This window comes from Falco cherrug, chromosome 4 (assembly GCF_023634085.1).
Source record: "Falco cherrug isolate bFalChe1 chromosome 4, bFalChe1.pri, whole genome shotgun sequence".
NCBI lineage: Eukaryota > Metazoa > Chordata > Aves > Falconiformes > Falconidae > Falco > Falco cherrug.
The window spans coordinates 67,435,716-67,577,015 of NC_073700.1; the positions used below are offsets into that span (position 1 = coordinate 67,435,716).

A 141,300-nucleotide genomic window follows, 5' to 3' on the forward strand; every position below is an offset into this window, starting at 1 on the left:
AGAGAGACACACAAGACCTCGTGCCGCATTCCCCTGGTTTGACCAAGTTGGCTCAGTGGGGCTGCTGTCTATGCTGACAAGCCTGGGAGTTTTAATGGACACTTTATTTTTCCCCGATTCTTACTTTTAAGGCCAGCCAGACATGAACTATTTGGCTGAGTCACTTTTCAGCACTGGAGTCCTCTGATGTGCACAGCTGCCCTACGGTCTCCAGCATTCTCTTCTCGTCCCATCACCAGCAGCTCAGCATGCAAGGAGCCGGAGTGCAGCTCTCTGTGCACACCAGTGATGGAGGGCCACTGCCCAGTGACCCGGGGGTGAAGGGGTATTTTAGGGACTGTTGGCTCCTCTCTCACTAAGCATGACAGATGAGAGTCACAAAGTTCAGCCAAGATCAATCCTGCTGGTGTTTAGGATTGGGGATTAGCTCAACCCATTGCAGACACCACAGCTCAGTGAGAAACCATTTTCCAAATAGCAGGTTGCTCTGCAGTCTCATTATCTGGAATGATTTTTATTTTTGTTTTGTTTTGGTTTGGTTTCCCCTGCGAAGAAGGTCAATGCCATGTCCAACTGCTTAAACACAGATATAGTAACTGTGCAGAGATTCAAACACATATCCTCTGTCATGCTGTAGTACAGCTGGCACGATATTTTTAATTTTGGTACAGTTTGGTTTACTTTTAATTTATTTTCTTGCAGTTTTCAACAGGAGTGAGACATCCCTTTGACAAGGAAAGATTTAGAGCAATTCTGGGCACTCATAAAACATGCTGATATGAGAGATCTGCAGATATCCTGCATATTTTTTGTGCTGGTGTTTTTATTTTTTTGCTTTGTATCTGTAGATGCTCCCCCTGGCTGCAGTACCATAAATCTAAGGACATATAGCCTTCCTTGAAGATAATATTGCCCAAACTTTCTGCTAGGATGCATAACTTCATCAGCTCCCCAGGTTTTGGATCTGAGCTTGGGACTTCTTCCAGAAAATGTAATGTCTCTTTGTGTTCAAGCTATCCATTTTATTGGGCATACAAGCTGTCCTCTGCTGTCGGGGACTTCAGCAAGAATTGTTGCTTACAGCGTCTTTGGAAATATCAAGTAGTGGATAAGCTATGAAATAGATTGTTATTGTATTATGGATATTTTTAACACATTTGAGCAAAGCATTTTGATTCCTATTAGCTAAATCCCTTGGCATCTACTGTGCTTCCATTCCGGCTTTGTAGTCTAGCAGGAGACACCATTTGTATCAGCCTACCCAGGGCAAGGGAGCAAGAAATAAGCTACAAATACAATGCTGCTAGTACTAACTAAAATAAATGCAGGGGGAAAAACAAAGAGAAAGAGAGCAGTTAAATGGCGATCAGCAAGGATAACAAGATGAATAGGAATAGCAGTTACAACACAGGTTCTAACCCCAGCAAGACCACTATGAGAGATTATTATATCCAGTAATGTCCCTTGTCAAACTTACTGGATTATAAGTACCTCAGCTGCTCCTTATATAGATACTTTAACTTCATTTTGTAAAACCGTGGGACAGATATACTAAACACCTACCTCTGGCCATCTGCTTATTGTCACTGCAGCTCATGACCTGCCTTGCATACTGCTGTGGGCCACTATGTCCATGCGCAGCCCTTCCTTTCTGGTCAAGAATGTGGGGGCACGGAAACTCTCCTGACTATGGGGTATCTTCAGATACACGGGTACACCCGCAGGACCAGCACAGCGGCGTGTTGGTTGTGTTACTACAGGTGGCCAATACTTTTCCAGGCAGTCTGCTTCCCTCGGGGAATACTGTGTGTTTAATGCCACTCAGTTTTCACACTGTTGTTTTTCTATGGAGCAAGCTGACCTCTAGAAACCAGAATCTTTTAAGTTTTGCCATTCCTAAAGTGCTGTGAGATTGAGCCCTATGCTTCTGTTCCTCTGGGTCCCCCCCAGCCTGCCAAGCCCCTGGGGCTTAGGAGGCAGCGATGCCTGGGGCACCCTGCGAGGCTCAGCCTGGTGTGGGAGCTACACCCCTGCAGTGGAACAGGCTTGTGAGCCACAACACCTGTAGATTACTGCAGTACAATATGCTTACTCAAATGCTTGGTTTTCAGCAAAAATAAGGATAAATTTTGGTTAGTTTTTTGTGTTATTTGGGTTTTTTTTTCATGTAAAACATTCAATTTTACATTATTATTTAGCTCTCCACCTGCTTGCTGGATATCAGCATTTTAAACCTCACCACCGCAGTAGCTGCAGAGCATTACCACTGGTGCAAGAACATAACACCATGCTCAGATGGACAATCTTCACAGCAAGGGTTACCCCACGGAATATTTTACGCTTTTTGTTTTGCTTTTTGCTTAGCAATTAGAAAGTGCCCTTTGTGTTTCGACAGAATTATTGTAGTTGGACAGTCTACCAAAAAAGGCAAGAAAAAGAGTTTCATGCCAGTCAAGAGTTCTCTTTTTACTTTTCTAGCAATGACAGAGTCACAGAATAGGAGTATTTCAGAAGTGGGAAATCTGGAGTTTTGTTAAAAAGGGGTGAAAGAATATCTACAAGTGACAACTTGCTTTTGTAACAAAGGTTTTCTCAAACCCAGGAAACATTTCACAGTAAACCTCTCCCTGTTTGCATTTCAAAATAGTTGCTGAAATACCACTTCTCAGTACTTGAAAATACCCAGTGCATGTATTCCTCTCACACTCTCCTCATCAGGGCTTCAGCAACGGATGGGCCCTGCTGACTTTTCAGACCTGAACTGCCATGCATACTTGTCAGTGGTTTCTCCCCCTTTTTGGTGTCGATCTGGAAGGAAAAGGTGGAGCAGTTGGGTGAAGCCAGCTCCATCCCACTCCCCCAGCCACAGCCAGCCCAGCCCCTGGAGCAGACTATTTTCTCATCGTTGCATGACTAACATAACCACAGGCACTTGAAGTCCATGGGAATTTTTCCAGCCAGTATTCAGAGGGCAGCAGCAACCTTTCTGCTGAGGAGGGTCTTATGACATATTTGCTATTTTTTTCCTTTCAGTAAAGAGTTTGCCAGCATCATTGGTGCAGTGATGGACCCCAGACTTGGCACCACTGGAAAATTACTCTTCTTGAATCCTTCATATTCCTTGAATTTCATGGCAGCACAGGTCACACTGGTGACAGTGACAGTCTGAGCATTTTCTCAGGCATGTTCTCTAGTTAAGCTTTGCCCAAAATGGCTCACCATTTCATGGTTACTGCACCAGAGCTCACAAGACAGACAGCGAAGCCTTGCTAGGCTGTGTAACGTTTCACAGCACAGTACTGGCAGCTCATGGTGGCAGCTCACAAGGCTGGTAAGAGCCATTTTAATTCTTGCATGTGCTGACTCTGCCTTTTCGGGTTCTCCTCCAGTCAGTCTGGAGCCTGCAAGCCCCTGAGCAGGGTTAAGCATCTCCCTCCTGGGGCTCTCATTAGGAGCAGCTGAGGCATCTCTGCTTCTTCCCTGCCTCTTTCTACATCTGTTCCTGTGTTTCTGAGAGGCTTTGCCAAGAACACCCCAATTTATTTAGCTCTCACATCTGATTTGTCACAAGATTTCTTAAAAAGAAAACAACAATAAAAAAGCTAATTAGACAAAAGTCTTTTAAATCTCCAAGAATTAATTTACAGACTAGATGTGATAGCTTCCCAGAATGGCACCTTTCCAGCTGCAGTGTCCCTATCACTCCAGTCCATGATGGGACAGATTAGGCACTGAACTGCCGCCAGCTGATACACTAGAGCATTCTTATTTATGAGAAATGTTGAAATTTGGTAGGCTTTGACCATTCCTCTGAACTCTGAATGTTTGCAGGGCCTGATTTTGGCAAGTTTGCACCTCAGTGAATAGCTGTGTGTTGTTCAAAATCTACGTGACCACAGAAATGATACCTTTTCCATAAAAATGTGACCTACACATACTTCAGCTACATGAAGTCTGGTAAACAGAGAATGCAATTATACTTCAGCATGAGGAGAGACACAGATCAGGGGGTCTGAAGATGTTTTACATGTTTCAGTTTCAATGCTGTCTGACTGAAAGCTTGATAAAAATCGTATCTCGGCCACAAAAACTGAACAGCCAATTAATTACTAACATTGTCTCAAATGACTTATAAATAAAGGAGAATGTGGCCATCTTCAAGGCTGACATTTTAGGTATGAAACTCAGTTTCATGTTGGAGATCCTCCACTCCCCGCCATGATGAACTTCCTGCAGGGCCAGCCTGGCTGCTGGCCCTCCGTCTTGCCAGCCCTGTGGGGATTCAGTTCTGCAAAAACCTCTGGATGATGCTACTAGCATCAGCCCGTGGCTGATGTCTGCAAGCAGGGAGCATCACCAGCTAGTCTGTAAGATAAATCTGTCAGTCAGCCTTACAGAAACACAGAAAAGTCTTCACAAAAAAAAAAAAAAAAAAAAAAGAGTTGAAAGAAACTTCTAGCTGTGAATTCTCTATTGCAGTGGCAGCATGTGGCTAAAATCCCAACTATCAGTGGCTACAAGGCACAGGCCAAAATCAGATCTTTGTACTTTTGAAATATGGAGGAATTAATATTCAAGCCTTCAGGCCTAATTCCTGCAGACTTTTCTAACTAGCTCCACAATGTCCAGTCCACAATAAGGAAAAAAAAAAAAAGTCTTTGGTGAGAAAGGAAAAAAATTCTTGTGACTGGGTCTCCAATTCTTGCAGAACAACTTACAAAAACTACAGTCCTTTCCCTTGGTTCAATTTATAACCGGATCACTGGGGTAAAAATACAGATTTGGGACCAAACTGCTTCTTGCAATAGAAGAGATTGTTTTGTTTGACTTGTTTCCTACAGAGGTCAAAGAAGGGCAGTTATTTTTTCACAAATCTAAATGGGTATCAAGTGATGGTTAAAATAGGAAAATACCCCAGGAGCTTTGGCCTCTCTGCATAGGTGCAAATCTGTAATTCAGCTGAATTCATTCCAGAGCTATATTAACCCGAATGCAGGTCAGCAGATGACAGGCAGGACACAAGAGCAGAATGGGGCAGGAGAAGAGACTTGTTAAACCCTGAACTTGCAACCAGATCTCTGCCAGCGGCTGTTCAAAGACTCCGGAGACTGCAGGCAAGCTGGAGGCAGGCACCAGCACAGGCAGCACTGAATCAGGGCCTCGTGCGTTGATTTATTTTAGAAAGTCCAGGACGCAATTACTGCATAGCCTAAATATAGCTCTATCAAAATGGAAAAACAATCCGGATTCAGCTGTGTACAATCAACAAACTTCCTCACACCTCTAACACCCAGCCCTGCTGTACAAAGTGCGAAAGTCAGCCCTTCATGGGGGCAGAGGAGGAAGGAAAGTGCCAGTGGAGCGAGGACAGACCCCGAGCGGGAGCTGGGTGTCCTCCGCAAACACAGCAGCAGTTATACAAGGGGACTTCAGTCTGCAGAGCAAGCTGGCTGCTACCAGAGCAAGAAATAGCAACGACCCAATGGCAAAAAAAAAAAAAAACAAAAAAACAAACAAAAAAAAAAAACAAACCAAGAAAAACCCCAACAGTCTGTAGAGAAAGCAAATGGTAATGACATGTTTCTTGGGCTCTGGTGCTTCAAAACCTTACTCTGAAGCAAGATGTGGAGGAAATCTGGTTTTTACTTGTGCAAGCACTCTTGGCCAAATGTCTTCTCTTCCCTCCCCCTTGACTACTTCGCTAGAAATCCCCTTCATTACTCACACACAAACAAGGCTGTTGCCATAGAAGTTTCTTGACTTAGTTAAAAAGTGATTCAAGAGGATCACCCGGTGGCTGAACTGGCTTATGCTGAGAGTAAGACAGAAGAAACCAGGCCCTCTCTGGTGGATGGGGCTGCAGGGAGAGCCCCAACTCTCCTGCTAGAACTTGCCAATCTTGATCTCTGGTTTTGCTCAGAAAGTGAAGCTGAACAGGAAATTATTGTGCTGCGTGACACAGAGAAGTGTATTATGCAGTATTAGGAAGATCATGTTTATGAAATGTTATTTTTCCACTTTAGCAGTCAAACCTTTGGACTTGTTTTCTTAACATAATTTTCATTTTCCGCAGTTATTTATGTTTTAATGCTCTCCTCCTCCAAAGGATAAGATCCCCTCCGCTTGCACCAATGCACAAACTCTGTGTCTCCATAGCAGCCCCAGGGCCAAGGGAAGGGAAGGTGAGTCCTGACGCACACCAGGTGTGTGGTGGAAATCATTGCCATGTGCCTCTTCACTACTGACTGATGCCAGAATAGCAAGCCAGGCTCCTGGGCACATGTGTGTCTTTGGGGACACTGCACAAGGTGCAGAGGGGGAGGCAAAAGGAAGGGGCTAAGTGGGCTTTTCCTCCAGTGGGTAGAGATGTGGGCTTGGCTCCTTTATCTTTCAGAAATGGTCTGTAGCAAAGTGGTGGCATTGCAAGGAGCCCTGTGACCCAGGAAGTGCAATATAATCCATTTCCAAGAGTAAGACTAAAATAAAATACACACAGCTCAGCTCAGTGTAAACACTAACAACCTTCCTTGGAGCCTTTCTGATGAGCCTCCTCTAGCTACCGCTATGTGCTGGAGCAGGAGTTTGGCACTGCCATTGCAGATATATGCCATCCCAGGAACATTCCCTGAGTTAAGGGTCCCTCTTGCCTCAGAGAACTTGCACCTCTCACATGGTTGTTAGAGACAGAAGCTGCCAGGCTCCAGAGGTGCCACAGCAGTGAGCGTGCCCTGCCGCCCCTTTGCTGCTGCATGGTGCTGGCCCAGACACGTGCCATGCCATGGTCCATGCTGCTGCTGCAGGCACCGAGCAGCTGTGGGCTGCCCCGTGGTCCCTCTGTGCCCAGGCACACTCTCCCCCTGGGCTCCCAAATGTCCCTTTGCCAACAGATTGGCAAGGGGTAGGATGCAGCATCCTGCCTCTAACGGAAGTGAAGGACAGAGAGAAATCCGTGGGGTCTGCCTGCAGGAAGGAGGGAAGGGTGACACAGAGGAAGCAGCCAGATCTTTTGGGGAGGATGGGGATGCCTGGAGGAGGCAGGAGGACAGTCACATCCTCATCAGCTCCCCTAGGTCATGGCAACTGTCTGACCCTGCCCTAGGCTGAGCAGGCTGCTGGGTTATCCTCTGAGGAACAGGATGAAACCAATCTTTTGATTAGCTGTTGGTTAATTAACAGTAGTCTACTGGGTGAGACAGAGGTCCTACAGGAGCTGTAGCATCTGGCGGTGTAACCAGAGGCTCTGCCACTGTGCAGGACGTGACACCAGAAGGTACAGGAGGGTAGCATGGGTGTGGGTACCAGCCTTCCCTAGCCCAGAGGCTTCATTTGGTAGCTTCAATATTTAGGAGACATGGTTTTGTGTTATTTTAAATTACACCCTGAAGTTCAAGATAAACCACTGTCACGGCCCTGAAGTTGCAAAGCAAGACAGGGCTCAGGGTGTATCATGTGTGCATGTGGATCTAATTTTTGGGGGAGCATTAACAAAATAATCTCTCTCTGCTGAAGCTTACTAGGGCTCCCAAGAAATCATCTGAGAGAAGTTTCTGACATCTTTAGAGTGTTAAGGCTAAGGATTTTTATTTTTTTTTAGAGCTAAACATGTGGGACGCAGACAATGTATTTTTCCATTCCAATTAGCATTTTCCTTGGCTACACTGTGACTGGCCCTGATACTTCTAAGAGACCCACGGATTCCACACGATTTGAGGATTGCTGAGGAAAACAGATATGCAAAGGCAGTGTAATTATGCAGGACTTTAAGCAGCTTCCACTTAACCAGTGAATGCTGTAATACCAGTCTAAAAGCTTCAACCAGCCTTTGACATAAAATTTAACTGTTAAAAGAGCAAGACAGAGAGAGGAAGAGGGAGAGAGAAAAGGAAAAAGCCCTCAACAGACTGTGCAGACTGGAGCTGTGTAAAAACCGCTGATCAAATGCTGTTTGATCAGTTGAGTGCCACAATTTGAACAGGAGTGCTGAACCTCTGCTCGAAAGTTCTTTCCTTCCTAGATGTGAACTCAAAAGTTCACCTATCCACTTGGTATTTAATTTGCAATATTGATGTGCTAAGCTGCTCTCACACACAGTAAATCAAGGAGCAAGGAGCAGAAGATAACTGCCAGCCTATACAGACAGTGACTCGCTTCATTTATTACCCAGGGAAGTATGTCAATTTTGCAAACAGAAGTGGCATTTTCCTCGCTCGGCAGCGCTAAGTGTCTTATTACAGTAGGACTGTCAGGGTGAGAGACTTATTGACAACTCGGGTTAAAAGTCCCCAGTGCCCCGTGACTCTAACTCGGTGAAAGCCAGCCTGACGCAGACGTGGCCACTTGTATCTCTTTATAGGACATGAATGCACTGCAGTGATGCCAGAGGTCCTCAGGCATTATTTATCTGGGAAACGATGTGTCTGAAAGGGAAAATAAAAGAATTTTGACAAGCTGCCCATGCCAAATGTGAAGTGCTCTGCTGTCTCCTGGAAGCAAGCAGGGTAATTCTGCAGGGGTACGCCTTCCCGCAGCTGGGCTGTCAACCCCAGCCTTTGCCTCTGTTAAAACAGGCCAGAAGCTCAAGAGGCAAAAAGCAAGAGATACCTGTTTGATCACCCACAACAGCACCTCTGCACTAGCAGCTTTCAAACAGCTAATCAAAAAAGCAAGCACAGACTGGTGTAATGCTTGAAACATGCTGTTGCCTTTGCATGTCACTGTCATCCACCCTCACATGCTCCAAAGCCCACAAACTGTTTTTTTGGTGAGGCACTGGAAAAGCTATTGCCCGTGAAGCTGAGCAGAGCATCGTGCAGTGACGTAACCCTGCGGTACAGCACTGCCTTTCTCAGGACAGAAGCTTTGCACTGAATTTGCAAGGCCTCAGAACTGAGCCTTCTGGGCTTTGCTCTGTCTGAACTCTTCTTGATCTGCTTGCAGTTTTGTTTTACTTTGTCTTGCATCATTTAGCTGCGGCAACAAGTTTCCTAAGTGACTCCATGTGCAAAGCTGATGTTTTTAAATTATTTTTTTATAACTTTGCATCTAAATCCATAGTTTTACGGAGATCACAGTTATTCTATGCAGAATGAGATATTTATGACTAATACAATAATGTAGTGTAGGGGAGGACAGGTCTGCTACAACAGCCGTTGAGAAGTGGAGAGACAGGGTGAGGCACAGAGGAGCACAGGCATGGGATGAGGAGAGATGTGGCACAGGCTGGCACTGGTGATCCCACATCGTCTCTCCCATATTCAATAAAAGTGGAGCTGGAAGACACTGTTTCGGGGTTAAAAAGAGAACAAAGAAATAGTACAGAACACATTGTAAAAGACACCACATAGAGTAAATTCCAATGGAACGAGGAGCTGCAGACCAGTGGAGAAAGAGAAAAGTATAAAAAAAAAAAAATATATTAGCAAGCCTACAGAAATGGCTCCAAGTAGATCCTAGATTGAGGAAGGAGACATCATCAACCTGAACATCATGCCCCCCTCCCCGCAAAGCACTCCAGATGCCCCCAACTCACTGCAACATCCCTAGCCCTACCAGACTGAGACCATCTACCTCAGGGGACAGAGGAACAGCCCAACACCAGGAAAAGGGGTAGAAATTAAGTGTGCATGGAACACTTTTAACTGCACTGTTGTTCTTTCTTTTTCTGTGACAATTAGATCTAGGCTAGCAGTGATTCTGAATTACTGTTAAAGTTTCTATTAGTGTAAGGTGAGCTTCCTTTTCACCTGTAAACAAGATTTTTAACATAAAATTTGCTGCGATTAATGAAATGTGATGGCATTAAAATGATGGAAAAGCCATGGACAGGAAAGAGTCTACTAACCTTCTCCAGGTTTGCTCTGGCTGTCACAGTTCCCATGACTGAGCTGTGGTACGGGGTGACTTCTGGAGGCTGGACAAGGCATGGCTGGGAGCTACACAGCACAGCATGTTCCTGGGCGAGGGTCAGCTATTTTGGCACAGAGCAGCCGCAGTGGCAAGCTTTCACCCACCATGAGGAAACTGCTGCCTTTCCCAGGAAAGGGAACACGAATGAATCCCACCAAGGAAATGAGAAACCTGGGACAGATGGACTGCAACACAAATTGTTTATGTTAAAACAGTAAAGATCAGGCCAGAAAATGCAGAGGACGGCATGTGTATAATTTGTAACTTAACCCAGGCTGCAGTGATATGGAGACACCAGCTGTCATACCCTTCGTGGATGCGTAGAAAACATTTAACATGATTTGAGAGGACTATTTGGATCAAGTGATGTTGAGGTTTGTTTTTCACAAGACCTTTGCTGATAGTGTTTTTTTTATGAACCTTCCCCTGCCAAACTGTTGCCAAAACTCAGCAGGATGCAATTTCTTCTCCATTTTCCCTGGGAAAAGAAAAGCATTGCAGTTCAGTGGAGCTTATCATACTAGCAGGTATCAAGTCTTCAACAGCCTTTAATTAAATCTTTCCCCCACCCCCACCCCCCCACCCACCCCCTCAAATAAGAAAAGGGGTATTTGCAGCTGCTAGGTTAAAGCACCTGGGAAACGCCAACTGCAAAAAAATAGAGGCTTGGAAGGCCTGGGGGGCCAAGTGCCAAATGCATTATCATGCAAACTGTATCAGGTAGAGCACCGACTACCAGATCTGTAATCACAGCTTTTATGAACTCCAGGGGCTGCAGTGTGCTTTGAAAACCTCGTTTTTAGATGGACATACCCAGACGCTGGATCCAAGTCAGCCTAACCAGCTCAGTGGAATGAAACATGGATAGATAGCACCAAGCTTTGGATCAATAGAAGCATAAGACTCTGGCAACTCTTCAGATGAGCCAACATTTTCAAAGGTCACTGCCAGTTTTGCAACACCAGATTTGTAGTCTAATGCTCAGACCTATGCCACCTGCTTTACAGATACACAGAAAAGCTGGTCTTTGCCCCAAACACCTTACTTTCTAAACACATGGACCCCATATAGCCAAGGCTGCTGCTAGAATTAATAGTCTACTAATCATGTTAGCTTTTACTTTTCAGCATATGCTGATGCCATATTTCTGCAGCAAAGTTATCTGTAACATGATGGATAGTTTTGTCTGCTTCTAATTTTCAAGTAATACTGGGAAAATTTTAGATCTGACCAGAAGAACCTGACATTATTCTATGGTTTTGTTCTTGGCATTGCTTTCATGATTCAAAAACATTCCCAGTGCCCTGCTTTCAAACTCTTAATAGAGATGGGGGTGGCTATACCCAAAATTTCCTGTTTCCATCATTATGAGTGGGACTTACTCAAGAGGTGAGCTGGTTTCCTGTTACTTGCTGCAGAGCCCAGACCTCCCGTATCGCCAGCCCAGCACCGGAGCTGCTCTCACACTGTGCAACCCAGCAGCCACCCTATGCCTTGGACTGGGGCCATGGGGCAGAAGAGAGGCTGCTGCTGGGGAATATCACTCCATGAACCTTTCTGGAAAGCAGTCTAACCATAGGACCTGCTGCATTACGATGTTGCCCTTCCAAAGCAGCTGCTGGTGGGTAGGGCAGGCACAGTGGCTCTCCTGTGCTGGCAGATGGAGTCAGGCGGGTGTAGGATCCTGCAGCACTGCCACGGTCCTTGCCTGAGTTGGACTGTGTACTGTCAAAGAAAAGCACTGGCGAATGTTTTGCTGCAGTACGTTCCATTTCCCATCCTGGCAAGATAAGTTATAGAGCAGGGTGAGTTCATTATGTTCCATGTTTGTTGATCTAAGTGAGACAGAATGAGCTAGGACGGACTTTATTTGGCTAGAAAGGGCTGAACAGCAGCTAATATTAAACACCTTTCATATGAAGCAAGGACATTGGTACTGAAAGAATTATATGACTTAATGTGAACATTAATAAAGTGTCCATGAATAATACATTTTAAATTATTACCTAGATATTGGCTGGCTGGAGCTCCACCCTTAGCCCATATTTCTCTGGCACTATTTAACTTGTCACTAATTTAGGGAATTCAAGGCACTAGAAATCCTAGCTGTGGGGGAATATGGATAGAGTTAATAGTATAATCCTTGTCCCATTTATGCACTGTTTCCCTTTTGCTCCTATAAAAGATGGTAACAGTTAAAATGAAGTCTATGAATGAAGTCTATAAAATGATGTCTACACTGGGTCCATGGCCTATCCCCATGAGATGGGGCTTCTGCCAGCCCAGGCCGTTGCAGTGTCCGCAGCAGCTTGTCAGAAGTGCAGGAGCTGTTTACCCATGAGGCTGCAAGTGCCTCCAGCAGGTCCCCGCTAGTTCCACGTGCCATTGACGTGGCCAGTAACTGCATTGTGTCTGACTGAGCAGACATCAAATTCAGCCCATCTTCTTTTGATTGCGAGAGTCAAGATCAGGATTCATCTGGAAGACATCCCATTAGCCAGAATTTTCCCAGCAATGGATGGAGGAGATAGATAACACTGTAATACACAGACTTGTAAAGTGACGCTTACACTGGACTTCTCTCTTCTTTCCCCGTTGGCTGCTCAAGTAGCTGTATCCATTTTCAACACTACATGTGTACCTCATGCACAGTTGCTACTTGCAGCCGTGAAACCGCACCTCTAGCAAGTACATTAGTTACACAGGGTACCGCTACACAAACAGACTACTCTGAATGAAGTGGAAGTGTGGATTTACAGTGTCAGTGTAGCTGCTAGTGGCAACTACTTTGAGGCAGTCTCTTGCCTTGGAGCAAATGTCCCTTTATGGTTAGGCAACTTTCCACTTACCCCAGGCTGCGGATGGGACCTTGCTGTGGAAAACATGATGTGATGTAAAAGCATAACCCCACAGTCACTTGTTTGTATAGCTGTACCTTTAGAAATAAGAGTTGCAACCAGAGCAGAGCTTGAAAAGAGCCCTGCTGCTGGCCAAACAATGCTTTCAAAGGACTTTCAAACACTGCTTCATGTGGGATTTATAAATTGTTTTGCTGCACGAATCGCTGCGACACCCGAGCCCGTTTCAGCCTGGGTCTGAAGCATGGTTTATAGTTAAAAACACCATGCAGCTGTAATACAATAACAAAGCCGTTCCTCTGACTAAAACTGGCTGCAGTCCTAGGGGCTTTTCTCTTGCTTTCTCAGTCACACCCTTCCCTTAAATCTCCTCCTGGGCCATGCAGCTGACCCCAAGTCTGGGGCCTTTAACAGTTAGTCTAAACCAGCAAAGTGATTTTCCAGACCAGAACATTTAGGTTTTGATATATAGATAAAGAGTGAGTTTTAGTACTGTCTCATTTTTGACTCATGAGCAATGCCTGACCTTATTGATGTGCTCCCAGCCAGTTTTCAGAAACTAAGCTATTGGGAAACATTCATCCTCAAATTCCCAAGCACCATAGGTGTCATGTGGATGTCACCAGAAGGCCATGCCAAATGTGCACCCACACATCTTTCCTGTGCCAGACCACAAACTGTAGAGCTTAAATATCTGCAGCCTTTCTACCACTCTTGGGTACATACATAGGTGACAGCTGTTGGCTTTCTTCCAGCAGTGTAAGCACCTGGAGAAGGCAGCCAGCAAGGACCTGCGTGCATGGCCAGGCACAGCCACCCCTCCCCAGCCCAGCAATGCTGTGCAGGACTGCGCTTTAATTTGGGGTTGGGGTAGGGCTAAGCAGAAGGGGCATTTTCTGCAGAATGTACCTGTTTTCATGACAATTTTTGGAAGATTGAATTAAAGTAAGGGAATGCATAGAAATGCATCTTTGCAGCAAGCCAGTTTGAAAATTTGAATTTTTGAATGTGATCCTTAAAAAATAATCTTTTTTTTTAAAAGAAAACTTCAAAATCTGCAGAGAAATATTCCCCAAATTTCTCAAATTTTCCCCAAACTGAAACTCCCACCCAAGCCAGGCACTTTCACCGAAACAAAAGCATTAACAAAGCTGGATCATTAACATTGTATAAAAGCCCAATCTCAGATGATTGTGTTGGAAATGATTATACTTTCAATATCTTTTTCTTCTTTACCAGTTCTATTAAACCACAGGAGATACTATAACACATGAAAACTTTAGTAGTTCTCAGCGCTCAGTGACCTCTCCTTAGCAAGCTAGGAGTCTGGTTTTGTCATCAATCCAGACATCACCCCACCTTGCCGTCCACCTTGCAGTACACAAGAGTGTCTATGTGCTGCACTAGCTCTACTTAAACCAGCATCCTTTAAGTGGTGAAAGTTCACAGGACCAGTTGTCTCTAGGCCAAGCATTCCAGTAAGTGAAATTTATTGTTTTAATATTCCTTTCTCCCATTTCTCCATCAAGGGATCTTCCATCACTAAATCAATATGACTCAGCCTGCTGCAGGAAGACAGAAAACAGGACAAGCACAGGCTGTCTAAAAATAAAACGGAGACAAAGGAGTCCTCTGCAATATTGAGTTTTACTACAGCACCAAGATGACTTGAGAGAGCTACTCCGTGAAGCCAACAGAAGAAGCAGGTAGCAAGAAAAGATTGTAATTGGTGTCAATATGACAAGAATGGGTGAAAGTCGTCCCGGTCTCCAGATTAAAGACAGAAATCTGAGATCCTGCACAGAGCAGGAGCAGACAATTTGGTCCCTCCAGCCCAGTGCCTTTATCATCACACTGGTCACAGAGGAGGGCAGGAAGGTTTAAGGGTGAGCATTTCCTCTGTGCTTTGCCCCTTTCTCTGTGCCCAAGGCCAGAAGGGTAAAAGCAGCTCCTATCTCAGTGTTCACCAGCAAGTTCTCATTGCCAGAGAAGGGAAAATTGGGCTCTACAACACCTTGTCTTATGGATGGCCCAAATGTACTACCCAAGGGAGAGGACAGAAATAACATCAGCATGCCCACATCAGCTGTCCACGTAGGAGCCACTAGACTTCCCCTACCTGTAAGTGGCTCGTCCAGCTTCTGCAGGACACCTGGAAGTTCTCTATTGCTAATAATGCTGAAGGAGAGTATGTAGTGCACAAAAACAGGGTAAAAAAACCAATCCAGAACATTTACAGTCTAATTAAAGAGTTTAATTCTTTATACACACTGTAAAACTGAAAATCCAGAGTAGGCCCATTCAAAAACAAAGCAAACCAGATAAATGTGAGCTGTTTCACACAGGGCTATGGGTGTATTTATGTGGAAGACTGAACAAATAAATTAGTGGTTTCTTCTCTGATAATGTAAATACTCCCAAGAACACTGGAGATCCCAACAAAGTCATCTGGATGGGGATATAATGCAGTGCAGATGTGAAAGAGCTTGAAGGGAAAGAGGGAGCGTCCAAGCATTTCCCGAAGCTCTCCTAACACCCTTATGACAGTGATCTGCCTCAGTGTTGTTGTTGGCATGGCTCACTCGGCAGCCGTCACAGCCCAGCTTCATAATTGAAGCTACAGGCCCAATTCATTAAAAGAAGATTTACTGGTGTTAAGAGGGTTTTGTTATAGATCTTGTTTTCATAAATGGGGCTCTACAGTGCATTATGCATGTGAATTACAGAGGAAATAAAAACCTCTGAATTATGGGGAGAAGTGCATGTGAGCAAGGCTCTTGGAGTGAGAATAGTTTAGTATGGAAATGAGATATGGATCTGGGGGAGAAGAAATTCAATCTCCTCCTATCCGCTGGTGTCCCAGGAGATGTCACAGCAAGATGCAACCACACTGGGGTTGTTGCGGTGCTCTGTACACCGCTCTGCTCCTGCTACTGTCCTGCCTGCTCTGACAGCTCCAGGGGAGGTGGCAGGGAGCAGGGGGGCTCCAGCTCCCACCGCTCACTGCCTCCTAAGTGTAGCCTCTCCTGTCTCAGAGAACTGCTCAGCTAAGTGCTGAGACCATGTAGGTGTCTTCTACACTGGCAGTGACTTTCCAGCCAGGCTTGCAAGTAAAGCCCAGCACGGTTAGCAGCGGGAGCTGCAGCTATAGTGCAAGTGACTATGGGAGCTATAGTGCAAAAGACATGTTAAACATCTGGGTATGGGATAATAAAGAATGTTTAGCAAATAAAGACCTTGTCAATACAAGTAGTGAATTTTTGGACACGTCCTGATTTAAGCCTAATCAAGTCCCGGTTGCCCATGTGGCAGAATACTAACAGCATGGCTATGTACAGCGTTACCTACAAGGCAGGAGCCACGCAGCGGCTGGATCCAGGTGGGCAAATACGGCGGACAGACCAAAACTCTATAAGACTGTTTCTCCCTCCCTTTAAAATAGTTTATGCCTATTGGCCTTTACGTCTAGAGTGCAAAACAGTTGAGCAAAGTATCCTGTGCCTTTATTGAACCCTTCTGTTGTTAAAAGAGCAGTTAGATTATTTTATCAAAAATCTGTGGAAGCTTCTAATTTTGGGGGGGTTTGAATCTCAAAATCCATAGAAGACTATTGTGTAATTAATAAATCTAATGGGTAACGTACAGCTTAATATTACCCCCTTTGGAGCTGCTCAAAATCCATGACAGCCAGCAGTTAACAGATCTATAGTAGCCAACAAGGGAAATTGCTGTATGTTTTGATTTATGATGCTATGTTATAATTATTTTCCTCTTGCAATATCTGATATGCTGTAGTGACCTACAAGTGACACAGCTCTTCCAGAGTGTGTCCTGTACACAACCAAGCAATTTCCCTGGCCAGATCTTGTGCATAGAAACCATTTTCTGGAAACATTCATTCACATCTTTACAAGTGATTCACTTACTACAGGGGTATCATAAAGTCCAAAAAAGTTTGTAGGTATTTTAATAAAAAGTATGTGTGACATGAAGCATTTACTGCCTTTAATTTAAGTTGTTCATGTTTCTCCGGCAATCAGAAGCTTGTTTCCAGAGGCCCTGCAGATGTTCAAGTGCACATTGGATTTGACAAGGTCTATTGTTTATGCCAAGCAGTAGATTTTTATGCAACATTTGGAAATGTTCACAGAAAAGGGCAATTTTGGACTTGTACAATGAGAGTGATTATGCACAAAACCTAAAGTTTCACTTGCCCAATGGGAAAACAAGGAGCAAAACATCCTTGAGTCACGAATTCAGTCAACTCGGTCAGTGTCCAAATACTGCATACTAGATATAGGCTGCTCCCAAATTGCTTTTGACCCTGGAGTTATCCACTGAATAATTTTGATTAAGCAAAAATGTTCTAAATGGTCATAACTTGCTTGTGGCCAATTCACAAAAGTAAAAAAAAAAACCCCCCAAAAAAAAACCAAAAGAGGAATCATCCAAATACAATCTTTATTCCAAGAAATTTATTCTGTTCTAATCACATGGCAACATTCAGCTATATGTATCCAGTCATAGCACACTGGCAAGCCATCCACAACAGGACATCAGGAAAATCAACTTTGATGCTTCAAACCCATGTTTTTCATTTACAAACCCTTCAGGAACCATGTAGTGGAGGGCAAGATCCTGCATTTCAAATGCAAGCTGGCTGACAACAGGCTGTTGACTTGGACAGTCTTCACAGGAGTTGTTTCAGGGATCCACAAATGATGGCTGAAAACCATAGTTTTAGAACAATCATATTTGACAACCCAATTTCAGGGCTGGGATTTTAATGTGTTGGAACAGTAAAGTTAGAAAAAGATCAAGAAGCCTGCCTAATAATTGGCATTCCAGCCTATCAGAGTCATATGATCTCACATAAAGCTTCTATTAGATGAACAACACAAGGGTTGCCAAGATGAGTGTTCAAAACCTGGGCAATAGGTTTTTACGCTCTGTTTTAGCACTTTGAATGACACAGCCATGTTATCCTTCTGTGGCAGTCATCACTGTAGTGGCTGTCCTCCACAGAAAATAATTATTATTTTCAAGACAGTCTGTAAGATTAGCATTTCCATGAGTGAAGATCCCATCTATAGTGACCCATATAAATCATGACAGCCAGAGCCTGTCAGAAAATGGATTGCTCTGTTGGAAGTGTGTCGCGCCTAATTTTTCAGTATTTTTAAGCATGGCACCTCATCTGTGCAAAGCACAACTCCCACAGGCTTTCAGTAGCACTACCTACCTCTTCAAAGGCTATTTGAATGATGTGCCCTGTGTCACTCAGGGACAGGACAGGGACAATTGAGCTTTCTGGGGTGGTACTGTCCTTCCTGTCCCTGTGCTTCCTTGCTGCAGTGTGCGCTCCCTTTCCATTTGTGCTCAGAGAGGAAGGACTGTCAGGTACTAAAATCACAGTCTGTAAATGTACCTTGAAGACTGGTCTTTTGTTTCAAAGGCTGTCCTTTTGCTCCATGCTCTGCAGTATAGCCAGTTCTTTTGCCACACTGTGAACCCTTCCCAGAGACTGAAAGAACTGTCACCCATCCCACCCCTTACCCAAAAAAGGGCACTCAAGAATTTCAGGCCACCAGAAAGAAAAAGCATTTTTCATCCTTAATTCGGATCTTGGAAGTAGCTTAAGCTGGATGTCTAGCATGGAAAATCTCCTACCGAAACATTTTCACAAGTTTGGGGAAATCACAAACAAGGAAGGCTGGTGTCTTATAACAGGGAAAACTGTTCAACCCAAATAATAGCAGAGCTGCTAGATGTCTCCAAAACAACATTTGATATTAAGATCAATTAAGAGTTTCTTCACACAAGGTTCAAAGCTAATAAGCTAAGGACTGGTGTTTTATAAAGACCTAGAAGGACTGCAGAGAATCCTCTACATTTTCCCGTAGACATTTGCTGAGATTAGACTGACACCAAGAGTTGTTCTGAACTAAATCCACAGCCAGAAAGTGATAGTGTCCCTTGGTTAAGGTGAGTAGCCAGTCTCTTCAGATTGAATCACTAGATTTCTTTTCTACACTAACAAGCTAATTCATGGACTACAATTGGTCACTTAACAAATCAAGGTGACAACAACTGTTCATACAAAATGAGCTTGTTTCTTCTTATGGATGGCTTCTTCAAAGATGTCACTGTTCACTTGCAGAAAGCTCTGTTTGGAAGAAAAAGGAAAAGCATGAGCTGGACACTGACGATCTGTTCACACACATTGCCTCTCTGCCTATTTTTCTAAAACAGGGCTAAACTGTGGGAACTAAAACAGTGACTCAAAATAGGTTCTGATTTAGATACCTAATGTTAGGCAGATATGGTTGAATAGTTATTACCCCAAATTCTGTTTCAGGTTCTTTGTTTTATGCTTATATCTATTTTTTCGGATTTAGTTTTCGCTGATACGTGTTTTCCCTAAAGCCTTTTGCACTGCAGGAAAGATCTCCCTGAAGCCAGTTTGTGTAGACCTTTAAAATAATACTGGCTTACACATTAAAAGACAGACACAGCTGCAGTGAAGGGCACTAGGATTTTGATCTTATAAAAAGAAGAACCCGAGTTTAAAGAACATTCATTTTATGTAAATAAATCTGTGCAGGAAAAGAGTGTAAGAGAAATCTGTGCCCTTTAGAGACCGGGGAAAGCAGCTGGCCTGGCTCATGGAGGAAGCAGCCTGCAGGTGCTGGGGATGGGCCAGAGGGCGAGATTCTCAGCTGCCGGACTAAACCCAGCCTTTGCTGCAGCGGGAGCAGGAGGATGTGCTTGAGGAAGTGGGGCTTTTGTGGTAGCTGGCCTTGGAGAGATGTTCACCCCCTCCTGGCTTCAAGTGCTTGAAGGAAGCTGCTTGGCTTTTTGCAGCTATCAAATGCAGGTATCTGTCAGGCTGGATGCTGTGTTTGTCTTTTCTTGTGAAATAAGACTTAGTTTGAGACGTGTTTGTTCAGAGGTGGTGGCTGACAGGCGTTTCCCTTAGGGCAGCCTGTGCTCTGACATTAGATCAGAAACAAGTCAGGTAAGTGCTTCTGGAGAGCTGAAGAGGAGAGGCTGATCTATTACTCATTTGAAACAAGAGGAGTTTCTACTTACAGGACTTGAAATCTTTTCTGTTTATTTCTCTCTTTTTTTTTTTTTTTTGTCCTGCTGTCATGACTGTGGATTTTCTCCCTCTTCACTGTCCTTTATATGAACACCCTGCCTTATTATAAGCAGTATTAGAAGGTGAGGGGAGAAGGGGAGACAAAAGGAGTGCGGTTGCCATGTGTTTCTTTCCACCCAGGCAGATCTGAAGTGCTTGGCCATCATCTCCCTCCTATACTCTGCAACACCAAAGGGATCAGTATAGGTAAAAAATGTTATGCTGTGTTGCATGACTTGCAAAGGGCTGGCAATTCCAAGGACTGTGTAACGAGCTGAGGCTGACACAGCACAGGTAATGTGATGGCACTGCCTGCCTATTGTGTCACCGCAGAGAAGGGGGTGGCCCAAGGCATCTGACCACCTCCCAGCTAAGACAGGAAAGGGATGTGTAGAGAGCTGGGAAAAAAACCAAACCCAAAATATTTTATGAAAAGCAGATGAGAAAGAATGGAAAACCCACTCATAAAGATGCAGTGCTAGTACAACCTTTTCCTACCTTGAGATCTCAAAATGCTTTACCTCTCTATAAGATGGGAAGCACTCAAAGACCATCACCAAGTTCACCAAACCTGTTTACAACAAAATCAAGCGTGAAAAATTGCCTTCATGCTGTGCACTCTGGAAATATTCCTCTTTCTTTCTTCCAGCTCATTTCCTGATCTGTTTAAATATAAATGTCCCCTTGACCACAACAGATGTACACTGAGTTCAAATGTTGGAGGCAATCTAAAGTAAATTTGGGATTGAAATGGATTTCAGGGAAAATGGGGTTAATTTGGCAACATGTCTCTCAAACTTTGAGAAAAATGTGTAAGGGATGGGTGAGGTTACAGAACAGCCAGACAATTAATTGTTCAGTTCTTTGAGTGTTCCCAGTCATCCTGGGTCCCAGCTCCTCATGAAAGAAATGCCAAGACACAGCCTTCCTCCTCCAACATCAAGCTAACATGCCTAATCCCTTCCCAGCTATTCTTTAGCCATCTCAACACAATCTACAATGAAAAATAAAGCCAACCTTCATAGACTTTCATTTTACTCGCTGCCTTCAAGCTGTTTTCCATACAAGTATGAAATGTCAAATTTGCCTGTGCTGGGTCTGAAACCACAGGACTGGGATCAGACAATTCAGTTGTGGTATCAAAGGCAAATGGGATTATGGGTTACATATTTGGGACTGGGGTATAGGATGGCTGGCGTGAAAAGAGGTATGAATCTCTGGCTGCTAGGGTTTGGCAAGTGGGAAGAAACTGTGGTTAATCCAATTTTGAAAACAGCTTCTTACTTCTTTTGACTCCATGAGAACCATCACTGGAATAAACCCCAGGTCTTTTGAAATATTCAATAAAAATAAAAGATTCTCCTTTGCTAGAAGCCTGGAGTATGTAAACCCAACCTTGTAATCTGGACATGTACCAGGCAGAACAGAGAGTCTGGCTGCCATGCATTGGCTTTTATTCTTTTTTTTGAGATTCTGGGTTGCATCTCAATCTCCTTCTAAAATGATCCCATTTTGTATAAAAATTTTGGTATTTGGTAAGAGTAAGTGAAATTGTGTCTATAGACCATTAGTTGGAGTAAACTGCTTACTAGCTAATGGCATCCCCATTTAGAAAGAGGAAGGCATCAAAACCAGAGGGTTTTGGCCAGGGTGTGAGGTGTAAATGAGAACAAACCAGGCATGACACTAAGGGCAGGGAGATAGGATGGCTACAGGAGGAAAGCAGGATGCTCTGAAAGGGTTTACTGAAGAGTCAAATATTGATGATGTTGTTTTAGCCAAAGCGGAACTAGAGGTGTTGTGTTTAGGACCAACAGCAGATGTCGGTGAAGTAGAAACTGATGTTTTAAAAGGTCAGTAGCCAGTGAATGTGGTGACACTGTTGAGTAATTTCATATACGTTTTGTTGATCACTTCCTAGTCCTGGGAAATCCTTTCATAGTCATCCTTCGGGGAAGTTGCTAAAGCAGAACCCATGTGTCTCAGGGATACTAGAAGGGCAAACTGGTGGATCACTGGTGGCCACCTAGAAGAGAACACCGGGCTGGGTGCTGTAATGGGTGCCTCTACAGACCTGAAGGGAGCTGCTGAGGTCAGGTACATGCTCCCAGGTAGGCCTGTCCTAAAGAAAGTCACAGCGAAAGCAATTTGAGGAGAGACATATATTGATACATGCCTCATAGGTAAATCCAATGAAGTGTGAGCTCCTGTGGGAGTTTTTCTGAAATTTTTATGTCTTTCCTGGTCTGCCAAATGATGCTTCTAACGTTGTGTCACAGCACCAGCTAGAGCAGCAAGGCACCACAAGCAACCTGCCTGGCCTCCCCTCCCTCACCTGCCACTGGCTTCTTCCTCCAGTTTAACAGCACTCGGAGCCCACCAGCTCCCACCCATCCTATCCATCTCCAACCCAACGCCAACATATCTCTGAATGCTCCCACTAAGCCCTGTTGCCCTATCACAGCCTGTTTGCATTTCAGCTCTCTCACAAGCTCCTTTAATCTTTGGTAACAGGCGCCCGGCCAGCACACAGCCCCCTCTCCTCTGCACTGCTCCCTGTCCCCCACGCTGCTCAGCACCCCCAAGGCCAGGGCAGCACCAGTGGGTCAGGCTGGGGAATGGCGTCCCTGTCAGCCCGGCCTGTGGGGGATCAGCCGCCTGGCCACGCTGGTCACGACGGGGCTGGCAGCTGCGTTTCAAGGCCCACCCTGCCCTGCCGCAGGGCCTGGGTCTCTCCTCCATCTGGCACCAGGGACGCTCAGGACTACCCGTCTTCCTGCCCCCTCTGCCTCAGCTCGCCGCCGTGCCTAGGGGCGGCTGATCCCCAGCGCCCCGACCACTGCGTCCCTGCGTGCCCCCAGGCCCTCGCTTCGCGCCTACTGGCACCTCGGGGGCCGGGGCCCTCCGCTTGGCGCTGCCCGTGAGCCCCGGCCCGCGGTTCGGCGCCGGCAGCGCGGCCCAGGCCGGCCGCGCCTCAGCTCCCGGCCCGGCGGCGGCGCGCCCCGCAGGTGGCGCTGTTGCAAAAGCTGCCGCCGCCGGCGGGCCCGGGCCCCGCGGGGCGGCCCAGAGCCGGCGGGGGCAGAGCGGCGGGCTCGCCGTGCGCCGCCTGCGTGGGGAGCGCGGCCGGCGGCAGCGGGGACGGGGGGGCAGCGGCGCTGCCCTCTGGGGCTGCAGCGCGGTTTTTTGCAAGGCTGTGGGGAAGGCCTGAATTTCCCCTCATTTCCCCCCCTGACAAAGCCTGGTGATCCTGGGGGATCTGTGGAGGCTGTGTAGGGCGGGGTGCCACAGGTGGCGCAGCAGCTTCAAAGACTTGACAAATCGTGGCCTTTTCTCATCACGTTTCCTCTTAGATTAAGAACACCAATAAAACCAAGTAGTGTTTCACTGGTGGACTTTCTATTGTGGAAAACAACCAACCAAGCGTGGTGGAAAGCCTGAGGGCAGCCTTCCCCCACATGAGAGACCTGCAGACCCCTGGACACAGCGCTGGCACAAAATGGCACCCTCCCCAGCAGCAGCAGCGCTGTGGCTCCGCATGTGGGAAGCCCTGGTGTTTCCTCACAGATCTTGGCTTGGGGTCAGGACATGTCTCAAGAGGGATCAGGGCAGCGGGGCAGCCCTGTGTGGAGCCACGAGGGCTGCCAGCTCTGCAGGGTTGCAGTGGTGCTGGGGCCGTGGCCCAGCAGCTGTGCCTCTGAGGGGATTTGTGAGGAAGGGGCGCATTGCCTCCTCATCTTCGCTCGGCTGCTCTGTGTGAGAGCTGGGCCTGCTGAAGGGCCACTGCAAACTGGCTGAACAGGAGGGTAAAGGGCCGACTCCCTGGCAGGCCGCTGGGGCCCATGAACGGTTGTCATGCCCTGCTGTGCAAAACCAGGGTGGACACCAACATGGGGAACAAGTGCATGACAAAGATGACCCAAAGTGAAGGGAGACGCACTTCACAGCTGTGGTTTTTGTCTCTGCTAACGTCTTCCCCCTCAAGGGTGAAGAGTCCTTGAGGGGGATGTTGGGGAAGGAGGTTCACTGCTGCCTTCCCAGGGGTTTCCATTGAAAAGCACAGTCAAACCCAACCGTCGGAGCAGGAGTAGTGGTTATGAACCATCTGTAAAGGGGGCACGCAAGCCAACAGCCACACTTCAGTAAGGTTTGTGCTCTGACCGGAGATCAGAGGTCAGCTGCAGCCATTTAAAACAAGTGACTCTCCTGAAAGGAGCTTCACTTTTTTACTGCTCTGTCTGCACGTAATTGAGTTTTTTGTTTCCATTCTCAGCTTGATCTCTTTGCTTCACTGCTCCATGGCTACTATGAACTCCTTCAGCTATTTATATGGTTCAAATGTACCGACACTGCCTAAAAAAATCCTTAAGGCAGAGTTTTAGGAAATTGGTCAGAAGCCTTAGAAACTGAGTCATTGGGGATGGGTTGAACTTTGCTTTTTTTTCTTCCAGCTGCCTGCTGTGTGTTTGTCAGATAGGGATTGAACTGAGAAAGGGTCTTGGAGTTCAAACGCCTTCCCTGCCGCAATGAGGTGGAGCATGGCACAGGATGCAGCTTATCACAGATAACAGCTGTGTGTACCAGGGGTCTCCGCTTCCCTCTCCCATGCTGCTTGCTCGGCTCCCTGCCTCTCCCGCGCAGGCTGCATGGAGGGAGGCTGGCGTAGGATATGGTTTTCGGACCCATTAACAGCTCTTCAGCCAGCTAGTCTGTGTCACAGGGCATATCCTGCTGATTCAGCAGTAGAGGGCAGTTCCTATCTCAGGGGGAAGGAGAATAAAAGAGAAATAAATCTCCTTTGCCTTAGGAGGCATGAGTTATACCTCTCAACCCTGTCTGGGTGAAATGTGGACCTATATTACAAAACTCTACTGCTTCGCTCACATAGCTAAAGCAGTATAATTTCTAAGCAGTCAACAAAACTGTACAGATACAAATGCAGTCAGCAACATTTAGCAACCACTGAATTATAACTTCAGGTGGAATAGATGCTCCGTTCTGTAGAACTGTGTGCACACCAAAATTTGGTGGTTGTTGTATGAAAATTGGGCATGAGGGGAATACGGAGGTGATCAGATAGAAAAAAGAAAAATTACATTTTTTTGGGGGAAAGGGGGTTTTAACAAACTATTTCAGAAGGTTTAAAATGTATCCACAATTGTTTCATTTTTCCCACGCCCCTCAAATCCTCTTTCTAAATCTGTTATCAAAATCTTTATCCAGAGGTTATTAAAACACCAGCACCATAGGCAATAATCATTTGATAATAAAAATGCAAAGTACACAGTGATAAAAGGCACAATGTTCTCCATGAACATCCCCTTATTACAAGAGCTGACAACATTAATGAATTTTGGTTTTCACTTCTTCAGGGGAATAAAGGATGAATTTTACATAAGGAATGTTTCTGTTTAAAAACTGGCCCAGGAGCTGCTTGGCCTCTGTTTGACTGTCCTGACTCACCTCCCTGCAGTTGCTGTGATTCTTGGGGACAGGAGAAAGGGCCCTGTATTTTTGTCATGGTGCTGATATCCTTCAGGGGACCTTTGACTGAAGTGACCAAATTGTATGAGAGCTGCTTAGGGTAAGGAGAGTCTTGCAGAAACATGGAGGTGTGTCTGCACTGAGACGGAGTAAGAGCTGAAAAGTCATGCAGAAGGAAAAAAAAGTTTTGTGGATACTCTTCAGCCTCAGGCACTCAAGAGGAGGCTGAGAAGGGAAGGAAATGAGAAAAGCAGCATATCATGAAGTGAAGAGAGCAGTGACATTTTACAACAGCCAGAGATCTCCTCCACGGTGTTTATACTCCTTTCATGTGGCGTTATCAGAGTTCTTTGTGAGAGTTTATTATCGTGTACTCTCAGACAGCAAGCAGACAGCCATCCTGTGACCCACATCCTGAGTTTTACAGCCCTCCTTGTCCTGTGCCATCTGGGGTATTTATAGTGTGACCCACCACTGGGAGAGCAGAGGACTTCCTTTATACTCTAAACATTATGCTACAATAATAATGAGAAACTGGGACAAATGACAAGCCTTCCTGCCCACAAAATGTCATAACCCTGCCACTTCACATGACGCAAGCTGGCTAGGTCACCATGCTGTTTGCTCAGCGGGTTTCAGATTACTGTCTGTTGTTGCTACTACAGTGAAGCCAGGGCCAAAGGCTGTACCTGGGGCAGTAGATGGAAGGAGAGCCTAAATACTCTGCAGGCTAAATGAAGTGGGGAAAGGGCAAGAGGAGAAGCTGAAGCTCCCAGTTAGGACAATATCTGTTCAGCCAGCCCATCCCAAGGCCTGGCTGTTAAATCAATGGCAAAGCAAGCTACAGCTACAGCTAGCTTTTGAAGTACAGTGCTGCAGAGCAGCAGTATAGCACCTCAAATAAATTTAAGGGGTTTTTTTTCCTGTTGTTTTTTGCAAACATTTGCTGTTATCTCAATTATTGTTACAAGAAGTGTTCTTATTTTAAGGGGTAAATGGAGGGATTTGGCTTCCTTCCTTTCTGCATCATACCCTGAGGTATGACACTACTGCAGGCTGGTGTTAGCACCTCACTGGATAAATGGTGCAAAGGGATTCCCAGGGTGCTGTTTTTCTTCTCCCAAAGAAAGGGAAGATTCAGAGCAGGACAGACAGAGATAGCTTTAATTGAACCTGAGCATGCATACCGTTGTTACCCAGAAAAGATCGGACATGCTCCAGGGCTGTAAGATAGATGTCAGTGGGAAAGATAAAGATGATGAGGTGTGGGTAGAGTAAGATAAGAGCTAAGGGTCTTATTCAGTTAGCCAAGGGTCAGGCATTTGTGGGGGCTGGTGTAGCAAAGAGTGAGTGAGCTGCTGGCTCTCCAGCTAGTGCTGGAGAGGGGGTAAAAGGGAGCCCTGAAGCTGGAGGGTTTTTGGTTGACTTAGTGAGAAACCTTTTAAGCGAAGGTGCAGCAGCATCCGCTCACCCTTAGTTGCCACTACGTTTTCCTACTGATTTGCTTTGCAGGCCAGGGTTGGCCTGAGAACCTACAGATTGGCCTGAAGGGAGCATACACTATGTTAACCAGCCTCTGTTCCTGTCTGGTGGCAGACAGCAGGACTTCTGCCTGCCTGATGCACATTGTGGGAGTGATGGCCAGGTAACATCCAAGAGCAAAAGTGAGAGATGTCTCCCTGCTGGTGTGGGCCAACATCAGCCTTGGTACAGCTGCCCGCCTCTTTGCAGAGAAGATGAGTGCGGGTGGGTGGGAACAAGCTCAGAAAGGTCTGTGCTTTCATGCCTTCACCTTTTCTACTGGGCTGTTTGTGTAGGTTCTCCCACACATGGCCAATCCCTTACTTTGAAGCATTGGGTCTCAGGGTAACAGGACAATTTGGTCCCTAGCCTACACTTTTGTCTGAAAAAAATAAAAATATATTTTTTAATATTAACTTGATAACTTAGCTCTCTTGAAGTCCTATCAGCACAGATACAGAGCATGCCATTCTTTAGTGCAATGTAGCCAAAGTAAACTATCCCAGTGCCATATCAACTTGTGCAAAGGGAGTGGAAAATACTCACATGGAGTGGAAAATGCTCTGGCGCTGTAGGTTTGCCCAGCACAGATGGCTGGTTGCCAGGCAGTAGGGGAGGAATCCACTCTCACACAAAGGCAGAACATACCCTAAAGGTAGCAAACAAACAGAACACAACTTGGAAAGGAGTGACCTATAGTCTGTGCTGCTCTGAGAAAGTGCGCATGTGGAAAGTAATTCTTTCAAGTAAACACAATTTCTTTACCTGATGTTGTAACAGGCTAGTCAATACATCAGGTTTTGAAGTAGCAGTCTCCTGGAGAATACTGCAGCCTTTTAGCACTTCACTGATACATTTATCTTTCTTGAAGGCAATGCAAAGATCAGAGCACATGCTCCATTTTGCCCCATGATAACAACATCAGCATCACAGAGGAGTGTATCCATGCAAAATCTTTATTTGGAGAATGTTTTCTCCTGAATAACAGCACCCCTCCAGTTTACACATAAGCCCAGAAACACAGTATTTGCATTGTGCAGAAAAAAATACAAAGGAAATTCTTAAAACACATTAATCTTCTGATATATAAATAGTATTGTAATTGCTTACCCCTATTTTATCTCTTTTTATCCCTCTAAATCAGCCCTTGGGCTAGTTAGAGCAGGAAACCATGGCAGTGACATAGTATTAGTTTTGGAGATAAGCCACAGTATCATGAAAGTCAGCGTGGAGAATTATCTGCATTGTATAAGGACAAAGACACAAGGATACTGATATACTACTGTCTAACACATATATCTCCTTGTTTTCCTTCCAGGTTAGGAATGGCTTTTGGAATGGTTCTGATTATTTTCTCTGCTGGTCCAGAGCTTGAAAGAAGGCTGAGATTGCTGCTGTTGAGGGTGGAAAGTTCCTCCTTCATTTTATAATCTGTGTGTTATTGCAGTTTCTCTTGGCTGGGAAATTTCATTTTTATTTCTAATCTCAGCCATGTGTCGGTCAATTCTGAACTAAGTTCCCTTCACCCTCTCCCTGCTGTGCAGCTCTGCAAGCCATATTGCAAGCATATTTTTCAGCATGGGTGGGAGGTAGCATTGCGGTTTTGGGTTTTGCTATTGATATCAGGATTTCCCTTTTTCTTTGTTTGAAACATTTTTTTCTTTAAAAATAGAGTTGATGGTAAACAGCTTTTGTTTAGTCCCAGGGGGAGGTGCAGTGAGCATTTTCGCGCAAGTTTGAATAAGAATTAAATCAGAATTTCTCAACTTTTCTAATACATTCAATGATATAGTCATCATCTCATGAAATCTTCAGCTTGATATTTTATTTGGATTATGCAGAAGAATAGGAGTTTAAACTTTGTAGTCTTCACTTGTAATTATATCTCACTCCACTAAATTAGGATGGCAGCATTGTGGCTTATTGCCAGCAGAGGGAAATTAGGGGATTGTTTGATCCTCAACCAAGAGAATACCAATGTCCTCCAAAATGACAGCTTTACAGAAAACATTCAAAAGGCTGACAAGCTGTCAATCCTTTCCATTCCTTTTAACATGGTTTTGTCTCTCTTCTTTGTGCTGAGGGTTCCTGCCAAGTAAAGATTCACTTCTCACATTCGCTTGTTTCTATCAGATCTTGAACGTGGACAAAAGTGCCCACTTTGCAACTGCAAGAACTTCTGTCGTTTAAAATGCAAGAATATTTCACTTCTGCTTTTCTGCCAATCACTTCACTAGTTTGAAAAGGGGCAGTGAAGGAAATATCAGCTTTTTAACCCAAAGAGAAGGCCGAGTGTTATAAAACTACAATCAGCTGGGTGTCCATGTGGCAAAGGCAACAGAATGTTGACCCTAGATATTAATATTGATTTATGATATTAAACAAACAGAAATATTTTACTAAATGCCAATATTTATATGTAAATAAGCTTGATGGGACTGGTAATTTTCTAAAGGTGACAGATTAATTCTGTCACCTTAGCACTTTAAGCATGTGCTGTCCTTCATGTTTTTCGAGAGCTATCGGGTGTTTCAGTGTATGGACTATTTGCTCCCAACATCACAAAGCGAGTCGAGGAAGCTCAATGGCTTCGATACCTGATACAGTCGCAGTGAAGACCGACCTGCTGTAGAACCTGCGGTATGAAATGCAGCAGCCCTTCTTATGCCTGGGGAAGGCTTCTTGAGCCAGTAGCTGACAGGGGATGCTTAAGCCAGGCATATGGCCAGGCGTTTCCGTTACCGGTCTTGAGTCGTTCGCCGGGATTTCCCGCCGTTGCCTTCCCCCTCCCACCCTGTTCAGCTGCGACGGCAGTGGCGTTTGAAACTCGCGCTGAGGAGCTGCCCAGACCGCGCTTCTGCCCAGTTCAAAGTGCCTCCAGCGACGAGGCTGGAGCGGGGTCGACAGCAGCGATTCCTGACGGGAACAGACCTGCGGCTGCCGCCGAGGGAGCCGCACGAGGGAGCGCTTCGCCTTGGAACGGCCGCACCCCCGGGGCTGGCCCGCCCCACCGCCCCCGCCGGGGCTGCGCTCGGACCGGTCGGGAGCCCCCAGGCTCTGAGTGACTCTTCTTCCTCGGACAGAAGAGCCTGAAACTTTGTGTTCGTCGTTTATCTTCCAGGAAGCTTCCTGGAAATCTTCCAGGAAGGAAGAAACCTCAGCGCTGCCGCCAGCTGCTGCCACTGCCCCTGCCCCGTGGGCTGACCGTCCATTCTGGGTTTCAGCTGGGTAAATAGAAGGAGGTGGCAGGCCCTATTTAGCTATCCGTCGCCCGAGGGGTCTCCCATTAAACATTTTAGAAATGTATAAGCCAGGCACGGGGTTTTTGCACGAATTTCTGGGAACGCCCATGAAACCAGTATCTTCCTAAGGAAGCCCTTTGATAACTTGCCATCCAACCCCATTATCCCCAGCAGCAGCGGTGCAACAACAGCACAAGCTGGATACACAGCAGCTTGTAACAATGTGATTTGTGAGGTTCTAGCTTTGCTCTTCCTCCTGAGAACGAAGGTAAATGCACAGTTCTTCACTGCGGCTCTGCAGTCACACGACCGCGTTGCAGGAGGCACTGGAAACACTGCCACATCCTCCTCCTCACACCGCCACATCTTCCTCCTCGGCATCCGCTCAGCCCTGGGCTCCTGCCGTTGCCATTACCAGTGACAGCTGTTGCCATGACATTTTTATGCACCCATTGAGACAGGCACTGAAAGTCACCATCTACTGTTTTTTTAACTACATCTGGTGTAAAAAGAGCTTACTGTTAATTGCTGTTCACAACTGCCAAAAGGTATCTGGAAGGGTGTTCGACTATGGTACCATCCAGCCCATTCCGTAGCTGACATTTTAATTATGGCGCAGGTACTGTAGAAACACTGAAGCACGATCGTTCACAAAGCTGTACTCCGTGTACTTCTTAGTTGTCTGTATCATAGTATCAAACAGAACAACCAGTGTTGTTAGAGGAATACACCATTTTTAAAGCAGTACTAACTTCAGTCTTTCATCCACTGGTCAGTCACACACTACTGCAAAACAAAGCTTACTAACTTTCTAGGTTTTAATTTCTCATTCTTGGCCAATAAAACCTTCCCCACAATATTGCTGCTTTTTCTTTTCTTTCTTTCTTTCTTTCTTTCTTTCCTTTCTTTCTTTCTATCTTGGCTGTTTATGTGCATTGGAAAAGTAATTACTTGACATGACTGATGAAACAGACATGTTGCATAATCAATTAACCTCCTCCCCATCAGAAGAAAATGGATTGCATGGGAAACTTACTCCACAGAGGCACGAACTGAAGGTGGTGGTTCAATAGACAATTTATAGTTCTTTAGAAATCAAGGATAAATTAAAACTTTCAAGTTATTGTTAGGCATTTCAACTTTACTAGTAAGTGGGATGATAAGAGCTGAAGTAGTTCTATTTCAGAACTAGTTTTTTATGGGTAGAATTGGGGAGGGTTTGTTTTGTAGCTATTTGCTAGCCCCCAGATGCCCTAGATGGTGATGAAGAAAGGTGGATATAGCAAGACTGGTGGAAACAGTTTTTCAACATGTATAGCTACACAGCATGCACAAGAGTTAATAAAATGAATTATACACCACATTTTCTTTTCAAACAAGCTTTAAATAGTCCATATGTAACAGAATCATGTGTTACAGACAAGAAATTCTTGCTGCCAAAACACAGGATGAGTGTTTTTCCCTGTCGTTCTTTCCAAATTACAGACTTAGGAAAAAAATATTTCAAGAAATTGGAAGAATTTAAAAAATAAAATTATGCTAAAAACCAGAAAAGGCCAGTAGAATAGAGAAGTGAAGTACATGAACAAGTCATCAGAAGAATATTAGTACATAGGTACTTACAAAAAAACACACAGGAGTGGACATAAAGGCTTTAAAGACACAGATACTATGCAGGTTAATTCGGTATCAAAGAGCAGAATGTATAGGCTTTATTATAAATTCTTTAACTCATGCATTTGTGTGTGCAGATAAAATATACTTAAAGTCAGGTATTTAAATGCTGTCAAGAAGACACCTGAACTCCTCCCCAGGAACATCAGTTGACTTCAGGGAAGAATTAAACCCAGTTTTGTTTATTTTTATACACTGGCCTAATCCAAACCCATAATCTGTAAAAGGGAACAGATTAAAAGAAAGAAACTAGGAATTTTATCTAAGCCACGAAGAGACACCGGGACAAAGACCCCAACCCACTTTTTGTTAATCACCATCACTGGAATGTAATGGCAACAACACCAGCCCAGACAGTTCTCAGCTGTGCTTCAGAAAGTGGCTCCAAGAAGAATGATCTGAGGGTTGAGTGGAGAAAAACAGACATTAACCCTGTAGTACATACATACATACATAGATGACTCTTTTCAGAACAAAATAAGGTAGCACTACTGAGTATGTGGCAATACATTGTGTGCATTAAGATATACAAGTGAAATCTCCTAGGGGCACCTTCACTCAGAGGGATAAGTCTTCTTAAAATATTATAATAATAATAATAATAATAATAATAACCATAACAATACTTCTTTATACTTGCCACTTGTTAGCAATTGTTTACATCGTAGAAAAATAGATAGTATTCTGTAACAAGAAATATAGTTACTTTGTTAAAATGGGCTATTTTAAACCAGCTACTATTCTTTCATATAAAGAATTTCTAAACAGCAAAACAAAAATAGGTAATACTGAGTGCAAAACAGCCAGTGGTATACTTTGCATTGGTTTGAAACACTAGTTGCCAGCTACTATAATTACACGTTCTGTACACTGTACTACAAAAGTCTTCCATCTTTTAGAAGCTTTGGGGGTTTTGCTTTTCTCTAGGTGGCAAGTAATTATTTAATCTGAGTAAATTCTAGCTCTGGAAGTCAGAAATAACTTCACAATCAGTCTTCGCTACCATTCTCTTGCATTTTGTCCCCCATGTAGTGCAGCAGCACTTTCTACTTATGGCCAAAAATCCCTTAAGTTAAACAAAGTTTAGACTGTAGATACCTAGAAGTTTAGCTTATAAATTCACATTCTTTTAAAAATCATTTCATTAATCTCCCACGTTTACATTTATACAAAAGAGAAAGCTCAAAAGCCTCACTTCATGCATTTCATCGTCCCCGCTAAAGACTGAAATAGAGTTCAGATAAAAACTTCTTGCCAATGGTAGGTATTAAGTCTTAACACTAAAAAGCCAGATGGTTCCAATGTAGAAGTCAGATTTTCTGTGGTCTCCGCAATAGTTTCAGACACAAATAGCTAATTCCTAGTGGCAGTGGTAAAGGCATTATCAGTACACCATGAACACCACAAATAGAGGCAATTTCCAAGCATCAAAGAACAAAAAACACAGAAAAAGCACCCAGAAAAAAAAATAATCAGTGAAACATTCTTAGTAGAGCAGAAATCTCTCCATTCTCTCTTCTTTCATCTCACACCTTTTCAACTTTGGTGGGGTCATACGTATCTGAAAAAAAAGCCCAAGATAACACTATTAATAAAGTGTGAAATCTATTTAACATTGCTAGTTGATGAAATGAGACATCTTTTCTCTAGTTTTTATTTTAAAAAGAAGCTAATAGTGGACTTACAACCTTAAAGATACATACTACATTCCTGACCCAAATTCTGTATTTACACCAGTGTTAATTCAGAAACAACTTGGATCAAATGCATGGAAATAGAATTCTGGAAGCCTTGGGTAGGTAGGAACAGGCACACTGAATGCTAAGTGATCACTTCTAGTTTTCAGATGCTTTGACAGGGAGAGAAAGACCAAAGATTTGCCCTCCTTGTACTGAACGTTAAGGACAAATAAATGCTTTAAGTTTCCTAGCAGCATGTTTAAGGCTGGCTGAAGAAGTGATGATGCCATCCAGTCATCAGGGTCTTTTAATTCAATTGCAAAACCTTGGTTTCAGATTAATTCAACAGAATACAGGAAAGCACAGATGTGTTATATCACTATGGTTAGATTGTCTTGCTTCAGTTTGCACAACCGCAGCTCACGTTTTGAACATTATTCACTAAGGCACTGGACTGGCTTACTAACACTGTTATCCATTTCAGCCTACCTCTTGTCAGTTCACAGGACAGACTACATGTTGTTTTTCTTTTCCTGAATCCTCAAGGATGCTCTTCTGTCAGATTTTTTTAATTGGATTTATCCCAATGTTGGCCATGAAGTGAGCAGTTACAAACCTTTTCATTCACCCTTGTGACTCTGGGATAGGATTGTGTGGAAAGGGCTCTGCCTTGTGAGATCTGCCTGCCCTGTGCCGTTATGCACACATCTGACTTACCCTAGGCTCCTTCGGATGCATGGTCATGGTGTGGAGCAACCAGGGCTACCTGCAGAGGAGTCTGTAGGCACACAGGGGCCTGGACGAACTGGCACCACAGCCTGTGCTATGGTGTGCTACTTGCTGCTCTTACGCAATCTGAGTATCTCTGCTAACCTTAAACGTCCCTCTTGTAGGCTGTACTCCCACAGCACTCACATTTAGACAGTTGAGCATGAAAATAGTTGCATATCACACTTTGAAATAAAACGTTCGCCCTCAGGACTTCTATGTTGATGTGAGTGAACATTTTCAGTCAAACAAGCATAAAAATCCTCAGAGGGAAGTTTTCACTCCTGTGTGCAAGTGTCCGTCTGCTGCATCCAGACTCATATCAAAGGGGAACTGGCTATGAAAGAACTTCTGGATTTGGCCTCAGTGGGTGGACACTCCTGTGCAGGATCCTTTATCGCTTCTGTTGCCCACTCTCCTCAAATTGCTAGGCCAGCCAAGAAAGGAGTCTGTGCCAGCAACACTTGTGTTTTCAGAACTGCTTATCACTATTAAGCCTCTTCTGGTATTTCCAAACTTGAAGAACAGACACCACTTGAATGCAAAACAATCAAGGGGAAAAAAGTTTTTGAGGGCTAGTGCACTCCAGGATAGCATTGCATCTTTCTAAGCTTAATGCACTGATGGTGTGGGAAGATGCCTCTAAAGCAGAAACATTTCTTAGATTGCAAACATTTTGCCATCTAAACTGCTAGAACATACAAAAATTCAGAATTGTTCTGTGTGAGGCTGACTTAAGAATAAAAATGGATTTACATTTCAGAAACCTGATTTTCCTAAGGCCAGACACATTCACATTAATAGAACTCCCCACAAAATTGCAGGTGCTCACTGTTTCAGGGAGTGGCAGGGGACGGGAGGAGAAAACCAGGTCACAAGATACGAACCCCCTGCATGGCTCAGTTTATTCCTTGAAAGCTTACCCACACCCTCAGCACTTAAACCAAGGACACAAAAGGGCCAGACTGCCAGGCTATGTCACCCTTCTCAGGGGACAAACACTGGAGTTCTAGCACTGATACAGAAATGTTTATTCAACATTTGGTTAAGCTCATTTGAAATGCTCTTTACAGAAACAAAGCCAGATCAGCAGCCTCATGGAAGCAGTCTTCACACAGCAAAGGAGAAAAGACATCCAGTGCATTTGGGAACATTTGGAGATGTTCTTCTAATGGCAGTATTTGCATAGTAAGATGAGCTTCTTGCACACAGTTTTGACAAAGCTGTTATTCTGAGATGACTGTTCGCCTGCCAGGCTGCATCATACATGTGAAAGCCTGCTCCTGCTAAGGGCTCTAGCCTCTGTCATGGGCCCAGTCTGCAACTGGTAAGACTAACATCACCCTACCTCACTCCAAATCAAATAGCCTTTAGCAATATTTACCCTTCAAAAGCAACAAATGCAATGGTTTTCCAGGATTAAATCTCATTTTGGCTTTCAGTGGTACCAGTGAGCTAGTCTGGAAGTTGGAGTGAGAGTTAACAGAGGAAGACACAATGCCAGGCCGTTCTACAAACATGAATCTTCAGTCCTGCCCCATTAAGGTAAGGTGAAGATCCTGCGGCCATCAACAAATCAGGGTCTCTCTGGATGGGAAGAGGCCAGTGGCAGAGATGCCTGACCACCCCATGTGTGTGTTACCCTGCGGTAATGGATGTGTGCAGCAGGAAGGGACAGCCATGCTATCCAGATGTGAGAAGGGCTGTTCCATCTGCGATGGAACTGCTGCAATGGGAATGCACTGCAGAATACAAGCCTGCCATTGTCAGCAAGAGGGATAAATTTAGACCTAATTTACTGCAGAATAACTCTCCAATAAAACACACACAATCTGTTTTGATACATCCCTGAAGTCATGTCACCACAACAGTTATTTTCTTCACTCCAGCAGAAACCCCAAGGGAGGAAAGCATATGAAGTGCATGTGGGGCATATGAGACCTGATGGGTACAAGGAAGCTGAATTAGCCTGTTTGGAAAATCTGGTCTAGAGAAATACAGTTCAGAGCAGAAAGTGACACAGAGCTGTGGGATACGTGAAAAAAAACATGAAGGGAAAGGCTGCAAGACTGCACGAGTCAATACTTAGAACTCACACAAATACTTCTCTTTAGATGGAAATACATAAATCCACTTTAAAGTATGCTCCATTTAATTTCAGTCCCTCTGTACTGGAAAACTGTGAACAGATTTATATCAATGAGGTTTAATGAATAACCTGTGCAGATTTCAAGGTAGAGTGTCAGTTGTTACAGAGAGGATGGAAAAGGAAAGAGGAGACTAATATTAATCTAACAACTTTCACACCATACATTTGTCCACTCCAATTAATTTAATGGACTAGACAGGTGGCCTGGGAGATTGATCCCTTTACACAGATCTATGGCAACAACTGTTTTTCAGTTGTTCTATCCAATGCCTTATGAAAACTGTTTCGGAGAGAAAACAGCTCATGTTACTTTGGGGATGCATACAGACTGCACAAGTTTATATGCTTTTGAGATGAGGAACACCAAAAAAAAAGGTGTTCACTGAAAAAGTCAACTTTCCATTAAACCTGCGGAGCGGGTAACAGTTATTCTCAGCATATGATCTGGAAAATATTCATGAGAGAGAGAGATGCAGCCTTAATGCAGCCATTTCCCAGAGGCTTCACAGAAGAACATCAGATTTTTTAGTTTCTTCTGAACTCCAATATAGTATGTGTCTACTTAAGTACTAGAGAGGGGAAAAATGCGTATTCAAGGAAAGGCTATGATAAAATCACCACGTGTTTCCAAACACTGGCACTAGTGTGACTGTCTTTGGATTCTGCTGTTTGAAGCTGGCCATTCCCTGAAACAATAAGACAGAGATAAGACCTCAGGGAGAGCTCCAGTCTCTGTGAATGAGTTTCAGTATCACAAGTGAGTTTTACAGTAACTCTTCCTAAAATGGGATCAGAGAACACTCATGTATCTCTTCCACAAGGAGAGCAAAGGGGGTGGCAACCAGATGGAGGTAGTACCACCTACAGCTTGATACTATTTGAGCAGCATTATGTGGGTATAAGCAAACTAGTCATGCCCATTACATAAGGAAATAGTACCCATCTGGATCTCCCATAATAGGGTCTTACCTAAAGAAAAATCTTTGTTGATCTTCTTCTTGTCCATTCCACCTAAATATCCATTTTCACTGAGAGAGATAACACGCTTGGAAACCGCCCCTGAGCTTGTCAGTTTGCTTCCTCTCTCCTCTTGTGCCCTTGACAGTTTCTCCTCATCCACCTCCTCTCCCGAGTCTGCACTCTTAATGCTCAGACGTCTCATCCGGGACACAGAGTCAACTTCTTTCATTCGCACTAAGCGATCCATGGCAGTCCGACTAGGTGGAGAAGTGAGCTTGCCTTGGAGCGTCTCTATCACTTTTGAGGTGCTTCTCACTCTCTTTTCTGAATGCTGATACACAGCTGACTTGCAAACCAAGTTTTGGTCCTCACCTTGGCTGGGACTTGCAGGTTGTTCAAGAACTTGCTCAGTTACAAGTGTTTTAGTGCTGGCTTCCTGGTGAGTGGTCAGGCATTCATCAGGGTATAAAGGCTGGCCTCCTGCTCTGACAAAGAGAGTGCTCTCTGTCCAGCCACACTTCCGTCTGCCTTCATAAGAACTCTCTTTTTTTCCTTCTTTGTCACTTACTGTGCTCATCCCCACTGATGACCCAGTGTCCTGGGCACCATTTGCAGGGCTAGTACCTGTACAGGGCCCAGCATGGTCATCCGGAAGGAGAGACTCCACTGCTATATCTATACCTAAAATTCTTGCAGCTCGTGCCTGCAATGACTCATTCACAGGGATTTCCACTGCATTTGCATTTGAAGAGTGATCAGAATTGTTAGCACCAGATCCTGGGGCTACATCAAGTCCCACTGACCTCAAATCCGGCTCAGAGTGCCCTTGGCTCCTCTTTGTTAGTGACAAGCGTACTACAGAGCCTCTCTCTAATACCGTATCATTCGTTGGAGTTGCACCTTTGCTCAGTTTAACAAAATCTAGGTAATTTTGGTCTTTGCTCATCTCCTGCAAGACGGGGTTATTGAAAGGATTACTGTGACACGAAGTGCTTGGGCTACTGGACAAAACTCTCTCGACAGGGCCCACGTGAACTGACTGCTTGCTTGTTCTGCTCTTGGCTTCCCCCATCTTCATTTCTGTTATCAGACTTCCATCTGCTGGCCTGACTCCTTCACTGCTCCCTTCTGGCTGTGAGGAGCCTTGAGAGCCAATGCAGTCCAGCTCACCACCATGCTCTGTCCCCACACTCCAACTTTCAGACTTACTTTTAACTCTTCCTGACTTAAATACAGGCACCTCTGGTACAACCATTTCCAGTTTCCCACTGTGTTTTGGTTCCTGGTTTGACTTCTCATTTCTGGCTGCCCTCCTCTGCATAAGGGTATCTGCCTGTGGAGAAGTCGCAGCACTTTCCAAATCTTCTTCACTGCTTGTGCTCTCCTCCTGCCCTTGCAGCTCCTTGTTAAAACTTTCTAGCTCACTTATTGCATCCCAGGGACGGCGACTTACAGGCTTCAACAGGAACTGCCCAAACAGCTCTTTACTGTTGCAGGGAGTGCCAGCTTCTCCTTTAACTACATCTCCCTTGGAAAGAAGGCTGGTTTCCCTCTCCTGGGCAGGCACGGCCTGGCTCTGGTGGGCTTTTGGGGAAGGGGCCTGAAAGACCAAGGTGGCAGTCCTGGAAAATGCACTGTTGCTAGACTGGCTGAAGTACATCTGACCCTTTATACCACAAGCACTCTGCCTGCAGCTTCTCTCATCAGAAGGTAACCCTGTCTGTTTTGACCCTATCGTGGATGCTGTACATCCTAGGAGCTTTGGAGACAGCAGTTTGTTACTATTGGGCTCCCCAGGCTTTGTACCATGGAAAAACTGTGGGCTTTTAGGTTCTTCGGCAAAAGTGGTCTGTGTCTGCTGGTCTTTGTACTGATCACCTGGCCAGGAGCCAGAGTATTTGAGCTCTCTGTGTTTTGTAGGCTGAATAAATCTGAGGTCATTCATTTGTTTGAACTCCTCTGGTCTCCACAGCTCTTGTTTTTGTAACTCATTTTTATTGGTCATGCTTCCTGTAAGCGCTTGTAACTCCAAGTCTGTTGAAGACATACTTAAAAGACTTTGTTCTTGCAAAGCCCCATTGTTATCAAACCCATTCTTATCAGGGCTCTGGGTTATGTTGTTGTTCCTATCTGTATCTGGCAGATTGGATTCTGATTTAACTGGGATAGAGACCAAACAAAATATAGTTTCATTCATTTTTTTCTTTGAACTTTTTTTGCTCTGCATCCCAGTTCCAGGTTCAAACTTTTTCACTTTTGTAACAGTTTCACAGGTGCTGTCCATATGTGAATTTCTTACAGAAAGTTTGCCTTTTGTGTACTCTGCACTGGCTTTGTTACGGGGGCTGTGATTAGTTGTGCTACAACTGTCTCTTTGGTCCAGCAAGGCACAATTTTCTTGATCTCGGATGGATGGTGCCAACCATCTGTTGCAATGGGTGGAGCTGTTGGAAGTTCTTTCTCCCTTTGCAGAACTGGACAAGTTTGATGCATCCAAAAAGGCACTGTTGTACTGTATTTCAAGATCTCTGTCTTGCGAAGCACCAGAACTGGGACTACATGCATTTTCAGTGTTTTTAGCATTGTCCTGCAGACCTTCGGGTGGTGCAATTTTAATATGTCGTATCCGAGGATCATCAAAGGGAATATACTGAACAGAACGCAGGTAGTCGGCAGGGCGCCTTGCATGGCTTTGCTTCCCATGAGGAAGATGGTTGTCTTTGCAAGGGTCACCTCCAGTTTCAGAAGTATTCATGGCTGGTCGTTGGCAGGGGACAACCCGCTCTGCAGGACCCTGCTGATCGCTGCTGGCATACGTGTCAGTGTTAGGCACTTCATTGAGGGGATGTGGGGTCGTGTTTTGGTGAGGTGGGGATTTGTAAGAAGGAGGAGGTACATAGACCGGGGGCTCCAAACCAGAGTCTTGAATGCAAGCATCTTGCCTTGGCTCATTAACTTTGGCTAAGTAGGAGATAGGTTCATCTTTCTGGTAGTGGTCCTGGAAACCCACAGTTTCTACAGACACCCTAGTCTGCCGCTGCAATTCATAGGATGGAGGCTTCAGAGGTCTCCCATACTTGGGTTTCACCAGGGGATGGAAATGGCCTCCTGGTTCATGGTGCTTAGCTGGTTCCACACTCAGTCTGTTTGGGGGGTAGGAGGGGGTTTTAGTTATGCTGAGTGAGTTGTTACTGTTGGTCAGGGAGGGCATTTCCACACACCTCATGCTCTCAGGTGAAAGGACCCTCGGCAATGACTGCGATTTCCCCTTGTTGTGGGCACTCAGTACATTGTCTCCTCCCAGGGTCAGTGAATACAACTCTTGAAGCAGCTTCTCCCTGTCACCCTCGGACATTTGCCTCCCTACCTTTTTTGGCTGGTTCCAGCTTTCCATTCCCAGACTTTGCCATTTGCAGTCGCTGGGCACTTCGCAGCTCTCCTGCAAGCCGCTTCTTCTGACATACCCTGCACCCATCCCCACCTTCAGCTGACTTTCCTTGGGGTGCCGGGGTGCCCCCGGCGCTGCAGCCAGGCCTTTCATTTCCACGCTGGCTTTCTGGGAATAGCCCAATAGCACACTGAAGTCCTGTCCCCGTCTTCTCCAGTAGGTGAGATCTTTGTCAGTCTTAGGTTGGGAAGACCATGCTAATTGAGGCCTGTCATAAACCCTGAAAAAGAAACACAGCGTCACAGGCAGTTTGCACAGGTGCTCCTTTCTTTCTCTTATGGGTAAGGCCATTAGGAGGTCAAATGATGAGTTATGCCAATGGGGTTTGTGTAATCTATTTGCAACCAGATGACTTTATTATTTTAATGAGAGGATTTAAGTCAGTCATTAACATGAGTAAAGGAAGGGACTGATGTTCTGCTGGCATGTTGTTAGCTATGCAGAGCTGTTAGAAAGAGAAACAAATGAACACAGTTACATACTGTGCGAACACGCACAGCCCTCCTCGATGGACACCAGAAAACCAGAAATGATTGTGCTGAACTTATTTCTGCACTCTGCTATATCAAAACCTATAGATGTCAAGGGGACTACTGTGGTACGCAAGTTTAATAGGAATCCAAAAAGCAGAGGCAGGGAGAACAGACAGAGGGCTATTTCATAAGATATATTCTAGTATATGAGCTGAAATTAAACTTGTCATTTCCAGCACTGATTCTTGTTCATCTTTCCGAGCGAACAAATTTCTTCAAAGTGTTTTGGATTAAGTGACACATGCCACAACAATGGTGATGTATCAGCACAGTTCTGATTAGATGGAACCAATATTTAAAATTTAAAATACCTCAAAAGAGGTATAAAATTCTTAAATAACAGAGGGATGAGCTCCAGCAATCTATTACTGGAATATATAAAAAAACATTTTATTGCAGATTAGAAATCCAGAACACAGATTTACATGAACAGAATAGGTTCTTAGTGTGTTCTGAACAGAGTGTAAACTGTTTTATATATTACTGTGGAACAAAATTGGTACCCTTCTACATAAATAATTAATCTCCTACTTGAACTGTATTCTGCTATTCTTGTACCTAAGGTGTCCAACAATATAACTGCCTTTACACTATGTGCCTGCCACCAGCATAAGACTGGAAAGAAAAATCAAAATTGACAGAAATAGGACAAGTATGTAGATAGAACCCAAGAATTTCTTTTTCTTTCCTCCACCCCAAGGTATATAAACAGTGTCATCTAGCTCTTTTTTACTAAAAACAATGATCTATTGAAATAGTAGTTTGTGAAAATATAAAACAATTCAAAATTTGGAATGAAAATTAAGATCCACAGCAATTTTCTTTTATGTATATTAACTTCATCCTATGATTATAAAAGTTTAAAAACCAAACTGGGACAAGGGACATCTTGTTCATATTAATTCAACTGGATTAAGACTTAACATCTGAACAAAATGTTCTGCCTCTGAAGCACAAAGTACAGTTCGATTGCTGAACCCCAGGAAGTAACAGACGTCTTCATTAATCAGTGAGATATAACAGGACACCTCCTATATTGGAAAGTTGATAGCAGTAACAATGAACATTTCCATGCCTTTCTGCATGTGGAAACATAGAGCTGAGCAAATGCTGCCTTCTTCTGAGATTATCAAACCTACCTTTTTATCTCATCCCCCTGCTGCTATGGCACCTTTTGTGTCTGTGTTTACAAAATGAGGTGAGAAACAGGGTCTATCTAGCAATAGTGAGGAGGGAATGGACCGATTACTCTTTCTGTTTGATTTTGTCCATCATCATAAAAGGGTCTACAGAAATTGCAGGAAGTACAGGGTCATAGATTCTGAGATCAGAAGAGATGGTTACGATTATTTAGTTTGACATCTTGCTTAACGCAGGCCATCAGACTTCCCTGAAATGATTCCTGCTTCAGTGTCTTCTAGAAAAGCATCTAAAAATCTTGATCTTCAAATTTCCAGAACTGTTGTTGCAAAGCTGAATTCACCATTAAAAAAACCCCACAAAGTAAACCCAAATTCTTATCAACACAAATATAAAAGCATTGGGGGAACTGGGGGAAGGAGGTGTGGTAGACAATAATACTGAGATTTGCAAAAATTGCAACTAACAGCACAGGGTGGAATGGGCTGGCTGTTTAAAGGATTTAATAGGAATTCAGGAATGGGGAAGGAAGCATTACTCGTCTCTTTCCTAGGAAACCACTAAACCAGAAGAGTTTTGGTTAGTTTGCTTTTTTAGAAACAAACAAACCCCAAGCTCAAACATTCATTAAAGTAAATTAGCCCTAAACTAGGACAGCTTCACTTACAGAAAGGATGTCCCTCCATTTATTAAAAGCTGTTTAAAAGATTAAATTTGTTTTTAAAGATTAAAAGATTAATAACTGGGCCCCAGTAATGAACTTTGGAACATGATGCAAACCACTGTGAACTACACTACGTCATCGTTGCAATGCAAGTGTAGAAAAGACATTTAAAAAGGTATTTAGAGCATCTTAAATCTGATCTTCTCTATGATCTATTCACAAGATGAACAACATCAGTCTCTCCAGCTCCTGGCTCAGGTGCTACAGGTGGTTACACAGCCTGTATCGTGGGCCCTGTAAACCTTTGGCACGGATGGCACTGCACGGCGCAGCGGGAAGGAGTGTCTCCCCAAGCACCCGCCAGCTTGGCTCCAGCCTGAAGACTCCTCTGTTCCCAAGGATGCAGAGCAGCTCCTGCACACTTGCAGGCAGCAGGCACTGGGGCAGCACAGCACGACCACGCTGCTCGTGGCCACAGCTGCAGCAGTGAGTGCCCCCTTCCAGGACATATGACACTTTTGGGTCTTGCAATCAATGAAGTGGTGGGAAGGGGAAGCATCCAGGAGTCACGCCAAGTTCAGAATGTTTTGCTACAGCCTCAGCAATGCTACATCTCTGGATGGAAAATACCACTCATGCTGCAGTCTTTGCATCTGTGACACAGTTTCAATGAAGGGACTGCACAGTCCCTCTTAGCAGCAGCTAGTCTCTGTGCCACTATGCAATTCTGTCTCGCTCCATGATGCACCAGTACTGACACACAAAGAAATGCACACAGCATTCATGCTTCACAGCTGGGAGGGTGCCAAGGATGGAGCCGTCTCACAGGACCAACTTAAATCACGGGAAGATTTAAGTGCCAGAGGCAGAGTGGTCCCATGGGACCAAAGAGGTAGACTTTAGCATTATGAACTCTTTTCTAACAGGCTTGCTTCTAACAAATATCACAGGCCTTTGTTGCACAGGCCTTTACAAAAAATGAGGCTATCAGTCCACCTTGCACTGGCTGCATGACCACATTTCACTGGGCTGCCACTCTCAGAGCAGTGCATTGAAGCTGCCCGGTTCCCCTAGGGTGACACTGAACCAGCAGGACATCTCATGACGCACGCAAGGGTCCAGAAGTGAAGGAGTGTGGCACAGGCTTCACAGTCAAAACTCAGCAGAATGAGGCCACTGCAGGGCTACCTAGGGCATTTCTGTCCATTTCTGGCTACCAGCATGCAAGTGGTAGGTGTTAGGCAGCCGGTAGCTCAGTTGTGCAAGCTGCAGGCACCAGGACAGACTTCACACCCAACAAGGAGGCACTGTTAAGAAATTTCCAGGATTTGGAAGCAAGAGGGAAAAAAATTCAGAGAGCTGTCCTGGACACTGACAACTTCTGTTCTATTTTGGGATCCTATCCTCGCATACACTCTTCTGAGCCCCAGCACTGGGAACCACTAGTACACTTTTCTAATTTTTCCAGCAGATGATCACATTAATGATGTTATCAATTTATCTCTAAATTTGCTAGCTACCAACATAGTTCCTCCCACGTAAACAGCTAAGCAAAGTGCCTCTTCTCTCCATTCAGAAGAGAATCAGGAGGGAGTTCTCCATCTGTGAACCCTCTCATGTCTATCCATAGGGTCATTTCTTTGCTTTTCCATTTCCTTTGCTGCTTCTCCTCTTCCAAACCTTTACTGTGCAGCCTCCTAATGCTTAGTTAAGCAAGGACAGCCAGGGCAGCCCTCCCACCACCTGCTCCCCCACACTTTGCCTGAAGAACAACAGGATGGAGAAAAACATCACTTCCCCGCTCCACCGGGGTGTCACTCCTCCTTTCCAAGCAGCAGCAGTGGGTGGTGTGATGTGCCCACATGCAGTTGCTATGAGGCCTTCCTATGAGGCAAGGTTTGATCAGCAGAACCTAACGAGTGGAGACAACAGCATCATCCCGTGACATGATGAAAAACCCTGAGTCCTGCAAGCCTGTCTGCAAAGGCAGCAACAAGGTGGGCAACATCATTCCTGTGCTGTTTGGAAGGTGACTAGCTCTTCTACATCAGTGGTCTGAGTGAGAGTGTGGTGTAGGTAACCCTTGGCTGAGGAGCCCGAGTCATGCTCTGAATTGCCATGGAGGTGTTCAACGTCTGAGAAGGTAGTTGGGACACATACTGCTTCTTCTGACCCTCTCCTGCTACTGTGCTGCACTGGGAAGGCAGTGTCAGGAGATGGCTGCAGGAAGCCTGCGATGCCCAAAGAGCAGCATCTTCGTGCTGGACCTTGCTGGGTGGTTGTCCCCTCTTTGGGCCCAAATGGTCCCCAGATCGCAGTATGCAGTCCTTTCCCAGCCTGAGAACCAGGAACCTATTTCCCACAATGATCCAGAAACCAGACAGTGATGTCAAAATCTGTGGTGGAGTTCACTGACCCACCGGTAACAGACCAGAACACTCCAAACTGGGCCATCAGTTTTAAAACAGCTCACACTTGCATGGCAGCCCCATGCCTCGGATGCTTTCCCAGGGCAGGGGAGTGGATCTCCAGGGGACTGTCACCCTGCAGCTCAGCAACTGAAACACAGGTGCTGCTGTACTGAAGCTCCAGACAGCTTTCCTGGATCTGGCCCAGAGACCTTGCTCCTCCCCTCCTGTAGCAGCAGGGCAGCGGCAGTGTTGTGCTTTGCACCAGAGGTACTTTGCACACTCAGGGATGGCAAGATAGGGATGGCTGATATAAAGATTTTCCCTTGTTCATAGCTGTTAGTGCCTTGTAAGAGCTCCTAGTAGGCTCACTGGGAATCAGTTTGCTGTAACAATAACAGTAAGAAAAGATTTTTGGGTTTATGAGACAAAGCCATTTCCAGCGCTGTGTTCCCTACTTTATGTGGAAAAGCCACTTCTTAAAACCAGGATATAACATTTAACTACCCTGTCGACTGACAGGTTCCACCCCTTTTATTTTGAGATGTTAGAAAGAGACATTTAAACTGTCAGAGAGCATTATTTTGTATTTAGCCAAGACCAGCAGTTACAGGTACCTCTGCCACGCCTGAGACTGGGGGCAGACACACGAGCCCCCATGGTTGCACCGGGAGGAGCGCAAGGCAGGGAGGCAGCAGCCCTCCCACACCACCGTGCACCCACACAGGCTCTGCCTTACAGGTTGTGGGAGCAGCAGCACTGCGGTAGCTTCCAGCCTTGCACAGCCACGTCTTCTTCACACCAGGTTTTCCCCACACTGTAAACTCAGCTCCAAGGTCAAGCGCCAGCTTCCTTGGCACCCCTGCACACCATCTTCTCCTGCTTTAAAACCTCTTTCCCTTTCGTTCTTTTTCAGTATCTTTCTTCACTTTATTGCCATCCAGTTTACTTCATCCAAAACACACCATAAAGGGCATTCCTTATTACCTTTAAACCTGTGTCATCTCCTTCCTTCTCCAGAAGGGATGGTTCCACCTGGGGACCTTCACCACAGGTGGGACTTGCTTTACAGGGCTCGCATCTCTTCCTACCCATTATCCTAGCTGGCAGCCAGGAGCTGTTCCTGCTCCAGGCAAACAGGCTTGCAAGGGGAAGGGATAAGAAGGCAAAGAGCAGACGAGGCCAGCAGCCAGGGGACACATGCCTTTGCCACACGGTGCTGAAAGTCTTCATAAGAGGACAAGCTCCCAAGGCGACAGTGTTTCGCCCTGCTTTCAGTTTCAAGCCCACTTGGCAGGAGGAAGGGGCTTTTCCTCGCAAACAGTTGTCACGCTTGGGCTGGCTTCCAGTCCTGCTCTAGCCCCTTTCCTTTGTTCATCCGCAGCACTCAAATAGCTGCAGAACAATGGCCGAGCGGTGGTGTGTACACACAGCTCTTCCTGCCCAGCCTGCCCCAGCCGCAGCACGCACGTACTCTATGTCAAGCAACCCAAGCACGTTTTATGGAGTGACGACAAGAGCTTCCACTGGCTTGGAGCACAGGCACCTTCTCATGTTTACTCCAGCAGAGTGGCCTTATAAAACCAAGGAAGTCCTCAGTGCATGTAGGAGCACCCGCCAAGAGCTGCATAGGCTGAATCTACAGCAAAAACCAGGGTGTGTATGTGGCAGAAGAAGCTGGGTTCAGGTTTTTAAAATGGAAGAGAAAAAACTTTTCCCCCCTTTTTCACTGTACTTGGACTGAGCCCATCAGAAAGGCCTTTCTGATGCAGACCACATCAGTAAATGAAACAACCCCAGACCTGGCCACTTCCTATCACCCCAGTATTCTCAAAGGCCTTGCTCTAGCAGAAGGTGAATGGATGTGCCACTGCTTCATGTGGACTTGGGACTTGCAGTGCATGGAAATGGTCACTAGTATGGAAGCCGGAAAGGATCACAGGAAGATGGTGTCAAGGGTTAAGGTCATGCTTAGTTATCTGTCAGGACCAAAAGGAAAAGAAAGCAAAGCCATGGCATGATGCTGAAACTTACCCCCCTTCTGAAGTATGAAAAGTGGACAAACCCTGAAGGTCATGGTGGTAACCAGGACCTGCTTGCCTCCCTTGGCTCCCATGGCTGCTTTCAGTGCTGCTTGAGTTGGTTTTCACCAGAGGTTTCTTGCTGTAAGCCCCAGCTCTCGATTCTGCTTCAAACCCGTTCAGCGTTCTTTGAGCAGATCTGTTCCCTGTGATTACATGCCGGTATCCATCATACCTGTTCTCATAGGAAACAGGGGGATTTTTTGACAATTTGTATCCATGAGAAATCAGGAGGTCTTCCACACTGAACATGTTGTGCTGGTTTCACTCACAGCTGTGCCATCACAAAGCTCTTTCCAGCAGGACCCATCACTGGAAAACAAAACCAAAAACAAACAGAAGGCTGCTTTAAACAAGGAAAGGTATCTTTGATCAGATAATAGGCTGCTGAAGCTAAAAGTCTCATCCCCTGGCCTCAGTCTTCCACCCTTATAATAAAATAGATGAAGCAAAGTGCATGCAGATGCTGATGAATCATGTGGTGACCTTCCCTAGACAATACACCTCCATGCACTCAGCCAAGTAGCAGATGCCACACTGCTGCTGACTCAGTCCATTTCACTGAAGAATTCACTGGTGATTGCAGCTTTCAGATTTCACTAAGTGATCTCAAAAAATCTCTGCACCAGAGCTAAGCCCACCATCTGAGCCAGGCATTTCCTTAAAAAACAATTTTTCTCCAGTCATAGAGAGGTGTGTTCTGTATTATGTTTTAAGTTGCTGCAGGAAGAGGGGGTGGATTACAGGGCAATATGCCTCTCCCTGCAGCTCTGCATATTCCCATTAAGAAAAAATGTTCACATGAACAAGGATGAAATATGCATGAGAACAAAAATGAATTATACAACCACATGAGAAACCCAGGTAATATCATGCAATACCCCAGCTAAACAGTCATTTTTACAGATTACTTTCTTTTTGGCCTGTGTTGCCCTGCTGGAAATCAGTAAACGTCAACTAGAATAACACAAAACTTAAGATTTCGAGTACACTCTATTTTTACAGCACAGTTCCACTGTGTAAAATGACTGGAAACAACCTGAGATGCCCATGTCTATTATGTCTCAAAGATTTCCAAGACACAGGACAGTCAAGATTTTTCTTCCCAGTGACAGCCCTCAATTCTGCGCCGACTAGAGCAAAGATTCAGCAAACTCAATTAGCTGGCCAGAAACAATCTCTGTTGTCTATACCACTCTCGCAGCTTATTATGGCAATTACAGAATAGCCATTCTTCCAGAATTTTAAAATGAGTGGAAGGTAATGACCGATTCTGTAGGTTGTGCATCACAATGGACCTATTCTGATACATTCCTCCTTGCTTGAACTGTGTTACCAGAAGAAAGAATTTTTTTTTAAAAAAAGGTTGATAAAGGAGAATTTAAACATAGTTATGTAAAACATAGAACATTGAAGATGACTTTCCCTGCATGAAGAGTTCATTTAACCTGCCTGGTGAGTGCCGTGTGTCCTTAGCAGCAGCAGGTCTACCGGAGGGACAGAAGCCCAGCACTGGCAGCTACTCAAAAGCAGATCATCGCTGCAGAGATCATGACAAGTCAGTCCATTTCATACACTGGTCTCTAACGCTCTTCTTGGGCAAGAAGAAAAGGAGAACTGTTCACTGCTGTTTACAATAATTTATTTGAGATGGAGCAACTACCAAGATGGCATTTATTAGCACTACATCTCTCAGGCTACAGAATACACAGAAGCTGATGGGTTAGCTTAGAATATAAACCCGTTTCTGCGGTGTAGCACTTCACATATTATGGCCACTTTTTGCCTATCCAGCACCCCATCCATTTTCTGCTCCCGCCCTGTCTCCTGGATGCTCTGCAGACTGCAGAGCCGGTCTGGCTGGCCACTCCGGGCCAACCTGGTGTGTGGCTCCTGGGCTCGCAAGGACCCTCCAGCCGCCTCTGCCCTGCACTGCCTACGGCGGCCACAGCACTTGCCTGAGGGCAGCCCACAGTGTGGAAAAACATGCACAATTTTTATGCGGAGCCCCAGTTTAACTGGTAACCTGAAACATTGCAGAAGTGGCTTTTCAGCCTGAGAGCCTGCTGAGCACTTAAACCGGTTTGTCTCTAGAACTTAATGAATCTCTTCCCTTTTTACACATGTAACACTACACACCCTTTAAAAACAGAGAAATAAAGCTCTGTGCCGAAGATACTTCAGGAGTATCCCTTGCTAGAACAGGGTTCCAAATTCCCAGTAAGTGCTCTGAGTAAGCGAGCCAGCAGTAAGTACAAGCAGGCAGAAAGCAGGGAGGAGCGGGACCCTTCCCTCTTGGAAGGAAGGGAAGGCTTCATGGGTTATTTTTGAACGCTGACCTAAAAGGCTGATTTTCCATCCACCTGCTGCCCTGGACTGTGGAAGGAGCCAGGTACAAGCAGAGCAAGGTGAACAGCTGGCTGCTAGAGCTGTTCAGATTCTAACAAGAGAAAGATCCAATGTGACTACCATAAACAGCAGAAAGCCCATTGGAGCACTAGCAGGTGCAAGGAAGAAATGTGCTTTTCCTGCTATTATTGTCAGGCTGGCTTGGAGTGCAGCTTAACCCCCTCTCTGCCGCCTGCTGCGGCTACGGTGCCAGCAGAGAGGCAAAAGCGAGCGGGCAAGAAACCTCCAGCCCATGGGGTTTACTCTGAACCTCCTTTTGGCACCAGTGGTGAGGAGCAACGGGGTGGAAATGCACCATGAGGAACTGGTGTGACTGTTTGCTCCCACTCTGCAAATTCATCATCACATGTGGAAGGGTGGTGGGAAGGCCTGGCTGGGAGTGGGATGCTATCACCATGCCCACCACAGCTCTACAATGGGAACAAAAAAGGCGGAGAAGCCTGCAACAGCCTCTGCCCACCACGGTGCCCTCGGCACCAAACCCCCCAACAAGCTCTCCTAAGACCCACCACATGGAGAAATGCTCCACGCCCACGGCACGAGCTCCCAGGAGCAGTGGCCACAGGTGGGACACTGTCAGGACACGTGCTTCGAAGGGCTGCACAGAAGCCATGGGGGGTACCGTCCCCCCAACATTGGGCTGGGCCAGGGGCAGGGGACCCAGGGGCTCTGCCCGAGCAAAGCCTGCAGGATAGCAACCGTGTCAGCACCCTATGTCCACAAGGATGCTGGCCAGCTTTGCAAAACCTGGTTGCAGTTGCTGGGATGCTCTTCCCACCCGCCCTTAAATAAATAAATCTGAAAAATAAAATCAAAGGAATTGGATTGGCAGGAGTAACCAAACCATTGCTTCAGTGCTGTCTTGTAAATAATCTGTCAGGCTCGGCCACAGAGTAAAGGCTGTGCAGAGCTTCTAATTTGAGGGAAGATCAACAACGCTGGAAAACAGTTTGTTTTTCCAGCACTCATTTGTTTTGTTTGCCAATGACATCAGTGCTTTCTGATAGGGTTAGCTTCCTGAGGATGCCTGCTATCTTGCCAGCGTTTCCGACTTGTCCCCGGCAGCCGGTACAACTCTACATTACACTGTAAACAGGGGCCAAGCTTTTCTCTGGAAACTTCTCAGCAGCACTCTGGGATGCAAAGAAACAAGCGTGAATGACGGAAATCAGCATCGGCCCCCTCGTACGCAGACACAATGGGGACCTGCAGCCTCAGCGAACAGGACACAATGGGACCACCAGATGGAAACATCATCAGAGCACCTTGTCGGGGTGCTCCGTCCAAGAGTGAGGATCTCATCACTGGCCCCAAGAAAAACCAAAAGCACTCCTGAAAGTCACCCTGGAGAAAGCTGGTTTTTGAGTTTCCTTGCAGCTGCTTCTAGAGCCCATTCTCAGTGCGGGAAATACACTGGTTTCTGTTGATGGTCAGCCTTTACCTGCAGGTTTTTTTTCAGTGGCAGGGTTCCCAAGCCTTATTATTCTGGTGATACCACCACCACCTGTACGATGACCAGTACCAGCAATGATGAATGCCAACACTTGCAGCAGTGGCAGAAGCAGCTCATACCTCCATGCTCTGAAATGACTTACATGCCATTGAAACACCCCTGCTTGGTGTTTTGGGCAGCCCATCAGCATGCTCCTTCCTTTAGCCCTGGTTCCAGAGAGCGTCCTGGCACAGCATCCACATATTGGGTGGGATACCAGCAGTGACAGAGAGTTTGGCCCTGGCTGCTCTCTGTTGCATCTCTCCTGCCCTCTGTTGCTTGAGATAAAATGGAAGGTGGCAACCCTTTAACCGTTTGAATACCACTCCTGAAGTTCTTGCACAGGATTTGCCCTGCCCACCTCTGCAGAACTATTTAGGATGGTTTTGTAAGCGATTCGGTACAACTTTACAGAAAAGAAAACATCAAAGGAACATGATTCATATTGCAAAATGAAGCATACAAACATCATGAATCGCAAAAATCAAGGCACCCTGCTTGGATGCACAATTGTGGTCTGTAATTACATGACTTCAGGCTACTGAATTCTGCAGGACTCCTGCCTCATTGATGTGCAGGCTAGGTGATGCTAGTCTTCCTGGGCTTTATCTACAGCAGCTACCCAAACACTGCACTGAAGACAGGCATCTGAATTACAAAGTGTATTATCTAGGTGGGTCACACATTAAACTAGCTTATCTTCGCTTGTGTCTGGGTGACATTATTCCCATTTCATATCAGACCTGTGCCAGACAAAAGTATTTATGCAGGCAGACTAAAGTGAAAACAAGCCTCTCCATTCTAGGCTCCCAGTCTGAAGTGCCTACAACTTGATTTTTTATAGCATTTAGTCTTAAAAATGAACTAGGTATGTCCAAAGCAACTGCTGCAAGAACATAGTGCCTCTGCACATCAACCTAACTGTGGCAAGTCAGCTGTCCACACAGTGAAGACATGGGACGAGCCAAAAAAACTGGTTGCAGTAATCTGCCTACCGCACTTTCCTCTATCCCCCTGCCAATCTAATCCAGCACCAACACTTTTGTCCAGGCAGCCCTGTATCCCTCCCACCCCTGTTAACACCTCACCACCATGCACCCTGGTGCCTTCATTTTCCACTTCCCACACCCACCTGTCCTTCCTGCCACCTCCCAGCATCTCTTCCCTGCCTTCCCATCTCCTGGCCCCACCAGTCTAGCCGCTCTTCCCACACAGCCCACCACCATGGCTAGCCAGCCCGCCCTGCCATCCTGCACCCCTTGCAGCTTCTCCCGACCAGTCCTTGGTTCGCAGCCATCACCCCAATTTCCTCCTTCTCCTCCTGATGACCAGCTTCTGTCCCGTCTGCATTTCCAGCAGAAGGACCTTTGTGCCTTGTCTCTGCTCCCAGATCTGAGACCCTGTCTCACCGGTACCTGGAAAAAGCAGGAGCCATCATTAGGGGGACAATCCATCTCCACCACTGCAGCCCTGGGCAGGGGGCACCACGCCGGGGGCATGCAGGCGTGCTCTGCTCGTCCATCCGTTGGAGTGGTTAGGGCACAAGCGCCATCTCTGTGCAGGGCTGGGTCACAAGTGGGCTGCTCAGCACGAGAGGCTGGGGGGTGCTGATGGATGGGAGGGGAAAATCTTCAGAAAACGGAGGAGCTAGAAAGAGAGATGAGCCTGCCGAGAACATGCGCAGATTTCTCTGAGCCTTGTCACCATAGATCCTGTTCCTGAACATGATGGCACTGCAGCTCTCAGTCAAACAGCTGGAGGATTTCTTTTCTTTCCCCTTTTTAATGTGGGCAAAACAACATTCCTTCTCTCCTCCCTCCTCCCCCCTAGTTTTTCTTGGAAATGGTTGAATTGGTTTAGCTGACAATATTAGAATAAATTTAGCCTGAGAGAGAGACACAACCTGAAAGTCTCAGATCAAATGATAAAAGCCCGACAGACTACAGCAATGGAAAACAGGCTCTTGTAGTAGCAGTTTTAATACTAGATGGTACTACTCTCTCAGTCTAAATATAACCCTCAGCTACACCCCAGAAGAATAAGTCTTTGGTCATTGTAATTGCTCCTGTTTTCTCACTCTGGTTTTGCATATGTGCATATGAGACAGCTCATAAGAAATAAACACATTAAATGAGCCTTTTACCTTGATCATTTCATCTCTTTTGGGACAATAAAGTCAGATGGGACTGTAAACAACAGGCTGCTGGGGTGCTGTGCGTGCAGTTGCCCCAGCATGCCATCCCCTGCCCTCCACTGCAGAAACAACCACCACCACATTCACTGGCTTCCAGACACACGCTCCATTGGAAAGATAAAATTTATGTGCTTGAAGAGCCTTCAACAATAATGTTCACTATGATCAAATATTAGATATTTAATGCAAAGATAGCCTAGAACACAAGAAAAAGAGAGAATTAGAGAATATTAATGTAAGTTGGATGTATTCAGCTCGGCAGGGCTTAATTAAGCGTGGGCTAGGAGTAAAGAAGCAGTAGGGAACTAGCCCGGGCAGCCTCCAAGCCATGAGTAAATTCCTCCTAGAAATTCTCAAAGGATGGGTGAAGGGCAAACATATTATCTAACTTCAAACAAAAGGGGCAAGGAGACAGATCTGAGGTATCGTAGAACAAACAGCCTGGCTTTGATACCGACTCAGACAAATTATTATTCAACCCCCTTGCAAATACTTATAACAGGTGTTGATTTATCACGGAGCGGGAGGAACAAGTGTGCGATCCACGAGGAGCAGTGGTGTTTCCATCCCCTTGCTTCCCACCCCACACTGCAGCTGCATCCACTCCCACATGATAAAGTTAGGAAAAATCAGAAAACACAGACTTGTCAAGAACAAATTAAGTCTAATCAATTTAACTTTCTTTTTGATGAAATCAGTTTAATTTTCTTCTGTGACAAGTTGGGAGCATACTGACCAAGGAGGAAAAAACAGTAGAAGTCGCACGCTGGAATGAGGAAAGTTTTTGATGGATGCATGTGATAGTCTTATATGCAAACCAGGTGAATACAATTTAGGTATAATTTACTCTAGGTGGGTATACAAATGTTTGGAATTTGTGTTCAAGGGATAGTTAGTAAATTCAATGTCGACCTGAAAAGACACATAAAGCCTGTGCCTGGGGTCTTGCTCTATCCGGTATTTCCATTAATGCCTTGTAAATTAAAATAAAGATTACAATTACAAATCTGTAGGGAGTGCTGCAAGCATTTTCAGGGATTGCAATTAGAATAACATCTTAATAAATTAGAGACTCAGTCTGAAATGAATGACTGAGATTAAATACAGGCAGGAGTAAAGCACCACGTTGAAGAAGAAGGATGCAATGCAAATGTGCAAAATGGAGTGGTATGGCAAAAGATTCTCCAGGGGACTGGAGCCGCAAAGAGAGAAGACATCATGAGTAGTGCAGGGCTTGGTACACACAGGTGAATATGCTTAGAGGTATACTAAGAGGAGCATCATGTATCAAGCTCTTTACTCCTCTCAGCCCTATACCCAGTTTTGGGCCCTACCTCAAGCAAGATGCTGCTCCCTGCCACTTCCTTACAAGAATGATAAAAAAGTTTAGGGAGTGTGACCCCTGGAGAAGAAGGTACAAGAAGTGGGCTTGTTTAGCTGAAGGAAAAGGGAGGAGAAATGAGGGTGAGAGAATGACAGATGATAACAAGTTTTAAATATGCCAGGTTGCTAAAAGGCAGTGATAATCCCGTCCTGCTCCCTGTGGATGTGGAAAACTGAAGGTACTGGTTTAGCATACAGCAAGGGAGATTTAGGTTAGATATTAGGAAGAACTGTCTAGCCATGATGATAGTTAACCACTGGTTACGCTGGGAGGCTACAAATCTCCATCAATACAGGTTTTCAAGGATAGGCTAAATGAAGATCTATCAGGAATGGTGGAGGTGCAGCAGATCCTGCCTCAGAACAAAGGGATTTGGGATGGAAACTAAACATTTTGACATTCCTCCTCTCCCTCCCCCCCAAAACAGTATTGTTTTGTTGGCATACCCCACACATTTCCAAGAAAAGCAAAACTCCTCTTATTTGTAAGATTCCCAGTCTTACAAATAGCCACCTCACTCGAATTAAGTGTGGCTTTTTCCCCTGCTACAACAGTCTAAAGTAGAACAATCACTTTATCACAAAATGCCACCAATGACCTGCCTTACCCCCACCTTCCCTGACATCGTCTGCATTGAAGGGAAGAGTCAGGGGGTGCCAAGGGCAGGCAGGCCTGGGGAGGTGGCAAGGACCACTCAGTCCAAACAGAAACTTTGCTTCTCCTCCAGGCATGGGAGGGGTAAGGAGACGGAGACACACTACATGTTGAGGGATCCCAAGCAGAGAAGAGGCAGTAAATGAGCAGAGTAGAGGCACGAGAACGGGGTCCTGACCAAAGGACCCATATCAGATCACAGACATGCACCAGGCAAAGCTTCAAGAAAGTTCCCATTACAGCCAACACCATACTGAGGGCTACAAATCTGCTAGTGCTAAATGCATAATCATCTCTGCTGACTAGATGGGACAAAGACGTGCCAAAGTCATTACTGGAAGATAAGCCAAATTTATGTTGGCCTCACATGTCTTCCCAGGTCAGTCTCTCCCATTCATATCACAGAAATTAAAAATAAATCTGGGGGCTTTTGTGTTTAACCCTCATTACCTGTGGGCAGGAGTGTTCACATTTTTTCTCTAACACAGAGATTCACACAGAGTGAAAATTACAGCTCACATCCTCTTTGCATTCCTTGAGCAAAAAGTCCTCACTGGAATCACTGAGGAACTGTGCCAGAGAATAAATTAATGATATGACGTGTCTCCCATAAAATTAGGAAGTGGGGAGGAGAAGAGGAGAAAGTCTTAAAGAGTTTATTTAACTCTCAGTAGGTAGTTATTCCTGTCTTGTATCTCACCAGTGCAGATGCATCAGCAAACCCGCTGTGGCATGAGAGAGAGTGCAGAGCATCTCCTGGGGGAGACCTTAATGAGTGACAGCTGCTCTCCAGGCACTGCCAGCCTGTTTGTTAGGTTTCAGGTTGTATTTCAAAGTTTGCCTTCTCAGATTTATGAAGAAAAAATGGTAGAGCGCTAGATTTTCTGTTTTGATTTAAGTAATGTGGGTGTTTGAGCACTGGGTTCACACAATGCTGAAATACATGTCTGACTTCATGGATGGGAGTTTGCATCTGAAATACGGTTGATTTTTAAATATGCCATGGACCAACCCAGCCCTGACTGAGCACTGATTTGCTGAGGCTCATAAGCATCCAAATAGAAGCAAATGCATAAAAGGAGAGAGGAAACATCCGTGCACGCACAGATACCACTGTTCATATTAGCTGGTTTTCAAAATATCAACAGCTTGCTTCACCGATGACAGAGCAGCACGTTACTCCACTGAAAACAGCCCAGATATTTTTCAGAGAAGGAGCAATTGTTAAAGAGCACTCACTGCTACTCTGTGCTCCAGATATAACCAGTCCTTACACCAATTGGCAGCATATGGTGTATTTCCTTAAATGACAGCTTTTGTTTGTCACAACAGGAGAAAAAAATAGTACATTTATTAAACAAAGCGTAATTAGCCAACTCTTTCCCTCCCAAAAAGGAACTGCAGAAGACAGTATTTTTTAGGACTGCGACAAATGTTTCTATGCTGTTTACAACACTTCAGTATGGAAAAATCCACTCTGGTGGAACAAAGCACATGGGATCACATTCGTTGCTCATACCTTAAAATCAAAATGTTAAGAGCTGATCATCTCAGCTAAAATACCTATGGGCAAAGTGCTAATAAGGTACTCCAATGCTGGGACTACATGGATCATTAGTATTGTTTGCATTTTTTTTAACAGAAAAGCTCTCCATCTGTACAAACCAAAAAAAAAAAAAAAAAAAAAAGGATCTCAACAAGAACCGTATTAAATCTTTCAAAGTACAAATTTTTAATAAAGGATCTATCACATAGTTGAACTTCTCTGAGGTGACAGTGACATGACTTATAGAGCCAGGGCTCCGTGATCAAAAGGATTACACACATTAACATCCTACTAATCACAGCAGGACAGGCCAGCCCATCAGGCCAGGATCACGGAGGAGAGATCCATAAACAAACACTTTCTCCCGCTCTCCCGCTCACAACCGTGGCTGGGAGTGGAGGCGTTCCAAGGTTGGTGTGGTCTTCTCCTCTTTCAAAGAGATAAGGATTGTGTCTGCTGGAGTAAATAAATTCTCAGCATAGTCTGACACATCTGTTTGTTTACTCATTTTCAGACACTACCATCCTCTCCTGTGTTGTTATCCCTTTTATATTACCCTTGTATGTATAATCAAATGCCCTTTCTTCTGGATTGACCCTCTGCTTCTTCCTGTATTATAGATGCCTTTGATCTTCCTTTCTTGCATCTGTGTGTCCTGCCTTGTAGTCTCAGCAGGATTTCCCCCCCAGCCCCTTGCTCTACCAGAAAATAAATGCCAAAGTAGCATTTATATGCATTAGTGCAGAAAAAAATAAGACAGATGCTCGAGAAGCCTACATGCGAGTGCCACCGTGCTGCTGAGGCACTGCATGTGCTGGGTAGTGCTGCCTACCCATAAGGTAAACCCAGGCTGACGAAAGAAAGGTGACCCAGCTTCTGAGCACGGATCAGCCCCCTGACCCAACAAGGTGAGCAGCCATCATCGTGACAGGGAAAGAGGGACCATCCTAAAATTTCAGAAATGCCTGTTAATTTTTCCCCCTTTGTCACACACATGGGGACTTGCAGGGTGCCCTCAGCACTTTCAAAAAGCAGAACTCAGCCTTTATAGTTTTTTTTCGTTTTTTTTTTTGACTAGCTCAGATTTCAAAACCCCTTCCCTTGCCCCATCATTTGAGATGGTCCAAGTTATGGCTGACAGATGCTATTAATAGCCTAACTGTAATACACTTGGGCGACAAACAGGCTGCTGCTGATTTTGCTTTTCTACAAGCACTGCCAGTACCAAGAGAACTCGGAGTTATCTCTAGGTAGATGTGAAAAGATGCCACCAGTTCACACGGAGACCTTAAGATCACAGCAAGACGGCTGAAAGGCTGACCAACCCCTTCCTTCATAGCTGGAACTGGTGAGTAAGCTTCCCCAGCAAGCCTGAGACCACTAGCTCTTGAAACAAAGCACAATAACAAGGTTGCAGAAAGTGAGATAACCCTTTCCACTCAAGAAGTGCAAAACAACATCTGTTAAAAAACAAATAAACCAGTGTAATGGCTTCAGCAAGAGACCCAGAGGATTTTAGAGATGCAGCTCGTGGCTTGGTCAACACATTGTGAACAGCAAATTAGAAGAAAACAATTGCTTCATACCAAGCTCTCCCACCCCTGAACTCCCTCAAGGTTAATTAGGATGGCCTCTGGCCAAATTAATTAGAAGAGGAGATTTGGGCAGGACTTTGCTACGCACTCGTAACTAATTCCAAGGTGACTGAGAAGTTCAGAAATAAAGCCTGCTTGGCAAAACCCAAGCTCACATGTGCCATGGCATTTCTCTGACAGTCAGGAGAAACACTTAAATGTAATCTTTCCCTGACTAACAGCTAAGGCAGAAGAATTTTCTGCATCCTTCCCACTGAACAATATGCCCTTGTTTATTTTCTGTGTGCTTTTTAGGTCATAAGAGGCCAGTGAAATTATGCATCTAAAGAACAATATACTACTGTAATATGCCACTTGATACACACAGCCCGGCAGACGGAACAATCCGTCTTTTCCAAGAGCTGGCAAATACATGTTGCAGCATGGAGAAATCCTGAACATTACCATAGGAATGGAGGATGCAGAAGTGGGCCCAGCCTTTGAAACAACACACTAAATTGGTATTTTAGTTGGTATTATGACATGCCCCGATGGCACTGCTTAGGAGAGCATCCTGCCTCAGGAGAGACAGCCCTGCCCAGCTTCTGTACCCCATGGCAGAAGCCCACCTTGACCTCCCGTGGACTTTGCATCCTTGGCAAAGGGGATAGCTAGCAGGATCACAATTTTTTTCCTCCAAGTGGTACCATGGTGAGTGGTAGGACTGCAAGAGCATAGCAGGGTAGGGCAGATCTAGCCTCTGTGATTACAAACTAAGCACTGGCACAAGTTCGGGGCTCTCACAGTGGCTGCATCTCTGAACTGCAGAGCCCTTCTCTGTCGTTAGTCTGATATTCTTTATATGAAGCTGGAAAGTTGCTATTTTCCATGTGTCTGTTACCCACAAACAGCAACAGTGTTTCTGGGCAGAATTCGAACTTCCAAAGCAACAAAGAGAAAATGCTTCAGCCCATGCAAAGAAATATAGCTGAATACTTTTCGGCAGGACACAATTCTCATTGTCACTAACCAAGATTTAATGACTTGACTGTGTGGATCAGACTGACTACTCAGAACAGTTACATTGCATTTTCACTTACAGATGCTGGAGTAACTTAACATGTAGGGTCCGGGCCACTAAAAAGCCATTATTCTCGACTCCTGACAAAAAAGAAAGGGAAAAAAAAAATTCAAAACCCTTAATAGATGCAAGAGTCCTTTGGCACAGATCCAGCAGCAGACTAAGGCCATAATTTGTAATTCTGAGGCAATTATGAAGTGACATAACAGCACAGATCTCCTTCTGACATAACGGTGCTTTTTTTTTTTTTTTGTCTCCTTTGCAACAGTACACGGCTTCAAACAACCACGAAAAAGGAAATAAGCCACAAGATCTACTTGACCACTCTGTAAATCCCAGAATGAGAATAAATACCAGGAGGGGCGGCAGCTGGTGTTCCCGACCCCGGTGCCACACGGCGGTGGGCGGCAGCGGCAGTGAAGGTGAGCGGCTCCCGGGAGCGGCAGCCACCACCCTGCCCGGGCGGCCGCCCAGGGGTCCCCAGGGGAGCGGGCCCTGCGCGGGGCTGGGGACGGCCCGGAGAGCCCTCGGGAGCGATGGGCGACGGGGGCGAGAGCAGCGAGCAGGTGCAAAGCGCACGGAGCGGCGATGGGAACCCCCCGGTGCCGCGCATCTGCCGCCCGCCCCGGGACACCGCCGAGCCCCGCCGAGCCCCGCCGCCCGCCCGCCGCCCCGCCGGCAGCCCGCTGCCCCCGCCGCGCCCCGCCGGCACTCACCTCTCCGGGCGGCCGCCGCAGGACCCTCGGTGGCGGCTGGGGCCGCCGCGCTCAGCGGCCGCGGCAGCCGGGAGGCGCCAGCCCGCGGCGGGGCGGGGGCCGGTCCCGCCCCCCCAGTCCCGTCCCGTCCCGTCCCGCCCCCCCGCCCCGCCCGCGGGCTCGGCGCATCCCGGCCGGGTAGCGCTGGTCGCTCCACCGGGGAGACGTTGCAGAATAGGTTTTCCCTGCCTCCCCCCCGCCTCCCCTTTTTGAATTTTTTTTGTTCATTTTTTGCCCTGTTTTTTTGGTTTTGCTTTCCCGCTGCACCCGCCCCGGCCCCGCGCAGAGCAGCCCTGGCACAGCCCGGGTGGCCGCGGCACGGTGCCCGCGTCGCTCCGCAGGGTCCCCAGCACCGTGGGGCCGGGGCGGCTCCCGGGGCAGCAGCGCATCAGATCCCCACCCGCGGAGCCGTGCTCACGGCACGGGGAAGCGCTGCTTTGCCCTTAGCAAGCCGCAGGCAGCAGCCCTCGCAGGCAGCAGCCCTCGCAGGCGTTACACGCTGGCTTCCCAGCCCGGGATCCACCGATCCTCCTTGAACCCATCCCTGTAAACACGTTGCCTTGTGCGCTGGGGAGCTGATGTCCTGCACTATCGGTGAAGCGTGGGTGAGGCACTTGCAAGCTAAAAAAGGCGAGCCCTGGTTAGCTTCAGGGACCAAAGCCCACCCGTCACAGAGTCTGTTCCCTGGGCGCTTCACAGCAAAGCCGAGTCGAGGACGTGTCCAGAGGCACTGCATCCTTCCAGAGAGGTAACCCAGAAGGGCCTGAGCCAGGAGCCTGCCCCGGCAGCGCCAGGTCTGCCAGCAATATGCCCTTACATGAGGCAGGTTGTTTTATATGTAAAGTTGAACAGGCACCTACCTCCTCCTCTCTCTCGCTGCAGCTGAGCTCAGTCCATGGCTCAGCTGAGAAGACAGACATCAAATTGCTCAGCACAAGGAAAATCTGCAGAAGGGAAGACTGGAGTCCATCAAGGATGGAGAGGGACCAGAGGATACCCTTTTGAAACTCGCTGTGCCCGCTGGCACCCAGTTGCGTGCCTAAAGGGCTTGTCCTCTCCATGGTTTTCTCTATGACATCTGCAAACATTTTTGAAGCCTTGCTGGGTGGCTGCTTCCCCATGTCTCCCCTCCCTGTGATTTATTCAGCCTCTAGAAACAGGTGAATGATTTGCAAATCTGTTTTGGTTTAATGACACTCTTGAAAAAGTGTGTTTGTGAATCATTTACTTCAGTAATTGCTTGCGTCCATCAGCTGCTGACTATGTCTTAATTGACTTTTACCCTAGGCAGTGCTTTACACATGTTCATAAATTGAGTCCTGTTCAGTACGTGCTCTACTTAATAGCGGGAAAACAAGGGCAGTGAAGTTACGTGATGAGTCCAAGGTCACAAAGAAGTCTGCAGGAGAGCCCAGAACCATATACAGGTTTCCTGGTGCCCCGATTTTGTAGGGTGCTGGGAGTAATTGTCATTGACCTGCTTTACTATGGACATCTCCTTTTGTCTTCCAGCAGTGAAGCTCTGAGCCTGCAGCTGCTGACAAATGAACCATCCACCAAGAGCAATGCCACTGGTGGCAAGGGGACCTCCAGCAGGACCCCGTGCAGACACCTTACACCCTGTCCCTGCAGGGCACCTGCAGAGTTCTCCATGGCTTTGCTGGTTGGGAAACTCCCATATTTTCCCATGGTAAAGCCTTGTACCTGACACAGTGAATCGGTAGAAAGTTTAGGGTTTGTCACAGAGCAGCTCCTTGTGGGTGTGACGATAACATGGGTTTCCATCAAGGAAACCGTGCTGGCACAAGTTAGTTTATTATTTTAATATCTTGAGTCTGACAGGCAAATTGGGAGTTGTGGGTTTTTTAAATACCTGTCTCTACTGTCTTGTATGAAAAAAATTCCAGGATGATTTTCTCATCTGCATGGCTGCAGCTCTAAGCTGTTTTCTCTCCTTGGTTGTAGGAGAGAGTCCTGTTTACAGCCCTCCTTCCTGAGCCAAAAAGTTTTTTCTCCCTGTTGGGCAGTTACAATGCACCGCACTGAGCAGGTCCTTGCTGCTGGAGCTCTCAGTTTGCTGTTGGGGAAGTTGCTGCGGCACTGGCTTTAGGGTTTGGGAAGAGGGACGGCACAGGCTGGAGCTGCCACTCCAGCAAAGGAAATCTGGATCATTTACTGAACAACGTCAAGGTGAAGGGAAGGGACAACTTTTTGTCTTCAGGAGGTCACAGCCTGCAGAGAGTACAATAAAAGCATAGAGGACAGCACACCTCAGAGCTGCCTCTCTGCACCTGGGGGTATTTTTTGTTACACCTCTTCTGAGAACACTTCATAGGCTGCAAAGGGAGGTGCAGCCCTTGGAAGAAGGCACTTCTGCAAATTTGTTTGGAGACCTGCAGTCACTGAAGATTTCCCCTGAGTGAAGTCAAATGACCTTGAGTTGAGAAACAGAGCTTTCCTCCTAAAAAAAGAAAACTGCCACCTGTGCTTCTAGCTCTCCTGTTAAAGAGCAAAGCCTGAAAACCCAAGCTGAACACAGCTCCACAGTCAGACACCAGAAAGCAAATTGCCTGATTTTTGAGACAATCTGAGGGATGTCCTGGGCTGGATTCACAATGACCGATGTCAGCTGGCAGCCCCAAATTGTGTCCAAGCAGGATTGCCCAGGGGGCTGGTGTAGTGCATGAAGCCATCAGTCTGTTGTTTGGGAAGCCTGAGTGCTGTGCTCCTCAGCAGCAGCAAGGCTTTTAGGGACTCCCTTTGCTCCTGCTGTGTCTTGTCCTCTGCCTGTTAGAAGGCAAAGTCTTTGGGCAGATGTTGCTTCTGGTTTTGCCTTAACTCAGTGTCCAGGTAAATGGGGTTGTGGTCTGAGGTAGCTACTGCCATGCAGACTGTGACTGCCAGGAGAAGGGCAAAGATGAAGAAAAACAGAGGCGGCAGGAAAACGATTTTGCTTTTTGATGGTCAGAGTAAAAGTTCACAATTGATAGAGCATTGATTGCTCCCCTGCAAAGCCCACAGTCCTGCAGCCACCTGAGATCTCCCTCTCCTGGCTCTTTCTGAGAAAGGGACCATAGTCACACATTCTTCAGTTCAGAGCTTCAGCCTCAAAAAGTCTGGAAGAACTACATATGGCTGTGAGAGGAATGTACAGATGGGGTTTGCAGAAGAGAAAAGAGTGATAAAGCCTCTGGTCTGCTACAGAGGACTCCTGAGGTGGGTGAAAATCGGTGTGATGGGGCAGGGGGACATGACGGGACAACAGAGAGAGCTGTTATTGCCCCACTGCTTTGCATGGCTTGCAGGGAGCAAGGAGAAGGGCAAAGAAGCCATGAATGAAAAGCTGGTGGTGGCTGTATGAGGCAAAGGTGGGTATCTGGACAGGAGCACAGAGGGGCTGCACAAACCCAGCAAGCAGTAGAGCCGTTCCCTGTGCCACAGCGGTCAGGTTCAGATCAGCCTCCCACAGGACACGGTAGAGCGAGACTGTGTGCCTGGGCAAGAAGGGAACGCCAGGGCCCAGCTCCTCGGGAGACACGGCGCAGCGCCTGCAAGTCTGCGTGAGTGGCCGTTATGGACACAAATCGTGGAAAACAGGAACACACAAACATGAGAGACAGGCCAGATGGGAGAAATACAGATGAATTAATGCACAGGGAAGGGAAAAGGAAAAACACACAGGCATGCTGCACACCAGCCAGCTCTTCAGCAGCAGCACTGCTGCGTGCCATTGCTGTGATGAGTGACTGGGAAGTCCTGCTCTGCTCAGTGCAAGTTATTACTCCTTTATGCTTTTATAATTCTTTCTGGCCTCAAAACCTCCCTGAGTCCACTGTTTATGTTTTACATCCCATTGTCAGTGTTGCTGCTCGGGGCCAAAGCTTTCTTGCCATTCCTACACAGGTTGTTGCAAGGCTTGGAGCCTCATTTCCAGCGGTGATCCTACATTAGCAGTTTTTACATTGAAATCAATCAGATTTCTTCATAATTTGGTGTGGTTTGAAGTGACTAGGTGCATTGATTATTCCCTGAAAGACTGTAACAGTTTTTGTCTTAGATCCAGTTGCCGGGAATGTATTTAGGAACATACACTGAAATCACCACATACCTGAAGTTTACCATAACTAACTAGCCACAGATGTGCTATTAAATCCATGCTTATTTTTTCCTCTTGTCCGTCCTATATGGCATGTTACAGCCATGATATATTAAACTTTCTTAGAACAGATGCTAGTCATAAACAAAACAGCTATTACCCTTTTGCAAGAAAACATGTCACATTACCCATCCTGCCAGTAATCACCTGTTTATAGAATTGGCACCTCTTTTTAGTTTGGAACAGAGGAGCTTCAGATATTTTATTGCTACATCAAGGGAAACACTAAGCATTGCTGGGGAGAGGGGGCGTTTTCATTTGCCAGTTCTTTGGTGCTTCTTTGGCTGTATTTTGACCTGGTATTTGGGGATTCAGTTCTTGAACTACTTTATCACTTCCTAAGCATCCCAAAGAAGCAGATGGGATGGGTGTGTATTGAATAGAGGGAAATAGTTCACGGTGCCGGGTGGTGACCATTCTGCAAGGACAATTTAATACACAACAATCGGTGTCTGTGCAAGGTGTTGGACCACAGGCTGATGGGGAGGAGTAATGGTGCACTGATGGAGAATATTTTCCTTTAGATGTAAAGACTCAGCTATCACGTCTGCTGGATATACCTCAGAGTCCTAAAGTATGACATGTGAATGTGTGCTGGAGGGAGGAAAAAATGAGAAAAAAGCGCTAAAAAATAAGACTAGTTACCACAGAGGAAGTGTACACCCATACCCTGTGTGTTCCCGAACATTGTGAAGACTGCCAAAAAGGCTAAGAGGTGTGGCACACAAATTAGCCATCAGAATTTAGCTGGTTTACGTTTGGGAAAATTAAGTAGTGCTTCCAAAACTTTTGAAGTGCTAAATATTGTTAAAATAATCCTTACAGCTCTTTCACTCAAGGACTTGGCTCAGGATGCTCAGCAAATATTAATGAGTTTCTCATCATAACACCCAGGAGAGAGATGGGAAGTTATCACAGTAATTAGCCCCGTCACCCAGCTGAGGAACAGAACAGTTAGGCCTCATTTTTCAGGAGAGTTTCCTGACCAAAATATTTGTACAGTCGCTCCGTTGAAAAGCTCTCTAGAAGGGTTAGGAGCCCTAGCTGGCCTCCCAGCAAGGTGTCGAGCCTGGGGAGGGAGAGAGTCATCCCCAAAGGTAGGGGAAGATGAAAGAGGAATAGTTGCCCAGTAGCAGAGCATATTGATGTTGGATCTATCCTATTTTCCTAGTTTAAAATTTGGATGCTTGCCACTCTAAAGAAGGCTAATCCCTACATTGACTTTATTAAGTAATATAGATTTGATGCATTATGTACAAGGGTACACAAGCAGTACAGCACAGATATTGTAGCCCCATTGATCTCCAGGAGGGTACCTCTGGAGGCTGAGCTGTGACTGCCACGTTGTCATTCCTGCTAGTGATGTGGGCTTCACTCATTAGGGAGTGAAGTCTCAGACACTGGGAGGTGGGGTCACGGCTGAGAGGTGTGCAGCTGGGAAAAGGTCTTTTTCCAAGCACAGGCAAGGTTTTAGCCTGATTTCTCTATTCAAAAAGCAGGGGTTAGCAAGAGCTGTGGGTCTCATTAACATCACTGTGTGGACTAGTGCTGGTAGAAAACACACTTCAAATAAGGTAAAAGAAGAGCAGGCCCTGGTCAGATGTCATGTATTACCACAAGATGTTGATGATCTCCAGGGAAATGCCCACTTTGCCATTACCTGTGAGTGCTCAGTGACTCCCAGCCAACACTCAGCAGGCCCATCAGGTCATGCCTGATAGCTGTGATATCAGGTCTAGTCAAGCAGGAGGATGCACCCTGTCCTCCCACCAAATTTCTCGCTACAGCTCAGTACCATCCAACTGTGACTCCAGATGTACTTGGCAAGTTCAGACACTGACCTGTTGGAGTTACAGTGAAGGATAAGAACAAATTTAGGTTGCCCACAGGCATTAGCTAAAAAAAATCTTTGCCCTTTTCATGAAACCAATTGCAAATCTACTCTGAAAAAAAAGGAAAGCAACTTCATCTTCAAAACAGCTGCAAACATATGCTTAGCAATATAGAAGATTTAATCTGCACACACACAGAGTAGGCTGAGCAGCTTTATCTGAGAGAATAGCATCTGAAATAGCAGGGCACCTGGGGGAGGAGGTGCACGAGGCCAGGGTGATAAAGGTATGTGAAGTAATGTAGAAACAGGAGAGGTGGTTTGGGAATGTCTCCTCCCTTTCCTGAATGTATATGTATAAAAAGTTCCCTGTAAGATGGCAAATACAGTACTGATAAAAGGATTCTTATTTATTTTCACTGATACAAGTAGGCTGTGAAAGTCACTGCTGTACGATACAACTGAAGCCCTGAGGTTTGTAAGGAACAAACAAAAACATATACCAATGGCAAAAGAACCTATACATTACAGCAGTAAATATGAAGAAATAGAGCTTAGAGGGATTACACTCTTCCAAGCTTTGGCCAGACCATAGTTACTGGGAAAGTGAAGGAAACCTGCCCTGGAGCAGGTTACCCCCTTCCCCCAGCCTTGGTCGCTGCCGTTTAGAGAGGCACGGAGATGCTGAGGGACCTGTGCACGCAGGCAGCGGCACGCAGCGGGGCGGGCAGTCAGGCCGGCAGCTCTAGGCTGTGGGCCAGCTATTGGCATGATAGTCCTCTTGCTTGTCTTCAGAAGCAGGAGATAAATGCCTTTGAGTGACCACCCTTCCCACAGCGCTGACCATGCTTTGAACGGTGTGGCTTTGGGTGCTGCTAGTGCTGGAGCCTCTACAGCAAGCCCTTCCCCACGGAGCGCAGGTTCACACAAGGGAGAAGGGACCATCACTGAAATGGTGCGTTTTAATACAAAACCGACCACAGCACACAGTAAAAAAGCTGCTTTTATAAATGCTCTGTAGCGTATTTCTTATTAGTTCCATAAAGACTGAAGTAATAGCTATTCAAGTTTAACTCACCAATTTTGGCTTTTTCTGTGGTAACATTGATTTTTAAATCGTATGTTTCAGAAGGCAGCGCTGTCCTTTCTGACACACTCCCTCCCTCCCGTAGGTCTGCATGAGGTGGTTTTATGAAATCAAGGGAAGACAACTATCTATAGTAGGTTGTTTGAGTTTTTTCATGAGAGAAGTTGAGCCCGGTAGCAAGGGCAGAGCATGAAGAAAGTCTTGTCTGTAACAGGAGTACTCAAAAAGTGCAACAAGAGTTTGCAAGACCCCTTCATGCCAGCGCGTTCCCACCAAAAGCCTCACCCAAAAAGCTGAGATTACAGTCCTTCTCTGTTAAAGAGAAAAAATGTGAGAATGGCTTGTAATTTTTGAACCAGAAATACTATGTTTATCCTCCAAAGAATAGCCCCTTGAAGATGTGGCTGTCATCCAGGGTTAAAGAGCAGGCAGAAAGCCCACAGAGGGACAGGCCCTCAGCGGCTCAACACCCAGCACCAGGCATCTGTCTCCTCGGGCGAAGGGATGCTCCTGTTATCTATCTGATACATACCAGAGTGTCGCGGCTTTCCGTATCCAAACACATCTTGACACTGGAGATTACACAGATCCCAGAGCTCTGGAGTAAGGCCAGGGACGTGCACCCGCCCCCCGCTCACCGCCACGGGAGGAGGCAGAGGCAGTGTGGAGAATCATTATCAGAGAGCAATGACATGTCACGGCCGTCTTGAATGGGCCAGGGGGTCAAGGGATTATGACTCAAATCCATTCTTCATAGAAAAAATCTTTTCCAAATGCCTGACTTAAAGCTATGAAATCACACAGGGAGCGTGCTGTTATCTGTGGGGGTGGTACAGATACTCCTCTGCTTCAAGTGGGGATTCAAAAAAAGAAAAATATAGCTGTGCAGAGCATCCCTGTTGCACAGAGTCATGCTTGCCAAGCTTCTTTCCTTCCCCCACACCCACTGGTGGACAGGTTTAGAGGAGTGAGTGGGGTTGTGTCTTTAGCCCCACAGTAATAAACTTGCCTTATGCACATACATTTTAGTCTTGAATTTAACTCTTACTTGCTCTCAGATTAATTTACAGCAGGTTATGCACTTCTGCAGATACTGCTGTCATCCCCATTTCTGACCTGTTCTCCATTGGAATTGCTTGTGGAGGGATTGGAGGGCAGACACTTTTTTGGAAGAGTACTTTTGCCAAGAGGTTATCTGAGCAGCATTAGAGAAACACAGTTTTGCTCAATAACCTTTTAAGTTAGAGCAGCTATGCAAAGGATTACAGCACCAACACCAGAATGTCAGCCTGCACCATAAAGGTTTGCAGGTCTGCAGGGACTGTATTTGGGTTTGAAAGTCATTGAAATATTTTAATTATCTTGAAGAAGTTGATACTGGTGTTACAAAGAAATCCTGCTTGGAAGGTAGAAAAATTAAAGCTCTCATACTAAAAAGCTTTTCTTCATACTAAAATGCTTTTCTTGTAAAGTTGAATTCTTCCGTTTCCTTCCTTCATTCCAGGACCAGAGAGAAAATGGAACCAAGCATCAAAATAATAGGAGACTGTTTTTAGGCAAAGCTTCATTCAGATTAATCAGAAGGCATCCATATGCATTTTACTAGGTTATCTTGTTCTGAGGCCACCTTTTATGCAATTTATGCAGCCCCTGACTCACCAGTGGAAATTACACCTGTACCTTGTCGTATTTTCTGTGCTTTGGATCAGGAACAGCCACCATGGAAGCCTTAATTTATCCCATCTTTTCTTTCACTGGCTCAAGCTTCACCCTTGATATTTGGATATATTGCAGCGCTGTGATGCAGAAGTGCCGTGCAGGCTCTCCTTAGGAGGCAGGCTGTTTAAAGACCAGGATGCTGCGACACATTTATACCATGCACTCTTTAATCATATTGCTACCCTGCCTAAGCCCAGCCATCCTCACAGGAAAGTCCCTGCTCTGGGGGTCCCACACCCCTCTGTCCAGATGGGGTGGGGCCTCACAAGACCTGCTTTCACCTCAGGAAGACTTGAACCTAGGAGGAGATCCTTCATTCAAACTGTTCTGAGTGCCTTGCCTGTCCTGGGGAAGGCTCTGGGAGAAAAGCAGCCAGCCAGCCTCCGAATGAACTGTGGTTTGAAAGGAGGTTAAACCTCCCCTGCACATGCAGCTTATAGCCAGCCAGGCAACATCAGAGAAGCCAAGCTGCATCCGCTCCAAGGAGAAAGTTAAAATAGAAATGAGTCTTCTTACTTCAGCTCTGCCTTTTGTTGTGCCCTGCAGGCAGCGTTCACCTGAGACTGTGTATCCTCCCAAGTCAGAGTACGCTCGCCTAAGTGAAAAATGGCACACACAGCCTTACCCCTTAATTCCCATCATTTCTAGAAGAGCCTCGGTTTGCCTTCTGTTCAACATGAGCTTAGTGGTCATGAGCAGTAGCACAAACCATCTCAGAAAAGAAGCTGAAAAGTGAGTTGCAAAGCTCAGTGCATAGCTCAGGTCCTTACAAGTGGCCACTCCATATTTAAGGAAAGGCAAATAATCATCACAGAAATAACAATACTGCTTTAAGATGCTGTCCTCCTCTACCCGCCAGGAGCCATCTTCCTCTTTAACAGTGTCAGATGCAGGGATAGTGAGAGATGCGAATCCCTTTCCACACCAACCCAGTGGTACTAGCCTGGCTAGGTTTCTGGAGTGCACTAGGCTGATGGCTTTGCAGCGAAGCCAGTGAGGAAAGTTCTGCTAGGGGTTGTTTCCTTGTAGAAATGATGAAGGAAACAGCTAGGGGTAATGACACCATAACCCAGTACAGCTGTTTCTGCAGTGATCATTTGTTCACATCCTAGGATGCACTGAAAGAGCAGCTTGGAGCATTTCTGTTGCTGCTTATCCTCCGACTGGGCTGTTGTTAATGCAACACTCACTCAATGAAGTGTTTGGGATGAAGTCCAAAAAAGCACTTAGGTGCCTAAATCCAAGACAGCCATTCACAGCTGCCTAAGGACTTAGGTTCCCCCTTTTGTATGCCCCTTCCCAGAGTCTCTTAAAAAACCCAGACTTCCACAATGGGGTGACTTTAGGTGCTTCCATCTTAGCTGGGCTTGGCTGCCGGAGCCTGCCTCCCGCCTCTCTGCCATCCAGCCCTGCAGGAAAGGTGGCTGTGTTTGGCATCACTCAGATGCTCTGTGACTGTGCCCTGGGCTCTGAATTCAGCAGCTGCAGGTGCTCTTGCTCAGACTGTGTCTGGTGCTGCTCTTCCTCCTTGGTATAACCACCATGGAGGGGTTGCTGCTGGCTGGCTCTCTGCAGCCAGAGTCGCGATGACTATGGCACAAGGATGACTTGATGCTGATGAGGGAAGAGGCTACCACTAGCCTGGCTTGAGCACATTTTCCCCCATGTAGCACTCCTCCCACTCTCTAAGAAGGGTCCAGGGTAGAAGCGATGGACATACGTATCACAGAAAACAGATGTTCCCGCTTCCGCTGCCCTTGCTACTGATGGTCTGACAGGGACTGGTGGAGCCAGGTGGACTCCACAGTCTGGCAGCTGCTGTGTGTGTGGAAGCTGGGTGGGTCATGGGATGCCAGGCTCAGAGCCACTCATGCTGCCACCCATCAATAAAGCTGCATGAGAACAGCTTAAACTCATTACTAACACGGCGTAAAGTTTCTCTTCTACTACATTGCAGAGTATACCTGTTCATGTGCCCCTTTGCTCAAGACAAGAGTTCAAAATAGTTACAGAAATCTGGTTATTGAAGTCCAGTGATTTACAGGGAGCACCAGAGAGTGTAGTTTCTTTTCTACTACACCTTATATTCACCTTACTCCCAAAAAAGCCAATTACTTCCCAGGAAGTTCTTGGGGTACCAATGATGAGCTGAGACACGTGTGCAGGGAACTCATTAGCTGGGGTGGAAACACCCCTTCCCACCGCCTGGCCGTCTGTTTGGGTGATCTGACAGGCATCTTTCAACTGCATTCATGTGTCTTGCCATGAGAACATTAAGCTTTGCCAGTTTTCTCCTCTTGTCTGATAAAGCAGTTAGAGGTCCGTGTAACAGATACTTGTACTTTTCAAATATATGTCTCAGGTAGGGCTCTACACGTGCAAGCTGTTTTTCTCATTAAGCCCTTCAGTTACTGCAGTTTACCTAAATCCATGCTGGACTGTAAAAGGCTTAATCGATGTAACACATTCACTCCTGATGATGTCAGGCAGCCACTACACCAACATAACAGATGAGCTGATCTGATAGCCAGTAGATTTGGGATGGCAAGCAAGGTTTATCATGTTAAACCAGGTACCATCAGCACCTTTCAGTCCTGCAAAAATGCTTCGATTTTTCATAAAGCTATTACTGAGACATGTAAGGAAAACATGAGATCTGAGCTCCTTCCAGCTCCAACCTTCTGTTGCTGGCTCCTCTTCAGGAGGAGGCATGTTTCTGAAATTATTTCAAAGATGAGATTTGGTGTCTTCTCTGCCTACATGCATCCTCAGCAGGAAAGAGCAGCAGAAGAGGGAAGACTGAGGGCTACTGTAAGATGGAAAATGAATCTTCTGTAAATCTGTCCATGCATATGCATCTGGTTGGGCCCCGTCCTCCAGCCATGCTCCGATCCATGTTTCGAAGGGACCATGCTTCCTTCTCAAATTACTGGCGCTGGCAGAGCAGCAGAGCTGGCAAGTGAGCTTTCAGGAATGTCTTCATCCTTCACAATTCATATGAAATAGGTCCAAGTAGTAATATTCTTGGAGAGCCAGATACACAGATTTTGCAAATGTTGGGAGCAGCAAAGCACGCTATTAATAAAACAGTCACACTGCTCTTGGTTTTGTTCTTGTCGTAATAATTGTAAGCAGAAGCTTTCTTTTGTCTTGGTCAAGTCTCTGTTGCTTCAAGTTCAGAGCTGTCAGAGGCAGCTGAGCAAGGGAGCTTCGTGCAGTGGACAGCAATATCCAATCCAGCATGTGCCATTAGTCGACTCTGGTAAGTTCAGTGGAAGAGTGAAGAGGGGAGCTTGTCTGAGGACTCACTCTCCCAACAACTGTTAACACTATTGCAGCTCAGAGTAGCTTGCCAAAGGTGTCTTGGCTTACAGAAAAAAATGGATATTTTTTTGATGCGTACAAACATATCCATGAATGTATACAAATGGTAAAAGCTAGTATTACATCAACTGTCATATTTATTAATCTATTAATGATGACTTACTGTAACAGGGTACCTTCAACAGGGAGAAATAAAGGACATATTCTCAAAATACTGGGAACCAGATACAAAAAAGGAGCTGCTCGTAAGTGTCTTTTTTATGCTCATCCAAATGTTGTGAAATAAGGTTGGTGCCTTCTGGCAGTATGAGTCTGCTTAAGAGGGAAGATTTTGTTCTGATAGTCAATAAATTTTCCCTACACATTTTCAACAGGTAAGTCTCAACAGCTTCCATTAAGGATCCAAGTCTTTGTGCTCCAGAGGCCAAAGCACCCACCATTTCTCCTCATTTGCGATTTGACAAGTTTATCATTTACACTATGGTGTGTGTCTTTGAAAGGAAATCCTGGTGGAATTAACCAATACTAGATTTCAGGTGCAGCAGGAAAACATGCAGTGGAGCATATTTATGTTAGAGAGAGACTTGTGTGCTTAGGTACACTGCAGTGGATATTGCTGAAAAGGGCAGCTTTTCTGCAAAGTTCTGTTAGATCCCCTCAGCAGGAAACAATTATCTGTAATACCAGTTTCCCACAGAATCTCGCAAATCTTTCCCTACAGGGATTTCACCTTTCATTGTTTCCTCTGCACAGGACAGAAAATCCAACTGCAGTGGTACAAAATCAGATCTGAGTCATATTTTTTTCAGCCCCTGGCAGCTGAAGGGAACAATCTCATCTTTGACTAGAAGGAGGTGGGCAAACAGAATAAGGGCTGGTGACCTGAGTCCCACGGTGACCTCCAGAGGTCCCTTCCCAATGCACCTGCTTCACTGTGTGATGCCCAAAAGGAGCGGGGTGGAGGGTGCAGCTGGGGGGTCCCTGCTTTGGGGGGACTCATGCCTTGGCAGCAGAAAGGGTCCAAATCCAGGCATGCCAGGGCCCTGAAACATTCATGGGAAGGAGCACTGCCCTAACGAGTGCCTGTCAGGAGGAGCACCTCACAACAGCTGCCACCTCCCCATGTATCCTCGGCATCCCCGTGGCAGAGCTCCTGGCTGCCTTGAACCAGCTACTCTTTTTCTTTCAGCTGTGGCAGTGCGGGGTTAGGAGGAGGATTACAGCCATGGTAACCAGGAGGCATATTTTCAGCGTGTTTTCTGCATTTTTCGCCTTTGTCCCTGTCCCCTCTTTCAAAGCGAGGTATTCTCACTGCATGGCTTCCTGACAGTTTGGGCACAGCCCTGCCTGCGCAGGCAGTCCTAGAACTAACCCACAACACGTGTGGGGGTCCGCTCCCTTCTCCCATGTGAGAAAGAAACCCTGAGCTCAGCATGGGGGTGCTCAGACCCCGTACTGGGCAGCACGCGCCCAGGGAAAGCAGATGTGTGAGGTTCTCTGGGGAGGTGGGCATACAGTCAGAGAAGGGACTTGTCTCTTCGAGCAGTTTGGCATATTCAGAGCTACCATATGCCAAGGTTTCCTAGCAGAATCCACCTTTTCCCACCTCTACAGACATTTCTGGGGTGGAGGCAGAAGGACTTTGCCCATGTGGTTAGGGATGTGGGTAGGATGACCCTGGGAGCACAAGACAGTTTGCTGTCCCCAGTACTTGGCAGCCCAGCAGCAGCGGGACCTGGCCTGCTGACTGCAGGTACAAATAACCAGTTAGATGTTTTAGCTGCATTTCCCACCAAGAGGAGGCTGGTGAGGTTGTGGTCTGTCCATCTGCCTCTGGCAGCATGTGACTGCCAACCACTTTCTCCCAGTCCTGATGGGGAGATGTTTCAAGGCCATGAAGTCCCCATGGGCTTGGGACTTACAGTGAGATGGATCCGTCCCCAGCACCAGCTGCCCTTTGCCCAGGCAAGTGCTGGCTGCTGGGGAGGGCAGCAGGAGCCATAAAGCAGTGGCCAGGGCATCATGAAGAGCCATACCCTGCAGAAAAGCAACCTCACAGGCTCCTACGAGCAAATCCATCACTATTTGTCCATTTCTGTCCCGAGCTGTTTATTAACTCCAGCCCAGATGACCTGACATTCAGGTAAGCCGGATCTGATTTTCTGGCTGAGGGAGCCCTCAGATCTTTACTATTTCCAACGAGATTTCATCGTGGGAAGCACATTGCCCTCTGAGGCCTGATCTTCAATACCAGCAGCAGAAAGCACCAAGCACGCCCAGCTGCCAGCTAAAGGAAACTCAGACCTTTGCTAAGCTCTGGCTACAAAACAGGGATGAGAAAGAATGTAGAAGCAGCCCTTGGACACAGCACCCCCTGAAGGGGCTGAGCTGGGGAGGCCCATCAGTGCCCATGGGTGATCCAGGGTGCAGCTGCTCCCCTGCACAGCTGGCACGGGAGGATGCTCATCCCTCTCCAAAATGCAGGCTGTGCCAGAGGGTCGCTGGTGTTGTGCTCCTGGTGCCGCTCCGGTGAACTGCTTCAGCAAGGCATGCAGGAAAGGCAGGAGGCACCTGGACAACTGCAAAGGCTTTGGGGGTAAAGGCAGAGGGACAAACAAGGGGAAAACAACAAACAGGAACAACTCTCCTTGATATTTTTCAAGTTGTTAGGTACCTGGTACCAGACACTGACAAATGAAATTCAAATGTCTCAAGGTATTTTGTTTTTCAGAAATTGGAAACTTCAAGTACAGATATTGTTTTTTAAACCCATTGGAGAAAAACTTGTTCAAAAGCAACATTTTCCTGCAACAAGTGACTTAAGAAAACAATGACAAAGCCCCTTATTTTGGGAAGAACGTTTTTAAGTCACAAAACTTCAACTAGTTCCTCTCCCCACTGCAGATGCTGTCAGACATGCCCAAAACATGCATGTGTATATAGAGCTATGATTTACTCTTTACGATTTTTTCATTGTTGGCCTTGAAGCTGCAGGAGAGCTACCTTGTTTCATCCTCAGCTGAAGGGGATACAAAATATGATGCTACTGTCTAAGAAGTGTGAGTACAATTGTGGAGGCACACAGACCTGCAACACTGAAATTTAAAGCTATGGAGCAATTCTGCAGGGCCGTTAATATCATTGATGTTCATGCCTGATCATCCCTTTGTATTTATAGTCATTTTACTTGCTAGAATTCTCTAGCAATTTTTAATTTTAAAAAATTTCATTTCCCACTTGAGATCTCAGAGGAATGGGGTGAAAATGTCATTTGCATGATAATCAAGGTCTCCTTCAAGGGAAGGGTAGGATCTGGAGCCACAATCCAACAAGAGTGGGAATATCCATCAAAAGTTTGTCCACTTAATTCCAGATCCAGGTGATGACGAAATGTTTGTTTTGTAGAAACCAGGAGAGCTACAGCCAAAGGGAAAAGATGTGTTACGGTGAGCTCCGCACACTGGAAAGCCCTGCTGAAGTGGTCGCAGGGGGAAAATGAGGACAGTGTCAGGCTGCTCTCCCTGCCCGTGGCAGGCGGGAGGTGAAGCACAGCAGTGAGGCAGTCAAGGTGGGCAGCAGGCCAGGCTGTGGGGAGTTGCAAAGAGGTTTGACAAGCACTGTCAGGGGGGGCACATGGAGCTGAGCCTGCCTGAGAGAAGGAGAAGCTGATGAGCCTCCCTGGGAGCTGGTGGGCCCCCAGGACTGCAGCTCTCCAAGCAGAGCTTCTACCTTGCCCTTGCCTTGCCAAAGTCTGGGAGGGGGGTTTGTGGCACCAGGTCTCAACACCTTTATAGAGGATTTCTATTTTTCAGCCTCAGTGTTTAGTTCTTATTTTAAGTTTGACATTTTGACTCAGTTGCAGCGTAGCTGTGATGTCCCATGACATGCTACAACATTTACAAAAATCAACAACAGTCCCAGTCCTTCATTGACTAGAACCACTCCTGGTTATTTCTGCGTGCAATGGGAGAAGCAGGGATCTTGGCCTGCCTCCGCAATATGTCCTTGAGGAGGTTGTAATTATTGAATTGGGGGTTGTAGTCTTTCTGCTGGGCGTGCTCTGACTGACAGCCCGGGCCAGCCAGCACTTCTCTCCTTCATAATAGTGGAAGCTTATCTGCCTGCAGTGCCAATAAAAATAAATCATCTGGTTGCCTTATGCTCTGTGTGGATGAGAACAGAGTCATCAGTGGTCTGTGTACTTCTAAGCTAACTTTACGCCCACGGCATTCTTTTTTTTTTAAATCAAATTGCAGGATTTTGAAGAGGCTACTATGTACTGGAGAAAAACGGATGGCTGAGGCTCAGTGTGTGCGAATGATGAGGTTACAATACATTCATTGTTCAGTTTGAATAATGGTTTTTCAAATTAGGTTTGCATGTATGAGTGTAATGTTCTCATTGACTAGAATGATGCGCAATAGACCACCCACAATTTGGGAGAGTGCTATGAGTTTGTCCCTCTGTGGGCAGGCATCACTTAGTTCTCCATCCCCGTTCTGTCAATATCTCTTCAGCCTGTCCTTAATCATTCCTTCTAGATGAGCTGGAAACATAGCTGGATCACACAATTTTCCATGGTGGCCCAATATGCAGTTAAAAGATGATTTCAAGTTGAGAGTCCACAAAACCTGGAGAGTTGAGACCCGTACCACTGATCCAAAATCCAACTTCAGCATTTTCCACTCATTCAGTGTGGGAGTAAATTAGGATTTATTCTTCAGAAGTCAGAGATTTGCATGACTTTAAAGCAGAGTACATGCCTCATCTGTCAAGGGGGAACCATGTAGCAAGTTAATGTTTTTTTTGATATACTGGGGGGTCTCAGCTGCTCTGCAGTAGTTTTGTCACCATCCCTATTACCAGCCCTCCTACTTTCATAAAAAAGTAAGTGTGCAAGCAGGCAAATACGATGCAGTTTGTGGAGGAATCACTCCCACTCAGGTGGCATTGAGATAAAATTATACAACTTGAAGTTACCGAGGGCACAACCTCTGGCTGTATTTCCATCTGGAACATATGTCGCTCCCCCCTCCTCCAGCTCTTGTTGGGAAGATGCTTGGACAGGTTGTTATTTATGTCGGTGCAAACTGGTGGTACCAGGCATGTCTCTGTGGTAGTGAAGGAAAGTATTACTGCCGGCATCGCTGTGCAGCATATGTATGTGATGAGATAATAGACATCTGGCACTGAGCGGTTACTGAGGCTCTGTACACCCCTTGTTTCATACTTTTGTACAGAAAAGCTACCTCCAGCACAGTATATGACTATGGTCTGGAGTAATAAATTAAAGATTGTATTGGTCCTCATGAAGCACTGAGCTGTGTAACCCTGCTTTCAGGTCCACAGCTTTGCACTTGTACCCAGATGCTCCCAGGGACATTGATGCATGAAGAGGGACTTGGGAAGCTCTCAGGTGTCTGTGGGCTTACTCCCTAAGATTTGCTTTGCTTCCTCTCTTCATCTGCTCTTGGGCTGGATGTCTCACACCTGAGACCCCACACGTGATGCATGCTATCTGGCTAAGTCTTCCTGCAAGAGCATTCACAACCACAGCCCAGGCACCCGTCACCTCCCCATCCCACACCGCTGCTGACAACTCACTGTCCAGGAGGCAGGGTGTGCTGACTGTTTTCTGGGCCCAAACGGACATGAATGCCACATCTCCCACTTCTGGGACAGATGAGCGTTCAGGTCCCCGCGCGAGGGGCAGGTTGTGCATTGCATCCAACTGCTGTTTAGGCTACACACCCTAAAAAATCATGTTATTAACTCAATGTTAACATACAGTTAATCTTATTTCCAAATGAGATTACAGATGCCGTTGTTCGCTACTCTTGAGAAGCATGAGATGACTATGGCGATGCCATTGCAGAACATACAGTAGATTCAAGTCTGTGATGGGGCATTGCCAGCTCAGAATCCCTCAGGATGGGTACAGGACCAAATTCAACTCTCTCTTGCACTGCCCTACAGCTAAACTGACTTCATTTTGCATCCCTGTGGTTTTATGTGGTAAACTGGTGAGATATTTGATCTCCAGTACCAAGAATAGGAACCAAGTGTCTGATTCCAGTGCATGATATTCTGCAAGTATCTACTTGAGTAGCCAGGTCTGAGTAAAAAAAGAAATCAAATAGAGGGATGTGGAAAAATCTCTTTATGCCTATAAAAGGATCACTTCAAAACCACAGGATTTTGTATAGGAACCTTTTTCCTTAAATAGTAGAAACAGTCTCTGGGTACATTCCATCAGTGTAAAAATGGAGGTTAGAGGAGAGCCTCTGTGTCCGGCAGCAGTTTCCTCTCCTTCTGTCTCTCCTTTTCCTCCCCTTGCCACACGTTACCTTGTGTTAGCCCCAGAAACTGTGCTTGTAGGAAGCATGAAAGCAGTAGAAATGCAATATATATATTTATAGACATTGATATAATCAAATGCATACATATATGCATATATATGTTGTGTAGTTAAAGAGGATCTGCATGGTGGGATTTTTCTGCATTTTTCAGGAAACACCCTTCTGTCCCATTTTCCCACCAAGATAAACAAAACTTGGCTGTGAATTTTGCTGGGTGGCTAAAACCCCAGCACAGGCTCCTACTGCAGGCTCATGCCGCAGCCTCCTCCCGCCCGCTACCAGCCAGAAGACAGGGAAATGAAACCTAAAGCCCTTCAGCAGCACCTGCACAAGGGCAGTGGGCCAAATCCTGCCACGCAAAACCCTGCTGACATCACGGGGATTAGATGGTCTGCTAACCAGGGCAGTGGGATTGGTGTCAATCTTTTACTTAGGATGTGATGCTGAGTCCTGCAGTGGGCAGCATGGGGTGGCTGGGGCTGGGAAGGGACTGGGTCCCCCTGGGGATGAGCAGCCATGGGGGGTGGCACTGGGCTTTGGGGTGCCCTGTGTGTGCTGCCATGGGGAGGAGCAGGAATGTGGGACCAGCTCTCCTCGGGCACTGGACTTTGGTGACGTTCAGGGCAAGGGTCCTGCCGCTGCCCTTTCCAGCTTGGGTCTCCCAGGGCAGCAGAGGACAGGAGGGGGGAGAAATTTTCTGTGACTTTGGGGTTCAGTGGCCCCTTTGCAGCAGGTTTGTCTAAGGGTGGGGTGGGAAAGGAGTCATAAGCTTTCCATCTTCAAACTGGACACAGGCTCAGTCGAGACTGAAACCTTTTTGGGGGGTTGTTTAGAAACCGGGGTTACGTTTTTAGTACTTTATAAGAGGAGTCTCATGTGTTTACATTAATATGATGAAAATGGCATGCAGAAGGGTCCCTGGGGACTCGGACTGGCTCCGGTCCATCCCTTCACCCCATGCCTAAGCCAGTCCTTACAGATGTCTGGATAACCTGTTCTTAAAAACCTCTAATAACAGAACCTCCACAGTCTCTTGAGACAAAGTATTTCAGCGTTTTACTACTCTTACTGTTAGCAACATTTCTCAAATCTGTCTAACTCTTTCTTAACTCCCTCCCAGCCAGAGGCAGTACACACCCTCCCTGAAACTGCAGCATGTGGCTGCTGTCTACAGCCGGGACAGAGAGCAGTTATTTACTTCCATTTTGCTCAGCCCCTTATGTGTCTGAAAGCTATTATTTCTCCCTTCAGACATCTGTTCTTTATTCAAACCCAGTTTCTTTAGCCTACCTTCCTGCACATACCTGAATACACCTTTCTTGAGGAATAGCATCCCCATCCATAAAAAAAAATCTCTAGGTGAAGTCTCACACTAACAGGGGGAGCTGAACAGATGGAAAGGAGATGTCTTGCATGCTGTATTTCTATTTATATACTCCACAGTGGAGTTTGGGGGATTTTTTTTCCCAACAGTAAGATATTATAGGTACTTAGTCAGCCTGTGACCCATCACAGCCGCAGGTCCTCAGAGCCAGCAGCAGCCCAGGCAGCCAGCACCAGCCTGGCTCAGGGATGCTGGGGAGAGCTGTGCATTCATCCCTCTCAGACTGCATCTTAGGGCTTTTCAGTCCCTATCTCCAGTTTGTCATTCCTGCAACCCACAGCCAGCGCAGCCCTGCTGCAACTGCAACAAGCACATTGGTCTATTTTGCCATTGCCTCAGCTGTAAGTCAACATGCAGGTTAGTTCTGGGATGAAGGGAGACCTCCAGGGTCCCATTCTAGGCAGTCCCCTAGAAAACGTGGAATTATTGACACCTTCCACATACAACTTCACCCTTCACCCCTAATGGCTTCACCCTTCCCATAGCAGTTTCACTCCAACCCCATTTCTGCTTGCTCATGTAAGGGATGACAAGGCTGGTAGAAACCAGGAGGAAAAGGTGCTGGGGTGAGAGTGCACCCACATACCCCACAGGTGAAGCCTGGGGTGGCACAGCAGGTAGCACCTGCAGAGTGGGAGCTGTGGGAGCTGCAGGCTGCACAGCACCAAGGAGAGAGAAGGGGGAGCAGCTACTCAGAGCGTGGGCCCTGCTGTGGGAAAGCTTTGTACCCCAGTCTTGGTGTCCCAAAGAGCCACACATGGGCTGGCCCAGGCAGGGCTTCAAATGGGGCAGGGGCTCTGCTGTGGCAAGGCAAAACATGCGAGGGGCTGGGAAGCAGGAGTTAGAAGCGAGGTGCTCCCTTTCAGTGCATGCTACTCAGTTCTGTTACTGTAATCAATATTGGCAACCTCACCATGGTAAAAGCTGTGCATATAGCTGGGCGCCTCCAGAATGGCTATGTTTCCACTTCATGGACCCTTGCACCTTTTGCCAAGTCCTGTCCTCTCCAGAGTGAATAGGTCTTGTGCTGCACATCCACAAGTTCCTAGTAAAGTTGTTAGTGCAATTAGAAAAAGATAAAAAGTACCTCTGAAGCAATTGCTCAATCTCCTTTTCGAAGAGCAACACATACAGTCAGAGACACACTGCTGGAGAAAGTGTACTCCATGTACTGGTCTAGCAAACACCTCCTGAACATTTTTTAATGTGACCTGGCAGCAGACCAGGGTAAATGGCATGTTCTTTTTCCAGTGCTTTGTCCCAAAGTGTGTATTTCAGAGGCTTAAAAGAACAGTCAGTCAATTAAATGTGATAAACGAGGCCATTTGTCACCAGCATTTTAGCTTTTCTTTTAAAGTATAAAACGAGATAATGAGCAGGGCTTGAAGAAATCCTTTGTGGTGTTGGGAGCCAAGGGCACATGATATACAGAACGGATTTTCTGCCTCTCCCATCACGAGAATGCGATCTGACAATACTCCCCCTCGTGACACAGAAATCAGAGACAATGTTAAGAGGGAGGAAAAAATCACTAATGGTTGAAAAAACAGTGACATGTTACAATGGAGATAAGAAAAGAAATGCACTTAGTTAAGGGCAAATCTACCACCATTGCAAACTTCCCTTTGTAGGTGCTGGTCAATAGGAACAGTGACAGAGAGGCAGCTGCGTTCTACCTTTAGCTTACACAAAAGCCTCATGTACCAGTGACCAACTTATCACCAACTCATAAAGAAGCCAGCAGGGTATGCATCCAGGGGAAGGCAGTGGGTGATGGAAAAGATGGATTATCCCTTTCCCCAGCATGGGAGAGGGGACATGCCAGTGATGGGCTATCTGAGCTGCAGGGTCCTGCACAGTATGGGAGTCCTGGGGCTTTAGGGCTCCAGGTGCTGGGAGAATATTCCTCCTGTAACATCCACAGGTGCATACAGCACACTGGGACACCCCATTCACTGACAGCCATGTAAACAATGCAGTACAGGGATGTAGCCCGTAACAGTGGTGGCAGCTTGCACGGTGCAGCGTTAGTATGCGTTGGTATTCATGGCTGGAGGCTAGAGCTGGGTCTGGATCCAGAGCTGGAGTGTTTCCAGTTCTCTTTTAAAAAATAGCACCTTTCTTTCTGGCAGGTTCCCTGAATATGTTTCCTTCTGTGCACTGTCCTTTTTTATCATGTGTGTCTAGGAATTAGGAAACATTTACTCCAATGTGTGAAATCTCTCTGCACCTGTGGGACATGAACATATTGACTGTATTGGCTGTATTTCACATTGGTGTGTGTGCCACCAGATCAATGTTACTTCTGTACCCTTTTCCCATCTCCCCTCTGCATCTACCCACTTGTGCTACCTCAGGAGGAAATTACTATTATTTTTTTTTAACTTCTTTTCTCAATTAATCATCATTTTGTACTGAATACATTGAGGTAGGAGTGCCAATAATTATGCTTGTGCACAAACACAAATAGATATTTAAGGAGATGAGAACCAGGGACATTTTGTCTCTATGACATATGTTTTATTTATGTCTGTACTGCGTTGTTTTGGCAGCATTTGATTTAGTCTTGGGATGAAAACCCTGTCTTCTTGCAAACATGGAGAGCCTCACACATGCCTCTGACATTAAATAAGTAATGCACACAGCGCATGGAAACATACATTTTAAGAAAACTGCCCAGATGCACCAGCAGCAGGGGGTACCAAAGTAACTAAAAAGGCGAAGAATTAAAATCTCATTGAAGGAATTCAGGAAAGGAGGTCCTGGTCAGGTGCCAAACGAATAAACGTCAAACATGCAGTTGAGCCAGTGGCTCAGCATCAGGTTAGCCTCAAGTCAATGAGTTTTCAGCTGATAATGAACTTTGTGCATGGCCTTTGATGGGCTTCTGCATGGAAAACTGCCCCCTCAGCACGCCTGCCACCCGGCAGCAGCAGCGTGCAGCCGGCTGCACCCACGCGAAGGTTTCCAGCACGCATGGTGGCTGCCACCTTAGTGAGGTCCATGCCCAAGGAGATTTTTCAGATGAGGTATCAAACAACAGGACCAGATCTTGTGCTGTATAAAACTGCTGGTAAGAGTGGCCTGTCTGTCCCTGCCTCCCCTGGAAGCGGGCTCAGCCTCAGCCCATGGGTTGCCCCGGCTGTGGCCTGCTGAAAGGGTGGGATAATCCTGTCGAAGCCCTTGGTGGGCTGCCCATTTCCACTCCTTCCAACTCGCTGGCTTCCAAAACAAATTCCTGTTGCAAAGACTCAGGCCCTTTCAACTCTGCATTCCTGCCTGTAACACGATCCCTTTTGAGGAGGTGGTGAACTGGTACAACTCGGTGAACTCAAAAGGAAAGAGATCCCAAATAATTGTTGGAAATGATTGGAAAGAAATATCTTGTAAAACAACATCCTAAACAAAACAGAGCTGAATGTTTCAGAAGCAGTTAGCTGTGAAATGGCGTGCTTTCAAAAGCACAGTGCCTTACCACGGGCAGGCAATGGAGGTGTGGGAATCAATGCCAACACCTTTCCCTTTCCCACGTGCAAAGCCGTGAAACTGCTGCCTGCACCACAAGGCAGTTGTGTGAAGGTGCTACCACCACCTGTTTCACCAACAGTGTGAGAGATGCACCACTGCAGTCTCTAGCTACAGCCCAGGGAGTGAACGCTCCATCCTTTCTGCAGCAGAGGTTTGCTGACATCCACCTCGTTTGTCTGGGTTAAGCGGAGAAGGAAGAGGAGGCTCTGACTCCCAAAAGTTCACATTTACAGCTTCAGGAAGACAGTTTCTTTGCAAACACTTTACGTGGTTTTCTTCCTCCCGTTACCTCTACAGAAAGTTGAGCATCTTTAAAACTGCACTAGCCTCCCTTAGGGAAACTTGTTTTCAGAGCCCTTCTCGACCCGATTTGGAGCAGGGACATCAAAGGCAAGGCAAATCTGGTCCCCTGTTAACTTGGATCCATTTGGAGCTGGGCTGGGAAGCTGGAGCTTGCCCGGGTGTTCAGAGTCTTTCGAAATATTTACTTATCTGACTGACAAGAGAGTTATTTAATAAGTTATGGTGTCTGCAGTTCAGTGTAAACAATTTACAGTGTCATGATTGATGCTGGGCCCTGTTTGGAGAGAGGCAAGACTGATTGTATATACTGGGCTTCGTTTTGGAGAGTTCAGGTCCAGCACTGGGCAGTAATATACTTAATAAATAACAACAGTTAATCATATGGACTCACACTGTTTCAGTGCTCATGGAGTCACACAAACATGGCTGAATTAAATCAATGTTTCTTTGAGCTTACCTTGGCCGTGCAAACGTCAGGGACCTCTGCAGGGGTGCCCTGTACAGTGGTCACAGTGCCTGGTTCTGCTCTTGTCCCGTGCCTGTCCTGTCCACAGCCCTCCAGCACTTACTGGGCAGAAGGCAATGGCTGGCTTTGTGGGTAGGACAGCCAGTGCAGATGTGGGGCATCACGCTTCAAGCCTCTTCTCCAGATCTGGGAGGATGGAGGTTGGGAAGGCAGTCTCACCATGTCCAGGAGGCAGCTCCAGCCCCTGCATGAGTAAAGTGAAATGAGTGGCCTTGCTTCTTCTGGCACAGCTTCAGGTCACGGTACATGGGTGGGTTTCCTCAGTCTTTCCCTTTTCAGTGTCTTCTCTCAGGACTCCAGGGGCTTCCAGGAGGAGATGGGATTTCTGCTGCAGTGCTTTGGGTGACATCACTGAAGTCCTTTTTCTGGGTGAATACTTTCCACTACAAGTGTGCAAGATCACAACAAAAGCCTGTTCCTTGGTGGAAGAGGTGTTCCCACCTCCAGTGGAAGGACAGAGGAGTGTGATTGCTGTGGTTCATGGGTGCATGCAGCCCAACTGGTGAGCCATAGCTACTGCTGATAAGCACAAGCCCCCACGAGACGCCAAAGCAGATAAGAGAGGGCACAGATTAATGTCAAACTGAGAGAAGTCAGCGGTCCTGTTGTTCTGCTCAAACTGGAAACAAGTTATTTCAGCTCTGAACCATCAAAATATTTTGTTCCTGGAATTAAGTGACCTGGACATGTCTGCTGAAACAGCATTTTCAGGACCATGCAGCTCCCTCAAATTTTCTGCAATTTGACTTTCTGACCCGATTGTGTACAAAGACAAAGGTACATCGTTCAGAAGTTCCCACGAAATGGGAATGATGGGCCAAATGCAGCCATGTACAATGCAGGAGCTATGCAAAAGCTACAGCTGAAAGGCAAAAGCTTGGAAGGAGAGGAAGAAAGAACCCTTTCTTGCTACCAAGCAGCTGTTCAGATTGACTAGTAGAGGCAAGAAATTAAAAAAAAAATATTTAAGAACTTCATTCTGGAAACACTCTTTCAGACACATTCACTGTCAAAGGTCTACTCCAGATGCTGTGAGTGAAGAATGGGAGGAAATTAAAAGGAAGGAATTGACCCTAACACTGACACAAGAGGACTGAGTGGATGCGAGCTGGATAAAGGCTCCATATACCCATGCAGCGAAAAATGTGCTTCCTCTGAACAGACCAAAGTAATGAAGTATTGATTTGAAATTATTGAACGGTGATACTACATCTATATTGCTGACGATGGCCTTGTCTGATGGAGAGAAAAGTACAAGGAGGTCTTTCCAGTTCAGACTGGAAAAAGGAAAAGGATGTCTGAGGCAGACTTTCCAAATATTGCATTCACCGTGGGAGGAAAGTAATACTCAATGCCCTCCTGATGTTCAAAACTGTTTCTGCAATAATCCTCAGCCACCAGAAAAGGCTAATTGATCCCCCAGGTTCACCAATAGCATTTGCTCTCAAAAGGATCTATCTTTTAATGTAGTCAGTTGAAATCTGCACTCAGAACAAGAAGGATCTTGAGCAAAACGCAGCCTGCCTCTACCTCCCAAGGGACCATCCAGAGACACGCTGCATTTAGCAAAGCAAGTGAAGGTTTCAGGGGGACCTGAGGGACAGCAGGCTGATGGCACCACTCTCAGTCTCCATGGAAATATGCCTCGATGTAATTACTGACAAAGAATAAAAGTGATTCAGAGAAGCTCTGGTACTTCCTCCCTGTTTAGCTCCCGTGATTAAACCCACACAGAGCCTAGAATGGGGAGATGAGCCTCAATTATAGCTAAGGAACAGCATAATGTATTATCTCCTTTGCACTTACTGTAGCGGGTGAGTAATCTAATTTCTACCCAAACTCATGTTGACTATAGAGAGTTTGCCAGTGTCTGATTCATCAAGATGCTGGAATAATGTGGAATTAGAAATGCAGAAGGCCTGTAGCTCTTTGCCACTTATTCTTCAACACTGACAACTTTGGGCAAACTTTTTAACAGCTAGCATTAATACAACCAATACTGTGGTGAAAATATGCCTTCAGCTAAAATTAAATACAAATAAATGGCCTGCTAAGTGAAGAGTTTGAATCCTCTCTTTCATGTACAATATAAAAATCTTTTTATTTTGGATGGTGAGTCCTTCTATAGATTTGTGGACTCCAGCTGAATGGTACGGAGCTTCTTTTATGTGCCTTGAAGTTCTTTTGCTCAGAAAATGCCCAGAACTACAGGTTCTGAAGTTATAGTTTAAATACTGTTGAAAGGTATCAGCAGCCTCCACTCCCTTGGCTGGCGAGAACTGCGGAGGGTTGGCATCCCTGTGTTTCCAGCCTCAGACATCGTATGTGGATAACAGTAGAAAGAGACAACTCTCAGAGCAGCTTTCCTGAAGCTTTTCTGGATGGAGCTTATTCCTGGAAGTTACAGGGTCATTGAGTTCCTGGGACAAAACCAATATGACTGCTGAAACTCTCCCCTGCGACTCTGGGAGCTGCTGGCACAATTTGAGGCTGGGTCTGTAAGCTCTGTGGAGCAGCCACCAGCTTTCTGAGCTGTGGGATCTGCAACCCTGGGAAGTAGGGTACTGTCCCACAGCACAGCAGTGAGGCAAGAAAACAGTTCAAATAAATCTTAAAAACATGGATGGGGTCTTTTACAAAGGGCAGTTTTGTACAGCAATTTATAAAGAGCTGAAGGGGTGCTATTGTTTAAATAAATATTTAAGGGAGAATCCTCTCAACTTAAACACAGCGAGCTGTAGCATATGGAAAGCAGCAGCATTTGATTACACATATGCAAGAGGCCAAAGCAAACCATTAAGAACAAAAGCGGTGAAGAAGGAGAAAGTAATTTCATTTGATTGCTTCTCCAAGATACGTTATTGACATCGTCATTTCTGCCTGGTGCTAAAGTGCAGCAGGGGTACAAACCCTGGCAGTCCCGGCAGTGGATGTGCTGTGTGAGAAAGCCATTCTGCAAGCTCCACTGACATTTTGCCTGATGAGATGGCAGGGGGTAGAAGTATAGGGTTTAGCTCCACAAGCAATACCCTGCCTGGCAGCTAGCGACCCGACACGCAGCAGCAGGACTGTGTGCCCAAGGAGGAGGGCACAACGGTTCAACAGACACACAATCACAGCCTTGATACTAGAGGGTGGCACATTTCAACACAGGTTCACTTTAAAAGCCTGCTTGGTTTGGTTGAGGCTCAGGGATGACAACTCAGGTGAGAGTTTCTTGAGCCCTGTAGCTACAGAGCTGGAGTCACCTTGTGCGGTGAGCCTGGCACAGCCGAAGCTCAGTGCCGTGCAGTCAGAGGTTTGGTACAAGGAGGTGCTTTCTGCCCTGCAGGTAGAAAATGCCAAGGGCATAAACATCCAGCCGGCAGTAGCAGAAAAGAAGAGAAAACAAGGTAAATTCACTGCTGAGGGACAAGACATCTAAAAAAACCCAAAAAACTGAAAACATGCTAAAAGGCTGTAAGCAGTTAAAAAACCCTCAATGAGTTTGAGGTTATTAGGAACCTGTGTGTGTCATAAATCTAATACATAGAGTTGGACTGTGGGATTCACAAAGGTGTTATAAATGAATTGATAGACTTAGGGGACTTAGGGGACCCCATGACACTCGCCTCTGGGGAGGAAACTTGAATTTATGTCTTGGTAGGAGTTTTCCAAATGGTCTTCACCAGTGCAAAAGGCTGAAACATTCATTTTCATCACCCTGTGCTAGTCTGCTTCTTTTGAAAAAGGTAAGGCTTTTACCTTATCAGAAATGAGTTTTTCTTTTCTGATACAACTGTGTATTCATTCCTTTTCTGAATTTAAGTCACAAGCCAACAGACCACCAAACAAATCACTTTTCCAAAGTGTCCTTAAAATTGGAGGATTCTGTAAAGGTGACACATATTTCATGGACACATCTGAAGACATGGCAGATTCCCTGTAAGAAGTAGGACATTATTTATACAGGAGAACACTGTTCGGATTATCAAGATGGCTGCTACAAGAGTACTCATCCATGGCTGTATCTTGGCAGGAGACAAAATCTGTGCACCCGTTTATGAAAAAAAATCCTTTGATGTTTCATGCCCCATCACATGTCACTGGACAGCAGAATAACACGAAGACAAATTTACATCTGGGGTGCGACCGTGGGAAGGCAGTAAGCGTCTGTTAGTGTTGGGATCAATCTAGTTCTCTCCAGGCACAGGATTTGAGGACCTCAGTGTCACCGTACAACCAACCACCTGTAGAAACCCAAGACCCTGGCATGGCTCAGGACAGAAAACCTGGCCCACACAATCTGTGGAGACATGGGGATCTGCAGAGCAGGTCAAAGCAGATCATTTGGAAAAAAAACATTAATTTCCAAAACAAAATAATTCTTGATTCATGACTATTTGGGAACAAATGAGAAATAGGAATTACACAAAAGCTCCATTTTGTTCATTGAGGAGCTGCAGAATTAATCGCATGTACTTTAGTTTCCAGCAAAGGCTAAGTCCCAAGGCACAGTGTTGTGATTGTTGAACTGGGCATGTCACACATACTGGTTTAATTCAGACCAAAACTGCAGGGAGACCATGATGGAATATAGCCAGTAGCTGGCTGGGAATAGAGGTGGGGTAGGAGCAAGGTCTGGGTCTCAAGCAGGTCAAGCTATTCAAAAAGCAATGAAGATTTTGGTTAGCACTCATAAGATGATCTCACACTTTCCCTGGGCTGTGTGCAGCAAAAGGAGCTGGTGGGACCAGCCAGGGTTGCAGATTAGGACACCAGCTCTTCCAGAGCTGTGCAAGAAACCTTATTCACAGACCTGACTGCTTCATTCGTGATGTTGCTTGTAAACATCACATTGACGTTCTAACACCAACAGCTTCCCAGATTTATTTCTTTTGTGACAACTTCCACAAGGACATCCCCAATAAGGATCTCTGGTCCTTTGACTGTAAGTCTCCACTTCATCCATCTGCTCTCATCCAGCACCAAAGTTTAGGGCACTGTTTGCCACAGTGTCCATACACGTACTTTCTTCTCTTTTTTCCATGACACTCAGAGCAGAAGCCCGTAAGCATCCGCCACTCCTTTTCCTTTTCTGTTTCACTTCTTCTGCAACCCCCTGCTTAAGACTCCTTCTTGTGACGTCCTTGACAAAGGCGAGGATGCCCGTTTGCAGCAAGCCCTGCCTGCAATCCTGGCCCACACTGTCTCACAGCCTCTTAGAACTCCTTCATCTCTCAGTAGCTGTCTGTAAGCAGCTCTGGTCTTCTCACATTGTCAGCTCCTGTTCTTCTGGCCTTTGCTTCTACATCGTCTACAGCTGAGCTCTGGGGTGTGCATGAGGCTCCCGGGAGCTGACGGAGATGATGACACTCTATTGCCTAGATTTGTGGGAGAGGCTGTACAGGGTGCTTCGTAACCCATGGCCATAAAAGAAGTGAAGGAAACCACCTCTCCCTGCCACGTCAGCAGGGGCAGAAACAAGCAGCCTGCAGCTCCCCATCTTGCAATGTGGCAATCACGTCAAGTGGCAAAACGGAAACACTGAGATTTCACCATCTGTCTGCAAATGCTGCATATATATTGCATACAAAAATAGGCTCTAAGAAAACTGCTAAGACTGAAAAACCCATGAGGCAAGAGATGCCAGAATTAGGCCTCCCTTGTGCTATGTGTTATGATACACTTGCTAATTAAATGATCACACAGTGCTTTGCCAGAGGTATCAGCTTTATCCTATGGTACAGGATGGACTGTCTTCACTGGAGAAGATGTAGAATTTTGTTTCATCTTTAGTGTTCAGTGTGATCCTAGGCTTTATTTGCTACCCAAGTCCTCCTCTGAATAGAAATTACTGATTTTCTGAACACTGGCAAAGTTTACTGGGTGTTTCACAAGTGTCTCTGGTACCTATGTAAGGGGTGTGGTGGTGCTTTAGCCACTTGAACAAAACAGAAACAGGGAAGAGACAGGCATGCAAGCAACCAGGCTGATCACATCAACCACCAGTTTGTCAGGTGTCTGGCTTGGTCACCCATCCCAGCTGTCCCCATCAAAGCAGTGGGTCTTCCCTGCAGCAAGACCTATGCCCATACCCACCCTTGCAGGATTCACAGCACCACAGCACAGTGCTTCAAAGTCATGAGCTGAGACCAAGTGTGGTCAACAAATAGATATAGCTGGGGCTGGGGCTGTGCAAGGGTGTTCAGTATCAGGCGGTGCTGGACATCCTCAAGGCAGAGCTCCCGTTGGGTGCCACGCCAGGAGCATACTTCATTAACAGGGTCTTACGGCACATGCAGACAGCGGGGCAACCCCACAGCTGATGACTGCAGGCTAGGGAAAGCCTCAGAGAGACCCGCCACGAAAGACCGCAGGGAGAGCGGGACTGAAGCCAGTTCTGCAAAGCAGCACTCATACCCCCTAAGAGGACCATGGATGGGGCAGCTCAGGTTTCATGTCAGGCTCTGGCATGTCTGGGCTCTCCCTATGGCTCACACCTTGACATACATCTCCCCACCCTGTTCCTGAACCTCCTGAGCCCCTGACTCCTCACTTGTACCATGTACTCCCCATCCCAGTCCCATGCTATCCTTCAGCTTTAGCATCTCAGTACCATACCTTCCCTTAGCCCAGCATCCCCAGGGCCCCTGGATGCCTCCTGGCTGTGCAGGGAAGGTGTCAAAAGCGGTGTTCCCTGCCTGCATTTCCATTGCCCCACCCCTCTGCCTTAAGCAGCATTACGAGGAAAGACCAGTTTCATCTTGCTCCTAGAAAGAGCAGAAGGGTAGTCCAGACCCTGCAAAGCTGTGGGGAGGCAGCAGGAGCAGCAGTAACTTGGTAGCACCAACTGTGTCCAGGAGCACTAGGGTCAGTACTGGGAGCTGCCAGGATGCTGGGCTGATCTCGCTCATGTGGGAAGGAAGCTCAGCAGATTTTGACTTCTCAGCCCTAGCACATCCCTAATAAGTTGCTATTTTTTCCCTTCAAAGTCTATCACTAAGCCAAACTGGAGGAGATCTACAAAGTAAAGAAAAAAAAATAATATTGCAGTCCTAACACAAAGCTGCCAAATTTCAGATCTCTGCTCCAAAGCGCAGAGGGATAAGAACTACCCACAGAAAGGATCACCAGGTTCCCCCCTCCTGTTTCTTCCTTTCTTTTTTTTCCAGTTGGACAACAATGCCTTTTTCCCTACGCTCATTCTTGGAAATGGCTGGAGAGTTTTGGCTGAGATTTTCCAGAAAAGAACTTAGCCCAAGGCAGACAATCAAGTTGGAAGAACTCAGTCTAAACGGTTCAAGCCTGGCAAAGTTATAAGCAACTGCAAATACAGTCTTATAGCAGGACACATATAAGTAAACTTAATCATAGGAGCTGCAAGCAATCCCACCTTTGATCTATTCAGAGTTATAATAGCTGATGATGCTGTTCCATTCAAGTGTGTCTTATCACGATTCAGATATGTCACTGGTAAAAAACTTTAACTCAGTCATCCCACTGAGGCTTCCCACACCCCTTCCTACTCAAAGAGCTCTTCCCATCTAACAACTGATCAAACAAAAACCCATAGTTCCCTCGCCTCCAGTATTTGCATGTGAGCTTCAGCTTCTTGGATAGAGGCAGCTGATGATAAAATGGGATTGCTCTCTGAACTAATGCATTCAAAATTAATAAAAGAAATAAAGCAACACACTCCTCTGGCAGGTTCCCATACATATTTTCCATAAAAGTTCATTTTTCCACAAGAACAAATTGTGAGTTTGTGGGGGATTTGCACTGAATCTTGATACAGAGCTTAGAATTCTTGGCACTGCTCGGGACATTAAAATGACATCAGCTCCACTTTCTATATTGAAATTTTATAGTTACTGCCTGACCACATTTCTTTGTTCTGCGCGTATTCTCTCTCCTCCGAGCTGCCTCTCTGCTACGGCGCACTGTACATGAGTATCATGAAAAACTGTGTTTGTGTTCCTTACAGCCCTGCTTGCCCTCCCTGCGCTGGGCACTCAAGTGATAAAGCTGCATTTCTTCCTCCAGGACAAAGCAGCATTGTTGGCTCAGGGGACGAGGGCACATTTGCTAGCCAAGAGGCTTCCCTGCAGCCTGACAGCTCTGCGCTGCGAGGGACCTGGCGTGCCAAGCAGGGTCCTCCTCTTCTCTGGAGGAGCAGAGGAGTGGAGTGCGTGCTAGCAAAGTGACACGGCTGTGGGACAGCGGGGACCAGGGGAGGCCAGTTATTGCAGGCAGGACACTGTGAAACCATCCTGTCTTACTCAGGGAAGGGAAGGGGAAGTGGAAAGAAGAGGAAAAGGAGCATCTTGGGGTGGGAGACAAGGCTTTCTCCAGCACTGGCAAGGTATCACCTGGAGCAGTGTTCATTCAGTGCTGTCTTGATGGAGGGACATTATAAGTGCTCCCCCCACCACACACCCCCTGCCCCATGCCTCAGGGGAGGGAGGGGCAGTGTATTTTTAAATTAAGCAAAAATCTGAGTAATGGTGTTCCTGTGTTATGCAGCAGCATGACCTGCTGTGTTTGAACACCATGGTGTGGGAGGACCGATCTGGTACTCGGGATCCCCTGTGAATCACAGCACGAGGAAAAGCAAGAGCATTGGGGCTGGGAGAGTTAACAGACTCCGGCACTGGGAGTACAGTTCCCTGGACATCAGCACAGACATCACGCTTGTTTCCTGGATTTCAAATAAAATAAGGATTCAAGGAAAAGATGATGCTTTCCTACATCCCCTGTGACTTGGAAAGCAATAAGAGCAAATAAAGGCAGTTAATTATCTGGCATGCCACATCGAAACATTTCTGAAAGCACCGCTCTGCCTTTACTGTAAGTCATGCTGGAACAGCATTAGCATATACTCTGTAAACAGACTCGGTGCCATCCTGCGGCACAGCCCCAGCCTCCCACACGGGGATTACAGCAGCTGGACAAACCCAGGAGGGACTATACCTGAGAGTCAACAAAATGCCAGTTTTGCTTTCATCTGGCTTGACTGCAATAGTACTGGGTTTATTTCCTACATTGCCTACATGCTCAGCCTCTCTAATGTGTGACAGAGAATCACTGCTGTTTGCTCCTCTGTGCAAGATTATAATTTCATCATTTCACTGTCATACAGAAATAGCCACAAGACCAGATTAACAGTTAAAGATTGTGAAGCCATTTGCCAAACACTTCTTGCTCTATAAGCAACAATATTTTTACAATTGCATTTGCAACGGCATTTCTGAAATCACATTTATACACTCCTTTACAAGAACATGCAACCATATACAGAATGCAGAAAATCTTTACCTTGCATGCCCAGAGGAGAATGCCTGGTTTCCTCTCATGGATCAGAAGTAGGATGAAAAGCAAACCCAAGAGAGACCCTTGAACAGACTCATCTGCTGAGAGTTGTTTAAATCCCAAGCCTGCTCCCACTAGCAGCTCTAAGTTTGTGCTCTGAATAGAGGCTGTGTTATTTTAACCACAGGATTTCTAGTCATGGGGGAGGAGAGATGGATTAGGTACGTTTGCAATCTAATGCTTCACATTTACCTCAACTGAAACGAACTACTTTAAGCCTGATGTAAATAAGTACTGCTAAGATATAAATTTCAAGAGCCCGCTAACCAATTATGCTTAAACTAACAGACTAAATAACTGTGGAAAATTCCAGAGGAATAAGATAACATACTTTTGTGTTCTTTCCTAAATAAAAGGCATGTGTGGAATTTCATGCTAGATACTATGGCAAGTGAGGGGCAGCAGATGAATTGCGCAAACTAACCTATGTAAGGTGCCGTACCTTGTAAAACAATATTCCTAACACCTGTTAGCATGGATTTCAGCAGGCATCCTAGCAATCTGGGTTTTCATGGCTTGTAAAAAGTACAGATATGAAGGATTTGAATCTAATATTTCAAAAGACCAAATAAAGCTCTTTAAGGTAATAAGGCAAGATTTTAAAAGGCCACGAGGTCTGCAGTTCTGCAGGAGCACAGACATTAGCCCACTGAACAAATGCCATCTCCATCAGGGATGTAAGCTTAATACCCTCCCTGCCACTCATGGATCCCTATGGGGATTGTTAAATGCAGGCAAAATATCGTGCCCAGGACACTGGTTTGGGGTTTGTGTTGTTTAATCCAAACTGTGCCTTCATTTCCTAGTTTATGGCACTTTTGTGCCACAGCTGCTGTGGTTGCAAAGCATGGCTACAGTCCAGGCTTCCAGAGCCACCTCACAGCTGACAGAAGAGAGATCTATTAACTTTCTGAGAGGTATGATTTGTAAATAAAACACATTCTTAAACTTTGGACTGAACCGAGGAAAACAATTTGGATGCAAAACACCAGAGGAAAGGGGACAAATTCCAATTTGTCTTTGACAGCAGAGGCTTCAGGAAGACAAGTTTAATTCCATTTTGAATAAAACCTGGCTCTATAAATAGCATTATCTTACACTTACATAACGCTCTTCATCCCAAAGCATTCCCGAGTGCTTTGCAGACATAATCATCCCATCTGAAAACCACGGGCGGACCTCCCACCCTGGCACAGAGGACGGTGTCCTGCAGGAGAGGCAGCGGAGCATCCAGCCTCCAGCAGGAGCTGGCAGCTGGCTGGGGTGTCACAGCCTGTGCCTGGCTCCTGGGGTGCTGGCCAGGAGCACTGGGCATTATCTTACCGGGTCACCCAGGTACAGAGTTTGTGGTGATGCACAGGACTGGTATCTGTAACTGCCAGCATGGTTAAAAGCCTGTTGCCCAGCTCAGCCCTCAGGTTCTCAGAATGGACTGGAGCATCTCCAGGGATGTTAGCCTGCTTCCCAGAGCTCAGGCTGAGCTCTCTGAGTTCCACCTGGATGCTTGGCTCAGTCTGACTCACCTGAGCTTGGGCTTTTGCTGGGTAGACCACTGGGATACCAAGCATCTGTGTCACGGGCAGGGATGTGCACCTGAGCTAGAAGCAGAATGTCCCCACACCTCCCACCACCGTGCCTCTGGCCCATCAGCCAACTTTTCCTTCCACCACTTGAGCAGCTCACTCCACCCCAGCTGGCTTTCTTCAGCATTGCTGTAACTGCTGTAAGATGAACCCCACTGATGTTCCCCAGATACAGGTTCTACCTCATCCTTGTATGGGACGCCACAAGGACAGCAGGCATGAGAATGCTCCTGGGGCAGGGGCAGGTGTTGCTACAGCACTCCTGGGGGGTAGGGGTCCAGCTGGAAGACCCCAGGTCTCCTAGTTTGCAGAGATATTGGTATGACAAGCATCAGATCTGCGCACCAACATTGCAAGCTGCCAGACACGACTTTAGGAAGAAAACAACCTGTCTCCTTCTCTTGTGCTCCCTCCTTCACCTGGATGGAGGATATTTGCATGCACAAAGGAAATTTCTGTGCTGCAGAGCGGTGTATTTTTCACTTTTGTTTAGCTGGCTTGATAGGAAACAGCAGGAGGAAGAGAGGCCAGCAGAAGCTGTGCTGCAGGTTGACCTGAAAAGAGCACATTTTCCCAGAGAAACTAAAAAAACCAACAAAACGGAAGGAGAGAAAGCAAAAATAATTTTGAATTAAGTGAAAGCATTTGAACGCATGGTTTGGGTTTCTAGTTTATCTCTCAGGTCACACTTTATCCAGTTTACAAAGAAACAGCAATTTAAAAACAAACATAACAGGAACAAAGAGTTTAATTTCTAAAATGTCAAGGCAAGACATTTCAGCATTCCACATTGCTGCTATTTCTTTGGGATGCGGAGATAAGTAGTAACAGAGGGACGGATTTAGCGTTCGTTTCCTTTCTCCTCCTAGAGAAGTCAACAAATTGGACACAAATTTACAAACCGGTTCCTTCAAGTCTTCATTTTTTATCAAAAAGAAAATAAAATTATTCTGTTGGAAGCCTTTGCCAGATTTAGGCTCCGGCACAGCAGCCGGCACTTGGAAGTTGAACACCTGCCTATTGATGAAGTTTGTTACTTTCCTTTTGTGCCTTGGGGCAGCTCAGACCTGCTCCCTGCCCGACATGTCCTCCTGCTGCAGTGCAGACCACAAACCTGCCCACTGCCTCTGAAACAAAGTCAGCTCTGCATAGTTTCCTAGAGCTCTTTCTCTCTTCATCCAACCCTAACATTAAGGATCTTAGCTGGAATGGCTGTTTCCCAAGCAACAAATTATTCTTGGTCTGTGAGAGGAACATTCGCTTTCAGCACCCTCTCTGTGATGCTGGATATTTCTCCACCATAATCATGCTGAGCCGAGGTCTGTAGGCTGTGGTGCTCCCCTGCCTTCTGCTAAAGCCTGCAGAATAAAACAAAGCCCATGCTAGGACTATTTAAGGATTCGATTTTGCATTTCAGTCAGCGCTTAGATAAATCGAGCAACAAATGAAAGGAAATGTGAAGCACAATGAACTGTACAATGAAGTACCATTTCGCAGCAGCAGCAACTCCCACACTGGCCTCTCCTTCCGAGATAATGGGACCAAGAATTCATAATAGACGTTGTTGATGGGAAATTACATGTTAAAGGAACCTGAATAGTTATCCATCTATTTTGCAATTTTTCTCCCTTTTTTATGACATCAACTGAGGGTTAGAGATAAAAAGTTTCTATTTCTTTTGAGTTAGGGAACCACTCCTAGAAGTGATATTGCCAATCCCCACTGTTAGAAGATCTTCCATTAGGATCTACACAAAACCATGACTGATCTGGAGAATACAAGCTTTTGGGAAAAAAGCCCATTGGGAATTGTAGCAGACCACATTTTCACACTTTTGCTCTGCAGTTTTGACATCTGGTACTTAATTCTGTTGTAAAAGAAAGCAAATGTTTTCTTTAATCAAAGTACTCTAGGAACTGAGGCCCTGAACAAGCCCCTCCCAAAATCAAGTCCCATAAGACACAAAATTGTGGTAGTTGTTAAAATTTAAGCTTATGTGTCTTTAATTATTTTCTTTTTGGACTGCAGTGCTTGTTTCTGTTCTATTTACTTCTAATATTATGTCAACTGCAGCCATCGGTGAACATAAACCACCAAATGACGTGGTGAGATAAACCCAAATGAGCTTACAGTTAATTGCAAATTAACCCAGGGAACTCCACCAAAGAGTTTCCCTTTAAATTAGGTGCGTGCAGCTCTCAGTGACAAGCCCAAAACAAAACAGGTGGGTGCCTGGTCTGTGGGATTCAGGCATTGTTGGCCATCACAGGAGAGGCGCTGGCAGCCATTGACCCTACGTGGGCATTGCTTCCCCTCTCCAAACCCAGCAGGTCTTCTCCCTACCATGAGGAAGTTGCAGCCAACCCAGCAAGAAGCACCTCCCAGTTAAAGGCATTACGACTCTGTCCCCCGTATGTGGGACACTGCTTGATGCAGGCAGCCCCAGGAACTCATGGAGAGGTGGCAGGTCCAGAGGACATGGAGCGGGCGTAACCCCCAGCCTGTGCCCAGGAGATCTGGGTCTGCTGAACAAGAGCAGGGACATGCTGGGGTGGGCTGAGCACCACAGCCAGATCCTCAGGCTTTGCCGTGGCTCTGGCATGATGAACAAATTCAAATCAATCTCCTTCTGGAACGAGTACTTGTGGAGGAATGTTTAAGTGTCACAGCCTATCATTGCCTCAACCATCAACTTTGTTTCACATAGTGGAAACCTCTGAAGTTGTGTTGAATGTTAGTACATGAATGCTGGGCAAAACCTGAAGTATAATATGAACTAACTGCAATGGTGCAGGCTCTTCTTACCCTGCACTGGTGGATCTCAGAAAACTTTTGGTGGGAGGATTTCAGTTAACAGATCTGATTGGAAAATTCCTGTTTAGTTAGAAGTGTTTTATTATAAGTTAGAAAGGGGTATTGTGATCTTATTATGTCTTATTTAAACTTTTTTACCCTGTCTGTTTTTCTGCCCCTCTTCTACATCGCATCTCCCAGCCTTTTCTGACTTGCAGTGAGTATGAGATAGAACAAGAAAATCTGCCTGGATCTTATAAGGAAGAACATGTGTTTCCTGAAGGAGGCTTTTGGATGAGCTAGACAGCTGAAAACCAGTCTGTATAGACAGCTGAGTTTCGCTGGGCACAAGACTGAAAATAGTTCTAGAGAAGAGCCAGTTTTGCCCGGCAACAGAGAAGTTGCCCAGTGAGACCTTCCGCTCTAGATGGTATCTTCTCCCCTAGTCCCACTAGATGGGCATATGTGATTGCTACTACTGCATATGCCTTTCTTATAAGGTGCCTTCTGAGGTCCTCAAGCATATTAAATCCCAACAGTCAGGCTAATCTGTCAGCAGGGACCATTTGCACTAGATATGTGACTGCTATAAACTGAAATTTCTGCCTTGGAGAACTTTCATTATTAGAAAGCTCTGTTGTCACAGGAGGAGCTCTTTGCGTCTCCTGCAATGTCTATATACTCATCTTTATTGCAGAAAGGAAGATTACTTATTGTGACATTCACGATCAAGAATGAAGGCAACTGAGTTCTGATTTTTGAGATTAAGGGTTTTCACTGCATCAGCAAAGGAGTCACGTTCTTGCAGTCAGGTACATGTATCTTTAACAATGTGTTACATACTGATACCCAAACCAAAGGCATTTTCAGGTGCATCAGGTAGTTTTAGGAGTGTCAGCTCCTGCTTTACTTTGTAAGAAATGCCTCTTTGAACCCCTCTGTCTTATCTTGCACCCTCCTAAGCATGAGCTTCTCTGCACATGCAGTAGAAGCCACCATGGCAGTGCTCATCTAGGCCCAGGAAGGACCAAGCCAAACTGGGGCAGCTGGAGGGCTCTCCCACTCTTGCGCTCCTCTCTGAACTCCTTCACAATACAGGCTGTGTTGGGTTTACGTGGCAAGGTTTTGGTAGCAGGGGAGCTGCAGAGGTGGTTTCTACGAGAAGCTACTAGAAGAACTGCAGCCCATGGGAAGGGCCTATGTTGGAGAAGTTTCTGGAGGGCTGCCTCCCATGGGAAGGACTCCACACTGGAGCAGCGTAAGAGTGTGAGGAGCCCTCTCCCTGAGGAGGAAGGAGCAGCAGAGACATGGGATGCAACCCCCATTCCTGTCCCCCTGTGCTACTGCAGGGAATAGAGATAGAAAATTCAGGAGTGAAGTTGAGCCCAGGAAGAATGAAGGGGTAGGGGGAAGGTGTTTTTAAGTTTTGGTTGTATTTCTCATTATCCTACTCTGATTTGATTGGTAATAAACTAATTTCCCCAAGTCAAGTCTGTTTTGCCCATGAAGGTAATTGCTGAGTGCCCTCCCTGTCCTTGTCTCGACCCGTGAGCCTTTCATCGTGTTTTCTCTCCCCTGCCCAGCTGAGGAGGGAGGGACAGAGCGGCTTGGGTGGGCACCAGGCGTCCAGCCAGGGTCAGCCCAGCACACAGGGGAGGGCTGTATGTGCTCCCACAGCAGCAATGCCTCACCTCTGCATGGACCGTGCCATCGCGCCCACAGTGATGGTGTGTATATTTAGGATCCTGATTGTAAAACCAGACTTGGAGCAACGTATTGCCTGGCTGTCTTCTACATACCAAAAGCATGAATAGAAGTAGCATAAGAGCATGGTGTGCTTCAGGAGGCTGGTGTGCAGCACTTCTGGTGACTCAAAAGAAAAAGATGGTCACCACAATGCTCCCCACAGCCCACAGGCTTCTTTCCCACAAACATGTTTAGCTGCAAGGTGGTAGGATAAAGCTCCTGGTTTAGAGGATGCATTTAATTGGATAGGAGCAAATAACAGAGGTCCTTGTTCAGCCGGAGGTGTCAAGGCACATTATGGAGAAAATGGAGAAACAGCAGGCTGAGAGGAAAGGAAACCAGGGGTTTGGAGCAGGAACCTCAGAGGTGCTGAAAAAAGAGGCTAATGAGGAAAACAGAGTTAGCAGAGCTCTTTGCTGAACTTCAGAAAATGTTGATATTCAGGCAAAGCACGTGATGGTTATTGTTAGGTAACAAAAGTGGTTCCTCTTTTTCCTCACACCTCTGACTGCAGGAGCCCAAAGACCTCTGGCGGGTCCCTGTGTCACAGACAATGAAATGAGCCATGTTAGTGGAAGATGCCATCGCACTGCTGATGTCTGGTAGTGGTTACGGCTTGTCACTTTATGCCTTGAAAGCAAAATGCAGAGCCAGCCACTAGGAAGAAAGCAAGTCCAGCCGGATGGCTGCTCCTCCAGGAGTAGTAATTGCTGCTAATGAAAGTAATGATGGGTCTGACACGAACTGGAGTCCTATCCTTTGGCCTCTGTGGCTCCGTGGCTATTTTCATGTGACAATTCTTGATGATTTCAGCAAGGCAGGAGGCATCTAGGCAGCTGGGAGGGGAGTGAGTCTCTTTTTAATGCATCCAGCACTGCAGCCTGCATCTCTAAGAAAACCTCTGTTCCCACACCTTGCCTTCAGCTACTTACTTGTAATTGTTTCTGTTACAATTAGCCAAGTGGCTGTCCAGGCTGCAGTGTGAAAGCCTGTCTGTTGTGCTAGAGATCCTACTGAATAAAAAGGTAAGTCAGAACTAAAACGCAGAAAGTATGGCACCACACCAATGCTGACCCCTCACACTGTTTGCAGAGCATCATTTAAGTTTTGGCTTTGTTTTTTGTAAGAAAAGGTATCGTGCATATGATATTATAAGACTCAGGAAAGATGCTTCACCAGCCTGCTCACAGGCATTCTCCAAGCCTTCATCATGCCCAGCAGCCCTGGAGGAATTTGTTCAAAAATTATGAAGTGTGCATGGAAGAGCTAAAATCCTGCTGAGCCCTGAAGCCCTTTGCGCTGCTCAGGGTGGGCAGGATGAGGTGGGGTTGTCTCTGCCTCATCCCAGTCATACCAGCCCTGAGGACAGCTCCTCACAGGGAGATCAGGTCCTTCGCTAGAGCTCCCTGGGGAAACACACAAAAGGCTCCTAAGGAACTGCAAGATCTGCTTTGAGCTATTTTTTTTTTTTTCTGTCTAAAGCAAGACAGCCAAGCCAAAGCTAAACCTTGAGCTTTCCAGACAAGAGGCCTGAATAATGTACTTTCTCTCAGAGATCACGATTTGATCCCCAGATGCATCACAGGCTCCCTGTATCACTTTGGCAAGTCACTTTGTGATGGATTTTCATACACTTGGCACTAAGACCAAGTCATTACAATAACTATATAAGGCAAGATCCCCAGAAGAGCTCATTTCCCCTTGTCCGGAGTTCTTTGGAAGAATTAGCCCATTATTTTACTTAGTAAATGGGAGCTCAGCTCTTCTGAAAATCTGCCCGTGCTTGGCAGCCCCGAGTTCTTAAGAAACTCTATCCCTCCACCTCTCTGCCTCATTCCCATCTGCATGTTGAAAGAAACCATCTTTCCTCAGAGCCCTTTGTCTGGCTTTTCTATTCCAACCATTAGTTCCTGGTGGTGAGACCTTTCTGATGTGAGGTGTCCCAAAAATTCTAGCACGGCCACGCATGAACCTCTGACACACACCTACCTGCCCCTGTTACACAAACACACACTGCTGGGAAGAGGAATTTAATTTAAAGCAGCAAACTGCACAGAGGGAGGACGCTAGAAAGGGAAATAAAACACCATGTTAGATTCCTCTTTGATGGACTTTCATCTGTTTTCTCTTGTAAGATCCTGGGTGTTTGGGACCTATTTCTGCTTTGTACACTTGGAGGATTGGAAGGCACGTTTTCTGGGAAAGGCAATGTAAATCCTTTGCAGGTTTTTCATGACAAAGATGAATAAGGACGAGTGTGCTCTCTCTAGAGTGAGTACCAGAAGGAGCAAAACACCAGGATTTCCCAGGAAGTGTAAAGAAGCTGAGCTTAAGGTCAGAGAAAACAGAATGTTCCTCAGTTTTATGGCCACAATAATTCTGCTTGAGCTTTTTCTGAAGCTGATGTTTAGCATATGATTTTGCAGCTGCTGGAACTGTTCCTCTGAGCTATGGAAGCTTACTCACAAGCTAAGCTACAAAGGTAGTTGCACTCAAATTATACACTGCCCTAGCAGATTAAAGCTCATTCCTACCTGTCTGTATTCCAGGAAATAAAGCCTCACACTGTCGATGTAGGTCCTCCATTAATTGGCAGTGCAAAATGTTTAGAGGAAATGGAGAAAAACCAAGGATATTTTTGGCAAAGTTCTGATAATCAGACTCAGATTTGCACTAAGACCAAAGAGCTCACAGCAACCTTTCCCACCAAAAAATGACAGGAAAACATGGTAAAATTAAGGAGAATGAAGCAGAGACTGGCAGATGAGCTCCCAGCTCATCCTTCACAGACACAGCTTGCAGGGCTGACTGCGATATTTTTGAAATCTTGAGAGCCTTGTGGAAAGTTATAAGTGCCAATGGCTTCCTCTAAAGGCAGGGCATTTGGCACATTATGGGCAGCTTTGCCTGCTCTGCAGACTGTGCTGTGGGTGCACCTGCACTAGCTCCTGGGGACCCTGCAATGAAGCAGCTGCTGATGGAGTCAGGGTCAGCCTTGTCTCCTGGCCTGCTGTTCCCACCTGCCCACAGCAAGTCAGAAGCTCACAGGAGGCCACAAGTCTTATTCTGGGCACTGCTTGGTTCAGTACGGCAAAAGCATTCCAAAAAGATGAGAGGCTGCATCTACATGACATGTCTTTGCAGAGTACGGAGCCACAGCCCCGTGCTAGCCCCCTCGCTGCCGCTGCAATGCAAGCTGTCAGTGCTTAATTGCCATTAATGTCATAGAAGACTATGAAGACAGGAGTGGGAAAAATCACCTGAGTAAAACCAAGGTGCAAATATCTTAGTTGCATGCATTATGCCCTCACACGGGTTCTCCTGAGTTTGAGGCTGGTCAGTTTTGAAGCATGGGTCTCTTTCTTTACCACCCCCTTTGCAATGCATTTTGTATCACTACAGAAAAGCAGTATCAGACTGTGTTGGGCTGTATGTAGGGAGAGGCCTGGATACAGAGTCTTTCACTTTTAGCTAATCTCTTCAAATCTATTTAAGACAGGAGCATTTTGAAGCTCTTACCCTCTGAGAACTACTTGGCAGCTCAAATTAAATGAATTAGGCCAGGCTCCAGAAGATGTGACGCTGTCACAGCAGGGTTGGCAGCAGACCTAGCCAGAATCCTGATCCCCATTTGCAGATGGGGCAAAAAGAAACACTCTGCCCTGTCCACAGCCACACGAGGAGATGAGTGACATATCACAGGCGATTTCTTCTCAGAGCATGACTGGCTCTCTGGGCACAAAGCCAGGCTGCTGTGCCCTGCCGCTGCTTGGTGGCTCCGCTGCCCAGATGTGAGCAAGCACCAGCCCAAAGGCAGCAGGAGAGAGGAAGGCAAGGCGGTGTGCTGTCAAAATTCAGGCCCATGCAGCATTTTCCATTATTAATCAAGTTTGTCTCCTTGATCTCATTAATTTTTTTATTTTCCTTTTTGTTTACACCTTCATTTGAAGGAGATATGGTTGCACTTGTTATCAATACTCAGAAGCAAAGCAGCTAACCAGTGATTATTCCAATGCATCTGTGTGTTGGTATTCCAGAATGACAGAAAGTCTATAAACAGAGTTTTTTAAAGGCTTCTTATTTTGAAGCAGGGCAGAAACACAGTCTCCCACTCCGGGAAAACTCATGAGATTTGAAAAAGCTTAGGAAAGCTCTGTCGTGAGGAAGCAGAGGTTCCTGCCTGGTTTGCCAGCATGAGCCCAGCTCCCCTAGGAGGGCTGCTCGGAGGAAAGCAGGGAGGGAGCCCTCAGGCAAAATCAGCTCCTGTTTGCGGCCCTGCAACTGCGCAAGCTGCTGTGGAGATCTGGGGCCCTGTGGTGCCAAGCGGCTTTGTAGCCCCCATGGCAAAACTGATGGGTTTTAACTCCCCAGGCTCTAGCAATCTGTCAAAATTGACACGTTCCTGCAGAACATTCCCATTTTGACCAACTGGCATTTTCAGATGGAAAAAAAATATTCAGTGGGAAAATACCCAACCGGATCTAGTCCTCACAATGCGCTGCACTGACACACTATTTATGCACTGGAGGTTGGCGTAGCTTTCACAAGGAAACGGATCCAAGAGAAGCCTTAACAATGAACTGCAGCCAGCATTGGTACATTAAGATAGCAAAAATCTGTGCATTAGCAAACCCAGGCAGTGCCATGAATATGACTGTAGCAAGTCCACATCAGCTGTTGTGGTAAAGAAGTTAATTAATCGATAAAGTCCCATGCAAACCAAGCTGCCTGAAAACAAACCCACTCCTTCTTTTCCCATTTAAGCTCAACTAAGCAAAATGGCAGAGAAAAAATTGCATGAATTAGACACTCAGAGTCCCAACCTACTTTTTACTGACCCTTCATGCCTCCTAAAGAAAGGCAACATAGTGTTGCCTGCATCGATCTGAGGATAAAAATTATTTCTGAATTTAGGAAACCAAAGACCAGAGTGTTTTGTTTGACTTCATTTCCTATGCATCTGCAGATACATGATTATTCATAACACTCCTTTTCAATATGCCACACATACACAAGTTTCATGCTTTTTGAGTGAAATACTGTTTGCTCCATTTTGCAGATAAAGAAACAGAAAACATGGGAGGTTAAATTGCTGGCTTTAAGACACACTGTGGGTCCTTGTCAGATTGACAACTCAGAGAGCAACTCTTGACCTGTGCCTGATTCATCTGACACTGCTACCCCAGGAGTTCACAGCAGAATAATTCAGGTGATAGGTCTGGTGTTGGTGGTCTTACCGATGCTTGCTCAAAACCACCAGCAAAAACCTAGGGTTCACAGAATTTAGCATCAAATTAGACTCCCTGCCACAGCCAAGACCCAAGCACTGTCCTTCCAGTGACCCTGCTCTTTTCACAGCTCGCCTTCTCTGTCTGCTGCATCCTTATGCTGTTCTGGTGTGTTCTCCTCCTCCTGCATTTCTCTCCCACCACCAGTCCCTTGAGGCTCTGAGAAAATTTGGGAGAGGCTGCTAAATTTTCAAGAAGCTAACTGGATTAAAATGCAAATCTTAAAAATGAAGGATAACCCTCTCCCTGCAAACTGTACTTCCCATCTATCCAAGTGACAGCACTGTGATACTCGGGGGATTCTGTGTTCACACCTCGTGTAACAGGCTCTGGCTTTTCTTCAAGGCTCCAGTTCCTGGAATAATCTGATTATGCAAAAACACCTAAGTTTATTCAAGGAAAATGTTACTAGCTGTCTTGTTTGAGGAGAAAAGCTCAAGAATGCGAAACTCAGAATCCAGGTGGCAAATTAAAAAGCTGTTGGGTGATGTCTTTTAGCTCACCCCTTAGCTTGCACCTCACTTGTGAGGTGCTCTCTCCCTTCTGAGACCTTCACCTGCCTGTTGGGAAGCTCTCTGAGCCACAGGCCACATGCACTTCTTCTGTGAACTACAATTAACACAATATATTGATCATAAATAAGCATCAGGCTAGCCTGGCAGCCCGCTGCTGGCCTGGCTGTGCTGGAAGGGGTGTGCACGGGCTGAGCCGAGGGTGCCTGCACCAGGAGTGTAGCATGAGGGGTGAGGGGTGCAGCAGGAGCATGGCTTTGAACTGGGCAGGAGCCCCCCTGGTGAGGGCAGTGGGCATGGCACAGGAGGCTGCTGAAGCACGAGCTTCCCGAGAGAGATGGAGAGCTTGCACTCACCCAAGCCCCGTGGAGAAGTCTCCTGAATACCAGTCCTGCCTTAGGCACAGCTGAGGTCCCATCCTCTCTCCTGTGAGAGTAATCTCTGATACAGGAGCATGTACGATGGATCCTCTTTTGCCCATTTCAGCCAGACAAAACCAAAATGCTCTTTAATTTTCCCCTGGAGCATTTGCTTCTGCATGCTCAGTGGTCACTGTAGAGACAAGCCAGCAGTAGATGCAGTGTAAGCAGATGTTGCCGTTGATGTGGTGTTCATCTCTGGAGCAGCATGGTGCTTGTGGTGCACTGCTGACATGTTTCTCACCAGGCTCCTTGCTGGGCATCTATGTTGAACGGTGTCTGCTGGGCTCCTAGCTGCATGGGGTGAAGGCAAATCTGCCTTGTGAACTAGCAGCCACACTGGGGAGGCTGTGGTGTGGACCAGGAGCGGCTCATCCAGGGTTCACAGAGGTTTCACACCACCAGCTCCGGCTCAGGCTGTGCCGGCAAGGGGATGTTGCTGCATCACTCTTAGCTTCCACAGCTTCAGCAGCCCTAGTGAGGCTGGTCTTATTAGCCAGCAAGAAGTACCTCACTGCAGAGAAGAGAAAACTCTTAATAATTCCCTTGCACAGATGCTTTTTTGCACAAGGTTTCCTTGTTTGAAGCTCAGTCCTCCACTCCGGTCCCACAGGAGCAGGATTAGCTGACCTGCAGGGCACACTGCAAGGCATATTTCCTTCCAGGTCTTCTCCTGGGGAAGTAGGGAGGGACATAACAGAAGCAATCTGCAGTGTGTCCAGCTAGAGGAACACAGCACTAATAAACAACACTGATTAGTTGCTGTGGGAGTGCTTGGAGCTATGGATGGAGACAGCTGGTCCCATGCTCTGGGATGCTGTGCTTTCACTGCGCCTCTCCCTGGCCAGGCAGCTTAAATCCAGCCACAGCATCACGGCTCCCCAGCATCTCCCACTGCTCACAGAGATCCTCAGAGTCCTCCCGGGGGAGGAAAGGCTGGAACGAGTGTCCCAAAAGCCAGAACTGGGAAGTATCATGTCCCCTTTCAGCCTCCATTCCCGAGTGGTGTTCATTACCCCAGCCTCTGTGAACTTCTCAAACACTGATGAACATGTCCTCGCCATCTTGCAGGTGAGATAAGAGAAGAGCAAATGACTGGTTCAAAGTCATGCCGAGGGACTGTGCCCATGCCCCCAGATGAGCTGGGCTCCCCAAGCCTTCGCCCAGTGCATTAGCCGTAAAGCTATCCTTACCCTTTCCTGCATACTTGGATCATAATCTGTTTAAGTCCTTTATCTCCCCCATCTCCTAGAGCAGTCAATTAGCAGTGATATTTAAAAAAAAAAAACAACAAACCCAGAAATTTGACCCAAGAAGTTTTGCCAGTTTAGAAGCAGATATGGCAAGGCTGATCAGCCAGAGGAAGGGGTCTAAAAATACAAGTTGCCCCACTGGTCACATCTGTAGCTAATGAACAAAGAGGTGTTGGGCACCCCTGGGACATCCTCTCCTCTGGGTCTCCAGCCCTTTGAGGAGTGGGTCCTGGTTAGTTTCTGCTGCTGCAGCTATACTGCAGGGTGGTTGTTTCTGTTTTGGTGGCTGTTGTCCCTCATTGAAGAACTAATATGTTTCCTTGAATATTTTATTTATTGATCTTTAATAGAGAGTAATGATTTTGAAAAGTATAATTCCTCTTACCAATATCAGCCTTTTAAACTACCAATATATTTCAACATATGATTGGAAAATAACCAATATAATGAAAATACTGTGTTTGAAAGCTTATAACCACCACCATAACTTTGCTGAAAGAAGAGCAGGTAGATATTTTTGGCCTGGCAGCTAGATTCATGGGACTGCCTTGCAAGTCTGTATCTCAGATTTGCAGTGTGACAGTACCTCCATAGGCAAGGTGCTTATGCCAGAGCAGTGAAAGGACTTAGCACCACTGAACATAGTTTTTACTTGCTCATATTGGAAGGCTGACAGCAAAGCAAGAAATATTTTCTTTTCCCTTTCTTTCCTCCCCTAATTTAAACAGGAGGAAGCCGTCTTAAAATGACTTCACTTCAATGTGAGACTGGAAATTGTTTAAATGACTGCAGTGAGGAAAAAGAACAAAATAACAGAGAAAGGACACCAGGGCAAAATGGTGCAGAAAGTAAGCAACATTTTCTTTTTGCTATTTGTGTAATGGCCAAATTACACATGTATGCTCTTGACAGGGCTTTTGGAGATAGAAAAGCTCTTTCCAGCTAGGCTGGTAATCTCACCCCCTGGAGAGGCAATTTTGGAAGGAGGGCTGGTGCCACGAAGTTGGCACGTACCCATGGGAGCAGGGTCACCTACTCCTCCACGGCACATGGAGGAGACTGCAGCAACGCCAGAAATGCAGAAGACACCGGAGAGGGGCTGTCTCATGTAGTTTACAGGGCCCCTTCGCACCACGAGGACACTCCATATCTGCATATTGGCAGGCACTCTCCTAAATATAATGTGCTTTAATTTGTCTTTACTCATTAGCTGAAGGACAGCGGTGGACAGCAGGTGTCCTTAGTGCTCCTCTGCCCAGAGACGCCACAGCTCTGCTGGGGTCTAAGTCCTGCTGGCAGCAATGCAAGAGAGCAGCAGCAGCAGCTGATGGTGGTCACCTGGTTACTCATAGCTCATTCGTACTCCTTGCCTGGGCAGGAGGAGGGTCACCATGGCTAAGCCCTGCTAATGAGTGGTGGGAATTGTTTGATCTCAGCCTCAGAAAGCCAGGCCTGTGGGACAAAGAGCCATCTCCTCCTGGTGCATATCCTCCTTTGGGTGGACACCAGACCATGCCAAAGCCTGGTGGGGTCAAAAGTGAGTTTGGTGGAGCAGCCAGAAGTTCAGTCAGCTGAAATGTGCTGCCAGCCCCAGGGCAGGTGAGCACCTATCTGCCTCCACTCCTTTCCTCACTAAATGTTACATTCAAACGAGGGCAGTGCTTGTGTCCTTGTTGTAGATGAACGTGGGCTCTAACCCTAAGGTTTGAGGCCTGACCCCAGATTACCCATGTTGACCTCTGGATAGGGGGTCTCCCCTGGGACATGCTGGGGACCCTTCAGTCCCTGGGAGGGACCCAACATGCAAGGGGTCCTTAAGTATCTCAGAGAGTGGTTGAAGGTTCATTTGCAAAGTGTTCAGAAGATGTCGGATAGTGAAAGCAACTTTATTCATCACTGATACTTTCAATATGTTTTTCTGAACCTATCGGTTAGGAGCTAATCTTGCTGAAGGTTCATTTCTCCTGCAGCATGCAGTGCCACTCTGTTAGAGGCACTGGGTGCTCTAACAGAGGGGAGAGTTATTTTGGTAGTCGTCTTCAGGCACTCGAAGAGTCTGAAATAGCTTTTTAATAGTTTTTTTTTTCTTAATTTAAAATTAAATTAAAATTATAAAAAATAAAAAAATAGTTTTTTAATAAACTTTCTTAAGCACAAGAGCAAGATGGGGCATGTGTTAGGAGGGAGCTCAGGATGCCCTGGCTGGGCTGGGCAGACTGGCCATGGTGTGCTATCCCCGGCAGCCCGCTGGGGCTTCACTGCCAGCCCGTATGCAGGGACCACAGACACCAGCAGCTCACTTGTAGCATAGGAATCATGATTTTAGCTGGGAACTGGCAGTTTTACCGGGATAAGGGCTGAAGGGGCAAGGGCCTGTTTTGACAAAAGTGGTATTTAACGGCTGTCAAGTGTACTGACATGGAGGAGAAAAAGCTACTTATGTAAAGCCAGTACAAAAAATTGAAAACATTTTGCCATAATGCCTAGATTTCACTTCGCTCTCTGCAGGGAAGAGGGAGGAAAAAACTCTGTGGCTCTCAGTTTTGTGTTTAAATGGGCAGGTTTCCTTAGGAAAAGCCTCTGACCTGCTAATAACTAATACAGAAACACTTCACTTTCTCCCATCTTTTTAAAGCTGTTCTTCATCTCTCCTTTCTAGTTAGATAGGCAAGGCAAATTGAGGCATATCCAGCTAGAAAACGGTTACTTAAACCTGTTATATTTCAGGAAACTACAGCCTTGCCTGAAGGAGATTTTTCAAAAAACTTTGTTCTGGCAATCAGATATGCAGGAGCTCACTCATTGATAGAGAGGATGCAAGCAGTATTTCACTGGAGAGTGAATTTTAAGTAATTTTTTTTCTCTATGAAATAAGAATTCAGCTGATCAAATCTGAGAAATACTTGAAATCTCAGTTTGAACAAACACCCACCCAAATATACCTTTACAGTTAATGATCCTTGAATCTCTAGTAACAGGCTTCCTAGAGGACTTGCTGTCCTTACACAAACTCCACAAAACCCCTAATACCCACATTAAAGCTGGCAATATTGAGTGATACAGAAATAGTGTACAAGGGGTGAGACAACCGTTCACCAAATGTCTCCTCTTATGCTGCACAGGTGGACGGAGCAGAGCGTTTCTCCTAAATCCACCCCCTGCCTGTGGCTCAGGGTGAACATAAACACCAGCTGGAGAGGTGTTGCAGAACACATACATGAGGATACACAACCAATTCATACAAAAGAGCCAGGGAAAGAGTCAAGAGGCTGCAGAAAGAAGGTGGATCTTGAAATAAAATGTGGGGAGGGGTGTGTGGAAACAATGCTACCACAGCACAAGGGGACAATGTGTGTGGTGGTTTGGTTTTGGGTAGTGGTACAGGGCACACACAGGGAAAGAAGAGAGAGAAAGAGGTGAAGTCCATTTCGGAATAGGAAACATGTCCCTCAGAAGGCCTTTGAACCATCCAGAGAGCTGGCTTTGCTCTGTGTACTGCCATGAGAGACAGTCCATCAGCTCCCCTGGAGAAAATCCTTATCTAGTAGCTGATTTTCAGTGTGACCTTGAACTGAAGTATGTGAATCCTGGCCCAAAAGTGGTTTCCTCCAGTTTCCAGAAAAGCTTCAATGGGAAAGGCATGAAGCAGTCATGGGCACTCAGGAAACTCCATCAAGAAACCTGGCAGCTCCAGCTTGGACCAAGGCTTGGAAAACTGAGGTTTTATTCCCAATTTACCAGTAAACTGATGTGTGGTATTGGGGAAGGCAATGCACCTATCTCTGCCTCACTTTCAACTCATGTAAAATGGGAATAGTGACCTTTTCTGCACTGAGCTTTCAGTTCTACTAAAGAAAATAATAGATAAGAGTTCAGTAATTATTATTATTATTAAATAGGCAATTAATTAGAGAACAATTGATCTTAAGAGCTTTAAATCAAAGATCCTGACTTTCTTTCCCTAAGCCCCCTGGCATCAGTGCTGCATGTATGCCAAGCTGCAGAAATCCAGATTTCCCTGTCAGAGTGGCCACAGGGCTCACGGATCCACTGCCTGTGGGCTGGCAACCACCACCCTGAGCTGGTCATGTTGGGCATGGGGTCTCTTGGGGAATGTGCCACTGTGGGTCACTCTGGATGGAAGAAGATAAAGGCTGGTGTGCAGGGAACAGCCTTAAGCCCCAATGAAGGGTCAGTGCCTAACGAGCTTTACCCACCCCAATGATTGCATGGACAGAGTAATAATGTGCTCTTGCACTCTATATGCTGATGGGATTTCTAGATAATCCATTTAGTAGGCCATGAAATCAGCATGCATTGTCATCTACAAGCTACCTGAGATACAGTTGTCTTATTTCATGAAGGGCTTACAAGGGCAATCACAAACTGAAGTAGTATAAGTGACCTGACTATGCTCTTGGTTTGGATTCGGTCTAAGGCTGCTGCATTATATTAGCTTGGGTTATGTGAAAAGAAAATGTCATTGACAATTGGGATGGATTTGAATGGCCCTTCAATATATGCAGTTCAATGGAAAAATGAGTTTTCTTCACCTCTGGGGACTCTGCCTCAGAGACAGGTGGAGGCACTTCTTGCAAAGGAACATTACCCATACTTCTATTTGATGTTTGCTCTTAATTCACCAGACCCACTCTTTTCTGTCTGCGCCACTCTTTACAGCCCTCACCAAAACCATCTGCCTTGTCTTGGTGCCTTGGTGCCTGCAATGAGCGTGTGCATGTTCTGCTCCATGTATCAGAGCAAAGATGGATTTTTTTTAAATGGTTGTATTCTAGTGACAGCTTCACTATCAATACTCTCCCCATTTATTCAAGGAGGTATGATGTCTTTATACAAACATACATGAAGCCTTAAGGTTTGTCTTTCTCAAAGATGTGCATAATAGACTTGTACATAACAATGCAATTTACTTAGCAGATACTATCCTTCTCAAGGACTGATTTGTATTCCAGAATCAATGCTAATTACACACACAAGGAAATGATTGGAAGACTAAAGGCTCAGACCTACGAGATCTGTATTACGAGAAGATGACTGGGGAAACGCATTTCCCCACACTTGTGTTCAACTGCTGTTCCACTGGTGGGGCTTTTCTTAGCAAGAAAAGGAGCATCACTGGTTGTGAACCCTTTATTGCCTTCAAGAGTTTTGTCCAGTAGGTTGTTTTATTTCCTTTTAACTTTACCTCAATAGATATGTTTTTAAAACAAAACAACCCACCTTCCCAGGGATCAATGATGAAGAATATACAGAATAAAATAGCAGCAAATACTTGCAGACAATGAAGGTTTTGTTTTCTTCTTAAGGGAATTTTCTGCTATTGATGAACTGTGTAAAAGCAAAAGCTAAGACACAGTTGATGTCAGTATGGGATGAAATGGTAGTAAAACTGATGGGGGAAAGGTTCAACAGAAGCATAGGGACACTGTCAAAACAAGGCCAGGAAGAAAAATAGCCCAGCAGTTCTGTGACAGTAATATTCCTTGTATTAATATTCATATAACCCACTACTACTTTTGAAGCAATATGAATTTGCAAACATATCAAAGTTTCTCCCTGCCCACATGGGCATGGGTGAGAAGACCTAACAGACATTAGAGGTTTTCTGAATATCGGGGGTATTGGCTGTGCTGGAGGTTGGGTCTGGAGGGGACAGGGCTGAGGGTACACCTCAGGAAAGGACGGGGCTGGAGGAGGCATGGTGTGGGGGAACAGGGCTGGGGAAACAGGGATGGAGGGAACAGGACTGGTAGGGACAGGGCTGGCTTTTCTAGGCTCATAAAGCAGCTATGTCTCAAGTGGATCTGCGCTCTTGGCTCTGAAGTGCCTGAAGCTGCCCAGAGCCTGGGGTGTCAACAATATCTCCAGGTGATCTTCTCAAATATGCAAACCATCCACTTACGGAGCATTTATTGTCTGTTTTGTGCTTCTTCCTGCTCTGCACGTTGCTTGGCTGCTTTGTAGTGGCGGCAATTCCAGTCCCTCATTTAGGAACTGTATGTTGGCGTGCAGGCTGAGCTAAGGTGTAGGCAGGTACTCCTGCTTGGGAAAGAAGAGGAAAACTCTTCCTCCCCTTAGCTGCCAGGGGAATGGCAGACACCCTAGGCACTGAGTAAAGACCCAGACACGGCCCCACAGTAAGCAAGGATTGCTCTGAATCTGCAGAAGCAGCAAAATGTCCCAAGAGCTGATGAGGGGAATTAAAATGAACCCTCTTGTTTTGGTCTCAGTTGGTCTGTTTGATTGCTTCTTGTCTGCAGTGTCCTGGGGAAAGGCCTGGGAAGGAACAGGCACTTTTGGATGAGCTGAAAGTACACATAAACGGTGCAGGCGAGGGGTATCCAGGAAAAAGCCTCTCCAAGAGGAAGACCTGGAATAAAGCGGAGAGGGAAACAGCAGTCCAGGGGAAGCAGGGAGGGAGGGATGCACTACCACTGCCCAGTGGCTCAAGTGCCTGTCCCCAGGGCAGGAGCAGGGTGGCCGGAGCTGGCGCTGGCATGGCTGCAGCTGCGGAGCCGCCTGCTCTGCCGTGGGGCATCTCATGGAGGAGGAAGCCAGATGTGCACCCGCGCTGCTGGCAGGAAGACAGCGTTTTCCTGCAGACACTGTCTTTCACACTGGTTAATCTCTGCTCAGGGCTGAGGAAACTCCGTTCTGGCCTTGAGTCAACAACATCTCCCTTTCTATTCCATGTCTTCGACACATCACAGTGTTTTGGATGAGTTGGTTGGGGTAGTGTAGCAGAGCTGTCTTGCAAGGGAAGAAGAGACGTGCCATGCCCTGGGAGCAGGTCGTGCGTATTTAGGTGGCAGCCTCATTGCAAACATGGAGCTGCTAAATAGACCCTGGAGCTCCCCACGGACACGGGCAAGGCAGTAAAAATAAACTCTCAAAGAATGCTGCTGCTGCTGCACCCTTGTCATGGGTAGGGAGCTTGCTCCCTAGCTTGGGCTGCTGTGCTAGTGAGATGTGGTGGGACCTTGTGAATCATAGTAGCAACTGCTGCAGGAAGGATTTGGGAAACTGTAAAGGCTTGAGGAAGGACAATGGGTGTAACTGGAAGAAGTGATAACTCTGCTTTGTAAAACAGTGTTTGAGGCTTTCAGTGTGGTCTTGGATTTTGTCAGAGATGAGTTCAGAGGGCTGGGATCACCGCTTGCTTGGGTGGGTCTCATCTGACTAAGCACAGATGTATCTAAGCTTATTCTTTAGAGTCCCTTTGAAGTCAATGCAGAGAAATAAACACTTTAGGGGTGCAATTCCCCTTCTTCTGAAGCAGAGGTCTAAAACTGGTGACAAAGATTGCATTCTTAAAATATCTGTTTCCCTCAACTGAGTATAAAGAGCCTGTGGTGACTTGCTCTGCTGGAGATGTCCCCACTGCAGCTATCCAAAGGAAGGCAAGGTGAACCCCACTGTAAGTGGTGCTAAAGAGAATGAAAATCTCATCAATCTGGAACACAAAATGCAGCAAAATCTGGAGCTGGCTGTCAGAGCATGGGGGGTTTAGATCAAAAAGAAGGTGTTTTAGGAATGACATCAACCCAACAGAAATGGTTTAGCACAGGCTGGGGTGGGTTTTCAAAACCCAGACATTTTCCTATAATGCATTTTTAAACAGAAATGCTCTAGTTTGAAGTCAAACTAATTCAGGGAAGCTCTGGCCTGAGTTGCCTGGGAAGTCAGAGTAAATGTTTATAACAGTCTCTTCTGATTCTGTATTCGGCAGATCTAAATGGCAAACCGAGGACAGGTTTCACCAGCTTTAGTACATTTTTTCTAAGGTTTGCAAGTTGCCGCACTACAGTGATGAGAACTAGATCTGATAGGCATTAGTAATGCTGAGCTCACCACGGCTCCATTTGCAGTATCTGCCACTCCTTCACTGGGGCTGCTAGAAAGAAAAATATTTCTTTGCTTGGACTGTCCAAGGCTGTGCCAGGAAAGCAATTATTTTGAAAGGGAAATGACTGAAATCATTCAGGGTTTTGCTCCAAAGAACAAAATGGGACATAATTGAAATGGGGATGTTGTGGAAAGGCTGGGGAATGCTTATTTTCCTGACTGAGCCACCACCGACTTTTTCCCATGTAGGTAGCTACTGCTCAATCAGACACAAGAATGGCACAGAGCTAGACTGGGAAAAAGGCTGAAAACAACTTCACAGAAGGTCAGACAAGCATTTTTTTTCCAGACTGAGCACTATAGGTGCATTGTTTAGGAAAGACTGAAGTGAAAAATATGCTTGAGCCAGGGCAACAGCGAAGTGCAGCCTCCTCACAGCTCTGGCCGTGTCTGGCTGGTCTCTACCAAGGCAGGGCTCTGTGTTGTACCTCATGTCACTGCCACATCATGTTAGTTAAGCCTTCACAGAGAGCTATAAAGAAACAAACTGCTGGCTTTAACATGAGCTGTCTTCGTCTCACAGCTTTCTTGCTTAAAAGCAGAAAAAGAGAAGGGTTTGTGGCAGTGGGGGCATCCCTCCGTTTTAACCCTTAATTTTAACACACTGTGCATGAAAGATTTTTGTTGTGATTTTCCCTTTCTTCTGCAATTTGAAATATTCTTTTGGTCTGCTTGAGAAACACATTTCACAAATTCTCTTTTTTAACTTGCATGCACCTGTGTGTGTATAAACATACGTACTTATGGCACGAAGTCTTCTGTTTGAATATACTACCTGGGGCAGAGGCAGTGGTTTTGATCCAGTGTCTGGCAGGAGGGACTCCTCAGAGTCCTTTGGGAAGAATCCTGGGCTTCAGTGCTTACAGAGACATACCGTAGTAGTGTAATAGGATGGGTTGTTTGTTAGACAGCCAACTGGGAGAGTATCAGGCCACCACAACTAACTGCTACACAACCCTTCCTCATGTGTACTGTCACTGTTTTCCTGCCCCTCTCCTTTTGGCTGTCAGTGTTTCTCCAGCCTCATGCCCCCTCCTCCCAGGTACCTCTGTGACTCCCCCAGTGACACCCTCAATACGGCACAACTTCCCCAAACCTGTGCTCTGTCCCTGATGCCTAATCACGGTGCCTAATCCCCAACATGTAAATTTTTCAGTCACTGCTGCTTGCATTGTTATTCTGAGTCACTGAAGCTCGATATTAGAAAGATCTGTTTAGTCTTTAAGTCTCATCCCTTTTTCATATGTAAAGATCAAATCCCTTTTCAGAGGACACATTAAAACATTAAATATTTAATGTTAAACTACACTTGATCTTCACCAAAAGCCTTCAAGAAGGTATTTGTGAAATCCTAGGCTTAATTGATAGTTGTGCCCCCCACCCCCCTTAAGAAACAGCAAGGGAAGCACCATAGTGTATGAAGAATGGGAAATGTCCCGCAGGGTATCTTCAGTGTAGTGCGGTGCGGCTGTTCGCCACCCCCTCGTGGGCTCTGCAACGTGGTGTCTGGCACAGCACTGGCACCCAGTGGGTGAGGGTCCCCAGCAGAGACCCTGCCTGTGGGTGGCCATGGGACATCAAAAGAAGAGCACGGATGTGGACGTGCTGGGAACAGCGTTGTCCCAGAAATGGGATACAACCTCCACTGCCCGCTAGCTGCTGGGAGAGGCAGTTTCATGGTAACCTCAGCCCTGTTTCTTATCTCGCTGACGCTAGGGCGTTCACTCCCTTGCAGAGAGATAGCAGGATCCTCACGCTGCACCTCCTTCTCCCTGAGTAAACCTGGAAGTCTGGGATGGCTTGTTTGGGATGGCCGGGGAGAAGGGCTCTGGGTGGAGGCTGGAGGAAACACTGCCTGCTCCCCCCACAGCTGCACAGCCTCACCCGAGCTGGTGCAAAGGAGTCTGGAAAGCATCGCCTCGATTAATAGTGAGGGTGGGGTGCCAGAACAGCCCAGAGCCCCTGTGCTATCACCCACATCAGTAAAATCTCTAGTGCCAACCTGTGAAAGCCAGCTCCACCGCCCAAAAATGCAATGAGAGATGCAATAGTAGTTCAGGACTATGTGCTTACAGAACCAAAGACTAAAGAAAGCCTAAGTCTGAGCAGCTTGCATAAAAAATAAGATGTCAACACAGGGAGTTTTCTATGTGAGTACCGTAGGTCTGAATCCAGTTCCCTTGGCTGCACCTTTATTAGGAAAAAGGGATGAGTTTGCAGCAGAAGCATGTTTGTCCGTGGACTGCAGCCCTGACCTGCGCAGAAGGATAACCTTCTGGAAGATTTTTCTCTATGTTTTGTAATGAATGAACAAGAGCATAAAACTACTTTCTAACTGCTAATGAGAAACCCAGAGATCCCTGTAGTCAATGGACCGTGGAGGTTATAGATGAGGAAGATCAGTAGAATTAGGTCAGTTGGAGCATCCCTGTGCCAGTGCCAGGACATCTTAAAGCTTAAAGGGCTGGCTTTAAAGCAGAGCAGGCATACCCATTTCAGATTGCACAGAGGTTGTAAGGGGTCTAAATCAGCCCTGAGCATCCCAGTGGTAACACGTGCAGCACTGTTAAGGTCTTGCAGTTGTTTTGGTGGCAATCAGGAACTCAGGAGACCCCACTTTACTGCAAACATTCATTTGACCCTCTTCCCTTATGATTTTTCCACTCCTGTCTGTAGAAGGGAGCTCATGTGAGAACCACTTTCAGCATTGTGAGACGCTCCAGTCTTACAGTTAATATAACTACCTGAGTAGTTAAGATGCCTACTCTACTGACCTGGGTAGTAGATGCAGATCTGCACAAAACTAGAGCTTTGTGTGAGGCAAGCCTGGGATATGACTTCTCAGATTCTTGCATCTTTTGGTCTTTAACTCATGCTAACTGTTGGCTGCACTGGAAAAGTTCATATTTGAAAAAAATACCTTCAGGATCCTGTTCTTCGTAGCCCTCAGAGAAGACAAGGATACACAGTTGTGGGCATAGGGGATACAAAGGGAATGAATCCTTCACTGTCTCTCCTGCTGTTTCAAGTGTCAGAGGAAGCAGGACTGAGAGTAAAACAAACATTTTGCAGCTCATCAGCCTCTTCACCTCAAATCCCAGAGTTTTCAGGGTTTCCAAACCTACTAAATTCAGAAGGAAATGCACTCCTTAATGCTCTTGCTGTTGTGACAGCCCAGTAGCCCTACTGAAAGGCAGCAGAGAGCAATTCAGCAAGGATCAGCCGGACCTGTGTGGCACTAAAATACAGGAGGGTGTTTCTGGGGCCCCACAGCAGTCTATTCCAACAACAACCATCCCAAAAGGCTTTAGAGAAACAAATTCCAAAGTGGGATAGCCCCCAGGTGTAGCACAACCCCAAACAGCAGTGAGGAGGCACTTTCAACTCTCCCAATCTCCTGATTTTGATAAGCTTCAGGTGATTTTTTGATTTGGGTTTGGTTTTTTTAGGAAGTAAGATCCCAGCTGCTCTGAGAAATGACAAGGGAAGGAAAGGCCTGGGTGTATTACTCTTTTGTTGCTGCTCTGTTGCACCAGGCTCAGAGCCAACAGCTTCCTTGCAGCTGTCTAGTGGAGGGACAACTGATGTCTCCAGAGATTAATGAAGTAATTTGGATGGGCCACCTGCCTTTTCATATGTACAGGGTGGCCCTGTGTTCCTTACGGGGTAATGACGCAGTGTTCAGGAGAGGAAATCTGGACCCTTGCATATGCATTGAAAAGAATGCAGTAAGAATAGACCATGCACCCTCCTTCAGACCTAAACCAATTGTCCTTCATGGCCCTGTCCTGTGAGACTTTGAAGGACAGGCAAAGCCCAACCCATGGTTCATGGCATCCCCCCAGATGACACCAGCTTGGACTTCCCTCCTGCATTGCTACTGGATCAGTGCATCCTGAGTGAAGCCACGAACAGAAGTCATAGGATTTTGCTCACAGGTCACCTTTTTTGAGCTTTCCTTCTAAACTCCTTTCCTCTCCTTCTCTCCCCACCTTCTGCCATGTCTCCACGTGCTAGAAAAACCTCACGTTAGTGATGCCCAGGATCACATTACCCAGGCACAGAGCTGGCAGATGCTTCTGCTGGTGGCAGCCCAGCCTTCTTTCTCTCCCAGTACTCTCAGGGGACCTTTTCGCCATCTGCTGCCTCCAAAGTGCAGGTTTCCACACATACCGCTGGTGCTAATAAGAAACATCAGGGTCATTCCAGCAGAAATTATAATTATCCCCTGCAACTGGGTGATGATTTTAGTATCTTCCCAGTGGGAAACCTGTCACTGGTTACTGAAAAGCAAACCCAACAAGCAGCAGAAATAACATCAGCCAAGCCAATGTCCTCAGCTAGTAATGGGGGAGAAATGCCAGATTTACTCCTGTATAAAGGAGGAACTGTATAAAACCCATGTATGGTCCCCAGTTTTTCAGGGACAGCTTCAGAAAAGCGACCACCTGGGTGGCCGTAAGGAAAGCATGCTCGTGGTCCATGCCTTCCCCTGCCTGGCTGCTGTGGGGCTGCCAGCTCTGTCTTGCTGCATCTCACCCACAAAGCACAAGGCAGCAACACTGGGGTGGGGGGGTGCCCTTAGGCACCTCCGGTGGGGATCACAGGCCAGAGGTAACGGTCCTACAAGCACAATGCTAGACTTCTGTGAAGGAGGGCAAGGCTGGTGTGCAAGCAGCAGCCCTGAGGATTAGTCTTTCCAGCACAGCACAAAGGTGAAAAACATTATGCCCCCATGAAATAAAAGGAAGGAATTGCTGGACTCCAGCTTACCAATGTTTTCCACTCTTGTGGGGGCAGAAATGCTAATCACATACCAGTCTGGTGCTTAGTGGGGAAAAAATGCTTTTTTTTTATTTTGGATGACAACATCAAAAAGCCCAAAGCAAAACAAACTGATGAAAAGGAACATGACGAACTCTAAAGAAATATGCTGGGTGGTTTCTTTCAGATTCTTAACACTTGCCCATCACATATATTTAGATACCTGCCCTGCATATGTTTTGGATGCTTTCAGTGCTTACACGCTAGCAGCTCATTTGCAGGGGAGCCAAGCCAGCGTGCCTGGCCAGGTGTGCGCTGTGGTTTCTCAGGGCCATGTGGTGCCCAGATGCACAGTGCAGCCTCTTGCTGCCCTGTGCACATGTGGCATGCTGCAGCAGCTCCTGCCAGCCCTGCTCTCCATCACAGAGTGGTGACAGCCAGCACCTAGCACCCCGGTCACCAAAATGGCTTTCTGTTCACAGAGACTTGTGGCTCTGCGCTGCATAGTTTGTTGTGCCTCATATCTACTCAAGCAGACAGTCTCAGCTGGTTTTAGAAACACACCACTGCGCATGCCAGGGCTAGCAGATGCTGGGTGCAATGTGCAGGTGTCCTCTGAGCAGGAGAGGCCATGAGGAAGGTCACTACAGCTGGACGTTCATTCCCTGGCAGGCTTGAGGCTGCACTCACAAGAGCAGGAGTGAAGTCATAGATCTGGGTCCCTCTCTGGTTGAAATTTGGCTTTACTCCTAGCTGAGACAGACCCCAGGGCACTGAGTGACCGCATGGAGCAGCAGGCAGGGAGCGAAGGGGCAGGTTAGCCCAGCTGGCTTCTGTCCACACCACGCTGCTTCACCAGGCTGCTCTGGTGCAGGCGCAGGCACCTGCAAGGCAGGGGGCTGCCATAGCCAAGCATGGCCTTTGTGCTGTTAAAGGTGTAATTACTTCAGGATGCTTTGGTTAACAAAGGAAAATTAGCAGGAGGAGGCTTTTCCCAGCTGGGAGGGAGGGTGGGAGGAAGCGTGGCGGTGACTCACACAATGCCAGCCCAACAATCACAGGAACTTGCTCGAGGAAATGACTAAAATAACCACGCGGGGCAGTTCTGGAGAGCCTGCTTCACATAAATAACCAGGACATACAAGCTGAACTGCACAAGGTGAGAGCGAGCAAGTGGTGAGGGGGAGAGGGAAGGTCTCAGAAGAGGATGGCAAAAGGCACAGCTGCCACCCTCTGCAGTGAAGGGCCCTCTGTGGCAATGGCTGGAATGTCAGCAGCAGTGTCAAGGGGTGCAGAAGGACCATGGCCTTCCGAAGGCTCCCGAGGGCAGGCATTGCAGGTGACCTTCAGTTCCTATGGAGATGGGGCTAGGCAACTGGTCATCAGCTGAGCAAAAAAACAGCCAAGAGAAGGTTTTCTTCTTCTCCCTCTTCCCCTTTTGGAAAAACATGGCCAGAAGCAGTTATATCAGCCTGACTACACCAGGAGGAAAGTATTTTCCATGTTGCTGCCTGAGAGGAAAGGCACAGCCCCCATCCCTTCCCTGGCAGGGAGGGCAGGGCTGCTGCCCCCAGCACCATGGGTCCAGCGAGCCCCAGTCCGTCTGCTGCCACACGCCTCAGCTCGAGAGCAGGAGTGCCTTCATGCAACATACACAAGCCTTTGCAGAGTTTATATTAAAATAGTGACTCTAATAAACAATCTCCCTGTAAATCAAGTGAACAGAGGAATGTTGCCACACCAGCCTTTGTTTTTGAACTAGGGTCTCCCTGTTGGCTATCACTAAGATGAATTTGTTTCTTCATCACAGATATTCCCTATATAAAATGTATAGTGTATTAGCTTTGATCTCCCCACATGCAGTACTTGAAGCTGATTCCAAGTTTTATACAGTTAAATACTACCACATGCTTTAAGAGCTCAGTACTGCCTTTTCTATAAACTAGCGTAAATCAGAGTAAGAATTTGAACTGCTTCTTGCCAAAATAGAGGGTGTGCCTCTTGCCCAAGCTAAACTCTTTTCTTCATCTCTCCTCTGCTCACAGTTAACCTGCAGTGTAGCAGCCTGGGTTTATACAATACCCGTTACGTCCCATACAGGAGCACGGCAGCCTTCCAGTGGCTCTGAGAAATGCAGAAGAAATATAACAGCCCAAATCACCAACAGTCATGAAAGCCTTTCTGATCCTCGTTAATCCCTCAGCATCCTGGTTATATTTGTGTATCAAAACACATGAAACCTTGGGAAAAAAATAGGAAGGGAAAAAAAAATCATCTGTAGGACATACAGGACAGCCAGCCTCTGGAAACTCATCCAGCCCTTCTCCGTCTCACCATTCACAAGGCCATCTCAAGTACAGGAATATCATTCATCACCACAACAGCTCAGTTCAGTCCCAGAGCATGAAACATCCTTCTCTTTGGGGGAACCGCACCTTCCAGCGTCTCTGGGAGAGGCTGAAGAAGAGGGCTGGGCTGGGCAACAGGGTCTGTTCCTGCCAAACACAGCCAGTCTGCTAGAAATCAGATTGAAGTCCCGCAGTTACCTGAACACAAGTTCCTGAAGGACACGTGCTAGGGCTAAAATAAACAGCACATGTGCAGGAGGGCAGCAGAAAGCAGTTAAAAATCCCACTGGAGGGGAAATTCCTGGGCAGGCTGGGTGTGACGGAAAGACATATAAACATGCAGGTAGCCAGGAGCCCAGCCTGTGGCTTTATTTCCAATGAGGGCTTGTTCCAAAATGGGTGATGCTTTCCATGGTGCTCAGCTGCTGCAGACAGTGAGAGCACCAGGCACTGGTGTGTGGTTCAAAGCTGTGTGCTTTGCTTCCATCCAGACGCCCCCATGGAGCCTGGCTGGCACTGGGACCAGGGCATATAGAGCATGTTTGATGCTGAAAATGGAGTGAGGCTCCTAGGATAACCCTCTTTTTCTTTGCAGGTGAAGCCCACCCACTTTGGAAAGTAAGGCATAAGAGAGCACACTTTCCCAGGGCAAGCACAAAACACAAACCTATTGGAAACAAAGCATCAGGAGCTTGTTTGGTCTTATTTTTGCATGAGCTTGTTTTTCTTCTGCAGCCTTCAAGGGCTGTCGGGCGGTCAGAGCCCTGTCCCATGGTCCCTTGATGCTGGTGACAGATGCGAAGGCAGCACAAGGTTTTCTGAGCTGATCGTACAGTTGCATTGCCCTGCTGCACTCAGAAGGTGACCCAGCAGGATTTCCTGACATTTCTCCAGACCTGTCCCAGTCTGAGGCTGTATATCACTGTTTTGATCCACTGAGAAGTGGGTTTCTTGCAGTCCTCTTCTGCACAGAGGCTCAGAGCACTGGAAGACCTTGTCCTCACCCTGGACCAATGACGAGAAAAACAAGTACCTGAAGAGGGGAGGAGGACGTGACTTGATTTGGTTTCAGACTGTGCTGCTCCACACTGACAGCTCTTTGCACCAGCCTGAAAAACCCACTTCATTAAAAAATACAGAAACAATTAAGCACTTACTCCTGTTTACTTTTGCAATAGGAACAATTGATCCTTCTTCCTTCTGACTTCCACCTCTGACCCTAATTCCTCGCTTTGCACACAAGGTAGATGGGAGAAAACAGTAGGAGAGATTAAGGTTCTGGACCTCAGTGAGAAACTTAAATCAGCTTTGAAATAGTCACATTTTTTGGCCTAACTAAAGGAAGTTATCGGTACAAATCAGGCTTTGGTCACTTTTTTGTTATAACTAGAAATATGCCAGCTTACCGGCTGCTGGAAATTATAATATTTTTTTGTTCTTTTTTTCGGTGGGATCATGTAGCTGTTAATGTTAGAAGAGAAGCTGAGAGCAGGGCAAAGAAAGAGGCAACATAAAGGCACTGCTGTGACTGTGGCTGATGGTGTGGCAAGGCACAGCACCCCTTGGTGACACACAAGAAAGAAGCCGAGTGGAGGATATGGCACAGGGTCCCAGGCTGTAAACGAGGCATGTTGAAAGGAGCAACGGGGAGAGGAACTGTGAGACCCTATAATGCCCCTGCTCCTTTTGGGGTATTTATTTTCATGGTTTTATTCTGTATTTTGCCACACCAGTGGTGGCACATTTTGCAACACTGTTGCCGGTGAGTTTTTTGGTGCTGGTGACCCCCAAACCCATCCCTCATTAGCTAGCATGTGGGTCCCAGTACATACTGGCTCAGCAGCTTATTACACATTTGGAGCAAGGGTGCGACCATCAGCACAGTCAGTTCCTATCCCAAGACCTTCCCGGGGGTCCCAGTGGCCTCCAGCATGGAGCCTCCGTGCCCAGGGGCTGCACAGCTGCTGGCCACAGCTAGCCCGGTGTCACACCTCGCTTGCCAGCAGACAGTTAGTTCACTTCCGTAAAACGGGTAAGAACAGTAAACTATTTGCTTTGCTTGAGAACGTATATTGAATAGATGCAGCTTCCCCACTTTGGTTTGCTATTTCTTGACCCAAACCTTTCCAGTGACATAGTTTATGCACATAGCCCCAAAAAGCAGTTGCATTGGCACAGCTGAAGTAGACAGTAGCAATGACCACAGTCTCTGCTAGCAGAACATTCAGCACCAAACCTCCACCTCATGCATGACAAAGACCAAGAGAGAACCCAGAACCACCTTTGGGATAATAACTTTATGTGTGAGAGGAGAGATAGGGGAGACAGTAGAGGGTGATGGAAGACAAGTGATACATTTTCTTTCTCCATTTCTACAGAATGAAGGTTTAAGTTAAATGTTTCAGGATTATAGCAATGCGAGGGGAAGTGCACTGGGGTATAAAACATATGAAACATCCCATGGCAAAGAACAGGTGAGAAATGCCCAGCAACAGAACTTCAGCTTCACATCTGGTCTTAAATATGTAAAGCAGCTAAAACTCCACTGGGCAGTTTCCACTGCCAAATCTGGATGCGCTCGACCTTATATTGAAACTTTTCTCTCTGTAACCAGTTGAAGTTTCAAAGCAAAATGTGCTGTCCTTCATTTGGGTTTCCTACTGGCCTTTTGCTGCTCAGTGTCCCATATGGCACTGATGCAAGATGAGAAGCTGCTTCACTAAAAGCTCTTTCCCCCTGAAGAGACAGAGCACCTCCTGCAAACACAGTGCTTATACATGTCAGTGTCTTGGAAGACAGGAAAATGGCTTTTTTGTTTTTTTCTGAAGCCTGAAATATAACCACCTTCCTGCTGGCCATGTCAGCATGGCTGCCACCAACTGAGACTAAGGCTTTGTAAACAAACTCCAAAGATGTCAGGTAGCTTCCTTTCTGCTGCCAGCACTGACATCACCTGCGGTGGGTTACCTCAGCCCCAATACCACTGTGCTGACAGCACCACCTGGACGCCTTCGTTCACCTTGCAGCAGCACGTGCCTGGTCTCCAGCCAGCCCTCTGGCAGCAGGCACATGTGCAGGCACACCAGTGTGCCCACAGCATCCTTCACAAGCTGTTCAGGCACGTGTGGACTCATTGATTTTGGAACTGTTTGCAGGCTTCCATGTTTTTATTGCATTTATGAATTGTTTGTGATTATTTCCCACTGGGCTCCAGAAGAATGGTGTATGATTATGGGTGTGATCATGATTTGTGCTGTACCATTAGGTAAGAGAAGTGATTGCATGGATAGAAAATCTGGGAGGCCAGAGCTGGGGGAATATGTATTACCATGGGCATATTTGCTCTGGTGACACAGGTCCAAAAAGAGTGGATCACAGAGCAAACACAGCATTACCTGGCTCCTGGTGCAGCCAGGTAAGGTGTCCACTCTGACCTTTCCTCCACCTCCTGAAAGCAAACAACAAATCTGTCACATCTCCTTGGAGAAATACAGATAAAAATATCGATATATGTGTCTATAGATCCACACAAGTATTTTGCTTTTCCAGGCACCTTCCAATGCAATTCTTATTTCTCTTATATGGCAGTGAGGATGTTCAGGGCCAAAAGCTTCCCAGAACTGGGCTTCAAGAAGTGGCACATACCACCTCGTCTCTGCCCTTACATCCCTGATATCCACCATGGAAAAGGACAGCAGTCGTGCAACTGTCACTGCTTATCAGCATCCCAGCACTGGGGAGAGCCAAAGACCACTGGAATTTACTCTAATCATCTCTGTCCATTGAGTGTGGTTGCAGAAAGTCAGACATGATCAACCTCAGAGCACAAACGATAGCTGCAGTGCTTCTTCTTCGTCCTGTCAGAGGCAGAACAGAGGCTGTGCGTGGATCCAGCCCCGGAGCCACCCGGCTCACTGTGGTGAGGTTTTCCTGCCTATGGCTCCTCCAGGAGCAGATATTTTCATAGTCCATTTGGTTTCTGCCCCACCAGTGCCCTCACAACAGTTTCTGGTGCCCTGCTGGGCAGTTTGCATAGCAGGGCAGGCCTTGGCAGTGAGGTTAACCCACTGGATTCTGTAGAAATCACTCTGGTCATACACAGATTAACAGAGAATGACACCATGTAATTAATTTTCTGTTACACACAGAAAAAACCACCACACCCTTACAGGATGCATCTCATTTTCTTGCCAAGCCTATAGGTAGGACCTTCTCGCTCTCCAAGTTAAAACTGTATGCTCCAGAACAGGGGATGTAATTGAAAACATTTAAGAAGAATCTAAAACTACAGGGGCATGGGCTTGAAATCAGAGACCCATGCTTCTGCCTGTTTAGGGGATTCAGTGTGCCCATCAGGTTGACTGTGTACTTGGCTTTAGACATCTGGTTCGTGCCAAATGCAGCCTGCTCTGGACTTGCAACCACAGTCTGGGAGTGTAGGAACAAGCGGGAGGTGAAGCCTGGCTCTCCATGCTCATGGTCAACGGATCTCCCAGCATGGGGGTATAAGTTGCTAAATTTTTTCTCCTTTTTTTTTGTCCTGGAACAGTGCTTAATATTTTCTTGGACAAAAAATCTTTCCAGCTAGCAGTGTCCAAAATCCAACTGTCACACCATGGCTGAAACTATGGAAGGATCCGGTCTCACTGAAAGAGCTGAGAAGGAAAAAAGTGTCAGCATGGGGCAGAGAGGCAGCTTTTGGCACCCAGACCTGATGGGAAGATGGGGAGCAGGCTGGGGCCAAGGCAGGTTGCTGGGGTGACTTGGGCACATGCAGAGAGAAATGGGGAGGGGGGCTCATCCTTCCCACCAGCCAGCCGAGAGGCTCTGCAGACAGACAGGCAAAGGCCAGGCCGATATTTCTGAAAAAGCTGCAGAGAGTGTTCTTCTGCTTGAGGAGGCACACATAAAAGGCAGACAAGCACTTTGGAAAAAACCTGTCATTTCAGAGTATGCCTGCTCCATGGAAGCGTGAGGACCGGCATGCTTGACAGCAACTGCCGGGAACTCTTCCCCGAGCCTGCCCAAGGTTTGTAGGGAGCACGATCAACTCATGCTGGGCTCACTGTGGTAGGGCAGGTGGACTCCCATGCCATGCCATCCCATGTATGGGGCAGCCGGCACAAGGGCACCCAGCCTCAGAGGGCAGCAGCTCAGCAGCCTGTGACACCTCTGATGGCTGTGCAGCTAAAAGCTGTTCTCGCCTGCTGTTAGCACTTTTTAACATCATTAATCTTTCAGGGAAAGTCTGCAGTATTCTAAGGTACACTCTGGATAGAAAATTGTATGTTTAAACAGAATCATTTCATATTTTCACTGCAAAGATGCAGCAATGGTACCCCTTGCTGGGGATTTGGTGATGTTAGCACTGGGGCTGGGATAAGGTTAATGGAAAACTTTCACTAGAGCTCTCCTTCAGCAAAATGAAGCTGAAATTTTCAAGCATACACCACAGGGGTTTAAGTGTGCAACCCTTGTGCTCCTCAGAGCGGGAAATGTGAGTCCACAGACATGCTCCAAAGCCCATCTCCTCCTGCAAGCACTGAGAAAGGAGGAAAATTTAGAAATAAGGTGCTGGAGATGAGTGGGAGGAAAAGGGAGGGAAGGAAGGTAGACATATAGAGGTTATAATTACATGGAAACATTGCTGTTGAGGTAATTTTTTTTTTCTGAAGAATGCTACAGAACTGAATGGGGGGAAAAATGAATATGCTGTGAGCACTGCAGAGAATTAACAGAAAATTGTATCCTTGCTATAGGATGTTATTGAGTCCCCTGAGACCAGGGGGAAAATCTGGAGCAAGAAAGACTTAGTCTCAGTGGAAGTGGTCAGGTTAGGGAACGTTTAAACAAATTGGACATACCCAGGCCCATGGGACCTCATGGGAGGCACCCGCAAGTGCTGAGGGCTGGCCAATGTCATTGCAAGGCTACTCTCTATAATCTTTGAGAGGTCATGGCAATCAGGAGACATTCCTGAAGACTGGAAGAAAGCAAATGTTCCTCCCCAAAAAGATTTGCCAAAAAACTTCAGCGAAGAAGACCAATGGTATCCTGGGCTGCATTAGATAAAGCATTACATCAGGTGGAGGGAGGTGATCCTTCCCCTCTGCTCAGCACCAGTGAGGCTACACCTGGAGTGCCGTATCCAGTTCTGGGCTCCTCAGTACAAGAGACATGGACACCATGGAGAGAGTCCAATGAAGGGTGATTATGATGACGATTAAAGAACTGAAGCTTCTCTTAAAGAGGGGTAAGATGAGAGATCTGGGACTGTTCAGCCTGGAGAAGAAGAGTGGTGATCTCACCATTATGTATAAAGACCTGATGGGAGGCTTTAAGGGAGATGGAGCCAGGTTCTTTTCGGTGGTTCCCAGTGACAGGACAAGAGGCAATGGGCATAAGCTGAAATGCAAGAAATTATATTTAAACACAAGAAAAATACTGCTTTACTGTGAGAGTGGTCAAACACTGGAGCAGGTTGCCCAGAGAGGTAGTGAAGGCTCCATCCTTGAAGACATTCAACATCAACTGGACCTGGTCTTGGGCAACCTGCTCTAGCTGACCCTGCTTTGAGCAGGAGCCTGGACTGGATGATCATCAGAGGTCCCTGCCAATATTATCCAGCCTTATCAGTCTGTGATTCTGATGTTACCCAGCTTTAAGTTGTTATGATTTTTATCTCTTCATTCAGTCATTGATAGAAGGATCTTTTAGTGAATGGCAGATGAGCTTTTTGTTGGCAAGAAGCATCTGATAGGCCAGACTTTACCAGTTCTCAGTCCAAACAGAAAAATCTATAGATCTCCACAGGGATTAAACAATGTAGCTACCACATGTACCTGACAGAACTTGAAAGAATTACCCTGGAAAAATGAGAATTTTGTAGGAAAATACCACAGAACAAATAATATCATTATTCTGGTTCATGCTTACAGAGGTATGAACACAGCTTCTGGAACCTTTTTTTCCCCAGATTCAGTTTTAGAGGAATCTGTGGAGGGATGGGAAAGGTTTTGCACCTCACCTGGGACTTCAGCAAAGCCCTTTCTAATCAATGGCCTCATGCTCCAGCCTCAGGAGAGAAGGCCAGGCAGGTTAGTTCAGAGCTTGCAAGGAGTGCTTTGGTGCCTTTGACGTGTGTTCCTGCAGAATCAGCTATTCCATGTTAAAAATACCTAATTCTTGCACAGCAGCTTGCAGCGTCACACTGAGAGAGAGGAGATGAGCGGAGGGAGGGAGGGCTGATGCCGTGAGATCTGTGGCAGGCAGAACAGATGCATAATTTCATGCTGAAAGAAATCACCTCCTTATACGAGCTGCCTCTGTTATCCCTCCCGCTGCTATCAGTGGCATTTGTCTTTTTGGAAAGTGAACCTACCACACAGAAAAAATAATTTATCTTCTCTGTTTAGGAGATGTTTTTGCTGGCAGAGCCAGACACTTTCTTTGCTTTTCCAAGTTTTCCAAGCGCTCTGGTGGAACATTTCTAAACACCCTCCAGTAAAGCGCATTGACACAGTCGTTGCTTGGCTGGGAGCACATGCCCCAGTGGGGAGATGTGCTCGGCTTGGTCAACCACTTGCACCTCAGCTGGTGCAGTGCCGTGTACCCTGACAGCAGGACAGCCTGCACTGCGTGGTGCCACATGTGACTTCATGGAGCAGCGATGAGGAGGCTCGGCTGTGGTTCAGCTAAGCAGTAAATGTTTTCTGACAAGGAACAGCAGTGTGAAGTTTAGTCTTCTGTGCTGTACTGAAGTCATCCAAAATTATGATCTACAGCATCTCCCCTCCCACTGAGTTACTGCTCCTGAGAGCAGACCACCCAATCTCTCACAGCATTACTGCAGGCTACTGCAAGGCCAAGTCCACATGGTTGCCCCTACAAACTGCAGGACAGCGAGCTTTCCAACCCATTACCTTTGCCATCGAAAAGGACTGGTTACGGTTAAATGCAATGCAGATAATTTTTTTTTCTATTAATGCTGGGAATAAACTCAAAATCAAGACAGGAGGTGGTGTTTCACTGTCTTCTGACCCTGAGGATCTGCCCGTCTCCCAGCTGTTGAACATGCAGAAGAGGGATAACATTTGTCTACGACGGACTTAATACCAGCAAGGTTTAAGTGATGCAGCAGTCCAGCACTAAATAAGCTGATAGGTGAAAGAGAAAGTAGACCGAGGGCAGGAATTATTTATTTCAATAAAGAACCTAGCCAGGGTTTTTCCCAGCATGAGGGAGAGAAGGAGGGTCAGGTTCAGGCAGGTGTGAGCAGGCCAGAGGAGCGGGGGATGGCACACAGCTCAGGCCCCGACTTGTGTGCTTTTAGCATCATGAAAAGCATGAAGCAAAAGACAGAGAATCACAGGGGGTCGCAGGGCAGTGCCTGCCGTGGGCTGCAGGATGCCCTGCCCCAAACCACAGAGGAAGCCACGGATGCCCCTGACCATTTGGTGTATCCCTACCTCCCTGCCAGGCTCCCGGAAAACGAGTGGCAGGTATGTAGGGACAGTGGGGGCTTGCAGTGGTGCTGCCAGCACAGGCTGGATGGCAAAGGGCAGCAGAGACAGCTGACATGCTGGCGTGGGCGCTTGCTAGTGCACACACCACGTGCAGGGAACACGTGCAGCACCGGCACGGGCACACAGGGCAGCGGAGCCATGGCACGGAGAAGGAGTGAACTGCTGAGGACCCTGAGGACCTCATCCCAGAGCGGAGTGGGGCTCCAGCTTGTCAAGCACTGATGTTTCAGATGGGTGGTAAATGGCCTGTGCTTCTCCAGTGTGAAGCTAATTACTTACCGAGATTAAGCTTCACATTTACACACCACAGCCTCACAAACCGCCCCCTCAAGTCTCACTGGATGGGAAAAAGAGCCTCTCTGAAAGGCAGAGGGATTTTCTCTTGTGGGCTATCCCACGGCACACTCACAGAGCAACCATTTTCCATGACGGAAAAATGTCTCCTGTTTTGAACTGAAGTGGGTGATGAGAAAATCACTGCCAGCTGTTTTGAAACCCAGCTGCTCATAGCAAGTCAGTCCTCAGACTGGGTCCATCAGCCGTGCCTGCTTTCAGGTGATACCAGAGGAATCTTACCAATGTGCTTAACTGTAAATGTTGCAACTATGTGTCCATGGCATGGCTGAGCTGTACAAGGCGGTACTGTGTAGTTTAGCTAAGAGTAGAATGCTGCATGTTTAGCTACCAAGTAGATAAGAACCGGTCTGAAAACAAGACATAAGCCAAGAGTGTTGAAAGAGGGCCAGAAGAAAAGGTTGTCAAAAGGATAATAAGAAGAAGTTGGAGAAGAGGATGAAGAAAGAATGAAGATGTCCCAAACAACCACCATCAGAGGACCCCTGACCCATTAGACCACATGTGTAGTAAGAGTGTAGATGTGATAAGTAGTTCTTGCAGCTGTAATGAATATGCTAATAGTTTCTCAGAAATGTCATTAGTCTGTATAGATTGGCCATATAAAAATAAACAGTGAACAAAGTCAGCACATTTGGGCGGAACTTATCCTCCGTGCATTTGGCACCAAAAATAAAGCGTGCCTGCTTTCTCACACTCCAAACCAGGTATTAGAGAGTTTTGTCTCTGAATTTTTGGTATCAAATTGGCAATGAGAATGGGATCCTGCTTCTGAGCTTGGACTGAGTATGGGATCACAGGACATCCAGCCGGCACCAAGAGGATTTCTCGGGGACATCCCCACCCCAGCTCCGCCGGTCTCATGAGTGGAACCTCACTGGTAAGGTAAAGGCATTCTTTTGATTTTTAATTTTGATTTGAAGTCCTATCCATGTCAGGATGTGTTCCTGGTGTTGTAAGATGCCTTGCAGGGTGGGTTGGATCCATCTCTGAATTCGACAGAGTCTGTACCTGTGTTTGTGTGGGCAACACAGGCACCTGAATTAGGCTCTTGTTGGTTTGAGTCTGTCCCTGTGTTCACATGGGTGACATGGGTACACCAGTTAGACTCTCATTTGTGACAGAAGCACCTGAATTGACTCTTGTTTGTGCCACAGGCACCTGAATCAGACTCTTGTCTGAGTCTGTGCCTGCGTTTGGGTGAGCAACATGGGTACTTGAATTAGACTCTTGGTTCGAGTCTATGCCTGCATTGTTATTTATCTTAGATTTGCCTGCTTTCTAACACTCCAGACCAGGTATTAGCGAGTTTTGTCTCCAATTTTTCGGTATCACAGGTGTGCAGTTCTCTTAAGCTTGGTTCAGTACAGAGTCAAACCATGTGCTGACAGCACCAACCTGCCTGCCTTTGCTCACTGGTTTTGAAATACAAATGAAATTTCTTCAAGCTATGTAAATGTCTTAAAAGGAAGAAAACAGGATCGGCACACTTTTCACACTGTCCATGTAGGAAAGGACTTCTCCTTCCATTGATACACTGAGAGAAAAATGTGTTTTGCATGTATCCCTAACAGGGTTGAGCAGCATAGAAACACACTCATGGACTTTGCGGGGGAGACGGGCAAAGGAGGGAGCCAGACCCTTCCCATGTTAACGTTTATTCACTTCCCAGGGCCAGAATTTCCATTTCCCGGAAGAAATGGAGCACTTTGCCCAGGGTTTTGGAGCTGGAGCAAAACCCAGTAGCATTACAGCAATCAAAGTTTCCTCTCTGTCTTGTCGGAAAGTTGGGGGTGATTTTCTCTGCCAACAGAAAGAAAAGCAGCCAGCTGCCCCATCCCTAGGGACTTCAGATGATCTGGCAAATTGTGCTGCCCAGGGGGTCCCCCAGGGAGGGGCAGCAGGGGAGGATGCTGAGGAGGTCTCTGTGAGACGGCATGTACCCTAAAACTTCCTGATAGAGCACAAGACATTTTGAAATTCCTCAGCCAGAGCTGCAGCTTGTTCAAGCATCGAAGCATAACGGCTCCCAGCTCCGAAGTCAGGCTGGATAAGGACAGCGCTTTCCACATTACCTCTTCTACAGCTAGGAAAGCGAAAGCTGCAAGGTCCATGCTATTGCACAAGAAGGATGGGCTTATGCAGGGGGATTTCCCAAGGAGGAGTGCAGCTTGCTGAGGCCAGGCCTGCGAGAAGCTCTCTGCGTCACAGGACGCTGTGTGGACATGAGGCACGGGACAGCCATGGCGGGAGCGGCTGCCTTGGGAATAAAGCCCACGTCAGTCTTTTTCTGATTAAAACATAATGAGAACAGAAGTTATTAGAAACCAGTCTGCTATTTACTGCTGACAGGCTGCAAGAGCTCATAAAAGCAAACAAAACCCAAGCCTGTGCTCGTTAATCAGGCAGAGGAGCAGGGGGGCTGTGGGCTGTGTCTGGGTCACTTCTATGGCTCCTCTCCCAGGGGTGATCACTGCCTGGCCAGGCCAACGCGTGTGCCCACACCAGAGGGCAATGCAGGAGCAGGAACAAGGGCAGGGCAGCTCCCTGGGTGGCAGTGGCAGCTGCAAGGGTGTGCAAACCTCAGCTAAAGGGTGTGCAAACCTCAGCAGAAAGGACAAAGCTGCTGCCTTCCAGCAGCTACAGCCAGAACTCTCAGGAAGGCAACACACAAGGCTCTTTCCAGAGGCACAGGGAAATCTAACAGTCTCCAACATTTTCTTGTCTTGGCTGGTGCTAAGCCTGTGCTTATAGATGTGTGTAAAATGCCTTAGAACTGTGAGGGAAGAACAAGAAAACTTTAATGAACAATTGAGAAATCCAGCCTTGAACTTTGGGGGGTGGGGGTGGGGTGGTGAGGAGTGGAGACCTTCTCAGCTACATCCTTAGTGCCAACAAAGAAAATCAACAGGGACCTCATTTCTCTTAATTTTTATTGGACTCAGACCAAACCCACTTTTTAAAAGTAGGTTGTGGTTGGTTTTTTTTTTTTTCAAATTGATGCATTAAATAGATGCATATAAAAATAGCCTAACATAGCAGAAATTATTACACCATCCAAATCTAAATACAATCTTTAAGCCTAACAGTCAAAACATGTGTGGTAAAGTCTTATTAAAAGATGTTTTTTCATACTATTATGCTACTCCTTGTTCTGGCCTTACAGATATTTAAATGGGAGGATTAGAGTGTAGCTCATGATGCATACTCCTTTTTTGCTACTTCTTTCAGCAACAAACAGGAGTGGCAGTGTTAAAGAAGGTTATAATATCTTCTTTAATTAGAAACATCACCATTATTTGAACATTTGAAATAGTCAGCTATGCTTTTATCACAGTGTCAACTGAGCTATTTGTTGGATCAGTTGGATCAAGTTTCCAGACGACTTCCCATTCTTCCAGATACACACTGGCTCATTTACAGGAACAAAGACTGGACTGGAATGGTCGGCTGGCTCACCAGACCTACTGGCCATTCATCACAGTGTGATGCTTTATGCTCCGTTTCTTCTTCCCAGCATAAACTGTTGTGCAATTGATTTTTCAGCGATTTTTTAAAGATGCGGAAAAGATTTGGGATTCAACACTGGAGCCCTTTGAAAATTCATGTTGCATTTACATACAGATGCTTCTCTATGTCAGAACGTGGTGTTCTGCTCTGTGCTTGCATGCATTTCATGTAACAGTGCAGCAGCAGAAATCAAAATCCCATTCCATTATTATTCTCTATGCCTTTATTCATAATCAAGAACAATGAAGATCCTCAGCTAGTGACTTCTGTTGAAAGCCATTAAGCTACTTATACAAATACTGGATAGAGCTTTAGCCCTACTAGAAGAGAAATCTGACCTTTAGGCAGGTAGACAAAATTTCCCTGGTTTTTTTTTTTTTTTTAAATTAAGCCTCACCAGCAAGAAAAAAAAAAATATTAAATCACATTCTCATGATGAGGCTGAAATTAAAACATCAATTACCACCCACTCCACTTCTGAATTGTGCTGCAACTTAAAATCTTTGATTGCACATATCTTTATTCCAAACTTATTATAATCACCTGACTTGGTATCTTTCCTGTATGAGACATTTTCGTAAGTTAACTGAACCCCAGAGAAAAGAATTGCTATAAATGGTTAGGACTGATGGAAGGAAGAAAACAGTCTCATCAGAGTCCACATTGTGCTAATAAACATGCCAAGAAAAAGTATGATCATTAGACAACATCATGTCCAGCCATCAGGATTTATTTCCTTCTTTCCAGAGGAAAAAAAAAAAGGGTACATGATCTGATCTTGGAACACTGTCTCCAACTCCTTCAAAAATCTATTCAGCTCTCAAGATATAGGACAAAGAGAATAAATTTCTCCTTGAATGTGTGTGGTGTGGAACGTAAAAAAATATGGTTTTGGCTGTAATGTTTGCCATAATATATATTTGATCCATGCTGTAAGGCATTGCACATTTCTCCCACTCACTGGTGTGAGAAGCAGCTAACAGTCAGTTTCAAGGAGATGCATCATTTGGGAAAGAGTTACTCTCCCCAAAACAGGAAGGCACAACACGTGCCTCAGCTTCTCCTAGCTACAGAGCAGTATTAGCTGTAGTGCTGCTGTTTTCTCTACATAACAGCAATGGAGGACCAGAGGGACAAACTTGGAAACTAGAGCTTGAGGTGTTTGCATGGGCACGTGCAGAGACACACCATCCTCCGAAGGGTGCGTGTTACTGTCCAAACCTGCCAAAGAGACAGGCCCAGGTCCCTCCCTTGGAGTACTCACACAGGGAGAGAGATGAAATCTTGGTTCTTCTTCGTCAGTAAGCAGAGGCTTTCCTGGAAGGAAGAGACATCAGGTGAGAGCTGGTAGACTCCCACAATAAGACGGGTCATCATGATGTGCAATAAAATATTGTAATGTGTTACACAAAATTATGTCCCCAAGAACTTCATCTCCTGCCAGTTTGCAAAGCCCATGCTGACTAACAGGCAAAACCCAAACACACCGGTGAACAAGTGTCTGAAGTACTATTACAGATATTAGAAGACACAGGGCTGCAAGAAAAGCCCTGAGTTAACCAAGTTACCTGGCAATTTCCCCTGGCTCTGAAGTACATGACATATCTACATGAACATGAGCTGCTGTCAGGAACTCACACTGGAGCAGCCTGACTATTTCCAAGGGCCTTCTCCTTGACACAGACCAAGACTTCAATCGCAGAGCTTGGGTAAAGAGTAAATGAGCTGTTAAATCTGAAAAATTAAACCTCCTCATATAGACAGTGTCCAGCTATGCCAGCTAGACAGCAAGTATTTGACAGCAAGCTGTTTATAGCCTACCTCTGCCAGGGGAACAATTTAAGTAGTATCAGAATAGGGTTTTTCTGGCCATGCTTTCCATTCCCAGACTTCTTTGTAAAGTCTGCGAACAGAGATGCCAACACCCCCCATTCTGACCTACAAAGCAAACAATTGGACTTGTGTTCCTGCAGCGTTATCACTGAAATGAATCATTGTCACGTCTCCTCAATGGCCTGGCAAGATGGAGAGCTTTCTGCTGGGAAGCATCAGTTGAATCCCGCACCTACTGCTCTTATGACACCAATGGCATATTTTGTGTTTATCACAGAAAAGAAAAACACTCAGCAGAAAAAGGCTCAGCTCTAAATTTTGCTCTTTGCCAGGACAAACACGGGAGGAAGTGAAGCACAACTCTGAAAGCTCTAGCTTATTAAACTCCAGGGGGAGAAAAAAATATCTTTTCATCAATCTTTTTTGAAAAACAAAATACAGATGCTAGATAAAAATGTCCATCCCCTTGCAACTATATAAATTGCATAAATCTGAGGAACAGAAATGGCCATGCTACAACACCATTGTCCTCTCTTTCTGTATCCGAGAGGAATTTTAGGGTTGTGTCCTGCTGTTACTGGAGTCAGGAGGAGAAAAAAATCTTGCTAGGAATGGGGCATGGGGATGACAAACTGTTCTTTGCCTTCTCAGGCTTCAGAAGTCCCTGGGTCAACTTGGCAACTGAATCAGAAAGATTAACTCCAGGGGAAGGCATCCCCACTGGGAGCAAGCAGCTGGCAGTAGTTATTATTTATAGTCTTCTGCTGCCACAGTGGGTGGGGTCTAGAACAGTGTAGGAGATTTGGACCAGGTGTCTGAATCAAGCCTGTATTAACCTATGTGATGTTCAGGCTTCTCTCCCAACAGCATTTGGAGCATAAAATCCTATTGCTTATGCCTAACTGCCACATACTTGTAACCCTATACATGTGGGATAAAATTAGATCATGACAAACTGAGACACCCATGTTCCCCCTTTATAATTTATAAGGGTAAAAGGCAAGTTTTTTGCCAGGGCAGGGTTCAGGAACTTTAGATATCCTGCTAGAAAACGTTTCTTCTCCCCTCATTAAGAAATATCTTTCAGAGTTTGTCAGACATCCAAGATATTACTTCTGCTCTTTTCATTAGAAACCATGTTTTGTAAGCAACAGAGACATACTCTTCACAGACCACCACTTACTTAAACAGATTATTAATCATAAAGTGATGCCGGAATGCAAGAAATGCTGCATCTCCAACCATGACTCAACAGCATTTGGTATGACCTCTATTTTGTTTGGAAAAAATCCCCAAATTTAAAAACCTCTGTTGGGTGAATTGAAGCTGGCTGACCATTAGATTGGCTTTTTAAGGTTTTTTTTCTTGCTTTTTTTGGTGAGTTCTTCAGACGTAGTTCCCTGGACACTGAGGGGTTCAGAGTTCAAAAACACTGCTCTATGAAATGCATCCTCATTTCGGTATGCAACAAACCTCCGCCTGCATCTGAGGAAGGAAAGCTCCAGATACGCCATTCTTTATCTCATCAAAGACTTCAGCAGCACAATGGAACAGCAACTTACTGAACAAATACAGAAGAGCTCTTTGACTTTATTATTTATCTTCTAGAAGAAATATAAAATTAATTGCTGCAAAATGTTTCAAAGATTGAAAGTATTGTCTACAGTGAAAAAAGGGAACTAAAATCATACAGCCCAAGTAGAAGTGTGAAAGTCTGTTGCTATCTGTAAGCATGTGCATTTTTAGGATAACTGAAAATTATAACATTCCATGTTTCTAAACCAACTGCAATGCAAACCCTCTTAAACATGGATTTTAGTGCAGAACTGTAATAGCTAAGGTCTTTTGTGTCTCAAGAAAACAGATCATGGTCATTTCAAATGAGATCTTACTTTGCAAGCTCAGATATCAAGCAATTACAGCAAACCCTCTTTTGATAGGTGTCCAAAGATAATTTTCAAAAGGAAGTATGAATCACCTAAAGATCCACAGAACAGTTCTCTATATTGTATTTTTGGAGTCACGAAATCTCTGAATCTCATTTTATGGTGGAGTCAATAACGCTTTTTTTTATTTACTGCGATGGCTAAATACTCACTCACCTTCCCATCTATCGGATATTTTAATCTCCATTCAGTACAATTTCTCAAAGCCCATTCTTTTATAAAAGTAGTGCACCACTGGGAGGACTACAGAAAATTAGGGGAGGAAAATTGGTTCCAAGAGGTAAGGCAGTGTTCCTTGTTATTGCTGAATTGTTACATGTATTACTTTCCACTATGTAATTATTTTTTATAATTAATCTAATAGTAACTACCATTTCTCTAATTACTCGAAATATGAAGCCTTTATGTATTCTCCCAGTTCTTTCTCTCACTCCGAAAGTCTCTAGCAATAGTTCCTAGATAAGGACTTTAGAAAATCAAACTTAAGATGTAAATAGTCAGAATTTAAGTAACACTGCTTTTCAACCTAACAATACGTACCTTTTCTCTGCAGGAAAGTAGAGTTTTGCCTGTGTCCAGCATGAGAAAAAGCAACGCGGAATAACGGGAATTGTTCCATCCTCTGGAGTCAGCAATACAATTGGGAGGCTATGCCTTGGTAATTCATGGGGCTTTTACCTCTCCCCTTGGGCTGCAAGGATAATACCTAGAAGACATATTCTGGGAGCTGTTCCATGCAAAATTCCTGTACGGGGCTGCACTGTTTACATTGACTACAAATCTGTATGCATAAGAGAGCTAAGCATGGGAACAAAAACCTATCTCTGAAGTCTTTCTGTGAAACAAATTGAACATCATCTTCCCCATAACAACAGGCAAAACCAGAAATAATTTTGAAGGGTAAAGTGTCTACCAAAAATGTTGCAGGGAACTTCTGCTTTCTAATACTACAGACCGTGTTAAGTCTTTTAAATGAACAGACTTCCAAAAAATATGTGAACAGTGTAGGTGAGGCCCATGAAGCCCAGCTAACTGATCCTTCTATAAGCCATGGAAAAGATAGTATGGAGAAGCAAACTATACCAGAAATAAAGCAGTTGGAAGAAGTTACATTGCAATATGAGAGCCATGTTTTAAAAATACCTGTTTTTTGAATACAGCTGTATTCACTACTGCTCCACAAAACACTATGGGCCAAATGACACACTGTTTTTTACAGATCAGATCAGAGATTTGATGAAAAGACAATGGGGAGGGGGAAAAGAAGCAGGAGGGTCCTGCAAAATAAGCAAACCAACCTCTACTTGAAGAAAGCATGAGAAACAGGTCTGCAAAAGCAGTGAATCAAGACTTTCAACTGAGAGGATTTATAGAGGAAGAGATTTTATCTCCAGGCACAGGTTAGCCTTGTATAAATCCTAACCCTTGTTTCAAACAAGCTGACCCCAAATTACCTGTGACATTAAAAGGAATTTTGTTCTAGAAGAGAACCTTGGTGATAATTTTGTGCTAAGACAAAGCATTTGGATGAGAGAGCTTTCCTGTGAGCAAGATGATTTCACTTTGAAAAACTTCCTAATTGTTGATTGATTGGATCTCCAAAGCAGCCCAGATGGGAAATCCTAAACTTGCTACAGTTGAACTTGGCATGGACCTTTAACTAGCATGTTGGCAGAATTATTTACATAAAGGTTCTTTGTCCATCTTTCCTTTTTCCAAAGGTACAAGATTGTGTCAAGTAAAAACATAGCCTATACCCCCCAGAGAGCATAAATGAAATTAAACTTGGAAATAAATTTGCAAGAACAAGGACATGCTGTTTTAAGAACACGCTTCCTCAATGACCACAGACCCAGCATGACCATGGACTACAGCTACGCTGGGGGCCTGCCTGCTGTGGACCCACAAGTAACACAGCACCAGCAACGTGCCAAACCCAAGCTGACAAGCTCTGCCGGGCAGCAGAACCCTGCTCCACACCCACACGAGTGTCTGCATGGTGTTGTGTGCTTCTCTGCAGATGCACCAGGGGACTTCATAAGCTGGGTAAGAGCAGTGGCCATATCAAGGCTTCCAGGAACAGTAAGGGAGGACAACTTTAACCCACAGTTAAGGGATGCAGCAATGAACACGGACTGAAATCAAAGGATACAGGGTGATGGGAACCAAGAGGGACCTCATGAATAAAAA

The 141,300-nt window shown here is 46.2% G+C and overlaps 1 protein-coding gene and 1 long non-coding RNA gene across 7 annotated transcripts; one reads left to right on the plus strand and one right to left on the minus strand.

Annotated features, from left to right (window-relative positions):
- The first annotated feature begins 5,570 nt into the window (after window positions 1–5,570).
- LOC129736010 (uncharacterized) lies at window positions 5,571–16,756 on the plus strand. Its single transcript, XR_008732114.1, has 2 exons — window positions 5,571–6,182; window positions 14,294–16,756. It is a non-coding gene; the product is annotated as an uncharacterized LOC129736010 (long non-coding RNA).
- An 11,089-nt stretch (window positions 16,757–27,845) lies between these two features.
- JCAD (junctional cadherin 5 associated) lies at window positions 27,846–94,379 on the minus strand. Of its 6 annotated transcripts, XM_055708842.1 has the most exons (5): window positions 60,704–60,763; window positions 60,007–60,067; window positions 47,607–47,965; window positions 37,389–41,047; window positions 27,846–33,384 (listed from the first exon to the last, which is right to left on the minus strand). In XM_055708842.1, the coding sequence occupies exons 3-5, from the start codon at window positions 47,903–47,905 to the stop codon at window positions 33,350–33,352; spliced, it is 3,993 nt and encodes a 1,330-aa protein (XP_055564817.1). In that variant the 5' UTR covers window positions 47,906–47,965; window positions 60,007–60,067; window positions 60,704–60,763; the 3' UTR covers window positions 27,846–33,349. The 6 variants fall into 6 exon arrangements, with proteins under 6 accessions (XP_055564817.1, XP_055564815.1, XP_027665598.2 ...); XM_055708840.1 differs by lacking the exon at window positions 27,846–33,384 and having other exon boundaries at window positions 36,930–41,047; window positions 60,704–60,765; XM_027809797.2 differs by lacking the exons at window positions 27,846–33,384; window positions 60,007–60,067; window positions 60,704–60,763 and adding an exon at window positions 94,257–94,379 and having other exon boundaries at window positions 36,930–41,047.
- Window positions 94,380–141,300: the final 46,921 nt, after the last annotated feature.

What these genes read in the sequence shown, in the direction of transcription:
- JCAD (XM_027809797.2), bottom strand. Translation starts at nt 47,905, where the DNA reads ATGTTCAGTGTGGAAGACCTCCTGATTTCTCATGGATACAAATTGTCA. An exon ending in TTTCATACTTCAGAAGGGGG is followed by an intron (nt 41,048 to 47,606) that starts GTAAGTTTCAGC and finishes TTTCTTTTTCAG; the next exon opens with GGTTTATGACAGGCCTCAAT.